This window comes from Periplaneta americana, chromosome 1 (genome assembly GCF_040183065.1).
Source record: "Periplaneta americana isolate PAMFEO1 chromosome 1, P.americana_PAMFEO1_priV1, whole genome shotgun sequence".
Lineage (NCBI taxonomy): Eukaryota > Metazoa > Arthropoda > Insecta > Blattodea > Blattidae > Periplaneta > Periplaneta americana.
Window position 1 is genome coordinate 143,620,886 of NC_091117.1, and position 144,179 is coordinate 143,765,064.

Consider the following 144,179-nt stretch of genomic DNA (forward strand, 5'->3'; position numbering starts at 1 on the left):
CAACTCAATCATTTCCACATTCTGGACACTCAAAGTATACAATTTTCTGTTGTTTTGTGATTCCGACACAATGTCCATGCAAGGTAAAGGTGCCTAATTCCTTGATACCCCTAATCCCGTGATAAAATTTCAATTGACTGCCATGGAGTTGTGGTCTCTGACTTTTAAGTTTTTGAAATACCTAACAGATGCCAGGAGATGTCTTCTTTTCAGTTCTATTGAGTACACACTTTTTGAATAGAAACAGAAGCTTTTTTTCAGTGAAAGGTAGTTGACCAGTAAGTTTTTCTTTCTCTTGTGACCGCTCCTGAAGAAACATTTTATATTTGAGGTAATAGTTAATATAGCATTATAAAAATGATATATTAATGTAGATTCATATTATATAGTATTTATTTGTACGTTGATACAGTTGACAATATTAATGAAACAGATTTCATATACTTTTTCTCAATTATGTGTGTACATATAAAATTTTCTGCAAAAAGTGGATATGTCCAAATGTTCTTTCCAACAAACCATGTAAACGAGAGCAGTAAAACATTTTACCAAAGTTGGTAGATGTACGAAATACCTGTACAACATATGTCAGGTTAATTATAACATTTGTCGGAATACATTGTTGTCTTCAAAATGATTTTAGATTTTTTTAACAATATTATCAAAAAAAATGTCAAACTGTCTTATACAAAATAAATTTAATACAATTCTCATCGCACATCCTCATACACTCACCCTCTTTCACAATAATCCTGCCAAGACTCTGGAATTCGCTACCTGCTAACATCAGGGACTGTCGAAATAAAATTGAATTCAAACGCAAACTAACTAGGCACTTGGTCAGTAATTGATTTCTTGTAAATAGTTTCCTTAATCTATCACAAAATATTTTAATATTCGATAATTTCATCACTATAAAAATTTGTTATACTAGGTTTAATTTGTAATTCAGTAAATATAAAATATTCTTTGTTTTTCCATGATAAATTATCTAGCTTTCATTAGTCAGGTAATCTTTTCGTACTTTAATTTTTATTTTAATAAAATTGTAATTGTAAATTTAATATTGTAATTTTATTTGTAATTGTAACTGTAAATCTAATACGAATTGTAAATTTATTCTTCATATTATAGTTGGAATCTACTGGTAGAGGGGCAGAGAAGGCCTGACGGCCTTATCTCTACCAGGTTAAATAAATAAATACTACTACTAAATACTACTACAATTTTGAAATTTAAATTAAACAATTGAGTAAGGGACAAACTAGAAATTAGCAAGAAACTAAAGGACGCGAAAAACTGTCTACAGCTCTACACGACATAGAATATTTCTTCCAATAACTTAGATTCTGGAAAAGTCCCCATAACACTTATAGCACAGTCTACTATATACAGTCGCGAAGCTTGAGGTATTTTTTTGCAAATCTCGCGATAAAGCGCTCCAAGCGGTTAGCAACTAGAAACAATAGACTGTCCACGGTCGTCTTTGGATTTAGATTGGACTGAGCCGCATTTCCATCGAGTGCTAGGTCGTTGCGTATTTCGCATTGATGCTCGTGAAGAAAAATCCTAACATCTATTTCTTATTTTACTTATAGATGCAAAAAGTGGACAGGAGTGAAGATCTAACAAAGAATGAAGCATATCTTTATAATAATATAAAGTTTTGCTCTCTTCATTTCGAAAACACACAATTTATGTATGAAAACAAAAATAAATTAATCTGGAATGCAGTTCCAACTTTATTTGATGTTTCAAATAAACCTGTTCTGTTATTACCTGCAGCTGAGAAACAAAAGTTTTGCACTAATTCTACGTCTGTATCAGCTGATTCCTTGAATAATTGTACATTTTCAGACAACTTAGGCCTACTTTTTTTTTCAAAGGATATGTTTTTAATTATAACTGTTAATTTTGTTGTTATTTTTATTTGTTAGTTTACTAGAGACGTAGAAAAAGTAAGTCTGTTACAATAAAATTTATTGATCACGTTTTATTTCCAATTCTGGTGTGATTATTATTGCTTAACCTCATCCCACTTTGTTAACTACGTAAGCCTACACTACAAGTACCGGTACACGTAAGTTACTCCCATTAATTCATATTTCCATTATTATTGTTATTATATTATTGTTGTAAAGGGAAATGCAAATTAACATTTATTGGTTTCATAGTTCATTATCGCTGTAATCTTGAATGAGTGAAGCGATTATAGTAAATTTCAGTTCATTTTGCACAAACAAAAATAATATTAACCTATTTCTTGCAGGTATCTTCGAGTTTATGGTAGAATTTAATATACTTCATTAAAATAATAAATGAACTTTATCCATTTAATATTTCAATAATGGAAGGAAGGTGCTAATTTTTCCAAAAGAACACGACAACGAAAGTGTAACATATTTTGTCATCTGCTAGGAGAGATCTGTGATGATGAGGCGATAGTAGCGATCCTAGTGGTGGGCAACTACCCATGTTTGCATTTTTACTACATATTGAGCTTCGCGACTGTATATAGTAGACTGTGCTTATAGCGTTACCTCGTTGAATGACAATACTAATTCTTTGGCGGAGGAAAGCCGTAGAGCGAGAGTCACCGTTAAGTGCTGATAAATACTTGCCGATATCAGAAGTTAAGAACTTCGCCTCGAAACACCATGGGCCCTTAGATTCTACGGCGAAAACGACGAAATTATATCTATCCAGAAGTTCCAGATACTTATTGCGTTTAATTGTCACAGCAGGTGCAGCGGCTGATGCAGCGAGTTTGGAAGTTTTGGGCAAATAAGAAGAAGCGAAGGTTTTATAACAAGTGGCATCCCATAAAAGTGATTTGCTTTTGTACCAAGGTGTTAAAGTTAAGCCATCTGGACGTTTGTAGATTGTTGTCAGCGGAATCAATGTGTATGATTATTTAAACATTGTGAGACAATAACAATGCTACAGCAGCTTTCGCATTTTCGGATTTATTTTCATATTTCTCCTTCCTGGCTCACTCGACCAGTGATGCCAACGCTAAATTGTGAAAATTAATGTCTACGAAAGAAAATAGTTAGTGGAAATAATAATAGAAGTTATAGGCCTAGAAAAGATGAATTGTAATAATAAAATAATAGGGCATATGTTTAACTTAATTACTGCTGTTGTTACGAATATAAATAATGAGAAACAATTGTGTTATAAATCAATTTATTCAAATATAATGTTGAATTGAATTTAACTTTCAGTTTATTTTGTTTACAATACATTAATATGTAACATGTATTCCTGAAGTTACACAAGTATTTTCTATCAAATTTCTCACTTAGGCCCTTTTTCTATGTTATAAATTCTTGCTTAATCCATATTAAAACAATAGGCCAAGACTTTAAAGTGTTTTTCCAAATACACGTTTGTTTTCTGAGCAGTTAATGAGGATTATTTTAGTATCATGGAATTAGGATATCACTCACGGAATTAGGAAACCACTACCACGGAATTTGTATCCCTGTCACGGATTTAGGAGCCTCTGTATAACAATGATATCAAACTTGTGAAACTGTTGACACTGAATGTTGTAAAAACTGTTGCTAAAGGAACAAATAACGTCATTTAGATGTTATGTGAAAATGTTTAGTATACGTTTCGCATAAATATAGACTTTATTAAATATGTCATGGAATTAGGCAACCTTACCCTATTATATCTGTGACAAGTTCCACAGATAATCATATCTCTGATTACGTCCTCCTCACAAATAAAACAGTTCCAGCTTAAATAAATAAATAATTAAATAAATAATTAAGTAAATTAGTAAATAAACAAAAACAAATAAATACAAATAATTAATGCAAAGAATTCAATAAATCGTGTGTTCTTAATAACGTTATCGCTTGGCCTTAAAAGGGATACATACGTTTTGTTTTATTTTGTTACGTAAACAATTCTAATTTAAATTATATTATCAAACTATTTTGAGATCTTGGAAATAGGTAAAGTATAATGTAATAATACACAACACACTACATTTATGAAATACTGTATATAAGGAGATTTAAACAAAAACGCACTTCTCGCGCGTGATAGTATCAACACAATCAGGCTCGGCCGCACAGCTTTCTTCCTATATGCATCCACTACACCTGACCACAAGCGAGTGGTTGATATACTTAACATTTAGCAGAGAATACGGATGAGGAAGATGTTACCTTTTATCACCAATATTTGACAGTTCTTCGTAAAACAGTAATTGGCCTTATTGATCTACATGACCTCATTTGGCGCACTTACCTTATAAATAAACTTGTCATATATGCTTGATTTAAATGTAAATATCCAGTCGTAAAATAATCAAAATAAATAATTTGAAATAAGTTAATAAAAGTTACAATTTAAGAGTGCACGCTGTGTCATAAATATGGAAGTTTCTATTTTGCTATTTCATATCATCTACTGATAAAATACTGTTCTTTTTACTATGATATACCTTCAGGCGGCTTTTGTCTCTCTTTTTATGTCACGAATCTTTTCGGTCATACGACATTTCGATCAATACGAAATTACGGTACGATACTTCGATAATGCGACGTTTCGGTATCACGAATATAACGGTCATCCGATTGTGTTGGCTGTATCCTAGCAGTATCCTTAATTCGACTGTACTGTCTGTATCCTAACAATGTAGATGTTATCATTAGAATTCGGTTTAGAACCACTTTAATTCTCATTCGAACACTACTTTTACAAAACATCGTGTTGTAACAAAATTACTCTAGTGAAAATGGCACAAACCATTCAGTCTACGAAGAACAAAGCAATGCTTGTATTAAATTAATTCCGTTACCAATTTCACTTACGCAACAAACAGAAAACCAGTCGTTACTGGCGTTGTTAGGACAGGAAAACATATAGGCCTACAGCAAGATGTATGAGTCTTCACAGTATAGAAATATTCGTTGATGGAACAGGGAAACACAGTCATCTTTCGTGGTTGAGAGCACAAGTCACCAGGTACGCAATGCTGTCAAACGAACAAGATATTACAAGATTCCTTGGAGAACAGAGGAAAATGAGACCAGTCCTGAACAAGGAGTATATTAACAACAAGAACGACTAATATCTGTCGTGCAAAGATATAAGAGTATAAAGATAGTGTATAGATTGATATTTACCCAAGAGCTGTAGCGTACACATTGAAATTCAATCCAAGCGAGAAAATTGAAAAAACTGACAGTGAAGACGTTTACGAATAACCTGTGCTTATGCCACAATCATTCTCTGCATTCTTAACACAAAAATAAAGTGCATAAAAAATTGTCTTCTTTCATACTGATCTCGAGAAATGAGTAACCGATTTCAGTAACCCAAATGATTGACTGAAAAATCGTGACAAATGTACTGGGTGACCTAAAAAGTCTGACCAATATCCACTGACCGAAATACAACTTTGAGCGAAAAAAAATTAACTTAAATGTCCGAGACAAATATATATGCGACCCGTACTTATAATGAGCGAAAAACATGGAGCAAAATCGCTGCGAATCATCTGTTAAGAACTAATGATCACTCAAAAATATTATGTAAAGAGCACTATTATGCTTACATTATTTTCCTTTAAAATTATTAAAGTTCATATCAAAGTGTTTCATTGTCATAGTGCTAGAATTTCCTCCTGAATTCTCCAGTTGTGTGAATTTCAAGACAATATCACTCTTCTCTGCCTTACTGCATCTTCAGTTTTAGAATAAAAATTCCACGTTTTTCAAAACCTCCACCTAAACTGACATTGCCCATCTACCTCTTCCATGTCCAATATAGGGAACTTGGTTTTCTTTGTTGCATATTAGGTCAGCAAAACAATTTCCTCTGTGTCTTTCTACGTGTGCTATATCCTGTAGAGTTCCACATAAACCTGATGTTGTAGACTTAGATCTTGACAGACTGGTGTTCTCAGGTTTTCTCACTTTGAGTTGTCATGTAGCTTCAAGAAGCCCTAAAGTCAGCCAATTTTGTTATTAACCCATGCAAGAGAAATGACGACCATTATCATATGCTAATTGACGTATATTTGTGTAAGTCACGGCATAATTAATCTTAATATATTTAATAAATGTAACACTGTAGTACAACATGAAATTTGTCCTTTTTATAAAAACATGTGTATTCGATGTATTTTGTGATGGCAAAAAAGAATCTGTAGTTATTGTCCAGCACGTACTATTTCTCCAAAATAAAAAGTTATATAATGTTAGTGAAATGTTACATTACTTTCACCTAATGGGATGCAACATGTTATTGAAAGTACACTTTCTTGACAGTTCACTGAAATTCTTTCCAGAAAAACTTTGGTGCTATAAGCGATGATCACTGGGAGTCGTTTCAAAACGGAATTTCTACTTCGAAAAGCGCTTCATTGGAAAGTGGAATGCAAGTATGCTGGCTGAATATTGTAGGTCACTCATAAAATAGACTGCAGAAGCTGTCTACAAACGAAAACGGTCAAAAAAGAAATTTTAATTTGTGAATTTTGGCCAAACATACGTTGCTTTATGTGGTAGTGTAACAAATTTGTGTAAATAAGTGAAGTGCGTGTGCCATGAAAATTGTATGTGTTAGAAAATTTTGGTTTTCAGAAATGAACTCAGTATCTCTCATTTAGTTAAAATTACATAGTTTCATCTAAAGGACAGAAACAAAGTTTAAATTTATTGTCCAGTGTAATTAATTAATTGGGACTCTTTCTTCTCGGTGAACACGTGTTCGCTCGTGTATCGCAGACCGTATTTTCCACCTGTATCATCTCTTCTTAAATTTCATTTGGTAAAATAATGACGTGTCAGACATGTCATACTTTGAAGCCTGCAGCTCTTAAAGAGAGTTTTCTTCGCTGTCAGATCTTGCTGTTCCTTGAAAAACTTCATTCGATAATTCATACTCGTTCCTTTCTTTATATACAGTATGTTCGAATAATTTAAAAAACAAATATAATATCATTAAATTGTTATATAAAATTTAAAACGTTTTCCACAACATTGTTAAATTAAAGTTCTGCAAAAATCAGGATATTTACACTTATTCATTTAAATTTTATAATATAACATTTATATTATACCAGAATCACAAGTCATAACTGAGATAGCTCGTTACACGGGAAGTATTAATTTTACAATCCCACTTCTTTTCTATACGACAAAAAAATGCAGAGGTATTATACTTGTATTACGGATATAAAGCCGTTACCTGCTGTAACAAATATAAGTCCTCCTTTCAATATTGGGATTTGTTGTGTATTTCTTATAATCTGTCTGCAAACATAGTCCCAAGTGCAAGAGTATCTCACGTGGAATTGCCGATAACAAAAAGTTTTTTTTTTTTTTCCTGGGGCCAGTTTTAGATAATGAAGTTATTGAAGTTATAAATAGCCTTAAGCATAAAAATAATAAAACAAGAGATGGATTAACAAATTCTATTATAAAGAATTGTAAATCTTCCTTATGCGTGGCACTTTCTGAATTTATTAATTACTCATTTCAATTAGGTTCTGTGGCTAGAGGTTTAAAAATAGCTAAAGTGATTCCTGTGTTTAAAAATGGTGATTGTAATGATCCTACAAACTATCATCCTATTTCAATATTGCCTGTTATTTCTAAAATTTTGGAAAATGTATGAAAAAAAAAAGACTATATAATTATTTGAAAAGAATACAATTTCTCTACACTGATCAGTATGGTTTCCGGAAATCATCATCTACTTTAAATGCTGTTGTTGACATGGTTACTTGTATAGAGCAAGCTCTGGATGAAAATATAATTGCAGCAGGTTTATTTATCGATCTTAGAAAAGCATTTGATACAGTTAATTATTCAATTATGTTGCGTAAACTGGAATCTATTGGTATTAGAGGTATTGTTTTACAGTGGTTTCGGAGTTATTTAAGTGAACGATATCAATATGTCTCGGTGAATAACTTGGAAAGTGATACTCTCTTATTATCATGCGGTGTGCCGCAAGGATCAATTTTCGGACCTCTTCTCTTTCTAATTTATGTCAATGACATAAAATTTCTTCATTTATATGGGACTGCCACTCTTTTTGCAGATGACACTAGTGTATTTTATATTACTGACTCCACTGAAGAACTGTTTGAAAAGTATGAGACAGACATTATTACTCTTGAAAACTGGTTAAGCGCAAATAGGCTTTCTTTGAATTTGAAAAAAAAAAAAATCGTATACGATTTTTACTAAACTTTAATTTTATTACATTAGTCCGAAAGAATTAAAATTTAATGATTCTGTAATACAAATAGTTGCAGCAGTTAAATATTTAGGTTTGATTGTTGATGAACGTTTAACATGGGATAAGCATATTTTGGCTGTCTGTGAAAAAATTGCTCCGATATCTGGTATTTCGAAAAGGTTTAAAAGATTTTTGCTTGTATCTTGTCTCTTGAATGTATATTATGCTTTCATCCATTCTCATTTAATGTATATGTCATTTATTTGAGGACATGATAAGAAAACTGCTTTGAGACCTTTACAAATTATTCAAAATAGAGCTTTAAGAAATTTATTGGTTTTTCATTATTTGACTCCAGTTAAATATCTATATCAATTTTCTTTCGTTCTACCAATTGAATCAATTATCAAATTAGGTGCTGCTATTTTCATGTATAAAATTATTAACAATTTAATATATAATAATATTACAGTTCAGTTTAATAAAAACATACAGACTTATTTAACAAGACAAAAAGACATTATATATTTTTCTCAGCATAGCTCAGTAACTTATGAAACGGAAGGACTTAACCATTTTTTAACAACAACTTTTCACCAACTTCCTTTAGAATATAGACTTTTACCAAATTGCCGGTGTTTTAAGAATTGTTTAAAAATACGTTTTTTGGAAGATTATTTATTTTAATTCTCGGTTGATTTATTTCATGGTTTCAAACTTTTTCTTCTTTCTGCCCAAAACTTTATGTTTATTTTTTATTAGGTTATTTTATGATACTTTATCAACATCTTAGGCTATTTAGCGTCTGAATGAAATGAAGGTTATAATGCTTGTGAAATGAGTCCGGGGTCCAACACCGAATGTTACCCAGCATTTGCTCAATTGGGTTGAGGGAAAACTTCGGAAAAAACCTCAATCAGGTAACTTTCCGCGACCGGGAATCGAACCCGGGACACCTGGTTTCGCAGCTAGACGCGCTAACCGTTACTCCACAGGTGTGGACAGCTTTGTGTTATCTTACTATTTGTTCTTATTTTGCTTTCTTTCTTTCATAAATTCTTGTGTTATTGTTTTTCACAGACTGTAGTTTTATGACTTTTCAATAATAATGTATAACATATGTATGTGTTCTTGTATAGCCCCTACATATGAGTTATACTCGTTGGGGTATACTCACTAAATTAAAAAATAAAAGTAAGAGCGAGGGTTCACAATGGAATTGTCTGATATTCGTTTCACAATGAAGCAAACATCGGAATAATATAACCAGGTAATCAGCCCTACCGGGATTGGGACGCCCGCCAAATGGAATCTCGGCGCGTCCAACGTACCGGCCAGTTAATTGGGTATGTAAAGACAATATCATGGCTTGGCCAAATTCTCTTGCTATCTGTATCAAAGAAATCTAAAAATGAAAAGTTATCAGCGATAGTGGTGAAGAAAATTGTTTTTCTAGTGATTGAATATAAAACTAAGTCACTATATTTCCTGTTTATCATATAAACGGTAAAAGTTTGAGGAATTTATTTATTTTATTTATTTATTTGGCTAGAAAAGTGAGTACAAATTAAATTTATAAAACAAAAATGTTTCTAGCCACTACCGTAAGAGCCAGGCTCGTGCACGTTCTGGTCTTAGCCACTAATATAACATAAAATTTACAAAGACAGTTTACTAAATACAGTAATTAACTTAATTCAAACCGATAAATAACACACAGGAGAAAAAAAAAAAAGAAAAAGAAAGAAAGAGAAAAAAAACACATTTAATATATATTGATAATCAGACATGAATATGGTCGACAGGAATAAAAAGGTAAAAAAATACACGCAATATTGTTAGTAAATGTTCTCTAATTCTATAAATTAGTGTTAGAATTACAGGGAACTGATTAATATGCACTAAAAAAGGCAAAATATACATGTATGTATGCACCTTAAAGCCAGAATACCTGCACTAAAATAACGAAATACGTACTTGAGACACCATCAGTCCTTAAAGTTGTTTGTGCTTCAATCCACTGCTTCAGCAGTGCACTTCTGGCATATTTTTCGTTAGGCATCGTTGATAAAACTAATCCAAAATTAGAAGTCTAATAATTTTCTAGAATATAAGCACACTGTCGAAGTTTCTCTGACTTCTCAGGATATTAAAATAAAACGTTCTGACTTGCCACGTCGATAAGTAGTAAGCAGAAAATTGTATTATCGTGTCTATATTAGGCCTATTCTTGACAGGCGGCGAAATTCGAGTTTAGCGAGCGAAAAGAAGTCTATAACCACTTCCTGTAGGCTAACATTGCCGTCGATTATGACCTATTGCAGCGTTCTCATGAAAACTGTCAAAATCTAATGCATGTGTGAAGTAGACGATAAGGCGGCTTCTTGTTTTGATTACGTGTTTTTAATCACAACTTTCGTCCATCATAAAGTCCTAATAATATAAATTCGCACAGAGTCAGCAATGCATTTAATTGTGGAGTGCTCTGTTGATTGTCATGGAATTGTCCACAATGATTCGCCGACAACAGCGCAATGTCTGTTTGTTGTCAGTGCGATAAATAATAGGCTTGTTCCAGAAAGCAATTCAGAACACCGAACTTCTTTCGACAGATGAGGCAGTTGTGTACGATGTCAGCAGTGTTGCCAGGTTTTTACGAAAGAAAATTCCTCTGATGGGTTGAAAAATCCCCCAAATTTAGAAAAAAATCCCTCTTGGGGTGGTAAGATCTCAACTCTAAAATACACATTTTAAAAACTAATTAAAATAATAAGTTATAATAAGACTATATTCCCAATAACTATCACATTGCAACACAGTACTCGCCCTCAGATCGGCGTATTGTTGATGATCCTGTTCACATTTTTCTTCTCCCTCTTCTTCCGCAAACCAGCAGGTCAGCTATTTTGCTGTCTCTTGAATCCTTGTTGTACATATTTTTATTGAACAGTTTCAACATTTCATCAGTGATTTGTAACACTTTTAGTTCATGTTGCTCATGTCAAGTTTCACCCGCACTAGAGGCGACACTGTTTTTGCTAATAGTTTATTTCTTTTCTTCGTTTTTATATCACTATCATTTGAAAATATGAGCTCTACAGCTGCATTATAATGGGGCAAAGAAAGGCAAATTTTGGCTAGTTTTCCTAAATATAAAAAAAAAATTCAGAATTGAAATTGTGATATTCTTCTATTCGCTTCCAAAATCCTAGTACAAGCAAATTTAGATAAGCAGTTTTCTCTTAGAAGAAAAATAATTTGGTAAAAGACTTCATTAATTTAATACTGATTCTTGGTATACTTTTGTCTTAAATTTATCAAGTATTGGAGTAAGTGGGATACTAGACCTTTCAAGAATCTTACTGACACCTAACGCCATTGCAAATCAAGATTTCAGGTATAACTCCCTGTAAAGTTGATTTGAATAATTTCGAGGGAAAAATTGTTCCGGGGGCGGGCATCGAACCCGGGACATTTGGTTTAACGTACCAACGCTCTACCAACTGAGCTACCCGGGAACTCTACCCGACACCGATCCAAGTTTTCCCTCTATATCCACAGACCTCAAAGTGAGCTGACAACCGTCAAGCAACCAGCTTCGAGTGCACACTAACTCCGTGTGACTTAAATTGTGGTTTTCTGTTAACGAACAGTGACGTGTATTATGCAAATCAAGATTTCAGGTATAACTCCCTGTAAAGTTGATTTGAATAATTTCGAGGGAAGAATTGTTCCGGGGCGGGCATCGATTCCGGGTAGCTCAGTTGGTAGAGCGTTGGTACGTTAAACCAAAGGTCCCGGATTCGATGCCCGGCCTCGGAACAATTTTTCCCTCGAAATTATTCAACCTAACGCCATTTTTGGATCTAGAAAAGTCAAATTACTTATAACATTTTGTTGAAAAGGCAATCTTTTCAAGGACTCATTGATAGAACTCCAAACATCGTAATCTGAAAATTTCAATATCCCTTGACAAATCTTGAACAGAAGAATTTTTTAAAGTCTCCAAAGTGTCCTCGGTAGTTGGACCTACTTTGATTTCACCTCACAGAAGCATACAAACTCACATGCAATAGCTGCAACAACTTCTACATAGGACAGGCAGGTGGATCATTTCAAACACGTTACAAAGAACACATCACAGCCATAAGCAAATCACAAAACATTTCCACATACGCAGAACACATCACAAACGCCAACCATACCTACAGCAACGTAGACGCAGACATGGAAAATCTACATCTCCAACCGAAAAAAAAAAACCGAAACTAAATAAAAAATATACAGACTCTCAAAAACACACCCGCATGAAATCCTCAACACATAACTCCATTTCAGAACACACACTATTTGATTCCACATCACACTACACAAACGCACCCCCACAGGAAACGAAATGAGAAGGCGCGAAGACCACCCAGTTCCGAAGATGGCCCCCAGGCCGAAACTAGTCAAAAAGATAACCTAGTTAATTAACACGTGAAAGAATATACAAGTTGTAAGTGAAATAACTATGCAGCTTTTCAGAGCGAATAGCTCATGTTGTATCTAACAAAAAAGTGTAATAACATATTGGTGGAAAGTTGATAGTTTTGTCAGAAAAAATGTTTTTTTTTTTTTTTTTTTTTTTTCAAATATTTAACACTTTCTTATTCGGTAACTACCGATATTGCGAATTGAATCGTGATTTTCGTGCATTCGATAGACAATCTAATAGAGAATAATTTATTTCTCTGGTATACTTCCATAGCGTGGACGCTTTTGCGTGTAAATTTAATTTAAAACCTACTAATTTTAAGCCACTGAACATTGCGAAACAGATTGAAATATTGCAGTCATAGAGACGGAGCGCAGCCTCGTCAAGGTCAGTATCACGAGAGGGTTGTGGCAATCGTAGCAGCTGTCTCCTACAAAAAATAATCTACTACGAACTAAATCGGGTGTATATGACTATAGGATATCGGTAGTGTGTTATGAGAATATACAGTGGATAACAGTTATATTTGTACAGCTGTATTTAATATTTAAAACAACGTTTTTTGTGCAGAAATAAATATTGTATTCTTCTGTTTTATGTTGCATTATAAATTATTTACATACTTAACAATAATAACATATAAAAATAATTTTTCAAATACTTTAACATAACTTTCTCTATTTAAACAAAAACACAGCCTTTTCCCTGCAACATTCTTATTTGTACAGTTACAAAAATAAATTATAAATGTTTCTTTGTTCTTACATTTATTGCACCTTGTTGAATAGCCCCTAGCCTTCAATACAGTTCTGCACCTTCTTTGCATTGACTGTACAAGCCTAAGACAAGTGGCAGGTTAATTTCTTCCCACGTCTTCATAATAACTTCCTTTAGATCTTCTTTAGATGTTACTTTACATTCACGAACTCTTCTCTTGAGAATTGGCCATAGATGCTAGATAGGATTAAGGTCCGCGGATTGGGCAGGTGTTCTAAGCTGTTTAGGAACATTCCAGATGAGCCACAGTTTGTTAATTTCTGCTGTATGCTTGGGGTCGTTACCTTGCTGAAACATGTAAGATGCTGATAGTCCCATTTTTTCCACACTTTGTTTGACATTATTTTTTTTTAATGTTCAAATAACCCCATTTGTTCAAGTTGTCATCAATGAAATGAATCGTACCCACTCCTTTTGATGACATATACCCCCACAATTTAATTGATCCACCTTTGTGCTTTGCGCGTCTGGCCGCGAAACCAGGTGGCCCGGGTTCGAATTCCGGTCGGGGCAAGTTACCTGGTTGAGGTTTTCCCTTAACCCAATATGAGCAAATGCTGGGTAACTTTCGGTGCTGGACCCCGGACTCATTTCAATCACCTTCATCTCATTCAGTCGCTAAATAATCTAAGATGTTGATAAAGCGTCGTAAAATAACCTACTAAAAAAACCTCCGTGCTTGACTGTTGGTAAAGTATTCTCCACATAATCGGCCGTATTGACTTTCCTCCACACCGTCTGTATTCCATCAGATCCAAATAGATTTATCTTAGTCTCATCAGACCAAATCACAGTATTCCAGAAGGTTTGAGGTTTGTCCTGGTGCTCTTTAGCAAATGCCAGTCTTGCTGAACGATTCTTTTTACTTACATATGGCCTTTTTCTTGGGATTCTGCCGCGATACCCATGCTGCCATAGTACTCGTCGAACGGTCTGACTGGATAGGCTACCTTCTTACCCGATGCCTGTTGCAACATCTGCACAATTTCTGGTGCAGTTACACCTGGGTTCACTTCAACTTTGTTAACAATGAAACGTTTTTCTCTCTCATTCAGGAACGATTCTCTACTTCTTCTCGGAATATTCTTAATGGAACCATTATATTTGAACTTATTTACTATATAACTTGCTGTTGAGTGAGGTTTTTTCACGATATTACCAATTTTCCTGAGTGAATAGCCCCTCAAAGCAAGACTGATTATCGTATGTTTAAGTTCTGTGCTTAGCTCCTTCCCTTTCTTCATGTTGGACACGACTGATATAATACATAACAGACAACATCGCAACTCCCCCACCCCAACAGGTACGGAAACGCAGTTAACCATCTATGCGCACAGTAAATGTAACGTATCTTTGTAAAGGTCTAAATAAGAGTGTTGCATGATATGTTGCCTTATTGTGATGCATTTACTTCCCACTGTTTATAAATAACATTGTCATCATTTTGTTACATTGTACCTGTTTAGTATAAGGATTTTAATAATATATTGAAATATTTTAAAGTTTAAATCAATTTATAAAACAAACCAAGTTATTTATTTACAAAATTTCAGCCTGTACAAATATAACTTTTATCCACTGTATGTTGGCTAGATTGGAGAATGGGGTGATTTCATGTGGTCGACGTATGTGAGAAGGTTAGTGGGTTAGTTGAGGTGATATCTCAGTGACATGAGGTCAACGTATGTGAGAAGGTTAGTGGGTTAGTTGAGGTGATATCTCAGTGAGTTTTATTTACTCGTCGTGTTGGTTTACACCGGCCATGTTGTTACGTCATTGTTTGTCAAACTTGACGAAAATTAAGCGATATCCTTTAATAAAAGAATCCCAACTAAATCTTGATATACTTACATACAGGGCTTTCATTAAAAATTGAATTCAACTTAAACAAAAAAAACACGTCAATTTAGATATTGAGGGGGAAGTCTGAAACCAGGCTTGATTGCATTTTAGATATCACCCCCACCCCCAGCTACCCCTACTTTCAAATTTTAAAATGGCACCTCTATATTTTTATGTTTAAATATGAAAGAGCATTCAATTGCAATTTTTTTTATTTTTGGAACTGTTCAAGTGCTACATTTCTTTTTACGGTCAATGTTACTTATGTCCCGCCCACTATAGAGACCAACGATAGAGACATAGGCCAATTTTACACATATTTAGTATAACTTGTTGCTTCTTTGACAGGTTAGGTTTGGTTAGTTTAGGCTTTTGTTATAGCCTACCTTGCATATACGATTATAGCGCAACATTGACAGTGATAAAAGTGAAATATTCGTTCAGTGGGCGTTGGAAACTCTACATTTACCCTTTTTACTTCTCTTACTCTGGTACTCACCAACTAAGATAGAGAACTTCAGTTATAAATCAGTTAAAATTTTAAATACTTTTATGAATATTAAATATCGAAAATTCTAATAGCAAAATATGTTACAAGCGATTATAGTAGGCCTGAACTGTGTGAATAAATGTTATATGTACATTTTCTAGGTTGTGTTGAAGTTAGAAAGGTGCCAGTCTGTGTGTAACTGTCAAGTAATGTAACGGAGTTGGATTGTAAAGTAAGAAAAGGTGTTTATGTAATGTAGACAGGAATGTAACTAATAACACGAATTAAATTGGTATGGAATTTAGAAAATATATTATGAGAAAATATGTGTAGTATTGATGACACTGTTTTTATTTCTGAAATTGAGTTTACTTGTAATACTAAGGCAATTTTCATAACGGTTACAAACGGATTGAGGAAAGTTTCCTTGTCATTATTCAATCAATATATTGGCAACAATTCTGCTCGCGTGTACAAAATATCGGGACAGTTTTAATGGGAATTTTATGTTACGGAAAAAATGAACTGTCGCCCCTCAAACCTCTACTAGCGTATAATAGAAATAAAAACAGCATAAAAACCTATTAAATAACCAGGGGCAATAAGTGATATTGCCAGTGAAGTTAAGTTAATTAATCTCAGAGGTAAAAATTTAAGTTTACATTTAAATTAATTTAATGATTTAATAAATAAACTTATGCTGTAAAATTATTACTATCACATTTTATATTGTATGTATGTATGTATGTATGTATGTATGTATGTATTCACACTGCAGTGGGTATATACCCGGTGGCAGTGGTAACTAATTACACTCAATAATGACAATAATAAACTTATTAATTAAAAATACAATTAATAATAATACTAATAATTAATACTAACAATAATAATAATAACAACAGGGAATATACTAAATTAAATGAAGCACGATCACTTAAAATAGCATTTAAAATAAATCTAATTTTAATCTTAAAACTAAGATCGAACTAAAACCCACGAGTATGATATGTTCATATCTGCACAAGTACCTTTCAAATTACAGTCATTTCGCTGTCAACTCACTCACTGCAATAGAACTACGACACATTTCACTGATTCTATTCTGATTTCACTAACACTTCAAAAACATTTCACTGTTCAAATACTATGCACTGCCACTATAAACTATAAAGCTTCACTGACAGGAACACGTTTCACTTACACAGCACACTTCACTGACACGACATACTTCTTCACTGATACAACACACTTCACTGACACAACATAATTCTTCACTGATACAACACTTCAATAACAACATATCATTTACACCTTTTAAATACTGTGTATAATTACCGTCTATTAGTAAGGTCCTTAAGTCTATTTTTAAATACATTTTTGGTTGTTGGTAAAGCCTTTAGTAAGTCTGCAGGTAAAGCATCCCAGTCCCTGATAGTACGATTGAGAAAAGAAAACTTTCCAGTGTCCATCCTCTGCCTTCTTTCCCTCAATTTATATGAGTGGTCGTTCCTTAAAGAGTAATTTGGCGGCTGCAACCTATTTTTTATTTATCTCCAGGCAGGCTCACCTCTGTATATTTTGAACAGTGCGCATAATCGAATTCGCGTTCTCCTGTCCGTGAGTGTGTCCCATTTTAATGGTGAATTTTTCCGACAACACTTAAGAGTCCGTTTTTGAATCTTTTCCAGTGTCTTAATATGTTCTAATCTGTAAGGATCCCAACCTGCAGCACCATATTCCATTACTGGACGTACTAGTGATTTATATGCAATCTCTTTGGATTTATCAGAACCTTTTCTTAGTACCCTCATCACAAAGTGTAACGCTCTCCATGCTTTTCCCGCTGTGTCTGTAACGTGTTCCCCCCAGCCGAGATCGCTGCTAAATGTTATTCCGAGGTATTTACATTTGTTAACTTCCGGAATGGTTTCACCCCCTAACGTATAAGATGCGACTATTTTATTTCTTTTCCTTGTAAAGCTGATGGCTTTGCTCTTTAGAGAATTTATTTTCATTTTGTTGGCTATTGCCCAATCGTTTATTCCATTGAGGTCATTCTGGAGAAGAGTAGTATCTTCATGGCTTTTTATTTCCCTGTATACCATACAATCATCCGCGAATAAGCGAACCCTAGACAAAATATTAACTGGCAGATCATTTACAAAAGCCAAGAATAGAAGAGGCCCCAAGACACTCCGCTGAGGGACCCCGGAAGTAATTTCAATTGTGTTCGATAATTCCTCCCCTACCCGTACTCTCTGAGTGCGACAAGTTAAAAATTCCTTGATCCACTGGAGCACTCTGAAGTCAATCCCCGTTGACTGTAGTTTAACCAACAATATATCGTGTGGGACTACATCGAATGCGCGTGAAAAGTCAATAATCACTGCATCTACTTGGCTATTGGAATCTATTCCGTCTTCTAAATCCTGACATGCCGTTACTAATTGACTCTCACATGAATAGCCCCCCCCCCCCGAAATCCATGCTGACAGTTATGTAACCAATTTGAGTCATCCCAATGCTGCCTTAGATAAGCTGAAATCAAGTGTTCCATCTGTTTGCAAACCACAGAGGTAAGGCTGACCGGTCTGTAATTTTTTGTATCTGAGCGAGACCCTGACTTATAAATTGGCACCACTATTGCATCTTTCCAATCTCGCGGGACAGTACCATTGTTACTTGATATTTCAAATATACGCACTAGATAGGGAATCATGGCTTCCCCTCCCAATTTTAATACGTCTCCGGCGATACCATCAGGTCCTACTGATTTATGAGCAAAGCTCGGAAGTTGGGGACTTGTGTCTTTGAACGTGGCTAAGCGACCGGACTTCAATGTCAACAAACTCCCGCTTCCAGCACGGAGGTACTGTCAGGTCTGCTATAAAAGTGGTTCCTGGCTGGAACAACATAATGATAATATTATGATAGGTTGAAACATCTAATTTTATAGCATATATATAAATAAACATGCAAAATACATCAAATTTACAGTTCTGCTCTGTACATTTCATTACAGTGTATGACTACATGCATTCGAAGATTTTCGAACCCATAAATTCTTCGTCTGTTAGTTAAACATGATTTGAAACGAAGGAAACTTATTTCCACGTCACATGAAGTGACGGGAGCGAACTTTAATTTTTTTATTTTATTTATTTAAATAGCTACCTAGTGAGTACAAATTGCATTTATAAAATAAAAATGTTTCTAGCCACTACCGTAAGAGTCAGGCTCGTGTACGGTGTGGTCTTAGTGAATAATATAACATAAAATGTACAAGGACAGTTTACTAAATACAGTAATTAACTTAATTCAAACCAATAAGTACAACACAAGAGCAAGAATAAAGAAGAAAGGAAAAACGAGAGAAAAATACACATTTAATATAAATTGACAATCCGACAGAAGCCAGTGATATTCAATAAAAACATGAATATAGTCGATAGAAATAAAAGGTAAAAAAAGTACATTTGTTACTATTATATATCATGGATAATTTTACAAAATTCTTTTTTAAAAGTTTCAATTTTAAAAAATTTCAAATTTGGAAAATGGTTTGAAATTTTATTATAAAGTCTTGGGCCTAAATAAAATACTGAATATTTCACTGTCACTGTTTCCTGTTCGATTTTCAGCAGATCTCGTATCTGAGAAAGATAAGTATATCCTAAATTTTTCTCGCAAATAGTTTTCAATTAGTGTATCACTACTAGGGAAGGTCCCTCTACGACTTGATCCATGGCTATGGACAAATTCTCCATCAATTTAAAGGACTGCAATGTCTTTCAATGAATGCCCGTTTCCAGCTCTAGTTTATGTGTGGTACAACTTACAAGATATAAACTCTGCATTAGAAGAAAATAATGTATCTCCTCAGAATTCCTCCACGAAATTCTATACCTAAAATTTAAGAAATGCATTTTCAAACTTCCATAACACCCATTCGAATAACACGTATTTTCTAATTCCTCAAACAGACCGTTTACCTGTAATTCTCTTAATGTCATTGGCTTCGACGTGACACAGTTTATTCGTTCGTCTTCTTGCCTTTCGATGTGACCACTTTCTTAGTACAAACGACTGTCCCTGAGCACTTGCAGCGTGAGCTTTGTGTACGTTATGCCTGTAACCTTACTCAAGCACACGACACACAAGTCCCCAAGATCCGAGCTTTGTTTATGAGTTTTCAATTTAGAGATCCTTCTCCTTATGTCCCTAGGCTGGATAGAAAACTGACCCGTATTTTCCACAGAAGCTAAGTGTGGTACTATTGTCCTCATCCCAAAAACAGTGGCATAATAGGAATTTAATTTTTCTGCTTTTTCGCTGTCCTGTACGATAAATTGATTGCGGTCATTTTTTAGGGGGAGGCTCGAATAGTTTTCCTTGAGTCGTCTCTTCACATATTTATACTTAGTCCACTGATGAAAGCTATCATTTAAATATTCTTTGTAAATGCAATTCATGAACATTATAACAGCAGATGAACTATTTAAGGAATTTGTGAAGCATGTTAAGTCGTGTATATCCAGTATACGGAGTCATAGTTAAACGCGAAGAAATACAACGCACACTACAAAAGCTCGTCTGGAAACGCAAGACAGCGAACACATGTAAGGTGAGTACAAAACCGGCATATGACTCAAGGGCGTATTACGGTTAATTACGATAGGCCTATATCATAAACATGTATATAAGGAAATAACGTGTAACCTAATTTCGTCCTTTCAAATTGTGATCTAGGCTAAAGGGAGACATAACAATTTTATTACTCGCCGATTGTCTCTCTTAAGTAGCCTAATTTGTGAAATATCGCCGAATCTGGTAACCGTGCTACTCAAACGTACTTGGCCCATCACGTCATCACTTAGCGTAGAGCAATACTAACGAAATGTTATAGAATCGAAGCCGTAGAAATATTTATCCAACTCGAAGACACAGAAACTTCTTTGCCTCAGTATATCATCTTCCATATTCACAAATATATCAAAACAATTTCAATTTACTAGTCATTCAGCAGAAGTATCTAATCTCCGGTGACTTGAACTCAAAACACAGGTTTTGGAACTTGATTATGTAAGGTAAATAAGTAAATAAATACATAAAAACATGCACTGCAATAACTACATATCTTGCTTACTTACATGGTATTCTGAAGTCGTTTCCTTTCATGGCCGAAATTAAGCTTTCTCCTAATTCATATCCTTCAAATTTCGCCTCTGCAACTTTTCCACTCCATATTGAAAACATTCCTGTCACCAACTGACGTTACAAAATGTCGGAATAAGAGTTGATGCTATTATATCAAGTTCTACACATTACGTCATTCTATTTCCGGTACATGCCCTGAACGCGTTCAGTGTTACTGCAACTGGAATCTGTATTCCATCTTATGCAGTATCTCCTTAGCTCGTAGGGTTGTTTCTATCTTACGGGCATATACAGTGAGTAATTTGTAACCATTGTGCTCAACTCACATGAACACTAACGCACCATAGACCTCGTTTGTCTTCTTGAAGAGACGACCGGCTGTCCAGACGAACACGGAGAATGGACTCCAAATGGCGTTTGGACGGGACTTCCAGAGACCCGCGCCACTACCACTCGGCGAGCAGTCTGCTCTCGAAAGAAATGTTGGCAGCTTCGAAAAACCAGCCACGCTGGTTTACTGAATTCTTAATTTTTTTACTTGGTTCTTTAACGACGTTTATCAACCACTGGGTTATTTAGGTAGACGGAATTAGTGATAGCGAGATGGTATTTGACGAGGTGAGTTCGAGGATTCGCTATAGATTACCTGACATTCGCCTTACGGTTAGGGAACACCTCGGAAAAAATCCAACCAGGTAATCAGCAAGCGGGAATCGAATCCGCGTCCTAGTGCTAATCCGGATCAGCAGGCAAAGGCGCTATTGCCTTAGCTGCTCTGGTGGCTGAATCCTTAAATTATGTTATTGTTCCGCTGTGGAGATCATCGCCGAGCGAACAGCACTGTTCGATTAGTTCTAGGTGTAAATCCCTGATCACATAACAGATTGGTCGTGATATAGGATTATTGACTACAACATGATTAGTTCCACAGACAGACATCAGATGACATATGACTGAACGACCTAGTACGGCTTGCTCTGGACCAGTGAGGTCTAAACTAAACTGGAGACCCGAAGACACCACCGCAATGCTCTTTCGTGTCTGAAAGCGTGACTAAAATGTCAGAGACGCTATGTTGGAAGTGTTTTTTTTTTTTTTTCCTCTTTTTTTTCTAACTAGTGTGTATCAATCAGCCTTCTGTGAGGTTTATGTTATATATGCGCAATTAAAACAGTGAAAAGCTGTGTGACATTTGGTTGATCAGAATAACAGACTGGGAAGTGGTATCCAGTTTCATAGGGAAGTTTATTCTGCTTTTGTTACGAGAAAAAGGAAAGCAAAACGAACTGTTACTGCAGGCCTAGGCTAGTCAACATTTATTTAAGTAATCTTGATCATTAAAATTAATATAGCTACACTGTTCCGTCGATTTAGCAAAAAGTCAATGTTCATCTACTTAGATTATGACGTGGAACAAGTCCCCTGTAATAGGCAAGTATCATCTTAGGGGTACGCATTCGCATCCCGCTGATTACGTATGTAAAATTGCCGACATATTTTAATATACGGTACTTGTAGATATATTATTGCATTATATTATAGTTTCTTTTGCAATATCAACTCTTGTTTTTCCTTGCTTGAATAACATTTTACGTAAATCATGACTATTATTATTGCATCAATAACTATTGAATAATAGTAATTTATTTTTAGTTCATCAATCACAATCTTTTGTCAATTCTCATATAATTGCAATGCAGTTTGGCGGTACAAATATATATTTATGGATACGCTAGCAAAAAAGATTGAATACCACTGAAGTAGAACAAAAAAGTGAAGGAATATCATGGAGAGTAAAAAAAATCGATCATACGGGAATGGGTATTTAAGAGTTGTTAATTCTTTATAAAAAAGCGAATCTGATACAACGTTAATACAAATTAATTTTATTTCCTATAATATTTATATTTCAAAAAAATAGAATAATAATGAATATATGATGAATAAATAAATATACTATATAAATAAGTAAATATGAAAAAAAGGAGTGAGTGAGTGAGTGAGTGAAGGACTAAATAAAGAAATAAATTAATAAATAAAGGATTAAACAAATACAGAAAAAAAATAAAAAGTAAATATTACCTCAGTCTCTCCAGCAATATCCTTAACATTTGTGCAGTTTTCGAGGCGTTGAATAATATTTACCTTGTCAGATACTCAGACTTGAATTGGTGGAATCTAACAATGCAGTGTTACAAGTATAAGCTGCTCAAGAAAGCCTGTGATGTCAAGTAAGACGAAATCCATGTAGTCCTATACTGAATTTGGAATGAGGAATTCAAAGAAGTCATATAAACTAAGAAGTTAGAGTAAAAAAAAAGTATCTAATAAGAAAATGGAATATAATGTAGAATATAAAAAGATAAGAGCTAGGGCGAGTCACTTACGAAGGCTGATAGAGAACCCTGCGAAAGCTTCGTCATGTCAAGAGGAAAGAGCATAACGTAGACTCTTGCTTATCCGTTCATTTCTTGCAAAGAGGGAGTGCCGGATTAGCAAGAGTGTCGGATTACTGAAAGTGTATAAATATGTCATTAAATTTAATGTTATAACTTTCAAGCTGCGCTCATCATCCCACTTGCACTTCTAACTCAAAACTAGCACGTTTCGTACGTGCATATACGTACGTGTATATATATGTATACGTGTATTATGTAATACAGTATAACACATGGCACCAGTGCAAATTTCCCAGAAAAGTATTACAGTAGAAGTGATAGGAAGTATAATAGAAGGAGGCAGCATAATTGACAGGCCTGATTACTGAGGCCCGAATTAGCGAGACTCTAATGCAGACATGTCAGAAATCAGAATCTGAATGTGCAGTTGTGTGCGCGGATCGCCGGTCTGTGCAGACTGCATCATTCAAGGGTTGCTCTTACTAGTTCTTAGCTGGAGGGGTGTATAATAATCTATTCTGCACTTCTAGAGTTGGATTAAATAGGCATTTGAACATTATAAACACACTTAGCAGAAGGAAAAAATACGGTTATTATCAGTGTCTATACTTGACAATTGTAATACAAGAAACTTTAAGCTTACTCAGTTATACTTCTTGTGGTTTGTAAAGTATAATTTATTAATATGATTTTTATATAGTATTGAAGAAAATCAATATTGCAGTAATTTCGAAACAACAAAAAAAACAAAGAAGTATTTAATTTTACGTAGTAAGTACTAATTATTTTAAAGTAATAGGCCCTAATCTTTCATTATTCGTCAAGCATTATTATTTATTGGGACCATTGGTATACAAATGTTGAAGAAAATATACTCCCAATTAATTACATGCAGTACGACATTGTGAAGTTTTTACATTGAAATAATTTCCTTGCTGTATGTCAATTGAAATTAACATTAATAGTAATAAATGATATAAATTGAGATGAGAATTTAAATTCACATATAGTTTATTTGGAAAACTTTGAGAGCAAATATCGACAAGTTGGGAGCGTTACTGAAAGAAATTAAAAGTGTAATTCACAAGCTGTGAAGCGACGATATTCTATTTATGTCAGGTTTAAAGATTTATTAATGTAAGTATATTAGCATAATATAGTGACCGTGAGATGGAAAATTTGCCATTATATATTTTTCCACAAAATTTTTCCGCCTTGCAAATAGTTGCTTTCTTCTCTCCTTACAACCTCAAGAGCCTCACATATATTCCTCACTATATTCTCATCACTTACCAGCTTATGAAATGAAAGTCGTAAATCGTCTAATCTTTGATGGCTGTGTTAGTACAGACTCCAAAACAACGCCATTGTCAAGTTCGTTTTGCCGTGAGAGTACTGATCAAGAAATAATCGCTGGCAATATATTATTTTGAGAAATTCACTAAACTGATCTAAACTGTCACAACACTATTACCTCGACCTGGGCTGCTGAAAGCCTTTCATTTTAAAATAATTATTGTCGGCTGAGGAAAACATTATAACAATTATGTTATATGATTCGTAATTTCTCTTCTTCGTTATCTGTGAACTCCTCATTTTATTTATAACTCATTCAAAGACACAGGCAAATCAGTACCCGTACTGAAACTGCGTTACTGAAACAAAAGCTGATATGCTATTGCAGGTCTATATAGCCCTGTCGCGTTCCCCTCCAAGGCGATTCACTCCCTCCAGGTAGGGGAATAGAAAGTGCACATCGTACAGAGACAGCTGCACAATGTGCAGGGTTTTGGCATATCTGGTCTAATGTATTACAGGGTCTTCAAGAAGTCAGCTTTAGGGCAGAAAGATAACGCATGTTATCTTAATGTTACAGTAATTGTAGTGGAAGTTAGCTCATTGGTATGTTGAGTACTGTGTCTACCATTGCTCGAAATGCAGTTTTTTTGTGTTGTGCTGGATGATTGGATATATTGTGTATGTGCGTTGTTGTTGTTTTATCTTTTGCGAAGTATAAAATGTACTTATACGTTGAAGAGTATCTACAGTATCTAGCTATCACAGACTTAATTATGTAAAACAACTCTAAATGGAATTCAGTAGAATTCATTGACAAAATCGCGATGAAATATACTAACCGATAAAACAAGTTATTTAGTCAACTGTCTGAAAACAGGTCTGAACCTCCTCACAAGTGATACCAACAAGGCACCACTTATGACGCATTAGGCCAGGAGATAATGGGATAGAGTAGCCAGCCTTTTTCACTTTCCACTGAATACATCGCTGACTAGCTACATGTTACAATAATCAGACCTCAGATGCATACAAATTGTTCTTCCTCTAACACATATCGCCAAGTGAGATGTATTGCCTGATAATAGAATCTCAATCAGAGGTAATAAAACAAGTAAACCCTCATTATTTTAACAGTTATATTATGGTGACAAATCTTTTGTCTCAAAGCACACTCTATCGCAAATAGAATAAATCGATCATCTGTGGCGTCATTTGGATATTTCTATGTTGTGCAATGTTACTTTTTCTATAAGTAAATAGGCCTAATATGCAAAAAAGATTCTGTGACGAAACATTCAAGATTTTATCATGAAGTACAACTATCAAACTATAAAAATCATTATACACGTTCCTATGCCACTCACAAGAAAAGTGAAGAAAATTATAATAGTGTCAAATATGATACTTAAAAGATATTTTTGATAATGCCTTTTCATACTTTGGTAGCCAGACTATTTCGGATGTTACCTTCAAAACTGCGGTCTTTTAGTTAGTTTGGATGCAGGAAAACAACACTGTACACATTCCTCGAAATGCAGTAATGCATATTCAGTAATCGACAACTTATTTGGAAATAAGACATAAGTACATGGCTACGTTTTTAGGACGAACCGACAAACAGGTAAGTAAATAGACGAACAGACAAAGGTGGAGGCAGATAGGTAGCCTATATAGACTGCTGATAATTTACAAATGAAACATTAATTACAAATATTGCTTAATCAAGTACATTTAAAAAAAACTGCTTAATAACGAACTTATAACAGTTAAAACTGCAAAAATGCTCTGTTGAAAAGTCTAATAAATAAATAAGAGCAAAATAAATTAACATAAATTGATTATGTGGATAATTAACGAAGAATGTAAAAGATTCGGATGATATCCAGATCTGAATATCTAGATACCAAAATAACAGAACAACTAGTCCCGAATATTGAGATAACACTCGGAATAGTGATTCCTCACGTAACTTTTTAAATTAAATTAATTAAAATGGAATTCAGTGCAATTTACTAACAAAATCAATATTATATGTGTAAAGGAAAGTAAGAGATAATATATTTTCTCACTGTGAAATTACAGTGGGTTGTGCAATGTTATTTATTTTCTGTAAATGAACATAACATAAAATATAGTTTCCGTAGAGGAATATTCAAGATTTTATCGTGATGTACAAATATTCAACTACAAATATTAGTACGCACATTCCTATGCCACTCAACAGCAAAATGAAAAAGACCGTTACAGTTTGTAATGTGACACTTGAAGGAGGTTCTTCCGTTATTTCTTCATATTTTGGTGGCCAGACGATTTCGGTAATTCGCTTCACAATTCCTGTCTCTTTGATGGCTTGGAGGCTGAAAAACAACAGAAACACACGTGCGTTAGACTGTACGTACTTTCCAAACTACATTAATACATATTCAGTAATCGATAAATTTCTCTGTTAGCAGAAAATTGCAAAGAAAGTAAGATACCTAAGTTATATACATAGATAGTAATGGGCGGACATAGATTTGGAGAAATACAGAATGTAAACGATATAAACCGCCAAAATTATATACACAGTAAATATCGATCTTCTGAACAAAATATCTAGTGAAATTTCATTACTCCTCGCAATTGTATTTTTAATTTGTTAAATACCAGATTTTTAAACTTTCGTTACATCTCGGCTGACCGTGAATGCCACTTTCAATGACCTTGCTCCTACACAAACCAACACACAACAGAATAAAGAATCTGCATGGCACGGAGGTATGTAAACATAAGTATAAACGAATGACTGCTTCAGCGTACGTTTCGGGAAAAGCAAGTAATGACTGTCTATTCTCAGTTTCAAAAAAGTTAGACTCAAAAAATACTTTCATTTTTCTGGGAAAACCTTGATATTTACCAAAAAACATTATTCGAAATTTTCCTTCAGTTATTTATGCTCTACCACGCCTGCCTGCCTGTCCGACCTGTTTGCTTGCATTTTGGTTAGCATCACAAATGCTAATCACACCTACAGAGACATCAACACAGACATGGAAATTCTACACAGCCAACCAAAAAACCAGAAACTAAACACACTAGAAAAATACGAAATATACAGACACACAAAAACACATCCAAATGAAATTCTCAATTTCAGAACACACACTCTCTCCGACTCCACATTAGGCCGGGAATACACGGACGCGCTGCGGCAGTAACGCGGCATTACATGTAATGCGCGGAGGAAATTGTGCACTCTGGAACAAGCGGTGCGCACGATACGAACCATCTGAGCAGCGCGCAAGCCTCGAACACCTTTCTAGTTCCATTCTATCTAGCACGATGCACGACTATGGAAAACGAGGAAGCTTTGTTAACTGCTATTTGCGCTTTGGTAGTAATAGGATAGCCTACATTTTCAACAGAAATAAACGTAGACCAGACTGTACAAGCAGCTGCTAGGGAGTAATTTGTTAATTGCAATAAACTTTCAATAAACGGCCAGTATAAAAACCTTAGGACTACGCGGCTGATTTCCACAAATTCTGGAGAATTATTGATAAAAATTGGGCCAAACTAAAAAATCAGCCACCAACGTGCGAGAACCAATCTGAAGTCAAGATAGGACAGTAGGCCTATTTATTATACTAAACTCAATTCCTCCTTTGAAGAATGTTGTGTAATTAACAAAGCATGCAAAACACTATTTTTGGTTGATTGTCTGTATATGTCAATATTCCAGGTTCGCACTGACTTTACGATTCTTGGTGACAGGAGATTCGTTTACAAGCCTTCAGTACATTTTGAGAATTTCAAAACAGATTATCGGAGAAATAATTCCAGAAGTTTGCCCAGAAATTGTCAGCGCATTAAAGAAAAATATCAAGATGAGTTAAATCATAGTACCAACATAATGTGCTTCTTTAATGGGGTATTTTAATTGCAATACAAATAATGAGACATTGAGAGAATTACAGTTAAAAATTCGAAATATTACACAAAGAAAAATCAATAATATTTCGAAGTCGCATTGTAATAAAGACACACATACAATGAAACTACAAACATTTTCTTTTTCGAGTAATCAAAATTTGAGTGGCAAATAAAAAGAAATTATGCTTTATTTAACGACGCTCGAAAACTGCAGAGGCCATATCAGCATCGCCGGTGTGCCGGAATTCTGTCCCGCAGGAGTTCTTTTACATGCCAGTAAATCTACCGACATGAATCTGTCGCATTTAAACACACTTAAATGTCATCGACCTGGGCCGGGATCGAACCCGCAACCTTGAGCATAGAAGGTCAGTGCCATACCAACTATGCTACTCAGGCCGACTTTGTCAAATGATTTTTTTAATTTAAGTTTGGTCAAAACGAGTATTTTAAATCAGCCAAAGAAAATGATTTTAAAATAAAACATAGGAATGCAATATATACAACAAATACTACAAAAATTGTTATTCAATTCATTAAAAGTAATAAGAAAATACAGAAGACATTAAACGTGCTGGTTTTGACTATCGGAGTAGCCTATGTGATGAACATTCTGGGGACGGAGTTTTGACTGGATGATGTTGGGGAGAGCCAAGATAATTTGATTCAAATCCGAAAGTGACAGGATATAGTGTAGTAAGAATGGGATTGGAGATTTTGTCATTAAAGTCGACTTGAGAAGACTTGAGTCGGAGGACGTTGCGGGGGTTCGGGAGCTGAAGCATAGTAAGTTGAGGGAGTAATTGATTGAGTAGGTTGTCTAGGGTAACCCATTTGGGAATAATACATCAAATGAAGGTGCAGATGAATGAAATGTTCTTGTGCATAGTAAGTTGGCATTTCAAAGAAGTTTCGTTTTGCTTTCACCTGAATGGCATAAATAGCTTGCTGAATTCCTTTCCTAGTAGTCTCACGATATGCTATTATTTTCGATAAAAGAAAGTACAAAATGATTTGACTTCACACTGTTCAACAGTGATCTTTAACCTCCCAGAAACCATCGGTGTGGTTGAGGCGGTAGCGCGTTTGCCTGCTGGTCAGGAATTGCGCTCAAGCATGGGTTCGATTCCCGCTTGGGCTGATTATCTAATTGTGTTTTTCTGAGGTTTTCCTCAATCTTAAGACGAATGTCAAGTAATCTATGGCGAATCCTCGGCCTCATCTCGTCAATTGCCAATTCGCTATCACAAATTTCATCGACGCTAAATAGAACCTAACCTAGTAGTTGATTGAACGTCGTAAAATAACGTCCCAGCAGTGGCTTGCATAATTCCAACAGCGTCTGTCAGTAATTCTGTACTATCATCCTGCTTTTTCGCTCGTTTTGGAGCCCTGTCTCATCTTGCGTATTCTCTGGCACGTTCCGTTGTTTTCATTATAATAGTCAATATCGCCAGGTTTCCACAAGACATGGCATAATTTATGAGGTCCAGTCTACTTCAGACCACTCCATGCTTGGGGTGTGCGAGTTTCACGAGACAAACGGCAACGAACCCGTCCACACCACGGCAACGAATCCCTTTGTGTTCGCGAGAAAAACCGACAAGAAACGGATCGCTGCGCGGCATTTGAGATGTGCGCGTTCTGGCTGCAGCGCGTGCTTGAAATCGCGTACAAACGAGCGAACGAGGCCTCGAATTCTGTTCGACTCTTGTTGCATTACTGCCGCAGCGCGCCCGTGTATTCCCGGCCTTACACTGCACAAACACACCCCACAGGAAACAAAACAAAAGGCACCAAGACCAGCAACAACCAGTTCTGAAGATGGTCAATAGCAGGCCGAAACATGTTAACAAGGTAATATAAAATTTAGCACGTGAAAGACACATAAGTTAATACGTTTTCCGAAGTGATATAGTGTTAAAAGTTGTGTAATCAAGATGTATATTTTTTAATTTAAAGTTTTTATGAACTTCGCTACAAACCATTTAGATTTTCCCGCAATATTAATATTATTAGCTTTCGCTTGAAACATCACACAACCTCACATGCTGTATAGTTTTCATAAAATTTTCGGCCACAGTTCAAATTAAACATATAGATATTCTTTCTTACTGGTAGTAGAAGAGTTCCCTGTATGGAGAGGTTTTACTGATGATAATGGACGCCGCGTCGGAGAAGTAGGCCTGAGGGACGCCGACTACGTTGCAGTCGAGATGTCTCGCAAGGCCCTTGATGGCCGTATCGGGAAGCAGTACGCCGTACCGGGTCCGTGTGCATGCCATCCTCAGCCCTTCGACGCTGCTTCTGGGGAAACTCCCCACTTCAGGTGCCACCAGCTTCGAGTATATCTCTCTGAGTATAGGGTCCTTCGCACTCTGTGTATCGGTAGTCAATAACACAAATATACGAAGCTATGTTATCAGTATTGTTTGCAATTAAGAACTGTTTCATAGCTAGAATAATAAATTGAAATACAATACAATGGAATGGAATATAATACAATACAATGCAATGCGAAACAATAAGCCAAGTTAAAAAGAGAATCTAACGGAAAAAGACAGAAGACTATGAGTAAAAGAAAAATAAATTAAAAATGGAAAGAACAAAATACAAATAAGATACAAAGAGAATCCGATATAATTGAAGTATGTTAAAACTATATTAGGAAATAAAATCTATAAGTAGCCCATTTTTCTGAATAACACACGGATTATGTAAGAAAAAACAGATTGCTAATGGTATACAGTAGAGCGTCTCGTTTAGGCACAGTGAAAACGTAAACGAAGTGCAGGTAACGTGTGGGGTGAGAACGAGCCGTGTGATAAACATGACGGATTCACAAGGTTTTAGTTACAACATTTATGGCGGCGCATTAATTGAAATTATATTTTCCAAAAAAAAAAAACATAAAACAAAAGAACAAAAATTGCATAACGTTATCATATACACATTTTAACAAACAAGCAATTGTAGCGTTGAAATAATTCAATATAGCTTAACAAATCAAATTTTGCTACTTATATGATGTTGCTTTCAAGCAGCATTTTTCACGGTCAAGAATTTTATTCTCTGTACGACTAACATAATAGCACTCACCGTCTTCTGTACTGTACCTGAATAAATTGAACTTTGAGAAGGGATAATTATGTTTACTAAATAGTGTTGTCACTTCAGGCCAATATACTGTAGTTTTGTTAATTCGGCCACAGAAAACAAGTACAGCTGTGAAACTATTCAAAGTTGTCTTGTTTTGTTGAGGTAAGTGGTTCATTGTAGGCTTTTATTTCTCTTACCCTACTTTATTTTTACTCACATATTCTCAGTTTATTATAGAATATGGATTAACGACAGCAGCCGTCTACATGTTTTGAGAGTGAGGTTAGGCGAGTATCTGGTGCAGTGACACCATCACATAAGGGAAAGGGTCCATCGCTTACTGAGCCTGCACTTTGGAGGGGCCTGGGATAACTTGCAATAGTTGGAATTTTACAAACAACTTAAGACTGTCAGTGATGTTCAAGTTGAGTTGCCATCTGAAGATGAAGATCTTGAAACTCCCAATAGCTAGAGGCAATGTAAATGCTATTTGCTATTAATAGATAACTATCATTTATCAAAATTCTGAATTGTGTTCCATTCATTTTTCATTAATTTTGTGTTAATTTTATTGATGGCCTTTCTTCTTTGCTTTAGTGGAGATGACCGAAGTATACATTTCTGTTACTTAAGCTTCTAAATTGCTTTTATTTTTCAGTATTTGTATACTAAACAAGATAACTAGATTTATTATTATTATTATTATTATTATTATTGTTATATTATTATTATTATTATTATTATTATTATTATTATTATTATTATTATTATCTGTATTACTACTACTATTAAATATTATGTTCTTTTCTGTCATTACTAAAATGTTGCAAAAACAAAAAGCCCCTTGTCCACTTCAAACAGTTCCAAAATCGCCCTTGTCCATAAAACAATTCCAAAATGACCCTTGTCCAAGTAAATAAACTTATTTTCAACAAAACCAATAAGAATTTGGAGTTAATTCTTTCAGAATGCCATTCTACAATCTTGAATAAACAAAATACAAAAGTTTCATTAACATTTTCCAATCAAAAATATCAGTAAAAAGTTTTTATCACATTCCCTAAAATTAAACAGCATGGACAAGGATCCTTTTGGAAATGGACGCCTCAAGTAAGGTCTTCCTGTCTTATAAAATGTGTCAGGTGAGAGCAGGGTATAAACAAACAAAGAAACAAGTAAGGTAACCGGGGGTAATAAAGCCCACCTAAGGAATAAAACGTTCTTTCTTTGAAATGGAGACGTTTAGCAATTTTTAAATAATGGAATAGCATACTTTTATAGTTATCCTATAATATTTTACTTCAAATAAATATTCAGACACATAAATGCTGTGAGCAATGAAAATTAACATCATGTCACTGTGCATTATATCCTGCTGTGACAGATAATAACGCCCACAATAAAGAATATAAGTATTGAACACAATTTGGGCATACAAAGTCTTCAGTTTATTCCTCACTGATACCTACACATTCATCGTGCACCCAACATTCACAAGAGACACACACATGTATATTTACAATAATTATCTTCGCAGACAGAACACATCCGCGTCTCCTGGACGTTTAAAAATCCTGAAATTGCTCTTCCTGCATTAGGAATTGTCAATCTTTCGTTTGTTTCATTTCTTGCAAAAAAGATTGTGCTTCAGAGTTTGAACTTTGTAGTTCAGGGACTTCTATGAGCTTGGGGGCGTTTCCACGTAATTATTTCATGGGCCTTATTTTATGCTCTGTTACTTCACGCCAATTTTAATTTATGGAGTGCTCATATGCTCATTAGCGAAAGTTTCACGGTAGCCATAAACTTCTTAATGTTTACGCAATAACGTGTATTTAATATTATATTAATAACACACAGTAAAAGGATTAAATATCAACTCAAATTTTGCAAAATTTTGTAATGAAAGCAGAAATAATCACACATAACTTGTTGCCACCGATCAGCTACAAACAAGAACGAGAATCTAATTTCTTTATACCTCACTCGAATGCAAGAAGAAATAGGTCTTAAGAGCTGTTACTTTCTTTTGCAAAAGTATATAACTAATGGCAAAACTAGGTAGTGGGTCTTATAAAATTCTGAGCCTTAATACCCCCAGGTACCTTAAATAAATACGTAAATAGATAAATAAATAGATAAATAAGTAAATTAAACTTAAAAATGAGTGAAAAAATAATGAATAGATACCATGAAATACTCCTTGTCTGCAGATCCTTCTATGATTCCTAGCTTGTAAGTACCATCGGACAAAAAACCACGAAAGTCCGTGAAAGGCAGATCGTGAGTACGCACGGTGAGAAACGAAGTGAAAATAGCGGAATACGATGCGAACAAGATGACAGCAGTAACAAAGGCAGTGAGGAGCACCAGGCGAAAGGACCAGCTCCTGGACGTGGCGTCTTGTCCTGAAAACAAGCCGACTTCAGTCATACTGATATTGTGCCGCCATTCTGCCATTAGTACAACCGTAACAAAATTAAATTACTAAATTTCTTTAACACTTACCCTGCTGACAGAAAATATAGAAGGCAAAGAAACAGGATTCCAGCAAGTAGTAAGACGGGTAGAACACATCCAGTATCCCATGCCTTATGCCAGTACTCCATGCAACACACATCAGCACACCAACTGTCAATATAATCCCAGTAATGGTAAGCCATAGTTTGGAGGAGAACGGAAGCAATATGTGACTCAACTTACTATCTTCCATCCCTGGTTCTTTGATGTACACCATAACTCTGTGAACACATTAGATTAAACGTATTAAATTGACATAGGCTAATTCGTTTTGATTATACAGGGACATTATTTTATTTTTACTAACATTTCTAATATTAACCTGGCTATACCTTTGGATTAACGGTTGACAACCGGAAACACCGTTTACTACCCCGTTCCACGACTGGAGTTCGATGATACTGGCGTAAAATACAAACAGATCACTTTATTAGGTATAGGAGGGAAGAAAAGTAGTTCATCCATTTACGTAAACTAGGAAATATCGCGATTTTGAGTTTGATAATTTTCATTAGGTTTTGTTTAATCAAAATACAGTATAGTATTAACAATAAGTGTTTTTACTCACGAACTGAGCTATCCATTCCGACGTATTCATTATGCAGTGTATATTATACTATCGGCAGCATATTAGAGTACAATATAAAGAATAAAGTTAAATTTAAAAAATAATCATAATATGGATATTTAAACACATTTTTTTTAAATAGCGGCCGTTCATTTCGATATAGGCTTCAGTTATTTTGTGTATATTATGGCACTATAGACTATTGTAAATAATTCAAATTACCAGTTTCGTCCTTCGTACTAGTAACTCATGTTGAAATAATTATGTACCTACTCTATAAAAGAGTACCTTACGTACTGTAGATTCAATCTTCACTTCTGCCCAATCCGGAAAGATAAAATTACTCAGACATGGTATCTACTGTCCGTCCAAGTGGTTTTGTCGTAGGGTCGTAGAAAGGGGGGGGGGGAATCACGTGACAGTTAATTACTTAACGAGGCCCTTTTATTTAAGTTATTTTAAACAGTTGTATAATATTACGTAGACGTCCGATTCCTAACAGAAATTAATGTTTTCAGAAAAGCGCTAAGGCAACCCAGCCACTAGCCTTTACAGAGGGGCGACCAGAAGCGGGTGGGGGAAATCGGGATGCGAGGTAGGCAAACGGACGACAGTACCTTGAGACGGTTCCTCGTATAGGATGAGGAGATTTTCATTAGATTAGTATTTAGTGTTAATATTCTTATATGGATAGGATGCGCGGACGTGTAAGTTAGTTTCAAAATCTGAGGCGGAAGTAACAGGTGGACAGGAAGGCCGAACCCAAGCTAGGGGGACAGGAAACATGTGTCCAGGCGTGGAGTTGACTGATGAGGGAATGTATGGACTTTGCCTGCGGGTGGTCAGTAAGATGACGCCAAGCCAGGTTCCAAGAGAAATGATCTGGTATATGTCAGAGGATTGTCAGGACGCCGGAAGTAGGGGGATGTTCTAGTTAACGAACAATTTTTGAAGAACGCGTCTTAAGTGACGTAAGTGTAATCATGGCCAATCAGGATTCTTAATAGAGACACGTGATATATAGGTAGGAGGGCGAAATTCTATGTTTGGTGGTTGAAAGTAGAGGGTAGATTTCGCAGATAGACAGAAGGCTTATAGAACGCGTACGGAGAAGTTGCACTCCACATATTCTCGGCAAACCTAACTCGGAAATATAACAATTTACGGACTTAGAAATTTTTAGTGGGTGTAGTAAGAAGTCGTGTGTTTAGAAATTTTTAGTGGGTGTAGTAAGAAGTCGTGTGTTGCATTATTATTATAAGTCTGAATTCTTTCCTCTCATCACGTTATCAACTGTCCGTTATATTACTGGTGTTTTATAGTACAAAATATATAATTACGTGAATTCAGAAATTAGTATACCAACTTGCGGGAAGTGAGAGCGAGATATTATACACTTGGACGCGCATTTCTGCTGATCTGAAACGAACACTTAATAGTAATAATAAACGCTTTCATAGTTCTTACCAACAACTTCTGGTGTGCGCCTACATCATTTCAACCTACGAGTACGTCTCCCAAACCCCATGTCCCGACCGTTTTGCAGCTGACCTGGGAACCTCATCCTCTACCGAAGTAATCTCGAGGAGGCTGGCGCCCAAATTAATCAGTGTACGTAATTAATTATTAACATCGACGTGCATCCTCGAGATACTTTCCATATTTCGGAGCTGGCAGCCGAGGGCGACGACGACCGTTACAAAATTTGGCGTCCCAACGTCGGGCTCGAGATGGCAACAATGACCACGGCGGGGATCGACGCGAGAGCCGACAGCCGACGCAGGGTTAATGCGGCTCGAGATGGCAACAATGACAACGGCGGGGATCGACGCGAGAGACGACAGCCGACGCAGGGTTAATGCGGCTGATGGCAACAATGATCGCAGCGGGGATCGACGCGAGAGCCGACAGCCGACGCAGTGTTAGTAGAGCAGCTTGCAGTATCATGCAGTGTCAACGACCGACAGCCACAACACCATGCAGACCCCAAACAGCTGAGAACAATGATGGACGGTGGGGGAGATCAACCAGGCGTAACCTAGAAGACGTCGATACGTAAGCATAAAGGGTTTCATTTCAATTGTTGTATCCATATATATGTACATGTGTGTAATTCATTTTGGTAGGGTTTATTTTGTTTTTGAGTTTAAGGGGAATTGTTGAAGGTATATTATATATTACATGTTGCTAAGGAGCCAGACTAGAAGTAAAAAAAAAAATGGAGACTACAGCAGGGGCGAGTACTAGCCAAGATAAAGAAAGATCGCGAGGTTCGGACAATGTCATGTCGAATAATGTGTTAGAGCGGATATTGGAGCAGATGAATCAGATGAGGAACGAAATGATAGAAACTAGTAATAATTTGAAGAGTGAGATGGCTGAGAATAGTAGCAGGCTAGAGAGCCAGTTCGGTAATTTGAAGAGTGAGATGGGTAATTTGAAGAGTAAGATGGCTGAGAATAGTAGCAGGCTAGAGAGCCATAGTAGCAGGCTAGAGAGCCATACTAGCAGGCTAGAGAGCCAGTTCGTTAATTTGAGAAATGAAGTAGCCGAGAATTATAGGAAATTGGAATCTATGCTGGTCTGGAATTGTAGTGAACTGAATAATAAGATAGCCGAGAATAGTAATGAAGTGGAAAGTAAATTAATTGAGAATACTAATGGATTGAATAATAAGGTAGCCGAGAATAGTAATGAAGTGGAAAGTAAATTAATTGAGAATACTAATGGATTGAATAATAAGGTAGCCGAGAATAGTAATGAAGTGGAAAGTAAATTAATTGAGGATATTAGCGAATTGAATAAGAAGATAGCCGAGAATAGTAATGAAGTGGAAAGTAAAGTGATTGAGGATATTAGTGAATTGAATAATAAGGTAGCCGAGAATAGTAATGAAGTGGAAAGAAAATTAATTGTGGATACTAGTGAATTGGATAATAAGATAGCCGAGAATAGTAATGAAATGGAAAGTAAATTAATTGCGGATATTAGTGAATCGAATAATAAGATGGCCGAGAGTAGTAATGAAGTGGAAAGTAAATTAATTGTAGATATTGGTGAATTGAATAATAAGATAGCCGAGAATAGTAATGAAGTTGAAACTAAATTAATTGTGGATACTAGTGAATTGGATAATAAGATAGCCGAGAATAGTAATGGAGTGGAACGTAAATTAATTGTGGATATTAGTGAATTGGATAATAAGATAGCCGAGAATAGTGATGAAGTGGAAAGTAAATTAATTGAGGATACTAGTGAATTGGATAATAAGATAGCCGAGAATAGTAATGAAGTGGAAAGTAAATTAATTGAGGATATTAGTGAATTGAATAATAAGGTAGCCGAGAATAGTAATAAAGTGGAAATTAAATTAATTGAGGATATTAATGAATTGAATAATAAGGTAGCCGAGAATAGTAATGAAGTAAGAAGTAAATTAGCTGTGGATATTGATGAATTGGGAGATAATCTAGATGAAAATTGTAATGTATTGGATAATAAATTAGAAGAGAATATTGATGAATTGAATAATATGGTAGCCGAGAATAGTAATGAAGTGGAAATTGAATTAGCTGTGAATATTAATGAGTTGAAAGAGAAACTAGATGAAAATAGTACCGAACTGAAAGATAAGTTAGCTGAGAATATTAGTGAATTGAGTAATGAACTAGCTGAGAATAGTAACGAAGTGGAATTTAAATTAGCTGTGAATATCAATGAGTTGAAAGAGAAACTAGTTGAAAATAGTACTGAACAGAAAGATAAGTTAGCTGAGAATATCAATGGAGTGAATAATAAGAAAGCAGGAAATAGTAATGAAGTGGAGAGTAAATTAGCTGAGGATATTAATGAGAATATTGGGGAATTGAATATTAAGGTAGCCGGAAATAATAATGAGGTGGAAAGTAAAATAACTATGGATATTAATGGATTGGACGATAATCTCGATGAGAATAGTAATGAATTGGAGTATAGGTTAACCGAGAACAGTATCAGTCTAGAGAGCCAGGTGTTAGAAAGTTATGGAGCATTCAAGGAGCAAGTAAATAGAGTAATCGAAAAGTTTGATGAGTTTGGGAGCGAGAAAGAGAAGGCGGAAACCATCACAAACATGGGGCGGAGGGCAGAAGAAGCCTTCCCACCCCACAGAGGGTACAATAGCAATGACCATAATGACGGTTGGAGCAGGGATCGGCCACACAGTGCTGGCGGTCATGGTTTACAACCCTACAATAATGACCGATTTTCTAACAATAGTAGGAAGCGGTACTGCAACGATCAAAGGAGTGAATATAGGAAGGGCTATTGGAGGCCTCATTTTTCTGCAGGAGGAGAAAAAGTTAAGTGGAAGCATGCTGGTAGATTTAATGTGAGGAGTAGCGTGTCTCCACGTGTAAACTGTCAATTTAAGAATGGCACAATGACATATGAGGAAGGCCGCATACGATCCCATTCGGAGAATGACGATCCGATTCATGATAGACATCCAGGCGACGTACCAGGTTAATAAACGAGAATTTGTGTAAAGTTGAAAATAATATGATTTTAATTATAGGAAAAATAAGAATGTGTTTGTTTTGTGCATGTAGTATTTGAGCGGTATAAGCAACTAGAACCAAGAACTAATTTCAGTGCTGCATATGGTACCTTGTGAAAATTTTGTTACTTTTGTTTTCTTTTTGCCACCTTCAGAATTAGTTGTTTTTGTGTGTTTTCTTATAAGATCATGCGATAAGTAGTATTCCCTGTGGCAACAATTTAAAGATAATGTTAATAATAATAATAATAATAATGATAGAATAATTTTTTTTAATTAACTTCATTTATGTTCATTCATTTGTAGAGGTTGAATGATTCGATTTGAATATGTATCCATTTTTTTTAGAATCAATATTAAGTGCCAGACCATCATTTTTAGTTCGAGACATAAAGTGGTCCTCTATATTGAGGGGACGTTATTCGAGATGTGTATTCAAGGTTGCAGCTCATGTATGAGATAGGATAAATAGAGTCAGTTAGTATTTCAGAAGTATTATGTATCGTTTGGTATAATTTTGATTCTGGTTAATAATTATTTCGGTTTTATGGACGTAAATGTGTTTTCAAGGTTTCAGATAATATATGAAGTATGATATAAAGGGTTAATTGGTATTTTAAAATGTATTATGTATTATTTAGCGTATATTTTTTTTTTTTGTGGTTCATAATTCTTATTTCTATGTTATAAGTATAAGTATGTATCAAGGAACCGATCATGAATGTGAGTGAGAGAGCGCCATTGTATTCGGATGTGCCCTGAATGTTACGATTGGATGCTGTATATATGTCAGGTAGAAGTCAGTTAAACTGGCGTGTGAGATGTAAGCAGGCGTGAGGTGTGTTTATAGATTCATACATGTGAATAGTTGTAAATATGTAATAATTGTAAGTGTAAATTTGTACATTGTTTATAAGCATAGCAAAAGGTGTATCCAAGTGTGACTAATTAGGGGACACCGGAGACTAGTAGCGAAGGTATTATTTTGGGCCGTCTCATAACAACAAATATTCCCTTGGGAATATTCTTTGTTATGAGAGGGCATTTGAGACGGTTCCTCGTATAGGATGAGGAGATTTTCATTAGATTAGTATTTAGTGTTAATATTCTTATATGGATAGGATGCGCGGACGTGTAAGTTAGTTTCAAAATCTGAGGCGGAAGTAACAGGTGGACAGGAAGGCCGAACCCAAGCTAGGGGGACAGGAAACATGTGTCCAGGCGTGGAGTTGACTGATGAGGGAATGTATGGACTTTGCCTGCGGGTGGTCAGTAAGATGACGCCAAGCCAGGTTCCAAAAGAGATGATCTGGTATATGTCAGAGAATAGGACGCCGGAAGTAGGAGATGTTCTAGTTAACGAACAATTTTTGAAGAACGCGTCTTAAGTGACGTAAGTGTAATCATGGCCAACCAGGATTCTTAATAGAGACACGTGATATATAGGTAGGAGGGCGAAATTCTATGTTTGGTGGTTGAAAGTAGAGGGTAGATTTCGCAGATAGACAGAAGGCTTATAGAACGCGTACGGAGAAGTTGCACTCCACATATTCTCGGCAAACCTAACTCGGAAATATAACAATTTACGGACTTAGAAATTTTTAGTGGGTGTAGTAAGAAGTCGTGTGTTGCATTATTATTATAAGTCTGAATTCTTTCCTCTCATCACGTTATCAACTGTCCGTTATATTACTGGTGTTTTATAGTACAAAATATATAATTACGTGAATTCAGAAATTAGTATACCAACTTGCGGGAAGTGAGAGCGAGATATTATACACTTGGACGCGCATTTCTGCTGATCTGAAACGAACACTTAATAGTAATAATAAACGCTTTCATAGTTCTTACCAACAACTTCTGGTGTGCGCCTACATCATTTCAACCTACGAGTACGTCTCCCAAACCCCATGTCCCGACCGTTTTGCAGCTGACCTGGGAACCTCATCCTCTACCGAAGTAATCTCGAGGAGGCTGGCGCCCAAATTAATCAGTGTACGTAATTAATTATTAACATCGACGTGCATCCTCGAGATACTTTCCATATTTCGGAGCTGGCAGCCGAGGGCGACGACGACCGTTACAACCTGTACGAAAATATGATTCAATATTGAAAACGTCACCCTGAGTGGCGCAGTTGGTATAGCGTTGGCCTTCTGCGCTCAAGGTTGAGGGTTCGATCCCGACTCAGGTAGATGGCATTTAAATGTGCTTTAAATGTGACAGGCTCATGTCACTAGATTTAGTGGCATGTAAAAAAACTCCTGCGGGACAAAATTCCGGCACACCGGCGACGCTGATGTAACCTCGGCAGTTGCGAGCGTCATTAAATAAGCCATATTTTTTTTGTAATATTGAAAGCTCTTTCGTCACTTTAAAACGCGAACATATTTCTGGAATGTACTATACTCATTAACTCAGTACTGTTTACTATGCACGTAAGGCGACTTTGACTGCATACGCGGCCTTGGTTCTGTGTGGAGGACGGTTGGAAGTTTACTACTAGAGGGGGTGGGAGTGAAGTACATTAAGAAACTCAGGTACAATAAAAATTGAAGTAAAAATAAAATGATGTCTCTGTATAAAGTTAGGCAGTAAGATACATTATTGTTCTCCTATAAAACAAAGATATTCGCTGAGAGTTTTTAGCGGCTAGAGAGGATGGACCGAATGTTGTGGACATGTTTTAGAAAGAAGTAGAGGTGAAGATATTGGAGTAATGAGAGTGCTTTAAATGTGACGGTGTAGGTACAGGGCTGAAAAACGAATGTGCAGAAGTAATTGATTTATAAAAAATAAATAAGTTAAATAAGTATTACTCACCTCGATTTCCAGAATGGAGGAAAGAAGTACACGGCATCCATGCGGTCCTTGTGGAACGAAAACATGCACGTCGCGACATCCACCTCTCCTTTCAGAACCATGTCAACCATGCCGTTCCACGATCCGTTCGCGTCTCTCATTCCGTAAGCTTGGTCTTCGGGCATGTAGTACTGTGTCCTGTCGTAGCAATCGGCAAAAATTGTTATTGTCATCATTACTAAGTCTGGCAGATCGTATGTAGGGGAAAAGGGGGGCACATTTGGACTGGGGGCACATTTGGACTGGGGGCACATTTGAACAGATTGAATTTTCCACTTCAACACATAATTTACATGACGTTGTCGATACTAACAGCAGAAAGCAGCCCTTCTGATGTACTGGCTGCAATCTTCCTTCCATTTAATTTATTTGTGTGAACTCAGTCGATGAACTTGTGCTGAAATACCGGTACTTAGACACTTCTCTTTTCTTTTTCTTTTTCGAACTTCATAAGGATATTCTGACAACATGAACGTTTCAGAAATGACTTGCATTATGTAATATTAGAGCTTAAAGAATTTTCTTTTCTAAAATTATTGTAGATCTCTAATATTTGCTTCTTGTTCCTTTTAATGAATGGTTGTACTTGATAGAGTCATGTGGGGCACATTTGAACAGTAGCAATATTCTGAAAACGTTTTAAAAGTATTATATAACAAATTTCATTATTTTTAGGGCATAGGCTAAAATTGTTCGGACATACATAAAGAAAAGAACAAGCATGACTTGTCCAATGAAATTGTTCAGGAAGCAGCAAGGTCTGCCAGTAAAGGAAAACTCTCATTAAGAGCTGCAGCTTCGAAGTATGTTATATGTCTTTCTTTCTTTCTTTCTTTCTTTCTTTCTTTCTTTCTTTCTTTCTTTCTTTCTTTCTTTCCTTTCTTTCTTTACCTTAGTTTAACCACTCCCTTTTAGGTTCATTTATACGACCCACGCCACACGGGCCTTACAGGGCCGCGACCTGTCGGGAGAGGAATTAATCTATTGGATCACATACATCAGGTATGCTCAAAATTGTAAAAGCGCCGATTACACGGATGATACTGCACTGCATAACACACACAGTGTAGGGACTGGGCTCCGCAACTACATTGCATTGTACTGTACATTGCAGCACCGCCAGTGGCATAGTTCTTACACTCTTACAAATACGGATAATAAACTGAATTTGAAAATGAAAAGAGTATACACTGTAATATTCAGTTATTACATTATTTATTACACAGTAATTAATATATTTATGCTATTATTATATCATAGATAATGTTATTTTCATATTCCACCACACATTGCGGTCTATTCAACATGTGCATTCTTTTCTGCAAGTAATCGGAAATCTATTTCCAACGAACTTACTGCAATGCGAAGCTTCAAAAGATGCTCATCTGTTAATCGGGATCTATGTTTCGATTTAGCAGCCTTCATTCTCGAAAATAATTTTATTGTTCGCACACATATGTCAGGAAAAGATAGCTAACATAGTGGCAGCGAATAAGCTCATCTTGGGATATTTCGTTTTGTTCATTTTTTTAATAATTCTATTCTTGTCAAGTCATATTTCTGAATTTAGTTCAGAATTCTACGTTACTTTGTAGATCAATTAACTCGTCCTGGAACTGCACTCTCACGGATTGTACTAAATTTACTATGAAAGGATTAACAAAAAGATTAATATCACTCTCCATACGTTCAAAATCACAAAATCTATATTCTGTGAATTCACATTTGAGCTGTTCCAGTAGGCTACAGGGATATAATTAACTATATTTTGTTCAGGCACCGTACATCTCTTTAAAAGTTAACCATCCGTGAAGGGTTTTAGTGCCTTAGCTAATTCCCAACATACTACATAACTTGCTCCTAAACACAGACTCTGAATTGTTCGACTCTCTTCAATGTTTGACCTTTCATTAAGTGCTTTCAATTCTTGAAGCTGTAGTGCACGTTGCACCCCTGAAAAATTATTTTATCAAAACATGTATTTCTGCTGGAATAAAATCACTACGCTAATAATAATAATAATAATAATAATAATAATAATAATAATAATAATAATAATAATAATAATAATAATAGGCCTAATAATAAAAATAATAATAATAATGATAATAATAATAATAATAATAATAATAATAATAATAATAATAATAACGTTGATATATGAATATATATTACAGAAAACAGCTTCCCTGTCACTTCGACATTTTCTGGGTCGCAGACCCTATAATGTTGTTTTATGTTGCTCAGTAGTATTCTTGACAGTACCTTACAATATAGTAAACACTTTATGTTTTCACCGAACGCACAACACAAAATAGTCTTCCTCTCACACTGTATGGAATGATCGTTAGTCATTGTCCCGCACTGTTCGTACGTTACTAAGTACTTGAACTGCCTTCCGCAGTCATCCATCGAGTTTCGAACGAGGAACAGCACGCTCTACATTGGGAGGTCGCGATTACAGAACGTAATCGGGAGTCAGAGAATGAGCATATCTGACATACATACTTTTTTGACCACACAAGGACATGGAGGGCCTCCCCGAATAAGGGATCAGCTCAATGCCAGGGCCACCTCCGATACAACACAAACATTTAAGACATTACACAGTATTCACTCACACATATGAAAGGATTAAGGGAAAGATCGCCGTCCATGGCCGGACTTTCAAGAGGTACAATCCCGGCATTTGCCTGGAAATAACTGAGGAAACCATGAAAAACTCTCAGTTAGGATTGCCAGCCCCTGGGATCGAATCCCGGACCTCCCGAATGCAAGGTCAGCCCTCTACCACGCCGCTAGCCCGCTCAGTTGATATATCTGTCACGTCATTATTTTACCAAATAAAGAAGTTTAGAAGGCGATGACATAGGTGTAAAATGTGGTTCGCGATACGCGAGCCAACAGGTGTTCACCGAGGACCAAACGTCTGAATTAGTTAACTATAATATTAAATGTACTAAGATTAATTATGACATGACTTACACAAATATATGCCAATAAATATACGATTATGGTCGTTACTTATCTTGCAAATATACCGAAGCATGAGTTAATAAAAAAAATTGACTGACTTTGCTTCATGAAGCTACATGACAACTCTGACTGAGAAAACCTGAGAACACCCGTCTGTCCAGAGCTAAGTCTACAACATCAGGTTTATGTGGAACTCTATAAGACAGGCCTGCACAAGGTTTGCGCTCTCCGAGCCGACTCACAGCTCATGAGCGGAATGCAGATATTAGCTGCGCTCTGTATATAGTGGACTGGAAGAAGTGGTGATCTCGAACAAAATATACACAAAAGGAAGTACTATTACGAGGTTCATGAAATGAATTCCCGTTCAGTGTTTGCAAAACTATCTTGGACTTATTAATTAATAAAGAAATATTTATCTTACAGAAATAATAGAAATGTTATACCTACTTAAATGTACAATATAATTTTGTTATATTTTTATTTATCAGTACATGAAAACGAGGTTTTATGCTGTTGGCAGCTGAAAGGAACAGTAGCCTACTGATCGTAATGAAACATCAGTTACAGATGTTCGATGCCTGCCTTTATTAATGTTGATTATAGAAAGCAGTTCCTCACAAATGTAATTGTTGAGCCAAACATAGCAATCATTTTCACAGCCAGCCTGTGTAGTCGTGGATATTATTGCTAATGTTTAGTCTTGTAAAAACTCAACCAGGCTAGTAGTATTATTCAAACGATCTTTAGCCCTTAGGCCACATTGAAGATCAATAAGTCCGAGCTGTAAATCGTTAAATGTTATGTTTTATTTAACGACGCTCGCAACTGCCGAGGTTATATGAGCACTCTTAAATGCAATCGACCTGGCCCGAAATCGAACCCGCAACCTCGGGCATAGAAAACCAGCGCTATACCAACTGCGCCAAACAGGCCCACCTGTAACTTATATGACATTTTAAAGGCATATTGATTCCGTTAAGTTCAATGTTAATTGATAAATGAGTTCTATTCAGTCAATACTTAACATATGTATTGACTGAATAGAACTCATTTATCAATTATATGACATTGTTTCAAGTGGTGTTGAAGGAATTTATTATGATAACTTTAAACTTCTTTCCAATTTAGAAAAGATTTTTAGTAGATTATTTTACGACGCTTTATCAACAGCTTATGTCTGAATGAGAAGGTGATAATGCTGGTGAAATGAGTCCGGGGTCCAACATCGAAAGTTACTCAGTGTTTGCTCATACTGGGTTGAGGGAAAACCCCGGAAAAACCTCAACCAGGTAACTTGCTCCGATCGGGAATCGAACCCGGGTCACCTGGTTTCGTGGCTAGACGCGCTAACCGTTACTCCGCAGGTGTGGATCTTTAGACAAGATCTTGGAGCCTAGAATTAAATTAATTTTGAATTTCAATTAATATTTGCACATAATCGTTTAACATGGCTTCATCACGAGCAGTTTCTGTCGTTGGAAAGTAAGCCATATTACCTTCCCGACACTGACTTACGAAAAGTGTAAGTTTAAGACTGAAATCCCGTAATTTATTCAACATATCAACAAAGAACTGGCTTTTCCCTGAAAAGAGATATTTAAATTGTTGAAGATTAATATCTTTAGTATCTTTATGTCTGGACTCGTAATGACGCATTATGTTATGTTTCTTTCTACCTTTCAAAATGTTGTGGCAGATAAAGCACTGAGTATTTACTCCAGCAGCTATGAAAAAATAAGCATTTTTCCCATGCAACATTGAAAGAATTTGTCTGATCACCACTTTTCCGTCTTTTAGATTCCTCCATACTGTACTGTAGCAGTAGATAAGCAACGTGAAAGAGCTACTGAGAATACGCACTGCACTCCACTAGATAGCTGAGTGATCGTTTCCGTCTCCTCTACCTATAGCAAGTCTAGTCATTCTAACGTATCTTCCTCTCCGATTAGACGAGCGGTAAACAGCTCTCCCGCTCCGAAGGAGCGCGCGCGCTCGTTGAGCGCTGTTTGTGCAGGTATGCTATAAGATATAGTAGCCGTAGAAAGAAATGACACAGAGGAAAATTTTTGTTGACGTAATATGCAACAAAGGAAACAAAAGTTTTCTATGTTGGACATGGAAGAGGTAGATGGGCAAAGTCAGTTTATGTGGAGGTTTCGACAAATGTGGAACTTTACATATTCTAAAACTGAAGACTGCAGTAAGACAGAGAAAAGTAATATTGCCATGAAATTCACATAACCGGAAGTGCTCGCAATATGAGAATGAAACACTCTGATGTGGACTTCAGTAGTTTTAAAGAAGAAATAGTGGTGCTCTTTATATAATATTTTTAGCAATCATTAGTTCTTCACAGATGATTTGGACATTGTTCAAAAGTGTCCCATACCTGTTCAAAGGTACACTATACATGGGGCAGTTTTGAACATGTTACAAGTGTCAGTTCTGACTTAATTTACGTTTCAGATAGGGCCTATATGTAATTTATACTAATATAAAATTCTGAGCTGTTTATTAAGCAATATCTTATATTTCTATGCCATTGAATGGACAAAAAAATGATAATGGATATGAATAAAAAATATAACTAGAAAAACCGTTCAAATGTACCCTTTCTTCCCCTGGATCAAAGCAAAGGCTACAGGTTACTTGCATTTGGAGTACCTATACAGTAGCTGGAAGTGAAGAGTTTTTTTTTTTCTTTTGTACGGAGAAGGGACCCGAAGGCTTACGCTGCAGCCCGAGGCTTATTGTGCTTACCACTCCTATTCTTGTGAATGGTTGGGTAGCCGAACGGCAGCGCTCTTGTACAAGTACAGCACGCTGCAATGTGAACTTAACCCGGACTATTGTATGGATGATGATGACGATGATGATGATGACGATGATGATATGTGAATTAATGATGGCGAAATGACTCCGAGGTCCAACGCCAAAAATTATCCAGCAATTCTGCTTCAATTGGGAAAACCCCGGAAAAACCCCAACCACGTAATTTGTTCCAACCAGGAAAGTGAGGTTGTAGTAAGAAGTCACATGCAGTACCGTCACTACAGTGGTACTCACTATAAATTAGAAGAGAGTAAAAAATAAGAAGTAGTAATTTGCCGAGAGCCATAATGCATTTCACAATAAGAATTGAAACAACAAGATGCGCAGATTTTTAATTGGGCCTATTAAATTATTTGGCCTATTATTATTATTATTATTATTATTATTATTATTATTATTATTATTATTATTAAACGGAATTAAGACATAATATTACACCTACTGATATTTTGAAGTTCAAGGGCGACTCTGCAAAATTATATCAATACGAGCAGGTTGATTTGTAATTTTATTTCTCATGTAATCTGTTCTGAATTTGAAAACTCAGAGAATAAAGTGTCACATACAGCTAGAAGGCACTTCTCAGCAATCTCCGCATCTGTAAATGGCTTAATTTCTGCTACGTGATACGATGCTTTGGTTGTCAATCAGTTTTTATGTACAGGGGAATACATTACTTTTTCTTCAGATATTACAGACTTTTTAACATTATCGGCTTTTCCATCCTTGATTGAAAATGTTTTGGATGCTTGTTATAAAATTTGAATGCACGCTATTGTAATGTCCATTAAAATAAAAACGTTTATAACCCATTATTGGGTGCAGGTATTTATGGAGATTAATTTTATCATTTGTGTTTTTTTTTTTAATTTTCATGTCGGCGGAGCTTGTTGGAGATTGATTTGTACTTTTGGCGGAGATTAATGAAAATTTTGGAAAATACAATTATTTTGGAATTGGAGTATTAACTCAGTATGAATATTACTTTCCAAATACGAGTAATTAACATTAAAGGTTCGTTGGATTCTGGTAACGGTGCGGTATGGCCAATAAACAATATTTCTTGGATTGAAGCTATTTTACACACATTCATTAAAAAGGAAAAAACTTGCAGCCCTCAAATTAACATTTTCAAATTATTGGTGAAATGTTGAATTCTCCGTCTTTTGAGTTTACTAATGTAATCAGAACACCTGGAATAGGATTTAATGTAGCCTACTTAAATATACAGGGTGTTTAAAAAATACGTGGCATAATTTCAGGTATTTCCCACATGTAGACAATCAAAATAGTTCATTACAACATGTGTCCGGAAATGCTTCATTTCCGAGTTATGGCCTACACAACATTGAAATTCACCGGAACGTTTTTCTTTCCGCAGGTCGTTGTCATTACAGAAGATGTTCAAAATGTCCACCTCCTGCTTGAATACAGATCTCACATCGATGTCTCATTGACCTGCGAACACGATCCCAAACTCCAGGAGTATTGTATATGTCCTCAGAACATGCCACAATTCGATTCCGAAGGGATTCCAAATCAGGCACCGGAGACGAATAAACCAATGATTTTAAATGGCCCCACAAGTAGAAATCGAGAGGGTCAGATCAGGTGAGCGTGGAGGCCAAGCAATTGGGCCATCTCTACCTATCCATCGATCAGGAAACCTTCGATCCAAGTACCGGCGAGCCGTACGACTGAAGTGTGCAGGAGCGCCATCATGCAAGAAGTGAATGTGTTGACGATTGATCAGTGGAGTGTCTTCTAAAACATGAGGTAAGGTGTTTTCCAGGAAGTTTGTGTACGCCTGCCCCGTAAGTCTGTTTACAAGTACATGGGGTCCAACTAATCGATCACCAATGATACCGGCCCACACGTTGAGGGAGAACCGCACCTGGTGATGAGATGGAACAGTTGAACGTGGGTTTTCATACGCCCATACATGCTGAGTGTGGAAATTTGTTATGCCATCTCGTGTGAACTGTGCTTCATCTGTAAATAATACTAAGGCAGGAAAGTTCGGATTTACACCACACTGCTGCAAGAACCACTGACAGAACCTAACTCGTGCAGGGTAATCTGCTGGTGACAGGGCCTGTACACGTTGCAAATGATACGGATACAATTGATACTCTTTCAACAGTCTCCAGACAGTCGTATGAGGAACATTGACTTGCAACGCTACCCTTCGTGTGCTGATAGAAGGAGTCATGTTCACAGCCTCCAGAATCTCCTCCTGTACTTCTGGAGTTACAGATCTTGGTCGTCCCCTTCCCAAATCAGGAGAGTTAAATTTTCCATACTCGCACAGACGGTAATGGAGACGTACAAATGTCTTCCGATCTGGATATTGTCGCTGTGGGTACCTCTCCTGGTACAAACGACAAGCCAGTGCAGCATTGCCGCCCACCTTACCGGACATGAAGTGTATCTCTGCCAGCTCTTGATTTGAATACATGTCGCACAGTCTAACGCCTACACAACACTGAATGTAACCTTCGCCTCGGAATGAACTGTCAGAGTGCCCTCTTAATGTCTCCTTTGACGGCAACGACCTGCGGAAAGGAAAACGTTCCGCTGAATTTCAATGTTGTGAAGGCCATAACTCGGAAATGAAGCATTTCCGGACACATGTTGTAATGAACTATTTTGATTGTCTACATGTGGGAAATACATAGGCCTACCTGAAATTATGCCCCGTATTTTTAAACACCCTGTATAACAAATAAAAGTGAAAAAAAATCCGAAAAAAAAAAACCAGAATATGAAATTCGCTAAAAAACGACGCAATAGTAATAATTCGCGAATCAGTTCATATTTCGCTATTAGAATTGTATTTCGTGATTTGTCGCGATTGTTTAATCTCATATTATTAATCAGAATCACTTAATTCGTAAACATTAAAAACATTAAAAATCTGTTGTATATCTATTATGTCGTGATTTTCGCAACCTCCATTAATTCCCGCCCCTGCCCATTATTATATCGAGGCAAAATAAGCACATGGGACATAGCACTAGAAATACCTTCTCTTGCAGTAATGATGCAGCTAATTGCACATTATTATATAAATTAAAAAATATATATATTTCTCACAAAAATAATAGTAACAGTAATATTAGTTCAAGAGCCGCAATTAATGTCTTTGAGAGCCGCATGCGGCCCGCGAGCCGCTTAATGAGTACTATTGACTTAACAAGACGTAAAAAAAATTACATTTTATACGAGGTAGTGTCGCTGCCACAAAATATGGGTTTCTATAAACGAAACAATCGATGCTGGTGCTGGAAGGTATGCAGCAAAAGAAAACAGTATTTGTCACTAATGATTAGGCAGTGCTTTTCAGTTTCCAAACGTACAGCGAATCGAGCAGTTTTTTCTGGTAGCTACATCTGTTACGTGACGTGGATGAGCAAGCAAGGTCGAATAGCGAGCAGGTACGCATGGGGTCATTAAATAATAATGATGCAATGTAATATAAATATGCCCCTGTAACGTCATATGACGTAGAAAGAACATTCTCTCAGTTTAGAGAAATTTTATGTGATGTTCGTAAAAGATTTGCATTTCATAACCTCAGAATATATATGTCTTTGTTCACTGCAATAGGATAGCTTTTTATAAACGAATTATTTGCATATATTGTGTAAAATATAAATATTGATAAATTTGTTTATTGATTTTTGTTATTAATTTGTCCATGTAACGTCATGTGACCTAGGAAGAACATTTTCTTAGCTTAAACAAATTTTTACTGCCAGCTACAGTAAAAGATATTAATTTCATAACCTCAGAATATTGTATATATGTTTTTGTTCACAGTAACGGAGTTTATTTCGTTAAATGAATTAATTCATTATATTATAGGCCTACATAGAGTATTTACAGTTAATGCGTATCATGTTTACTATTACTTTCTATAATATGTATTGTATATAATAGTATACTTACGTAAAATTCATTCTGCGCTCCAATTCTCGCCAAATATCCACTATGTATCCGTGAAGCCCCACAGGTTGAGATCCGTTTAGTCGTATAATGTTCACAAAAGGCGGCTACTGGAACAATTTTAATAAAGGAATTATTTTAAATTTAATGATGGTTTGATAAAGATTGTTCCATTGCAATAGTTAGAAGGAAACAGACAAAATTGAAATTCTTACAGGATCCAACTGAGGAGAAGAAAGATAATTATTTCAATGAAAGACGGGAGCAAGTCGTACACTTAGGCATAAAAAGCGAGATTATTTGAAGGAAAAACTGAATGAGGTAGAAACAAATAGTAAGAATAAAAACATTCGAGATTTATATGAGGGTATAAAGGAATTTAAAAATGGATATCAGGCAAGGGTAAACGTGATCAAAGATGAGAATGGTGACTTGCTTGCAGACTCTCATTCAATCCTGAACACATACAAAAACTATTTTGGGCAACTACTAAATATACATAGGCCAAGTAGAAATGATCGGGACGAAATTCAAATACAAACTGCTGAGCTATTTATACGGAAGCCACACTTTCTGAAGTGGAAATTGCGACAGAAAATGTGAAAAAGTGCAAGTCTCCAGGTACTGATCAAATTCCAGCATAATTAATACAAGAGGGTGGAAGCGTATTATCTAGCGAAATTTATAAACTTCTACTTGCAATTTGGGAAAAGGAAATTGTGCCAGAACAATGGAAGGAGTTCATAATCGTACCTATTTTTAAGATGGGGGACAAGATTAACTGTAGTAACTTTCGAGGAATATCACTTTTGTTGACGTCGTACAAAATTTTGTCGAATATCCTTTTGAGAAGATTAACTCCATATGTAGATGAAATTATTGGGGATCATCAGTGTGGTTTCAGGCGTAATAGATCGACTATTGATCAGATTTTTTGTATTCGACAGATATTGGAGAAAAAATGGGAGTATAAGGGTACAGTACATCAGTTATTAATAGATTTCAGAAAGGCGTATGACTCGGTTAAGAGAGAAGTTTTATATAATATATTGAATTTGGTATTCCCAAGAAACTAGTTCGATTAATTAAAATGTGTCTTAGTGAAACTTACAGCAGAGTCCGTATAGGCCAGTTTCTATCTTATGCTTTTCCAATTCACTGCGGGCTAAAGGAGGGAGATGCACTATCACCTTTACTTTTTAACTTCGCTCTAGAATATGCCATTAGGAAACTTCAGGATAACACAGAGGGTTTGGTATTGAACGGGTTACATCAGCTTCTTGTCTATGCGGATGACGTGAATATGTTAGGAGAAAATCCACAAACGATTAGGGAAAACGCGGAAATTTTACTTGAAGCAAGTAAAGAGATAGGATTGGAAGTAAATCCCGAAAAGACTAAGTATATGATTATGTCTCGTGATCAGAATATTGTACGAAATGGAAATATAAAAGTTGGAGATTTATGCTTCGAAGAGGAGGAAAAATTCAAATATCTTGGAGCAACAGTAACAAATATAAATGACACTCGGGAGGAAATTAAACAAAGAATAAATATGGGAAATGCGTGTTATTATTCGGTTGAGAAGCTTTAGTCATCTAGTCTGCTGACAAAAAATCTGAAAGTTAGAATTTATAAAACAGTTATATTACCGGTTGTTCTGTATGGCTGTGAAACTAGGACTTTCACTTTGAGAGAGGAACAGAGATTAAGGTTTTTTGAGAATAAGGTTCTTAAGAAAATATTTGGGGCTAAAAGGGATGAAGTTACAGGAGAATGGAGAAAGTTACACAACGCAGAGCTGCACGCATTGTATCCTTCACCTGACATAATTAGGAACATTAAATCCAGACGTTTGCGATGGGCAGGGCATGTAGCACGTATGGGCGAATCCAGAAATGCATATAGAGTGTTAGTTGGGAGGCCAGAGGGGAAAATACCTTTGGGGAGGCCGAGACGTAGATGGGAGATAATATTAGGATGGATTTGAGGGAAGTGGGATATGATGATGGAGACTGGATTAATCTTGCTCAGGATAGGGACCAATGGCGGGCTTATGTGAGGGTGGCAATGAACCTCCGGGCTCCTTAAAAGCCAGTAAGTAAGTATTTTAAATCAATTGTAATGGGAAAGCCTGCTAGTCTCAATTTAATTTACATAGAGTTTTCCATTCTGTGGTATAAATATCTATGATTAATATAAAGAATCATTAACCACTCCTGCGAGTTATTATTATTATTATTATTATTATTATTATTATTATTATTATTATTATTATTATTAATAATATTATTATTATTAACAATACAAATACGTTTACAATATTCTAAAAAGTATGTCAAGTGAAACAGAAAGCATTTAGAACACAGAGATATAACAAATATTTTGAAAGGAGGAGGATAATTTTATTTATGGAATATTACATTCAGATAAAAAATGTGATGTTAACTTGCATTTTTCCCTCCAGAAAGTTGAGTCACTGAGTTAAGCCACAACAGCTGAAGAATGAAAATAAAACATTTAAAATTCACTTCTCATAAGGCTATGTAGCCTACTATTGAATATTCGCGAATAGTGTGTGTTTGTATGTAATATATTATTTTCGCCCACCTGATAAGCATGATTAAACTACAGGCTGGAAAGCTGGAACTTCAGGATCATAATGTGAAATGCTGATTTATCTCTATGATTCATGGTTTCTTCAGAACATTGCAAAAACGCATATAAAAAAATAAAATAGGTCCTAAAATCGTCCTTTGTGGAACTCCAAGTCTCTTTTTTCACTAATACGAGTATAATCTTCGTTATCATAGTTTTATTACTAAAATATAATTTAAACAATTTTAAACTATGATTTTAATTCCTATTACATATGACTTTTCTATAAGTAATGTATTCTATTGTTACGGTGGGCCTCTGGTTATTAGAATAATTGTTATAAATAATAAGTAAATATTAGGTCTACTTAAATGATTCAGTTTTACCCTGCCGTCAAACGTATGATAGGGTCGATTGTCTCATGGGTGAGGTGGTACAAAAGAAAACACTCAGCATAAATAATCAACTATCTGTTTACATTTATTAATTAGCATTTCCGGTAATTGGAAAATGAACAAGAAGGATGCAGTAGAAATACAGCCACCTATAACTCCACCATTGCATCGAAACTGACTTGCCCCATATCGTCACTCAACTGGCATTCACCATTACACCAGTGAGCTCTATGCTACATTGGAGGCACAACTCAATGCTTTAAAAGCGTGACGCGAATTCTGAGCGCCTGAGCGTATTGCTATCTCTTTCTAATATAGTGTTGTCCTTGTCACTCTTGCAGTGAATGCTATCGTACACAATAACGGAATTCTTATTGCTCACTGCGCATGTGTGACATCAACCTCACGAAAGACTCATTGAAACACATTAGTTAGAAAGAGAGAACAATACCCTCACCAACATGGCGTCTACAGTCACGTTTTCAGACAGGAAAGAGCACTGCGGTGGTGCCTCCAGTTTAGAATAGAGCTCACTGCATTACACACACTAGTAACACCATCCATACCGACAGATTAGAAGTGTAAGTAACTTGCTAGACAAGTCCAAACTTGTCGGATGTGGCAGAAAGCAGTAATACGAAACCAAACACAACCAATGTAAAATATACACTTGACGAATGCCAGCTTATTCTTTAAACAAACTCGAATTGTCTAAATCCTGTATGAAATCAAATATACTACTATTAACCAAAAGAAACATACAATTACTGATATAGAAAGAACCTGTTATGATCCCTGGTAGGCCAGTCTCGAAACCAAGCAACAATGGCCTCTCCTCAACTCTCATACCACCGTCATCACACAGCCCAACACTCCACAACCCGACCACACTTTCACATGTAGTAAGACACTATCCTCGATCGAGACTCGGCTACAGTAGCTCTTCCATCATAGATCCCTGCCAAACCAAAACCTCAGCTCTCAATGGCTGTCGCACAACCGTACACTCAGGACCTCCTATATTACCGGACCTGACACTGTAAGCGGAAGTAAACAAACATGGTGGACAATAGAGTGGTTAACGCAACTGTGAAAGTATACGTACTTCATGTGAATGTTTATTGTGTTTCTTGTATCATTTGCCTCTAGTGTAATCGTTGAAGGGTTTATAAGTTAGTACTATATATTAATAGAATTGTGACATAATTAATGTAAATTGTTTTCGTAGAGAACAATGCTTGAAAGTGTTGTTATGTTGTTAATCTTAAAATGTCTCGCACGTGTAGTGTCCCAAGTTGCAAATCGAATTACAATAAAGGAAGTCCGTTTGTACATGTATTTTTGTTTCCAAAAGATAAAGATTTAAGGGATAAGTAGACAAGAAGCATTCATCGTGAACTTTTTACCCAAACAAACAACTCAGTGGTAAGAAAACTAGCAGTGAAGTGCAGCAAGGTATTGGCCAACATATTTATTAATAATTACTGCAAGGTCCAAAATGAAAAGCAGGCATTGGAAGACAAAAATAAACCCCACCGAAAGTGTTCCAAGTTCAAAAAATAGGCTGCTGTGCTCTCCAAGCTATGAATTCTTCATCGTTTTTAGTTGTACAGCCTATCTAATCCCTTGTGTATGTATAAGTGGATATTACAGTGATAAGTTTTAGTGAATAATGTCATTTCATTCTGAATCAACATTAATTGATACAGTGAGAAATTACAGTGCTGTGCTCTCCAAGCTGTGAATTCTTCATCGTTTTTAGTTGTACAGCCTATCTAATCCCTTGTGTAGACCTATGTATAAGTGGATATTACAGCGATAAGCTATAGTGAATAGTGTCATTTAATTCTGAATCAACATCAGTGGATATAGTGAGAAACTACAGCGAATAGTGTCACTTCATTCTGAATCAACATCAGTGGATATAGTGAGAAACTACAGTGAATAGTGTCACTTCATTCTGAATCAACATCAGTGGATATAGTGAGAAACTACAGTGAATAGTGTCACTTCATTCTGAATCAACATCAGTGGATATAGTGAGAAACTACAGTGAATAGTGTCACTTCATTCTGAATCAACATCAGTGGATATAGTGAGAAACTACAGTGAATAGTGTCACTTCATTCTGAATCAACATCAGTGGATATAGTGAGAAACTACAGTGAATAGTGTCACTTCATTCTGAATCAACATCAGTGGATATAGTGAGAAACTAGAGTGAATAGTGTCACTTCATTCTGAATCAACATCAGTGGATATAGTGAGAAACTACAGTGAATAGTGTCATTTAATTCTGAATCAACATCAGTGGATATAGTGAGAAACTACAGTCAATAGTGTCACTTCATTCTGAATCAGCATCAGTGAATATAGTGAGAAACTACAGTGAATTATGTCATTTCACTCTGAATCAACATCAGTGGATATATTGAGAAACTACAGTCAATAGTGTCATTTCATTCTGAATCAACATCAGTGGATATAGTGAGAAACTACAGTGAATAGTGTCACTTCATTCTGAATCAACATCAGTGGATATAGTGAGAAACTACAGTGAATAGTGTCATTTCATTCTGAATCAACATCAGTGGATATAGTGAGAAACTACAGTGAATAGTGTCACTTCATTCTGAATCAACATCAGTGGATATAGTGAGAAACTACAGTGAATAGTGTCATTTAATTCTGAATCAACATCAGTGGATATAGTGAGAAACTACAGTGAATAGTGTCACTTCATTCTGAATCAGCATCAGTGGATATAGTGAGAAACTACAGTGAATTGTGTCATTTCATTCTGAATCAACATCAGTGGATATAGTGAGAAACTACAGTGAATAGTGTCACTTCATTCTGAATCAACATCAGTGGATATAGCGAGAAACTACAGTGAATAGTGTCATTTCATTCTGAATCAACATCAGTGGATATAGTGAGAAACTACAGTGAATAGTGTCACTTCATTCTGAATCAACATCAGTGGATATAGTGAGAAACTACAGTGAATAGTGTCATTTAATTCTGAATCAACATCAGTGGATATAGTGAGAAACTACAGTGAATAGTGTCACTTCATTCTGAATCAGCATCAGTGGATATAGTGAGAAACTACAGTGAATTGTGTCATTTCATTCTGAATCAACACCAGTGGATACAGTGAGAAACTACAGTGAATAGTGCCATTTCATTCTAAATCAACATCAGTGGGCACAGTGTTAAACTGTACGTAGTGAATAGCTAGTTTTATTTTCAACCAATCTCAGTGAAGACAGTGACAAAGTGTAGTGACTAGGAAGACAGGACTCCATATTATATAATTTCCAGTTGCTGATGAAAACTATTTGTATAATCCAGGTAAGATTTCCTAAATCCTCAAGTACCAGCTATTCAGCATTGTATTACTGCCTTCTATTTCCTCACAAATCTGAATTTTACAAGAGTTAATTGGGCACTTGCCAATATTCATATATAAAACATATAGGCCTAGGCCTAATATAATAACATATTGAAGCTTTTAATCACTTGTTTTCTTTTATTATTGGTGTATATGTAGGCATATTTTTATATTACTGAATGTACTATGTTCATTTATGTAGGTAAGGAACTTTATTATTTATTGTTTCATTGAGAATTTTGTTAAAATAATCTTATCGATGCCGTATTTATTTTAACTCATTGCAATCTACGAAAGCCCTCTTCCGGCCGCCATCTTGGATGCCAGTGTCAGGTCCGGTAATATAGGAGGTCCTGGTACACTTCGAACGTTGACCCAAGACTCCACCGTATCAAGCTACAGTGACAGTCACTGTATATCAAGCGTCCCTCCCAGGAGAACCGACGCTAATTAATAATAAAAACAAGCAGGGCCAATGAAAATCTAAAGCCCATGTCACATGATGAAATAAATTCGTTCCTTGTACGTGAGAAGTAAAAGACCATGAATGGCGGAAAGAAAACAAGCTATCTATAAAAGGAAGAAAGAGACCTAAAATGGCGGAATAGAATGCCATCTATGAGAAGTAAGGGTAACTAACAACAAGAAATATGACATAAATAAGGAAGAAAAAGGAAATAAGGAAAGAAACACAGAGTGCCGAAACTAAAACGGCACTCTAATAATTCACCGCATAAAAAGCTTTCTGAAAATTCGAGAAAATTCCTAAGCATTTCTTTCCTATGTCTAATTCGTTAATTATCTCACCAATAACGGTAATAAGTGCACCTTCCGTAGATATATAATTATTTCGTAAATCAAATTGATTTTTACAAAATGAAAATGGACAATTGATGACATGATGAACTGACTTTAACTGACGACGTTATACCTGTGGTAGAACTGCTGCTTTTATGACCGCACCATTGAGGTCGCCTGTCCTTTGGAAAAGGCCAGCTGCGGTCCAGACAAAACCGGAGTCGGGACTCCAGCTGGCGACGGGAACACGGCGCAATGCACGGGACGGAAGGGCGCGGTGCAGCTCGACGAGGGACACGTCTTCGGACCCGCGCGACCATCTAGCAGCGAGCAGCCGGCTGTCGAACGGAATGTTGACAGCTTCGAAGAACTTTTCCGGCTTGACTTCTTCGAGGAACACCAGCCATGCTGGTCTACTGAATCCTTGAGTTATTGAAACCTTTGTTACGTGAAGAACAATTGCAATATTTTATACATCTCGATTACACAATTTTTAACACTATATCACTTCGGAATATATACTGTATTTCTTTCACGTGTTAAAATTAAGTACCGGTACCTTGTTGTTGACTAATTTCAACCTGTTGAAGGTTACTTCAGAACTGGGTGTTCTTGGTTCCCAGTTCTGAAGATAACCTACAACAGATTGAAACTAGTCAAGAACAAGGTACCTAATTTTAACATGTGAAAGAAATACAGTATATATTCCGAAAATATTTTAGTTACTGAACAACAAATAATCTGTTAACAGGATTGTTGATGGAATTTATCCAGGGAAAAGATGAGATCAGAAGAGAGGAATGAATGCAAACAAGAGAGGAGTGAAAACGAGGAATGTGAAGTGATAACAGGAGGGTAGAGCAGGATTGTGAAGAGGATAGAATAGAAAAAGAGACGAGAAAAGACAAAGGGTCAAGTGTATGGAGGGGAGTGGCGACGAGAGGACATGAAATACTGTAGTTCTACTCTGATGTAATGTGTTTCATAAAATGAAAATGTTGAAATGTTTTGGAAAAAAAAGCAGAGGGAGTAAAAGTTTGTATATTATGAATAACACAAAGACTACAGATCACAGTAAAATGTAAAGTGACGAAAAACAAAAAAAACAAACAATTCAAATAATGTGGAGGATAAAAATTTCAAACATTTAAATGTATTTGTAACGTTATACTTCCCTAGTGGTTTAAAGGTTTTGACTAATATCCTAGATCATATTCACCCAGATTGCTTGGTGTTATAGGCTTTGACTGTAACAACTTTTGTCAGGTTTACTATGCTGCCATCTAGTTGTTACATAAGTAATCACGTCATAACTCCCATTTCAATTGCATTAGCGACTGTATTGCCATCTCGTGTTCGTTTACGGCGGACAGGTGGCGATCCTGGCGGTTGTTCTCTTCAAAGTGCAACCGATTTTAACATAGGAATGAGCAATCTATAATGTGATCTGGGCTAATATCTTTTGCTTTCAGGATGATGTTATCCAGGCATTTATCGACGTTACATAGTACGTATTAAAATTAGGCTTCTTACAGTTCGATTCATCTTACAATTGGACTAAAGGTAAAGAATCTGTCTATTAACACCATATTGTTTGCTTACGATCAAATTATTTTTGCAATGTCAGAAAGCGACCTACAGTATAGCGTGCTGCTTGCAAACTACAAACATGTATGATGAATTATAACCTAAAAATTTCTAATAGAAAAACTAAAGCAATGGCATTTTTGGGATCAGATCATTTAAGATGTAAAATCGTCATAGATAAAGAAATTATAAAACAGGTATCATCTTCCAAATACTTAGGCTGCACTGTTACATATTTAAAAGAACAGGACGTGGATAAAAAAGATAAACAGATTTCAAAGTATGTGTAGAACAAAATTATAAGAACACTAAAAAATAAAACGTTACCTGAAACACAACTAAAATTTTATAAAACACTTGCAATCCATTACTCACTTATGGCTGCGAAAATTGGACATTAAATAGAAATAACAAGAGAAAATTAGAAAGCAGCGAAATGAAATTTCTTCGAAGTGTTGCAGGCCTCTCATTATTAGACGAACAAAAAAGTGACGCTATACGCAATAGATTACATAATATATATAATCTTTTTGAGCGTGTACAAGCACAAAAACAAAACCGAGATGAACATATTCAGCATATGGAATATTATAGACTTCCTAAAATACTACTCAACTACAATCCTATTGGTAGGAGATGCGTTGGAAGACCTAGAACTTGCTGATAGATGACATCATCCTTTGAAGTCGGAACAGGCCTTGAGGCCTATACCCCTGAAGTTGAAGAAGAAGAAAGTTCGATTTACAAGTGAACAAAAGTAGGCTAATATTTAAACGAGAAATTTTTAATGCAAATGAAGTGACGTTCTGGGGAAAAAACTAATTAGGGGTCTAAGATACTCCACAGTAAATGTATTCTGCTGTAGAATGTTTCGTAAAACGAAAAGGTTAAAATTTTTAACGATACAATTATGCGTCAGCAGAGTATTCTAAACTATTTATCAGTTTTACTACCAACACTACCACATAAAAAATAATTCAAAGTAATTATCATTTACCTGCTTCCATAATCAACACATCAAAAACGCATTGACCTGCTTTCTGACTTCTCATGGATTCAAGGAAATCCTGTTTCTGCTTCTCAGAAATTATGTGATGTGATAATATGTTAGCCGTGTATGCCGGCTCAGTCAGCGAGGTCGGCTTGCATTCATCAATGCCACATTTTCATCTGCATATTTATGGGCATTTCCTTTCATATCAGTTACGTCATAGCAGCACGGATACATAGGTAAGCGAGGAGAGGGGGGGGGGAGAACCTAGTCTTCTTGGATAGCCAAATTCTAAGCTACAGATCCCTTTGCGGTGGTTGAGTGGTCATACCTTCAGCCTGTCACACAGGCGGCCCGGGTTCGAGTCCCGTTGAATTCTGGAATTTTTCATTTGAAAAATCCATAGTGACACTTGTGGCGAACAAGGTCGCAGTTAGGGTTTTTCTCGGGGTTCTCCCGTTTTACCCCACATTAAGCATTGACATCATTCCGTCACCATTTCTCCATTTTGTTATCATTCCGTAGCATTCCCCGAACATCGTGTCCCAGTTTGCCTCTAGTAGGCTACAGTCATAGAGAAGGAAGTATTGCCTTTCTATTCCCCATTTCAGTTCTAAGGTTTGGAACAAAATTAAGGAAAAATTATTTCTCTCTCTCTCTCTCTCTCTCTTTTTTTTTTTTTTTTTTTTTTTTTTTTTTTTTCCTACTGACCTGTGAAAGTTGAAGGTATCTATCCCCATTGGCTAAAGTTTAAAATTACTGTAGCATTGGTGCCTTTGTTTTGTTCCACTTCACTAGTTTTAAGATTTAAAATAATATTTCCCTGCCACCATTCCTCGATTCCTGGAACAAGTCTTTTTGTCTCCTGCGTCTTCAAGATCACATTTCCATTACCTTTGCGCTTCCAAGGATTTCACATTTTTATTATTTTCAAGTAACTTTTATTGACCTGAGAATCATAAAATAGATTTTGTAGGTCTCCCGAGAACTTGTCTTTTATTTGTTCTTGAAATGCGATGAACATATTTCCATTTTCTTCAATTTCTCCCAATCTTCATATTTTATTTATAACTTTTCAGTTGTGCTTATGTTTCCGTATCTCATATATTATGACTATTTTTGCACTTTTGCGTATAGTTCTTTCTTCGCACATGGTGGAAAAAGTGAAAACTTTGTGAATAGAATAAGCATTATCGGAGAAGTTACAGTAGGCCTACATGTTAAACAATTAAGAGTATGGAATATTAACAAAGTTTATCGCCTATGACCACCAAAATAATTTTAAATTAACCAACTTAAAGTTTTACTCAATAATTTTTTTCATCAAGTACAACAAATTGAACAGTAACGATAGAAAAAATTACACAGTAAAATTTTGAGTACTATTCTAATATTCCTTGATCTTTTCATTGTAGAAAAATACTTTACACAATTCATCACAATGTTAACAAGGTGAACAATAACTGTTCCCAAACTGCAGAGCATACCAAGATTTGAAGGGTTCAGAGTCATAGTGGGCCAAGCGCCATTTATTAAAATCGGAGAAAGCAAGGATTAAAGTTAAGTGAATACCGTACCATAATTTAATTAAGATTGACATATCATTTAGTTTTAATGTGCATACTTTATATAGCTTGCTATAGGTTTCATTAAATTATGTACGCACCTGTTCCAGAAACCTCTGCATGTGTAAGTCATGCTCAGTGATGATATACAAGGATCGCTTTGGCAGACTCAGACGATTGACGGAAAGTTCGTCGACACACAGTGTTACTGTTGAGTATCCAGAGTTCATGATTCTCTTCCAAGATTCAATGCGACTTTCTGTCTCCTGAAAATCTTGTATAAGAGAACAAAATCTTATTCTTGACCAAGATAATATATCTGGTAAATACATATTATACCAGGGCCGAGCATGAGAGCGGTTCCGTGTAGCCGGCCAGAGCTGCTCTCGCTCCGCAAGTCACTTCAATTCCAAGCCAGAGCAGAACGCTCACGCAGTGGCGGACTCACATTACAGTTACCTTCCCTGCATTAATATAACAAGAGCAACGGTTGTTCTAGTCATTCAGTCTGTCAGTACATAAAGTTTATAAGGATATTGCACCAATACATTGTACAGTACAGACTTTATAACACTCTTATTAATTTAATGAAATAAACTTCGCTCTAAACACATATTCACATCCACACACATATCATTAGACTATATGCACAATGCTTTAACAATTACATAATGGTATTAATAATTTAAACATATGCAATAAAGGATTTAAATCAGAAATTTACTGTCCTTGTAAATTTAATGTTATATTAGTGGCTAAGACCACACCGTACATGAGCCTGGCTGTTACGGTAGTTGGCTAGAAACACTTTTGTTTTATAAATTTAATTTGTACTCACTAGCTAGCTAGTTAAATTTATTTTTATTGGGTTATTTTACGACGCTGTATCAACATCTAGGTTATTTAGCGTCTGAATGAAATGAAGGTGATAATGCAGGTGAAATGAGTCCGGGGTGCAGCACCGAAAGTTACCCAGCATTTGCTCCTATTGGGTTGAGGGAAAACCCCGGAAAAAACCTCAACCAGGTAACTTGCCCCGACCGGGATTCGAACCCGGGCCACCTGGTTTCGCGGCCAGACGCGCTGACCGTTACTCCACAGGTGTGGACAGCTAGTTAAATAAATAAAATAAACACAATAACAAAATTAATAATAATAATTCTCTTACACCTTTTTTGTATGAATAAACTATTGTAACAAAATCGTACTTCTATCAATCTGAAATAAATAATTATTTGCTATTGAAACAAAACTTTTTCAAACTCAATAACCAAAATAACTCTGTGGTTGTTTTCCGAGACTTATGAAAAAGTTTCATTTGCAGAAGTCGTTTAATGTTTGGAACAAATGAATTAGCCATGTTCAATCTCAAGATATAATTTAGGTTTTCGTCTGACATACAGCTTCTCAGGCGGGTGCACCTTCGAAGTTCGGCATCCTACTGCAGAGTCAACCACTGCAATGACAGTGAGTGACGTACAGTATGCAAGCATCACACCGCTCGGGAGAATTGCTCTTCAAAGTAAACAGCGCTCATTTCTCAGAATCACGTAATGTGCCCAGCCCTGTACTATACTGTTTTCATAGATCAGAACTGAGAATTAACATATCAAACCGAAGACCCATAGAAGGAAACGAAGAATTATAAAACCACCAGGATGGAAAAAGGAGAAAAGGAAAAGAGAGATAGAAAAAGCAAGAGAGAAAAGAGAAAAAACTGAAAGAGAACGAGGAAATAGAAGAAAAAACGAGAATGAGAATATTGAGATCCAAAATGGAAAAAGACGACAAAAAAGAGAAGATGATAACAATTGGAGAAAGAAGAGGAGTAATCGAAGAAGAGAATAATAAGATGATTATGAAAAGAAAGGAAAACAGTAAAGAAGGAATGTTGTAAAAAAATGAAAAAAAAGGAAAAGCCAGGAAAGGAAAAACGGAAGATAATGAAAATGGGAAAAGCAAGAGAAGTAATCGCAGAGAGTGAGAAGACTAATATTAAAAAGGGCAAGAATAAGAAAAAAATAAAAATTGATAATAAAAGACTATTGATCAGACTTTTTGTATTCGACAGATATTGGAGAAAAATGGGCGTATAAGGGTACAGTAGGGTAAACCATACAGTTATTGGCCACCTTACAGTTATTGGCCACTTGAACTTTGATGTGTTATAATAAGACAGGATATGCAAATAATTAATTAATATTTTGCCAGATGGTAGCAGCATGTTTTCTTATTTGGTAGTTACTTTAATTTTCAACAACAGCACTGTGAGATGAAAAAGATGTTTTTGCAAAACACACGTTCCCAGGCTTTGGTTTCTTGTGAAATTCTTAAGAACTGTGTTGTGGTTGAGTCATAATAATTACTGTTTCTTTTAATTGGTATTCATTATTATTCCAATTATGAGGCACGTACATATCTATTTTCACTTTACACTTATAAAACGTAATCAAATACAATCCCTAAATTTTGAAAATTTACTGGCTAATAACTGTTTAATTATAACGCATTTTTCAGTTATTGGCCACCCCGGCCAATAACTGTAATTTTAAAAATAAATTATTTTCCTTCATTTAACTTATTAAATGCCACTATTTCACTAGTATTTTTATTTTGAGTCCATCAAATGTGTGCATAGTTATTAGCCACGTGGCCAATAACTGTCTTAATGGGTGGCCAATAACTATTCTTGTTTATTTTATACCCTGGTTAGGTTATTTTTAAGATTCCAAAATGGGCTGACTATAAGCCAAAGGGGATGAAGGTAACATTGAAAGAATTGGAATCTCACAGGACCTCACTTACAGTCATTGCTAAAAAGACGGGGTTCCTAAGGCAACCTTAAAAAATCAAAATAAAGAATGCTAAAACGGGAAGGTGATTTGAATCTTATAGCCTAGGAGGAAATTGATAATGAGTGTTCTGAAAATGTCATTTCATATCGAACACTGGATGCAGACAAATCCACGGGGTTGTTTCCGATCTCTGAAACGAATTTGAATGACATCATGTGCGTCAGGAGTCACATGACAGCTGAATTGTGGCGCGAGGTGACAGACCAGTAGTGAGTGATTTCATAATCAGAGTGCACGGCGACTCACAGCAGAAATTCCCAAGAAAATCGAGCCTTTTTGGGAGGGGTACATAACAACTCTTTCCGATGCCAAGTACAGTTAAGTGAAAATAAAAGAAGCTTGTAATAAACGAGATTTCGTTATTTCCAAGAAAGGCATCTTCTGTATACTTAATAAGATTGATAAAGCTCGAATGGAATTAATTTGTATCATCTCGTGGGGTGCGGCGACTTGTGATGGGGGGAGGGAGGGATTTGCTTGCTTTTTCCACTCTGGAATTAATCCCATCCGAGCTTTGCCAGTCTTATGAAGTACACATAAGATGTCTTTCTTGGAAATAATGAAACCACGTTTTTGCAGGCTCCTATGATTTTCATGTAACTGTACTTGGCATCGGAAAGAGTTGTTATGTACACCTCCCAGAAAGGTTAAATTTTCTTGGGAATTGCTACTGTGATACACTGTGCACTCTGATTATGAATTCACTCACTACTGGTTTGTCACCTCTCGCTGCAATTCAGCTGTCGGTGTGATTCCTGACGCACATAACGTCATTCAAATTCGTTATCAGAGATCGGAAACAACCCTGTACTCAATAAGAAGTTTTGGCTGACAATATTGACAATTATACCTATTATAAAATTCAAGAGATGAACCCCGGAATCTGACTCTCCATGACAATTTTTTTATATTTTGTATTTTTTGTTGGCTGTTTAACAACGCTGTATCAACTACTAGGTTATTCAGCGTCGATGTGATTGGTGATAGTATTTGATAGAGGAGAGCCAGGATTCGCCATAGTTTACCTCACATTCTCCTTACAGTTGGGAAAAAGCTCGGAAAAATCTCAACCAAATGATCATCTCAAGCGGGAACGAACCCATGCCAGGGCACAAGGCAAGTGCCTCAGCCGACTGAACTACGCCAGTATCCGACTCTCCATGACAATACTGTACATCAACAAGTGTGAATGCAGGTTGTAGTAGTCAACATTCTGGTTGTGGTAACATAAATGTAAGTGAGAGCCACCGGTGTAGCTCGGTCAGATAAGGCGCTTGCCTGCCGATCTGCAGTTACGTTCGGGCGCGGGTTCGATTTCTGGTTGGTTTTTTTCCGAGGTTTTCCCCAACTCTAAGGGGAATGTCAGGTAATCTATGGGGAATCCTCGGCCTCATCTCGCCAATTATCATCTCCCTATCACCAATCCCATCGACGCTAAATAACCTCATAGTTGATAGAGCGTCGTTAAATAACGAAGTAAAAAGGACATAAGTAAGAAAATATCTTCCATGCTCAAAAGAGTCAAGAATACATCAATCGGAAAGTCTCTGGTGTGGCCAGAGACACCTAAAAGAGAAGGCGTGAAGTTGCGAAAGACGGAAAAGAGAAAACACAAATGACAAAAGGAACACTTTTCAGAGAATTGCAAAATGAATCAAGTCCAATTTGTAACATTTGAAAGAAGCTTTCAGTGAAATTTGATGTGAAGATTGTAAAAAAGTATTTTATGTAAATTATATTTCACGTAAACACAGACAACACATTCCTGGAAAAGATGGTGATATCTCCCTATGTCACTCATTTTTATAAAGAAGAAGATTCACATAACAGTATGGACCTTAAGGGTAGTTCGAAGGATGATGATTTCCTTGAAGAACTTGGTAAACTAGCAACATATAAATAAGGGCCTACAGAGCAAAGAGACATGTGGATTTATATTTTACATAAAACTGGTGTTAGGGCAGTGCAATGCATGTGTAAATAATTAATAGAAATAATAGCAACAGTTTAAAATAATATTTGCAGCCAAAACAAAAATAAATGTCTGTTATAGTTGATAATTGTGAAGTGGCCAATAACTATACAGTCAGTGGCCAATAACTGTCAAGAAGTGGCCAATAACTGTAATTTCATACATATCAGTTTTATATGGTCACTAGTATCACACAGTATTATTGAATCCATTTGTGTAACAGTGTTTTGAATAAAGAAATAATTGACAATTACAGATGCACAAACAGTTCATTCTTACAATATAATGCATTGAAATCCTCGACTTTCAAACATAAAACTTTCCTTAAGTGGCCAATAACTGTATGGTTTACCCTACATCAGTTATTCATAGATTTCAAACAGGCATATGACTCGGTTAAGAGAGAAGTTTTATATAATATTCTTATTGAATTTGTTATCCCAAAGAAACTAGTTCGATTAATTAAAATGTGAAACTTACAGCAGAGTCCGTATAGGCCAGTTTCTATCTTATGCTTTTCCAATTCACTGTGGGCTAAAGCAAGTAGATGCACTATCACCTTTGCTTTTTAACTCCGCTGTAGAATATGCCATTGGGAAAGTTCAGGATAACAGAGAGGGTTTTGAATTGAACGGGTTACATCAGCTTCTTGTCTATGCGGATGACTTGAATATGTTAGGAGAAAATCCACAAACGATTAGGGAAAAACGAAAATTCTACTTGAAGCAAGTAAAGCGATAGGTTTGGAAGTAACTCCCGAAAAGACAAAGTATATTTATTTTATTTTTTGGGTTATTTTACGACGCTTTATGAACGTCTTAGGTTATTTAGCGTCTGAATTAGATGAAGGTGATAATGCCGGTGAAATGAGTCCGGAGTCCAGCACCGAAAGTTATCCAGCATTTGCTCATATTTGGTTGAGGGAAAATTCCGGAAAAAACCTCAACCAGGTAACTTATCTCGATGGGAATCGAACCCGGGCCACGTGGTTTCGCGGCCAGACGCGCTAGCCGTTACTCTACAGGTGTGGGCGACAAGGTATATGATTTTTTTTTATTTGCCTGAAGGTACAAGAGTACAAGACGCCTCGCCAATGTAGTAATATAAAATACAATGTGCCAATATTTAAAATGTTAAAAGGGTAAAAAATACAATAAAATTTAACTAAAATACTACATCATTTTCAAAAAATGCATTCATATTATAAAAGGGATTATTTTGTAGCCATCTCGATTATGTCTCGTGACCAGAATATTGTACGAAATGGAACTATAAAAATTGGAGATTTATCCTTCAAAGAGGTGGAAAAAATTCAAATATCTTGGAGCAACAGTAACAAACCTGTAGTGCTCGGAAAAAATTGGCACAAGTCAAAAATGTTAATTTTACAAGAGAAGGAAAAAAAAACTCTTTTCACACTGGTTTATGTCAATTTGATTTTCTTCTGTATGAATTACTGTATTGGGAGGAATATTTATTTATCTTTTCCCAAGCGAGCAAATGTTCCGCAAGTTGTCAATAAATGAATAAAATTTTTTTGTGGAAACTGACTTATGACACTTTTCCAAAGCACTGCAGAAATATAAATGACATTCGGGAGGAAATTAAACGCAGAATAAATGTGGGAAATGTCTGTTATTATTCGGCTGAGAAGCTTTTATCATCTAGTCTGCTGTCAAAAAATCTGAAAGTTAGAATTTATAAAACAGTTCTATTACTGGTTGTTCTGTATGGTTGGGAAACTTGGATTCTCACTTTGAGAGAACAGAGATTAGGGGTGTTTGAGAATAAGGTTCTTAGGAAAATATTTGGGACTGTGAGGGATGAAGTTACAGGAGAATGGAGAAAGTTACACAACGCAGAACTTCACGCACTGTATTCTTCACCTGACATAATTTAGTACATTAAATCCAGACGTTTGTGATGGGCAGTGCATGTAGCACGTATGGACGAATCCAGAAATGCATATAGAGTGTTGGTTGAAAGGCCGGAGGAAATAAGGTCTTTGGGGAGGCCGAGACGTAGATGGGAGGATAATATTAAAATGGATTTGAGAGAGGTGGGTTATGATGGTAGAGACAGGATTAATCTTGCTCAGGATAGGGACCTACGGTGGGCTTATGTGAGAGCGGCAATGAGCGGCCGTAAGTAAGTAATAAAAGGAGGAAATAAGGGATAAAGTGGAGAGATGAAGGAATAGAGAGAGTGTGAAAGGTAAGGAAGAGTGAAGATAAAGACGGAAGGGACAGATGAAGAAAGAAGTAGAAAAAGGAGAAAGAAGTGGAGATGAATAAAGAATGGAAGAATATGAAGAAAAATGCGTCTGAAGTTTATGTTTTCCTTTTATTTGTTTAGTAATATCATTCACTTACCTAGATTTGATGCGTTGTAAAGTAGGTGAATGAAATTTAATTGATATTTTTCCATTACATTAGATAAAATAACACTTCTTGTATCTATGGGTGTACTTGCTGCTTGTGTGAAGGCCAGGGATAACATTATGAATTTTTCCATTTCTGTTCTTCACGTAGAAAATTCCTACAAACCTAAAATCACTGCTTTGTAGGCTACTAACTCAGATCTCGGTCTGTTGGAATGTTTTGTACGTATAAAATAATAATTCCAGGAATTACTACGGTAATACTGAACACATGGATATACTCGTATTTTCACACGTTCTAAAATATCACGTAACAGTACATAACATAAATATTATTGGTCGCGATTTGTAAGTTTGAATTATTCATGCACGGATTACACTTCCACAGAGATAGACAGAAACCTGTCAAAACTCAACTCATACCGACATTCATATTATTCTGACAATATTTATACTTGCTTCCTAAACGACGTGTTTGAGCTCTCTTGAAAGCTATTGTTATGCACAATAATAGCGTGCGTTAGATACAGTATAATTATGTCCCAAGTATTGGCTACAATTGACATCCCATTTATCCATTTAGTATTTCGATTTATGACACACAAAATTATTGATTTCAGCCAAGGGCAAAAATAATGGTAGAAGCTACAGGCTGGTTCATACACATCCAATCTGAAAGTTATACTTAAGTAATATTAATTATGCTGACACGTTACAAGAAATGACGTCATGTAGCCTACGTGTACCGATGCTTGAGCTTTGTACAGTATTATAACATGGGACACAAAATGCAGGCTTAAAATTCTACTGGTTTCCCGTTCAGCTCTACACCCCTCTCCCGGCGGTGTTGTTACGTTATATCACAGTCTAGTATATACAGTCACGTAGATATAGTTGTTGAGGGTACTGGGAACAATAGACTGTGCCAGTACTATTTCGCATTGTCTGTAACGAGGCAATATTAGTAACTATCTATGGATGCATATTTACTACATATTGAGCTTCGTAACTATATATACTAGACTGTGATACTATACTAGACTGTGATACTATACTATACTATACTATACTATACTATACTATACTATACTATACTTTATAAATTATTATAATATAAAATGTATGTGCAGAGACAGAAAGTATATATAACACACCTACATTTGTGCCCCAAATGTAACCTGCAGAATTTTTTCAGCATTTTTCCTCATATCATGACTTTTTCTGAAGTGTAGAATTACATTGAACTTTAAAAATGAAACAACACATGTCTCAGGACTCAGGAGGTTATAGAGTTATTGCACTTGTCAAAATTAGGAAAGATGCTTCATTCATTTCCTAAACTTTGACTCATGCAATAAAGTTTAACATCAACTTGTTTCATTACACTGTTATTAAATGCTTAAATTATTTATTCTTTACTAGCCGTACCCGTGCGCTCCGCTGCACCCGTTAGAAATAAATATAAAGTAATCACATAATTAAAATAGAACATTTGATCCAGGGAACATTCGTGTTTGATAGAAGGATAAATCGTTTAATATGTTACTTAATTTAAATTGTGTTTAAATAATTAAAATCCGATCATCTCGGTCCAGAGACCACTCATTTCGTGCAATGACAATTCCTTTAACATGTTTCTTAATTATTATTACATGCAACCATAGTTTAATAAACATTGACATGATTTAGATTTAATGTCTATACTTTATTTTACTTGCTATATGTGTCCATTGAATTATAGTAATAACTTAATTTTAACCCTTGTTTTCTACGTATTCAGTAAATGGCGCTTGGCCCACTATGGTTCTAAACCCTTCAAATAACTTAAATTATATTATATAATATTACATATTATATTATATATTATATTATATTATATTATATTATATTATATTATATTATATTATATTATATCAGAAGTTACTGTAATAACATTATAGCATTATGTCCATCTAGAGAAACTACACTTTTCAATGGTGAAATAATAATTAATTATACAAATCGGTTAATTTAGCTTCCGATATTACTTCATACAAACACAGAAACATTATCTGTAGGCTATCTTTCATAGCTTTCGATTGTTGCTGTCCAAGGCCCCTTATATAAGAAGTCATTTGTTTTTTATTTCATTATACGGCCTTAGATGGCAGTTATTTTAATTTTAAAACTCATTTATCTCATTAATATCAGTCCTATCAAAATTTTTCAAGGAATAAAACTTATCGCAAATTAATTTTAAAGAAGCTTTTGTTATGTAACATTTTTCACAAAAATCAATAATAAGCGAGATATTTCGATTTATTTAATTCAGGCCCCATTATAACCCCCCTTTTAAATAATGTATTTTGAATGCCATATAGCCTAAAATCTAAGTTACATCGAACTTAATTTATATTCCAATTTTCATCGAAATCCGTTCATCCATTATCGCGTGAAAAGGAAACAGACAGACAGACAGACAGACAGACAGACAGACAGACAGACGGACGGACGGACAGACAGACAGACATACAAAAATTTCAAAAAAGCGATTTTCGGTTTCAGGGTGGTTAATTATTTAATGTTAGGACCAATTATTTTTGGAAAATCGAAAATTACCAGAAAAATTTCGGCTACTGATTTATTATTAGTATAGATTATCCTTCCTTGCCTTAATATATTTACTTACTCATTTATTAGGTCTATTCATTCATCCACCCATCCATCCAACCACCTATCAATCCATTTATTCACATACTTGTTTATTATTTAATTTGTCACCAGTTCTGGCAAAAAGAGAAAGTTGTTCTCACATAGTAATAAGCAAATACAGGGACATCACTTTATTTTTATTTCAATCTTTATTGTACCTGATTTTTTAATGTACTTCACTCCCACCCCTTCCACTAATGAAGTTCAACCGTCCCCCACACAGATCCAATACCGCATATACAGTCACAGAAGCCTTACGGTCATAGTAAACAGTGCGTTCCAAAAGTATGTTCGCATTTCCCAGTGACGAAAAAGTTTTCAATATTGAATCATTTTCGTACAAGTACTGTCGTCCATTTTTCTACGTCGCATCCCGCTTCTATTCGCCTCTCTGTAAAGGCTGTCTTAGCTCTTTTCTCAGAGCATTAATTTCTGTTAGGAATTGGAATTCTACGTAATATTACACAACTGTTGAAAATAATTTAAATAAAAGGGCCTCGTTAAGTAATTAACAGTCACGTGATTTTCCCCCTTCCTACGACCCTGGGACATAACCACTTGGACGGACAGTAGATAGTATGTATGAGTAATTTTATCTTTTCGAATCAGGCAGAAGTGAAGATTGAATTTACAGTACGTAAGATACTCTTTCATAGAGTAGGTACAGAATTATTTCAACATGAGTTACCAGTGCGAAGGACGAAACTGGTAATTGGAATTAGATACAATCGTCTATAGGGCGATAATATGCACAGAAGAATTGAAGCCTGTATCGAAATGAACGGCACAATTAATCGACAGAAAATGCTTCTACACAAACGTTTAGTGCTCTTAAAGGTTCAACATCCTCCACCGATTTTAAGCCACTGAATCTTGGCTTTATGCCTAACGTCCACTAATTTATAGATGACGTTTACGAGAGTAAAATATAATGAATTTATGCCACATTTAAGAACACTCAGGAATTTTAACTAGATTTTAATGATATGCTTGTTACAAAATCGTCTCCATAGCTGCTATCAAACAACAGCTTGGATTTTTTTATATTGACATTAAATCAATACCTTTATTACAAATACCATCGCATTTGACATAGTAAACAGTCGTATCGCTCTTGATCGAGCTGTCATCGTAAACAAATTAACTTACATGATGGATAATCATCTGTTCCTCGTTTTGAATAACAATACAATTTGACAGCGAATGATAACTCAAGAAATGTATGAGCGTTACACATGTCCATAGAAGTGTCAGCTCAACGACAGAATAAACAGAGATATTACGGTAGTTTAAAGACATATTAAATGTATTCGTATTTGTAATGGCTCCATTTTATTACTGTACAGCAGTGATCGCCAAAAGCTGTGTCGCGACACATGCCCTTGCCTGCACTTAAGCTTAAGCATGATATCATACCCCACCCTCTCTTTACAGCCATCACTTCGATATAAGTAAAGACATTTATCAGCAGCGGACGTATGCATGTAATGTTACAAGTGTGTAGGATAATATGTTTCGATGTATTTTCGAAAACAGATAGTAAGTAAAAACTTAATTTTATGGAGCATGGAAGGAAAAGTATTTATTTTGTGCAGATGAAAAAAATATGAGATACTTAATTTATTGTAAAATTTTAAATGAAGTACAAAAGAACAATGTACGTTGTCATTATTTTTCTTGTTATGAAGACTACTACGCCCTTACCTGTAACTTGAATAATAAACGAACAATAAAAAGTAACGGCTTCTATGTCTTAATCGGGTAAAATACATCGACGTTTTTTTCGATGTATGTAGTGTAATTTGAATATTTCATTAATAAATAAACAATAAAAAGTATTGGCTTCTGTGTTTTAATCGATGTAAAATACTTCCACGTTTTTTTTCTACGTATAAGTGTAATTTGAATATTTCATTAATAAATAAACATTAAAAAATATCGGCTTCTATGTCTTAATCGGAGTAAAATACTTCAACGTTTTTTTAAAGTATGTAGTGTAATTTACAACTTCGTGACCAGTCTGGTACGTTTTTCTAATTTCAAATATCTGCTGATGTAAAGTACACGCTCTTTTTATGGTAAATAAAAAATAAATTTATTTTATTTTATTAATATTACAAAAATAATTAATAGGAGAATAAAAAATTAACATGGAAAAAAGTATGTATAGTTAATAAGTAGAAGAATATTATATTGCTTTCGTTTTTTCGTCACAGTCCGTCTCTGCACTGTTATTCACTCCATTACCTGAGGAGATACCCACTTCACCCCTCTCCCTGCGATAGTGGTGTGCGGGTTGCATTTCTATTACGTCACAATTTCGTGGTGTTTGGCAACCACTGCTGTACAGTGTTGGCGAACTGCTTAACCGTAACGGTATCTTCGAGCACTTGAGAACCTCATTAAAATTCCGGCGGCTTCAAATGGACATTATGATGAAACAAGATTAAGCAAGAGCATGATTTCAATCATTTTTCTGTAACTGAAAATTATCTTATTGGAGTTACACGAAACAAAGAGCAACGAATGTATAGTAGTGGCAAAAAAAAAAAAACCGGACCGACCCTTGTAGCTGATTTCAGAGCCTTGTTCACTCCAGAGCGTCGGTGCATATTCCTTGGACCCGAAACCACCTGTGCAGTTGAACAACAGCCACGCAGCTGGTTACTGTTTTCGTCTTCATTGAGTAGCAAAAACCCATATTATCTTCATAAAGAAAATGAGTAACATGTAGGCAAAATTAGGTTTATACAGTAGAATTCCTCGTATCCGGCAACTGTGGAGAAAGCCAGTGCCGGATACCTGATTTTGCCGGATAATTGGAAAATACTTTTCGGGTCCAAGGAATATCCACTGGAGTGAACAAGGCTCTGAAATTAGCTGCAAGGGTCAGTCCGGGTTTTTTTTTTTTTTTTTTTTTTGCCACTACTATACTTTATCTTGTTTTCACGAAACTTACTCCAAGTTATTCTTAAAACAGACATACAGAGAAACATAGCTACAGATTGTAGAAGTTCCTAACATGACTTTATCATGTTTCGAGAAATGATTAGCTGCACACACAATCATTTTCACTCATAGTTTTCAAGAGCGAGTCCGTCATTGCAAACCCAGCATCCTCTAATCTTCTCTATTTTCGGCCTTCCTTTTCATCTCCGCATAGTATTAATATATCTTAATATTTTACCACGAGTTGCCCATCTAGTCACTACATGGTTTATGGTCTTAGACTTTTCATAAAATTAAGCTAATACAGTATCTATATTTATTTTTACTCCTCTGCTCACGAACCAGTCATAGAATTTCGTGTAACTACTACAATGAAGTTCTTTTGATTTTTCAGGAAGAATGTCCAACTTTGCATGTTGCACTGCTTCTCTAATTCCAGCTGGTGAAAATTCAAATCCCTCTTCGTCGCTTATTTTCGATGCTTCAAACGATATTTAAAATGGAGACTTAAGCAACAATTTTTGTTGATTTCTACGAAAACAATCTTGTTCCTAGGAAACGATTCCTCCATCATGTATACACTGAAGTAGGCTTTGCCCGGGTCAAATGAACTACAAATTAATAGGCCTATAAATTTATTTTCTGCATTTTTTAAACAATTTTCTTTAAATAGGCGAAACGTACCGTAGGTATGACGAGGGTATTGGAACACTTTTTCCGGCCGTGTTCTAATTTTACCCTCTCGTTACTAAAGATCCACGTTTGTAACTAGTTGTATAAATAACCATTTATGTTGCTAGGACGTATCAATAGTGAGTAGAAGTAGATGCTTTTTTATTTTACAAGGCATACTGATTAATAAACATGACTCACTTGGTAAAAACTAAAATCATTGAAATGGAAAGTACCTGTAATTAGAAAATAAAGCGAAACTGACCATACAGATGGCTAAAAAGCGATACCTCGTATCTACAGTAACATCAAAAACTTTCTCCTTTCATTTTTTTTCCTTGTTTTTTTTTAACTACTTATACCATGCAGGCTTTGCTCGATCGTAAGTTTTGGTTGTCATGGTAATAATATGACAGACTAGTATATACAGTTACGAAGCTAGTACGTAAGGTATATGCAACCATAGATAGTTGCTAACCACTAGGATCGCTACTATCGCCTCATAACAGACAATGCGAAATAGCACCGTCACAATCTATTGTTCCTAGTACCCTCAACTCAAGCTTCGTGACTGTATATATTAGACTGTGGTAATATTTTACACTGCATAGGTACAAACAGGACATAGCTAAAAATGCAAGCAAAAAGTTTTTGATGTCACTTTACAAAAATGGTCATTTAGTTTATATTATGATGATGATGATGATTTATTATTATTATTATTATTATTATTATTATTATTATTATTATTATTATTATTATTATTCATGTAGTTTTCAGCCCAAGGGCTGGTCTTTCACTGCAAACCCAGCTCTCTTCAATCTTTCCTATTTTCTGCCTTCCTCTTTGTTTCCTCCTATGATCCATATATTTTAATGTTGTCTATCATCTGATATCTTCTTCTACCCCGAACATTATTTAGATTAAGTACATTATTATTATTATTATTATTATTATTATTCCCCCCCCCACAAAATTGGAAAGTTAACTAATATTTTGACCTCGAGTAGATCTTGCACAGCAAAAACATATATAAAAAGTATCTCTATTTTGAGAAAAATTAAATTTTAGAACAGTTTTTACATTCACCTGAAAATTTACAGATATGAGATGTACACTTCTTAGCCATCGAAATACTTACTTTTTTCCTTGTTTCTAGGTCCTCTTTTGGTTCCCCGAAGGTTCTAGCAGAGTTAACTTACGAATTATCGGACGCAAAACTTCCAAATAATTAAATTAATGAAACATAGATGGCGCCAGATTAAATGTCACTTCCTGAAATAACTAAGGTCAATGGATCTAGCTTCGTTTTAGTTATATTTCTTCCTAATTCGAAATGTACTTTTGTGTTTCATGAGGGAGCTCACGCCCCCCACTTTCCCTGCTAGAGTTTGTCACCCCACAAAGCCTCATTGGAGCCTAATAAATTAGAACCATTAAACACATGAACACTAAGTACTGTAGTACTTAACAGTAAATTTATGTTGGTGCAAAACCGTGTAAGTGCTACAAAAGGAACTACAGGTTCTAAGAAATTACCAAGGATTAGAACCAAAATCATACAGCGGAGGAGCATCAACAATGGAAAGTGACAACACTGACAGCGAATAGTAAGGGAAGCGATAATACAGTATAATACTATGATATAAAGTCATCACTTGTCAATACAAGAAACGTCATGTGGGAGGACAACGCTTCTGGGATAGGTGTTACCAAATCTCTCCTAAACACACATTCATTCACAGATAGCGTACACTCTTCCTTCAAACATATTTATGTAAATGAAATTTTTTAAAATTATACAGTTATTTTCTTTGATCCCTGCCAAAATTATTCTTGATAGCACTCCAAAATCCTTCAGTAGTGTTAGTAGTGCAGCTTATGGAGTATTGTTTAAATTCAACTATGCGATTAACTGATTAATGAAAAACATCTCATATCTCAAACTGCCATATACCGGAATAAATTATAGTGTTATTAAGATCATTCTCCCTCAACATATTAATGTTTCCTAAGCTAATGTAGTCTAGTCTAACCTAACCCTTCGATTCCCGGTTGGAATAAGTTACCTGGTTGAGGTTCTTTCCGGGGTTTTCCCTCAACACAGTATGGGCAAATGCTGGGTAACTGTCGGTGTTGGGCTGCGGACTCATTTCACCGGCATTATCACTTTCATCTCATTCAGACGCTAAATAACCTAAGCTGTTGATAAAACGTCGTAAAAATAACCTACTAATCTAACCTAAGTCTACGACGAAACAGTTCAGTAAATAGCTACGATCACTTACCTTACATTAATGAAGAGATGGATACATTTCTCCTACGTCCATGAAAAAATAATGCATGCGTTCACGATGATCTGGATATGCCTTCTTGAACATGAACTCTGCTAAATATCCGATATCCGTAAGTACAAAAGTACGAGTTAGTGTATACACACGTGACAAACACAACAACATGGCTGAGGATCACTTCCAGTAGAACGATGTCCGTAAGGGGATTCATTTACTATAGGATATCGCTTAATTTTCGTCAAGTTGGACAAACTACGTCACAATATGACGCCAATGACGTCACAACGCAGTGACGTCACAACATGGCCGACGTAAACCAAAACAATAAATAAATAAAACTATCTAAAAAAATTTAAAAAACAAATTGACGATATCCCATTCTACAATATAACCCAACCGCTCTTATCCAAAATACGATATCACCAAAACAATTCACGATATCCCATACTGGAACAGAGCCCGTCCGCTCTTATCCAAAATAGGATATCAGAAAACCAATATCACAACATCCCATTCTGAAATATAACTCATCCGCTCTTATCCAAAATACGATATCACCAAACCAATTACAAACATCCCATCCTCGAATATAACGCACCCCCTCTTATCCAGAATAGAATATCAGCAAAACAATTTCAAAACATATATTCATCTCATGTCACTAAAATATCACCTCAACGATCATCATCGGGGCTTGCAGCCCCGATACCCCGCTTTTTGCATCATGTGCTACACGTCGGATCATCATCGGGGCTTGCAGCCCCGATACCCCGCTTCTATTGGTGATATCGTATTTTGGATAAGAGCGCAATTTTGAACCCCAAATAAAAACATTAAAAAGAAAAAAAACACACCACACACACACACACACACACACCCATATATACAAAACCAACAAAAATAAAAACATATACAGTATCTACAATAAATAAATTAAACATTATCCTCGACACATAATTTCTACCCTAGCAAACGAAAACCCATCCTTATAAAAAACAAATAAAACGCTCACCATCCAAACCTTTTTATCCTCTCAGATCCAAACACATCCTTAACCGGTACGCCATTCAAACCTCATGAATACCAACCACGCAACCACGAACAAAATTTACAAATCTACCAACCTAACCACTTCCATCCAAAAAGGAAGTCATCAAGTGACGTCATAATATCACTTCATTCCATTCTACAATCTAGCCAACATAAATTCTCATAAAAACAATAACGATATCCTATAATCAAGTAAACCCGTCCGTAAGTACCGTAAATATAATAAATCTAAACTATGATTCTTTTTCCCTTACTTTTTCTAAGTGTTTCCATATTAGGAATAATAATCAGGTTTTAAAATATTAATTTCAAAAAACCAGAAGCAGTACTTATATATAATTACCAAAAAATGTTCGAAAATCGTGGAGTGCTCGTCCACCAGAATTACCCAACTTTTTACCATTCCTAACCCGCATAGGTTCACTTCTCTTCTAAATACGTAAATACTAGTCAATTACTGAAGGGGTAAAGAAACTGACCATCCTACCCGATTATCTCCTGGCCTAGTTGTATCCTAAGTGGTTCCCTGTTGGTTTCACTTTTGAGGCTCAGACCTGTTTTCGGACAGTTGATTAAACAACAACACGTAGGTCTATAAGACACAAATGTGTTTGTATAAAAACTTGACGGAGTGGCTCATGAGTCATGACATAGCCATTACATAACAAACTAATACATTTTTCAACACTTACTGAGTTCTGACTAAAGAAAATATCGTTAAACACAACGATAAGAAGTCACACACATACTTGCTTTTCTTCTCAAAATGCACACTTCTTGACATCTAGAACAACTTTTATCACAATCTGCTTTTAATAGATTCCCACAATTTGCACGCGCACAAATTATTACACGTGATTAAAACGCACGCAATCTTCCTTATGTGGAGGCCTTACGAAATTACTTCCATCGTAGTGCATAGGCCTACATTTCTGACAAACACAAAACCCCACTCGTCGAAGCCACAGCTTCAAGAGACAAACTGCACAAACCCCCACCTTTAACTCAGCCCATGTCATTCACCAATAGCAGAACATAGTCAGCCCTATAGGCCTACTGCGTCATCTGTCGTAAAAACAGCAGCTCCTACACGGAGGATAATAATTTAAACCACAATCCAATGGCGTATAATCAGCCACTTCTAATTAATTGTAATGTATTCTCGTCGTTTCTCCTAAATAAAAACCATATCATCGTTTCTAGTTCATAATTTAACAAAGTCATCCGGTTTTATTTCGATATTCGGCAATTAGTAATAGTGCATAATTAATCTAAGTCGATAAGTAAGTTGTAAGTTACCGGTAAATTTTCAGAGCGATATTTAATGATTCAGGAGAACAGTCAAGCAACACATTCATTACAGCTAATACAGTTTTTAAATAAATTTATTTCTTATTTCATCAAAAGTTTCATATTGTTTATTATAATTCAATAAGTTATTCTTCTTCTAAGACGAAATGAAATTGAGATAAAGTTCATTATACAAAAAAAAAAATAAAAACCAGTTTAACAATAAATAAATTTCAGTGTTCTCACATTAGTTTTTTCACATCTTAAAAGGTTTTTTGAGCGCTGGATAACGTTTATCTCCGAGCCTGCACTAGACACAAAATATAAGTAACATTAGCGCTTAACGTCGTTGCCAATACAGGTGGCTGTAAAAGATGGACAAGAGAAACTTATAAGATGTAAATTAAAACGTGAAGAGCTATCTTCGTAATTTATTTTATTCGTAATGGATAATTTTAGGTGAAACGAGCGTTGAGCGACTTCCGCCGATTTTGGAATAGATACCGACACACTTGAACTGCCAACATAGAAAACAAAAAATCACATTCAATCGCTTTCACCTTCATCTTGACGGAATAATAAAAGCCTATCGGTATCTATTCCAAAATCGGCGGAAGTCGCTCAACGCTAGTTTAACCTAATTTTATAGGTCTACATTATATCAAATATAAATGAGGTCTCGCCTACCTCATTGAATATTACACAACTAGTCTTAACTAGTCAGTTGTATTATTACTGATAAATACGAGAAAAATTCGTATCGGCACCGGGAATCGAACCCAGGACCTCTCAGCTTTGCGCGCTGAGCGCTCTTTACCAACTGAGCCATGCCGGGACACGATCCACGGCGCCTGCCGAACCCCTCTCGTAGTACTGTACATTGTTACAGAATTACTGAAAATATGCAAAACAAAATTCATCCACTCTCCATCTTCAATCGCTTGCCACATCCAAAGTTCAGTAGGCGTACAAGAGTTCGATCGCACAAAATGCAAGTGAATACATAAGTAAACACGAGTTTTTCAAGTCCGTATTCAAATTTTTAACCAGCTTTCAAAGTTTAAAAACTTTGACACAATTTGTGAATGCACTTTGTTATATTGAAGACTGTTACGTAACCAGGTGAAACAATGATACGAAATAGCCTACATTATATAACGTTATTTTAACGGTAACTTGAGAACTGAGGTTCTCCCTAACATATTTTAATTTGATATATGAATAACGGACAAATTTTCTTATTCTTATGTAGTCTATATAGGCTATTCTGAATTAAAAACAATCGAAGAAATTACTTAGAATAACCGGCGCTACATTAAGCTCACAAGCAAACTTACTAGCGAAACTCCATGAAAATGTTACACTAATTTTTAAACTTCTTGTGTCGGTCATATGGCTGTAAAAATAACTGAAAATTTCGCTAGCTGACCATCGCCAATTTAACAGCACAAGAACAACACTCATGCTGACTCATGTTAAATATTAAGTGGGTACCAACGAATGTTAACTCAAACCAATTTTCGGACATCGTTGAGAGTTAGCGCAATAAATCCTGAAACTGTTGATTGCAACATAGTATTACAAGCCACATTTCTATTCCCTGGTGTAAATCTTTTTTATTCTGTCAACAATGTTTTGTACGGCGAAAATGTCCTTTCAACAGCACAGGATGTTGTGGGAGCTAATTTCATCGCTGCCACGAATGCCGAACCCCAATACTTGACTCTCAATTTATGCAAAAAATAAAATAAAATCGGGAAAAATAGAAAATCACTTCGAAAATATGTCCAACTTGAAAATAATTGTAAATAAGTAAGTTATAAGTAAAATTCGATGATCAGCATAAATATTGAACAACTGAAAAAGAAAAGTTCTATCCTGACAGAAGGTTTTTTCACCATTTGTTGTGAAATTAGAATTGTCCCTTTTAATTTCCGAATAAAATTTTCATTTGCTGCAAATTTCAGCATGTCTAAATTATAATTGTGCCAAGAAGAAACAGATTTATTGAAAGAATATTCTTCTACCTGTGAAATACTAGCCAAAAACTAGATGACTATTGTATTGTACAAGGTGTAACTCGATTTCAAAATACATCAGACGCAAAAAAAAGGTGTAGCTATGTTAGCACACCAACTTCTGTATTATACTACAGGGACATCATTTTATTTTTACTAACATTTCTAATATTAACCTGGCTATACCTTGTTGAGAACCGAAAACACCGTTTGCTACCCCTTCCACGACTGGAGTTCGACGATACTGGTGTAATATACAAACAAATCTCTATAATAGGTATAGGAGGGAGGAAAAGTAGTTCATCCATTTACGTAAACTAGGAAATATCACGCTTTTGAGTTTGATAATTTCCATTAGGTTTTTGTTTAATCAAAATACAGTACAGTATTAACAATAAGTGTTTTTACTACTCACGAACTGAGCTGTCCATGTGGACGTATTCATTATGCAGTGCATATTATACTGTTTACAGCACATTAGCGTACACTATAGAGTCCACGTCTGTGGAGTAACGGTCAGCGCGTCTGGCCGCGAAACCAGGTGGCCCGGGTTCGAATCCCGGTTGAGGTCTTTTCCGGGGTTTTCCCTCAACCCAATACCAGCAAATTCTGAGTAACTTTCGGTGCTGGACCCCGGACTCATTTCACTGGCATTATCACCTTCATTCAGATGCTAAATAACCTGAGATGTTGATACAGCGTCGTAAAATAACCCAATTAAAAATACAGTATATAGAATGAGCCATATTAAACATGTTGTTCATGAAGATCAATCTTTCAGCTCGTTCATTATTTGCATTCCTCGTAAAACTCTGCCAGAAATAAAATATAGGCTTACAATATACCAAAAACAAGAGATGATACAATACGTGCGTCACTCAAGACTATACCCATTTAAAAGTGTCTGATTTCTACGACTGCGTTCCTCTTTGTCTATTTAGCCTGAAGCATAGAAAGAAATAGTTCAAGGTATTCTATTGCATGTTACATCTGTTTCCAGAATTGTACATTTTCCACCACACAAGCTCCAATAGAAGAATAAATACAGATATCAACAGACCTATTACCAATATAGCATAGAACACTGCAACACCTTCTATTGTTGCGACAGTTAACTTTTCGTCGTAGTGGTCCTGCACTTGGTGTGGCCAAGCTCTCTTCTCTATGCGGTCCAGAATTCCCGTTCGTCTCATTTGTTGAATACTGCAGACAATAACAGGAAATTACTTCAATTTATATTTTCAAGTCTATCTATCTATCTATCTATCTATCTATCTATCTATCTATCTATCTATCTATCTATCTATCTATCTGTCTGTCTGTCTGTCTGTCTGTCTGTCTGTCTGTCTGTCTGTCTGTCTGTCTGTCTGTCTGTCTGTCTGTCTGCCTGCCTGCCTGCCTGCCTGCCTGCCTGCCTATCCATCCATCCATCCATCCATCCATCCATCCATCCATCCATCCATCCATCCATCCATCCATCCATCCATCCATCCATCCATCCATCCATCTATCTATCTATCTATCTATCTATCTATCTATCTATCTATCTATCTATCTATCTATCTATCTATCTATCTATCTATTTATTCATTCATTCATTTATTGTATTCCTTACTTCTGACTTAAATTTCAGGATTTAAACTGCACATCTACCGTATCTTTATTCTATTTCCTGCAAAAACAGGATTACGATTGGACGAGTCTTTCTTATACAGAGTTTGTCCAGCGTTACCTTAAGTGGTGGCCAGTGATACATCTCCAAGTAATAGAAGGTATGTTTCTCCTATGTGGGAATTGGGCGAATCTCATTGAAGTCTCTTTCATCTTACGTACTACCTAGTCTTAAGCGACTGTTATTCGTCATATTAATCATATCATTCTAATCAATTACGAAAAGAAGATTCTAGTATTCTGTTGTCCCATCTAAGGGACATCAATGAAATCAAATTTTCATAATTTATACTTGGGTAATATGTTTAGTTACCCATGTCCTAATTCTAACGCAGCTGTCATCTTCTTGTGTAGCTATAAAATACCTAAAAACAGTAATTTAGAGTCTATTTTAATATCTTAAAAATCTACTTTAGGTGTCTGAACGTGTTTTTTTAGTTAATATATCCATGACATACTAATAACCAGAGACCGGAAGTTTAGGCATTATGAATCATTAAAATATGCAGGCAAAAAGGCATCATAAATAGCTCAAATAAGTAGGCAAAAAGGCATTAAAAATAGCTAAAATACGCAATAAAAGGCAAAACCTTGCACTAGACCCACAACCTTGCACTTTCCACAAAGGGATTCCGGCAGCAAGAAAAGCTTTACATAAGTCGAATGCAAATTGAGATTTTCGACTCGATGTTGTAATTACTTTTGGAAGCAAAGAATTCTTCTTCCCAGTAGCCTTGGAAAGTGCATTTTTGTGTTTGGTTGTACTGATATGTTGCGATATGAAATATTTACCTAGCTACAACAATGTCGCGATGAAAACTGAAAGAAAAATAACCGTTAAAAATAACGTTAGTGTCAAATAAACACAAGCGATAATTAAAACTCTTACTGTTATACATTTTTGCACGGCAGCACTCATTGCTGCAAAGAGAATATGAACTGACTGAAAGATAATAATCAGGGAAAGGATTTATATGTAAATACATATTTACTTATAAAGCTAATATAATTTATATTTTGCATTATCTTTATGTTTCACAATGTGTAGGGTTGAAAAATCCTACTTTTATTTTCCATATTTTTCCATATTTTAGAGTTTAGTACATATTTTCGTTAATTTCCATATATTTTCCATATTTCATATAAAACAGTCCATATTATATTAGGTTTAACAATAAAACAAAACAAAATTCCATTAACTTTTAAAAATACATTTCAACAATAGAGATTTAAACACATGTTCAGTAATCCCTTTAACATCAGAGTTATTTGAAAATTAGCAGTCCTATCAACAATGGGAAAGTAAGTTACAAAACTGTATTAATTTAATTTAAAATTTTTAACAGACTTCAGTTGTGCAGCTCAACAGTTAAATGCCAGTCAGAGTACACATAGGTTCAGTTTTGTAAATCATACTATAAAGACGGTAAATATGCCAAAAGTACGTCATTCAGTCAATTTAAAATCAAAACTAACAAGTTACATTTCAGAATTTAAAGAAGATGGTTTATCAACTGACAATAAAATATTATTTTGTAATTTGTGTCAGTGTGCAGTATCATCTACACAAAAGTTCCTGGTGCAACAACACATTACAACTAGTAAACATCAGGCCAACAAACAACTAAATTCCAAGCAGAGACAATTGTTTTTAACACAACCAACAACATCGAATGTAAGATCTGAGTTTAACATCGACCTGTGCCGTTCTCTCATCTCTGCTGATATTCCTCTCTACAAACTAAAGAATAAGGTCTTCAGGGAATTCCTTGAAAAATATACTCAACATACAATCCCGGATGAGTCAACACTTAGGAAGACGTATGCTCCATCCATCTACGATGAGACAATACAGAAGATAAGAGATGAAATTAAAGATAGTTCAATTTGGGTTTCCATTGATGAGACTCCCGACAAAGAAGGTAGACTTGTTGGTAATGTAGTTATCGGTTTGTTAAGTGAACAATATTCTGAACGAATTCTTTTACATTGTGATGTTCTAGAAAAGTGCAATAACAAAACTATAGTTAAACTGTTCAACGAAGCTATGGGTATCCTGTGGCCAAAGGGTATTATGTACGATAATGTGTTATTCTTTATTAGCGATGCTGCCCCTTATATGGTCAAAGCTGGACAAGCATTATCTGTTGTATATCCTAAATTGACTCATTTTACTTGTGTGGCGCATGCATTTCATCGTGTGGCAGAAGTGGTCAGAGACAATTTCCCTAAAGTAGATTTGTTGATTTCATCAGTGAAAAAAGTATTTCTCAAAGCTCCCAGTAGAGTTAACGTGTTGAAAGAAATGTACCCTGAAATTCCATTGCCACCAAAGCCAATTTTAACTAGATGGGGTACATGGCTAGAAGCAGTTGAATATTATGCCGAACATATAGACTCTATTAACAATGTTCTCCTTGCATTGGACTCTGAAGATGCAGTCTCAATTGATACTGCGAAAACAGTTACCTGTGACATAAGTGTGAAGAATGACTTAGCTCACATTCAGCATACATTTTCATGCATCATAAAAACGCTCAAAAGTCTCCAAAATAGGCACCTTTCACTATCTGAAAGTTTTGAAATTATAAATAGTACTGTGGAACAACTGAATCGTGGTAGAGGTAAAGTTGCAGATGCAGTAAGAGCTAAGGTGGACACTGTACTTTCAAAAAACCCTGGATATGAAGAACTACAAAAGGTTGTTGCTGTGATGAGTGGTGAATCAACAGTGAAGATTAACTTGGACTTATCCCCAGCAGACATTGTGAAATTGAATTATGTACCAGTTACTTCTTGTGACGTCGAACGCTCTTTTAGTCAGTATAAATCTATCCTCAGAGACAATAGAAGAAGATTCACTTTTCAGCACTTGAAAGAAATGTTTGTAACCTATTGTTATGGTAACAGACAATAAAAATTGTGTTTTGTTGAAACTACATTGGAAGATAAGGTACGTCCATTATATTTTTTGTTTAGTTTGATTAAAATGTACCAATATTTAACGTACATAGTCATTTTTTTTATAATCTTAAGTCCATATTTAATTCCATATTTTGGTAAAAATCCATATTTAATTCCATATTTTGGTAAAAATAACTACATATATATTTACATATTTCATATATTTTTAGTCCATATAAATCCGTTCCCTGATAATAATATACATTCGGTGAAGTCACTTTCATTGTAGCGGTTATAGAAATACATTAAAATATACCTGTAGGCAATTTTTAATAGTAAATTAATAAATAATTGATAAATAATCAAATAAAGGCAAAAAAAAAGCATTTATTTTGTAAATTAGGCATTTAGCCTATATTAAAAAGTGCTGAAAAGGGCAACATAAAACTGTGACGTTTCAATCACAAAGGTATAAATCGTAGAGATTTACTTTCAAAATGAAGATACAGATTTAACACATTTAAAAAGACATTCTGCCAAAGTTCCGGTCCCTGCTAATAATTATGAATAGAAATATTTAATAACTTTGGTGTCAGGAGCATGGACAGATGGGCGGACAAAATCACGAAAACCACTTATTCGTATTTAGTGATTTTTAGGGCTTTATCATTATCGTCATTCTATATTATTGTGTCGGAACATATTTTTTTAATACCAGTATTTTATTTATGTTGTCTCAAACGAAGTTACCATAAAATTCAATGTTTATTATATACAGCTGACTGTCCGGCGTGTTCATTTCAGTATTCATTATGACAGTTGTCACGAACGTCGATCATAATACACAACATCTGAACGCTCAGTAGAAGTTCAACGTACGAAAGAAAGCAACGTAAAGTAACGCAAACGAACATTGAACACAATCCAAGCCTAAGACAGTGTGGAAATGGCATTGGTATCAGACAGATATACTGATCTTGGCGGAAATTTAACTCATAGTTATAGCTTACACAATGAGTGTTCAATCTGTGAACAAAATGGAGATAACCCTCATCAACGACTATGGAAAAAAGAACAAACTGGATCACTCACCGCCTCGACAGAGTCCTGGTGTAAGGACTGTCCTTGCTGAGGATCATGGACGCCGTGTACGTGTAGTACGCCTGCGGTAGCGCCACGATGCTGCAAGTGGCGTACCTCGAAAGTGCCGGCACGGCATTCCTCACCGAGATGGTGAAGGCGAATTTGTCGAGCAAACAGAGTCTCCGCAAGCCTTCCAGGTCGTCTGGCACAAACGTTTCTTCGTAGGGCTCGATCAGTCGCCTGTACACTTCATTCAACACCTGATCTTTCGCCTTCTAACAAAGCCAGTGATTATACCATTTCTAGTAGTGTTTACACAATCTTCTTCAAACCATTTATACAGAGAGTCTCAGGAGAAAAGTAAAATATTTCAAAATAATATAGTTTGGATTAACCTACATCGATTTAATCTGATATACCTATGTCAGAAGTCTAACGGTTGGGAAGAAATACTGGAACGTCTTGCGGTTCTGTGTACTATGCTTGACGTATTACGACAGATCTTTCGCACACGGCAGCATCTGAGCTCCACAACGCCTGCGAAACACATGCAACTGAATGCACATTCACTTGAAATTTAATTCGTGTATTCGCATAATGATTAATATGCAGACATGCTTTTTGTATATTGATTTTGTGATGGCAATGCATTGGCTGTTGTTGAGGAATACAGACGACGTTTTCCCAACCGAAGGGTTCCATCTAGCTGTGTGTTTTCCCGAGTTTACTGGATGTTATCTGAAGCTGGCAAGCTACCAAGTGTTTCTTCGAGGTCGGAAAGAGAACCGGTACCGGTACATGATATGAATTTACAATTCATGTAATGCAAAAGAAGGGCAACCTTAGTCATTTTTCTTGTGTATTTATTTTACTTTTTTACTCAGTTTGGACTTTATTATGAAACACAAAATGCAGTATTTTCAATCATATATCCAATCACAATGTTCTAAAACGCAGAAATACGTCTAGTTAAAAGTTCGCCTATCAATAACTTTCTAGTCATTACATTTCGAACATATGTATATGAGTTTAAATCGATATAGGTTAACCCAAACTACACCATCCTGGTGTAGGTCTATTTCATATTCCTACTGAGACATCCTGTAGGCATATATTGCATAGAAATACGTAAATTCTTTACCATTTTCTAATAGGTATGCTCAGTCCCTGAATTTTAAAGAGTAGGCCTACAAATAGATTAAGTCCAGGAGTTTAAAATTATTACGTAATCTATATCTGCACAATGTACCTGATTACAATCTTCTGTATATTATGAAGCTAATCCATTTATATGCCATGAAGACTTATGAGAGGTACGGACAATGAACTCGTATATATTTTCATGGCCCCTGAACTAGAAAGAGATGGTCTGGTTGGCACCACACTCCGAATGGCTTTTACTCCCGGAAAGACCCAGGAATGTGATCCCAAACCCGCTCAGTCCATTTTTATGATTTATACACATAATATATGGTTACGGTTGAGACCTCTGTCATTATGTACAGGGACATCATTTTATTTTTACTAACATTTCTAATATTAACATGACTATACCCTTGAATTAAAGGTTGAGAACCGAAAACACCGTTTGCTATCCCCTTTCACGATTGGAGTTCGATGATACTGGCTTAAGATACAAACAAATTACTTTACTAAGTATAGGAGGGAAGAAAAGTAGTTCATCCATTTATAATAATAATAATCCGTGGTGCTACAGCTCATGAAGGGCCTCGACCGACCAGCCGGCTGCTGACCTCACGCCCACATGCCGAAGCAGAGGTGAACGATCATCCAACCAGAATGGAGGTATTGTGTGGTTAGCACGATGATCTTCCTAGCCGTTATAGCTGGCATTCGCAACCGGATTTCGCTACTTATCGTAGCTCCCCAAGTGCATCACGATGCTGGGTGGGCACCGCTCCCATACACTCGCCCAAATGTCATGAGAAAATTTCTTCCCCCATGAGGAATCGAACCAGCGCGCATTCCGTAACGCGAGTCCTAGGCAGGATGCCTTAGACCACTACGCCACGGCGCGGGACAGTTCATCCATTTAGTCTACGTAAACTAGGAAATATCGCAATTTTGAGTTTGATAATTTTCATTAGGTTTTTGTCTAATCAAATACAGTACAGTATTGACAGTAAGTGTTTTTACTCACGAACTGATGTGGACGTATTCATTATGCAGTGTATATTATACTGTCTACAGCACATTGGCGTACAACATAGAGAATGAAGTTAAATGAAAAATAATCATAATATGGATATTTAAACACATTTTTGAAAATGGTAGCCGTACAGTTCGATACAGGCTTCAGTTCTTTTGTGCATATTATCGCACTATAGACTTCTGTACCTAATTCCAATTACCAGTTACATCCTTCATACTAGTACCTAACTCATGTTGAAATAATTTTGTATCTGCTCTATAAAAGAGTACCTTACGTGCTGTAAACTCAATCTTCACTTCTGTCCGACCCGAAAAGATAAAATTACACAGACCTGCTATCTACTGTCCGTCCAAGTGGTTATGTCGCAGAATCGTAGACAGTTAATTTCTTAACGAGGCCCTTTTATTTAAGTTATTTTAAACAGTTGTATAACATTACGTAGACGTCCAATTCATAACAGAAATTAATGTTTTCAGAAAAGAGCTAAGACAGCCCAGTCACTAGCCTTTACAGAGGGGCGAGCAGAAGCGGGTGGGGAAACCGGGATGCGACGTAGGCAAACTGACGTAGTCTACCTGTGCGAAAATGTGATTCAATATTAAAAGTTCTTTCGTCACTAGAAAACGCGAACATATTTCTGGAACGTACTATACTAACTCAATACTGTTTACTATGACCGTGAGACGACTTTGACTGCAAATGCGGGCTTGGTACTGTCTGGAGGACGTGTGGAAATTTAATAGTAGAAGGGGTGGAAGTGATGTACATAAAAAACTCAGGTACTATAAAAATTGAAGTAAAAATAAAATTATGTCCCTGTATTAAGCTTGTTTTCTTCCAAAACAACACCAAACATGTTGGTAGAGAAACTTGTTATTGATTAGAAGTCCCGAATTCAATTGCGTGTGGTAGTATGATTTCTTCGTTGCCAAAACTTCCAGAAGGATCCCAGGTTTTCTCAGCCTCCTATGTCTCAAATTGAAAAGTGTGATCCCAAAACGCGGTCAATTCATTTATTTGAAACGTCTGAGCTAGTTTTTTATCCACTCGTCTACAGACTGAGCGAATTTTTAAGTGACATGCATAGGTTCTTGACAAAAAAATAAAGAGAGGGAGTTGAATATGTGAAACGCTATAGTCCTTAAAAATTAGAAGGATTTAAGAGATGCAAAATGATGCCTACATTAAAATTGCTATGTTTCCTCAATTAAAATCCGAATAAATCAAGTTTGAAAATGAGTCAGTTTCTTTGTACCTGAAAGAAAGTTTGTGTTAAAGAGCCGCCCTGTATTCCGAGTCGGTACTTCCCGCTCTTCAAAAGGCCGTTGAAGTCTGTGAAGGGCAGGTCAAAGCGTCTCACTGTCAAGTGGGATACGAACGTGGCTGAGTAGAATGAGAAGAGCACGGCAGCAGTGAGGTACGCAGTGATGGTTAGCAGGCGAGACGACCAAACCCGAGAAATGAACTTCTGACCTGCAAGCACGTGCAAGAGCCTGAAGAATTTCATATCAACAAGAAAAACAAACTGAATTTAAGTAGTATATATCAGTCGCAAACGTAATAGTACTTTCAATTTCTCAATGAGAAACATAAAGAAACAAGTGTTGTGATATTTATAACTTTCTCAATGAGAAAAAGAGACATGTATCTTGATATTCGTGACTTTCTCAATAAGAAATGGAAAGAGACGAGTATTGTGATAATCATAACCTTCTTAATAAGGAAAGAAAGAAACGAGTATCGTGATACTTGCTACTTTCTCAATGACGAATAGAAGGAAACAAGTATCGTGATACTTTCTACTTTCTCAATGACGAATAGAAGGAAACGAGTATCGTGATACTTGCTACTTTCTCAATGAAGAATAGAAGGAAACGAATATCGTGATACTTGCTACTTTCTCAATGACGAATAGAAGGAAACAAGTATCGTTATACTTGCTACTTTCTCAATGACGAATAGAAGGAAACAAGTATCGTGATACTTTCTACTTTCTCAATGAAGAATAGAAGGAAACGAGTATCGTGATACTTGCTACTTTCTCAATGACGAATAGAATGAAACTAGTATCGTGATACTTGCTACTTTCTCAATGAAGAATAGAAGGAAACCAGTATCGTGATACTTGCTACTTTCTCAATGACGAATAGAAGGAAACGAGTATCGTGATACTTGCTACTTTCTCAAAGACGAATAGAAGGAAACGAGTATCTTGATACTACTTTCTCAATGACGAATAGAAGGAAACGAGTATTGTGATACTTTCTACTTTCTCAATGACGAATAGAAGGAAACGAGTATCATGATACTTGAGATTTTCTCAATGACCAACAGAAGGAGACGAGAATCGTGATTCTCGTACCTTTCTCAATTAGGAATGGAAAGAGACGGGTGTCGTGATACTTCTGTATTTCTGAGTGACGAATAGAAAGAGACCAGTGCATTGTACGAGGGCGTGCTAAAAAGTAATGCCTCCTAATTTTTATGTGAAAAGTTTTATAGTTATTTGAGTGAAACAAAACTGTTAACTTGCTTACTGTTCATACCTGTAGTTTTATTTTTCCACATAACCGCCCTGGAGAGGAATATACTTCTCTCAACGTCTGACTAGTTTCTTGAAACCGTCACTGTAGAATGTTTCACTCTGATGACGAAACTACAGCCTGGGAACAGCGTTTGACAGCCGTCTGCACCCCTCTCTGTCGATCCCATGATATGACAAATGTCTCAATTCCGGTGGGGATTATGTTGAAAAAAGTTAACAATTGTTTTGTCTGTTCCAATAAATTTTTTCAATGAAATTTGTTTTCTTTCTTTTAACGGCCCGTGGCGAAATTATTTTTTACGGCCCTCGTAATTGCGGTCGAGTGGCCAACATTTGTATAAGCACTTCTTTTGACATTATTAACATGGTGAAAGAAAAAAAAATACTTTTTTATTTGCTTCCATCAGAATGTTTGCTTGTAAGAGTAATGAAATGTAGTTTTGTAGGTCTACACTTGATAGTAAAATTGTGTCTTATAATGACAAAACTGGGGTGTTTGACAAATGTACTTTGGTTAAAATAAGATTGAAGACAATTATAATGTAATTTAGAAAATAAAATAAAATTCCAAGTTTAAGTTGTTACGCTGCATCTGACGTGCTAAGGCCATGGGAGATACTATTGATAAGGACTTAACTAAAAGACGGTATTTAAAGGGTGTAAATGATATTTTGTCATTGAAGTGTTGTATCAGTGAAGAATTATATTGTGTCAGTGAAGTGTGTTGTGTAAGTGAAACGTGTTCCTGTCAGTGAAGCTTTATAGTTTATAGTGGCAGTGCAAAGTATTTGAACAGTGAAATGTTTTTGAAGTGTTATTGAAATCAGGATAGAACCAGTGAAATGTGTCGTAGTTCCAGTGCAGTGAGTGAGTTGACAGCGAAATGAGTGTAATGTTGAAAGGTACTTGTACAGATATGAACATATCATACTCGTGGGTTTTAGTTCGAACTTAGGTTTAAGATACAAATTAGATTTATTTTAAATGTTATTTTAAGTGATCGTGGTTCATTTAATTTAGGATATTCCCTGTTATTGTTATTATTATTATTAATTATTGTTAGTATTAATTATTATTATTATTAATTATTGTTAGTATTAATTATTAGTATTCTTATTAATTGTAGTTTTAATTAATAAGTTTATTATTGTCATTATTGAGTGTAATTAGTTACCACTGCCACCGGGTATATACCCATTGCAGTGTGAATAAATACATACATACATAAAGATGATATCACTTTCGAAGATGTTCTTTATGCCAAGCCACCCATAACAACGGTGGCAGTCACTTCTCCTGATATACATGCTCAACATAATTTAGACAATAACATTATGTAACTATGTAACATTCCTAATTTTGGCATTATATCTAATTGTCCAAATGACATAATTATAATTGTTTTCAATCTTGTTTCAACCAATGTACATTAATTGTGAAATACTCCACTTCTGTAATATAAGACACTACTTCACATAATGAATGTAAAAAATTACAATAGTATTCTTAGTCTTTGATTATTGTTTAGCATGTTTTATAATTTGATATACAGTATGTCCCATCTTGTGCACCTATTATACTTTTTTGTTTGGATAGATATTGGAATTTTTGTTTTTGAGAGCTATGTTAGAACGAGGGACTAACATGAATGTAGAGATTTGGTGCATGTAACCACATTATGGTACAAGATACACATGACGTCATCAATTTTTCAAATAGCACTACATACTTTAATTATGTTACATTGATTACACACATTAAGACGAGTTCAAAAATGTATCAAAATGTCACCTTCCCAATCAATAACAACAACAAAATGTAGAATGAATTACATCAGAATGTGCCGTTTGTTGCGGCGCCCCATTCATCTTGTGCATTAACTTACACAAAACGAAAGACTACTGACGTCCGTACACGTCGTGTGTTGTGTATTTGATGTCTTTACATGTAAACAAACCACAACTGTCGACGCCACAATCCACGAACAGTGGTCTGCACGTTCTCCGAACCTGTCGCCACTCGACTTCTTCCTGTGGGGAACTGTAACGGACAGTGTGTACCAGAACATTCTGTCAACACCAGACGACATGCAGCAACGCATTCGACAGGCTTGTGTGTCCGTTCAGCCAGTAACGTGCAGGACAGTCATACGGTCTTTCAGAGAACGCCTTCGAATGTGCATTAATGTGAATGATCACCATTTGGAACATCTTCTGTGACTCTCAAAGCATAACATTATCACATTTGAAGTACGTTTTTGTTTCTTTTTGTTATTGTTATTGATTAGGAAGATGACATTGTGATACATTTTTTAATACTTCTTAATGTGTGTAATCAATGCATCATGATTAAAGTATGTAGTGTTATTTGAAAAATTGATGTCGTCACGTGTATCTTGTACCATAATGTATTTACATGCACCAAATCTCCACACTCATGTTAGCCCCTCGTTCCAACGTAACGCTCAAAAACAAAAATTCCAATACCTATCCAAACAAACAAGTTATATGTGCACAGGATAAATGAGACACTCTGTATAATGTTTTAACCCTTTGCAGCACAGTAAATAAAAAAAAAATAATAAAAACAAAATTTAATTTTTTATGTAATACAAGATGCATTCAGTGGCAGATTTGAAGATTCGACCTCCTTGGGAAATGGGAGGTAATTTACGTATAATATATCTAGTAAACAGGAGGCTACTTACGTACTTATGAAAAGGTAAACGCACTACTTTCATCACACCGACACGCAATTCACGGAATGTCGACTACAGTTCTGATGCTATGTTTAATTCAAATGTAACGATGTTAAGACTTTCGACCTAATTGGCAGGCAGCATCTGCCCACAGTCTGTAAAATGCAATGTACTCTCTAAACTGCACACTACCTCATCACAGTCTAATATGTACAGTCACGAAGCTCAATATGTAGGAAATATGTATCCATAAATAGTTGCTAACCACTAGGATCGCTACTATCGCCCCATTACAGACAATGCGAAATAATACCAGCACAGTCTATTGTTCCTAGTACCCTCAATAATTCAAGCTTCGTGAGTGTGTATACTAGACTGTGACCTCACCTTGTTGACAGAAGACTCCCAACACATACTGCCACGCGCCGTAAACGTCCAGCAGATTCAGCCCATTTGTTGAGTTCTGATCGTATTTCTGAACAATGCGAGATGTTAGAAGAAGTAAGCACGTGACAACCAATATCAACCAAATAACGGTGCACCAAAGTGTCGGTGAGAATGGCGATATTATTTGTTGGAATGTATTCATTTGCAGGTCCCCTCTTTTAATATGCGCCATCATTCTGCAATAAAAAATAGCATTTCCATAGCGACTATGTGTAAATCTTTTCCTAATGTATGACGCTTCAAAGCAGAGTTTATTTAATCAGTTATTTAAAAACCTCATATGAACTGCATAATTATCTAGCGTCGGTGAAAATTGTGATAAAGATGGAATTTTGGGGAGATGAGTCCAAGGAAACGTCGTGCCATTATTTGATACTTGGCATACAGATTAAAAGAAAATCCAAACCAAGGAACCAACCCTGTTGAGACTGGAATCACGTCCAAATATATATTATACAGACACTCGCAAATATTCATTTATATATCTATTATACGCATGCATACCTTAAACACATTTGCCCACACACCCATTTAGATATATGAGCATACGTGTATATAAATATATGCGCACACATGCATATAAATTATACTTACATAATAGTTTCCAATGGTACCTTCAATGGCCCATGTTCTCATTTGAAATTTCGAAGTTGACCACAGATACACCTACTTCCGGTTTGTTACGGGAAATGGTACTACATAGGCTTCGGTTATCAATTTTTTTTTTGCGAACAACCAGCATCATATAGTTTTCGAGAAAAAAAAGGCTGATAAGGGTGCCTGAAACATCCGGTGTACACACAGACACACACACACACACACACACACACACACACATATATATATATATATATATATATATATATATATATATATATATATATATATATACATACACACACAGGGACATCATTTTATTTTTACTTCAATTTTTATTGTACCCGAGTTTTTTAAAGTACTTCATTCCCACTCCTTCCACTAATGAAGTTCAACCGTTCTCCACACAGATCCAAGATCACATATAGGCCTACAGTCATAGTAGCCTTACGGTCATAGTAAACAGTACGTTCCAAAAATATGTTCGCGTTTTCCAGTGACGAAAGAGCTTTCAATATTTCATCATTTTCGCACAGGTACTGTCGTCCATTTGCCTACGTCGCATTCCGGTTTTCCCCACCTGATTATATTCGCTTCTCTGTAAAGGCTAGTGGCTGGATGTCTTAGCTCTTTTCTGAAAACATTAGTTTCTGTTAGGGATTGGACGTCTACGTAATATTATACAAGTGTTTAAAATAACTTAAATAAAAGGGCCTCATTAAGTAATTAACTGTCACGTGATTTCCCTCCTTTCTATGATCCTGCGACATAACCACTTGGACGGACAGTAGATAGCATGTCTGAGTAATTTTATATTTTCGGATCGAGCAGAAGTGAAGATTAAATTTACAGTACGTAAGATACTCTTTTACAGAGTAAGTACAGAATTATTTCATCATGAGTTACTAGTACGAAGGACGAAACTGGTAATTGGAATTACACACATTAGAACTGAAGCCTGTATCGAAATGAACGGCCATCATTTTCAAAAATGTGTTTAAGTATCCATATTATGATTATTTTTCAATTTACCTTCATTCTCTATAGTGTATGCTAATGTGCTGTAGACAGTATAATATACACTGCATAATGAATACGTCCGAATGGATAGCTAGTTCGTGAGTAAAAACACTCATTGTTAACACTGTACTGTATTTTTATTAAATAAAAACCTAATGAAAATTATCATACTCAAAAGCGTGATGTTTCCCAGTTTACGTAAATGAATGAACTACTTTTCTTCCCTTCTATACCTAGTAAAGTGATTTGTTTGTACATTACGCCAGTATCATCGAACTCCAGTCGTGGAAGGGGGTAGCAAACGGTAATTCCGGGTCTCAACCGGTGATCCAAATGTATAGCGAGGTTAATATTAGAAATGTTAGTAAAAATAAAATGACGTGCCTGTGTATATGTATATATATATATATATATATATATATATATATACGCATACGAACATATGGCTTGATATATGCTTACTAGCAAGCAATTACTTAGACATACGACTACATTCCTTTGCACGCAAGCACATACAGCCTACACATGCGCACATAATCACATAGAAATATGCTCACACATGAATTTACTCGTAATTTGCAAGCATGAATATACACACAGCGATGTATGCAATGGAAGTAGAAATGAACCGGCCACCCTACTCCATTATCTCTTGGCTTAGTTACCTCACCAGTGATAGGCTACCTTATTGGTGTAGACTGACCAGACTTCCCCGAATTCCGGGGACAGTCCCTGGTTTTGAGTTGCTGTCCCCGGGGAACAAATGTCCCCGTTTTTGTCCCCGAAAATTAATTTCGACCCCAGAAATTTTGATTTTGTTTCAATGACGTTTTACACGTAAATATTTAAGTATCGTGATGAAATTGCTGCGATTCATGCACATTTCTGAACGGTTCTCAGTATGAGACAGAAGAACCAGCGAACAAAGTATGAGACATTCTGCACTCTTTGAGAAGAACATAACATCTTTGTCTTCATTCGCTTTGCACGGAAGTTTTAGAACTGCCGCAGTGCCCATTTTTAAGTAGTTAAAATAATTAGGAGTTTTGTGACAAACCAATAGGTGAAAAGTGGTATGATGTTTTTCAACATTAAAAAAAATGCCACTCCATTTGAAAATCTTCTCAAAACAGTGTCATTAATCATACGTCTTTCAGTCAGTAATTTATCATTTGAAAGATTTTTTTCTTCAATACAATGAACTCAATCTGGACTGATGAATAGTCAAAAATAAACATTGAAACCGTTAAAGCTTTGTTACAAGTGAAAACAAACTTTCATTTCTCATGTTAAAAACTTAGTGTGAAGCTGTATGGGAATGAACAGCTCCTTAAAAAGATACATTCTTCAGACAATAACTTGTAAAATGTGTGTTAGATTCAGTGTGCACAATATTATGTGAAAGACTTCCATGCATGCGTCAGTATTGAAATTGAATTCTTAGTGGCTATAATTATGTATAGGAGTTACGTGTCTTTATGCATTTAATTAAAAAGGTTAAGATACTCCACAAATTTAGTGCGCGAAGTTCTATCATTGTAGGGTAAGACCGCCATTTATTGAGCCCCTTAAGAACTTAAGGCCATTCACAGTGAATTGGAAGGAAGATCATTTAGGAAATGGTTATATATAAGAAACACATTTATTACCAATAGAACCATGGACTTAAAATGCAATTTTGAAAATTAGAGAAAACACAATTTAACTTTTACTGAAAGCCTGCAAAGGTCCAATTTAGGTGTATATGCTCCTAAATTGGATCACCAGTTTTCATATATTGGACCATTAAACATTATTTAAATGTACTATATACATTATTTTAAAGACATTCTTTACAATAGAATATCTTCTTTTTTGGCCCCACTTTGGCACAATCTTGATGAGCCTACTCCCAACACTTCATGCACTGGATCATGTCCCTAACTTCATCAAGTTTGCACAGTTTACAAAACCAACTACAGCTTTTCTTCTCGTTTTTTTTGTGTCCTCTGGTTGATCAAATCTTGCCTTGAAAGCAGATGATCCTTGTACGGAGAGGTAGTCAAGACTGTTGTATCTGCAGTCTTCCTTCTCTTCACTTTCGTACTTACAGGCAACGGTGAAATTTCCTGCACTTTTTGTAGATTTTACAACTTCTGATGTGGTGACTCTATGATCTTGAAGAGGAGAAGTGGAGGAAGCTGGTGTGGTGGCTCTCTGATCTTGAAAAGTAGAAATGGAGGTCAATTGAACTTCCAAATGACTGCTTATGTTCTATGGCTTTGACATTTACCTCATCAATTCTACTTTTTAACGTTGCTTTTGGAACATTATAGTGCGAACTCCACAATTAAACCCCATGTCCCCGTTTCTGTACGCACATAACGACCTCTCCCATTATTTCTTCATCCCAGGACCCGTATTTTCCCCGCTTTAGCATCTGTAGAAAGAGACAGACGAAAAAATTGTACTCGATAATAATTAAGCGACAAAGTCACATTCTGAATCTAAATTACGAATGTGATTATCTACATTGACATCCATTTATTTAATAAAAGCCAATAGATTTATATCATATTCTTAAATTGGACCGCTCTAAGTATGTGGTCCAATATAGGAAAGTACTTCCGGTCCAATATAGGATTACACACCATTTTTCTTTTCAACAAGGACGCCTTGTTAGCTGTTCATACCACATTGATCTTGTGTATCTAAATGTTGTCATAATTAAGTGCCTTTTACATATTACACACAGCACTTACCTCAGATAAAGTGTATTCCGTTCACAAGTACAGATGCACAGAACAAAAATAACATGAAATACACTCCAAACAGACAAACAGAAGTCACAACGCTCCACAATGTCGTACTGCAACCAAACTCGCTCCAGGAAGTAGTGAGAACACAAGGTTCGTATTCATATCGCTAGGTTGCAGCCACTACTTGTCTACAAAGTTTTATACGAACGGTCCAATTTACGCGGTGGTCCAATATAAGCGGTGTTACCCTATCTACTGTTACATGTATTTTTGCAACATTTCAACGGAGAGTGACTAGATAAGCGTTTGTGGTTTTCCTTGAAATTGCCGATGTCCCCTGCTGGACCATAAAAAATCTAGTCAGCCTATATCTACTGTTACATGTATTTTGTGCAACATTTCAACGTAGAGTGACTAGGTACGTGTTTGTGGTTTTCCTTGAAATTGCCGATGTCCCCTGCTGGACCATAAAAAATCTGGTCAGCCTATATTGGTGTTATTATATCTACTGTTACGTGTATTTTGTGCAACATTTCAACGGAGAGTAAAGGCTGGTTCACAATAAACCGGGAACGAGACCCAGAATGAAAACGAGAAGCAGAGGACGTAAATATGAAAATTTTTGATTCACAATAAACCGAGAACGTAGACGACTATGCATATCGATATGCATGTCAATAACGATATGTAAAGTCGATATTATGCATTGTGATGTTATTTGTGTATAATTGACCAATGGCGTTCTCTCATGAGTACAAGGCAGCCAACATAAACAAAGGTTAACCAACTTCGAAATTTCAACTGAAACATTCCATTAGGTACGGTACTATAAATATTCCCATGCATCTTTATTATCACAACCTATTTTAAGTCTACCATAACGTAAAATAATTAGAGAAGAAACATTTGTAATAGAACAAAAATGAACGCAACAGTAGTTATTGAATTGAAGCATGAATATGTAGTGTGTAATACAACCAATGCAGTAATAAAATATGATTCACTTACGATCGGGTCCACACCTGTGGAGTAGCGGGCAGCGCGTCTGGCTGCGAAACCAGGTGGCCCGGGTTCGATTCCCGGTTGGGGCAAGTTACCTGGTTGAGGTTTTTTCCGGGGGTTTCCCTCAACCCAAGATGAGCAAATGCTGGGTAACTTTCGGTGCTGGACCCCGGACTCATTTCATCGGCATTATCACCTTCATCTCATTCAGACGCTAAATAACCTAAGTTGTTAATAAAGCGTCGTAAAATAACCTACTAAAATAAAAATAAAAAACTTACGATCGGTGTTCAAAGATGCAGCTATTGAAAGCCACGTATTCTCCTTCATTTTCTCATCTTTATATGATTCGCGCCGCTTATCGTAAACGTGAGGATTTTCCTCAACACTCATCAAATAAAACTTGTTCCATGATGCACAGCACAGAACAAAATAGTGCATAGGTTATGTCACGGTCTTCTTGCTACAAAATATACGACGACAAAATAGCTTTTAGATGGCAATAGAATGAATCTAGTGGGCCGTGATCGGAAACGTGAACGCCAAAGTTGAAACTCGGCCAACTCTCCGTTCCCGATCCCGGTCTCCGGCAAGCTTTTGTTAATTGTGAATGCTCACATTTAAATGTACACATTTTAACAATTTTACCGTTTTAGTTTTCGTTCCGACTCTCGTTTCCGGTTTATTGTGAACCAGCCTTAACTAGATAAGCGTTTGTGGTTTTCCTTCAAATCGCCGATGTCCCCTGCTGGACCATAAAACATCTGGTCAGCCTATATTGGTGTTATTATATATACTGTTACATGTATTTTCTGCAACATTTCAATGGAGTGACTAGATAAGCGTTTGTAGTTTTCCTTGAAATTGCCGATGTCTCCTGCTGGTCCATAAAAAATCTGGTCAGCCTATATTGGTGTCACTTACGATGTTCCAAATTGTTTTCGGACAGTTGACTAAACAACAACAACGCGGCATATACAACTTACGGGCATTGTGACCGGTCGTAACGCGCGTGTCTAGTGAGAAAATATGACCGCTCTCTCGCCCGGAAGGAAAATTAATATTTTTTTTTTTTTTTTATCAAAGCATACGTTGAAAATTAGGTCCAACTTTCTGAATAGGCGGCATACTACAGCAGGTATAAAATGCTTCTTATATTCTATGTCAAGCATACTGAAAACCTTTATTTGCATGAAAATTTCGAAATATATTACTTCCATCACAACATTACTTTCACTTTAGTTCGTAAAACAAGAGAAAATTAAATATGTAAAACCAATAAAATATTTCCTACTTGTCATTCCAGATGGGTGACAGGTAGTCCACAACATCCAATCTCTCGTGATCCAGAGCCAGGATATTAATTACAATATCTGTTCGATTCTCGACGACAGCACCCACCAATCCATGCCATGTACCGTTTGAGTCCTTATGGCCCAGCGTTCCGCCATGCAGCCAGGAAAGTTCAATGCTGTGGAAACAAAAGGGTTGTATAGGATAATACATTTCATCATTATTATTAGAATTTGCTAACATTAACACTAGTAGTAATAGTAGTAGTAGCAGAAATAGCAGCAGTAGTATACCTGGTAAGGTTTATCTTGTCTCAGTAGCAATAAAACCAAGTCCCTTCAAATGAGGGTGGAGATTATAGGAGGGCTGTAAATTTTCAGGATTCCTTTCAAAACCTTGTTATTGTATAGGCTACCGGAACTCAGTTTCTTGAAAGACAAGCTCAGTGACGGAACTACACAGTACGAAGAGAGATATTTTGTAATTTTATTTTGTGCTACAGAATGTATCAACTAATCCCTTCCGCCACTGGATGGATGGACGGTATCGCTTCACTGCCCCATCGCCATAACAATACAGACGAAGTAAGACATATCTCCTTTCTCTCTCTTTTCACAGTGAGACAAGATACATCACACAGACTCTAGTAACAGCAGAATTAGTAGCAGTAGTTGTAGTAATTCTCCCTATGATTCAAAAGGCTACACACTAAGTAGATGCGAGTTCGAGTCTTCTCAGACAAGTGAAAATTTTCTCTGTCTTATCAGAATTCATTCTATCACCCTTGAGCTGTGACACCTAAACCGGGCATGTCCAATATTTTTCTTACCAACGGCTTTTGGGAGGTCGTATCATTATCATCTTAATGAACCTAAACACATTACGACTGTTTACGTATACTTTATTTATGTCTTTGGTCCTCCTAATTAAGGATTTCTTCTCACAAAGAAGAATTATGACTTCGGCAAATTGGAGTGGAATTTGTAATAAAATTAATGATTATTAGCATATGTTTTCTTAGGGCACTGCCACTTCATCAAATATTCATTATTGCCTCATTATAACTACTGTACGTATAACTCGAAAAGTATGACGTATCCCTGCAAACACTTTTTCCAAGTAATAACAGTTCGATCGATCTCATTGATGCATGCCTTCTGGTTCTTTCTTAAAATATTATTTTACTTGGTTATTTAACGACGCTGTATCAACTGCAACTATTTAGCATCGATAGAATTGGTGATAGCGAGATGGTATTTGGCAATATGAGGCTGAGGATTCGCCAGAGATTACCTGACATTCGCCCTATGGTCGGAAAAATATCGGAAAAAATTCAACCAGGTAATCAGTCCAAGCGGGAATCGAACCCACGCCCAAGCGTAACTCCGGGTCAGCAGATAAATGGGCTACCACCTTACCTACACCGGTGGCTGCTTGTTGTTCTTGTTCAGTCAACTATCCAAAGACAGATCTGAACCTCACATGTAATACCATAGGCACCACTAATGAGGCAACAAAGCCAGGAGATATTTGGGTAGGGTGGCCAGTTCCTTTATGCCTCCATTCCATACATCGCCCACTAGTTACATATTACCTACACTTATCAGACTTCGAATGTATGCAAACAAATTGTTTTCTCCTCTAACACATAATCGTTAAGTGAGATATATTGCCTGATCATATGGTCCTTAATTCCATATCTGAAGGAAGTATTTTAATACATATTCTTTCAACAAATATGCGTGAACACTTACGTGATGTTTGTTCCTTGTTGTATCTCCCTGAACAAGTCATATGAGTATCCTATCTGTCCTAGATAAGGATCGTTCAGAAAAGGAGGCTGCAACATTTAACCATGAGACAATTTCATTATTAATTTCATTAGATTTATATCTTCCACATCTTATGCAGAGTGTACTGTACAATTTGGTATCTAATTTAGGACTGGGTTCAAGACCAAAAATTAACAAATGAATTGGGTAGAAATGTGTCTCAGCCTTCATTGCTTTGAAGATATGGTTTCTTTATAAAATTCACGTTCAATATTTTGATTATAATAATTTAAATCACTTTTATTCCTTTCTTAGACCCGTGTTTCATGAGGAAATAACAGATTGTGTGAGGTGTAACGTATTACTTAATTATCCATTCCAGTGGCGGTACGTCAATAAGAGCACAAGAGCACGTGAACACCTTGTTTCCCTTAATGCACGACTATTTTTATCATTGACGAACTGGAAATGTCTAACATCAGAATCGAGTAGCTTAAACTTCCCGCAACTTTCATAGACTTCTTGTATAAATTTGGTAACGTACGTTCGCATGACAATCTTGCTCTTTTCAAGGAGGTTACAAGACTTGACACGCATGCGCGAGATAAAATTGTCTGTAACTGGCCGCTTATGACTCTTCAAGAGCACAAGATGTTAAGTGAACATTGAATCTATCCTGCAGATGTCAGGTGCGTCGATGCATTCTCGAGGTGGTAAATAGTCTATATTTTAGTGTATAGGTGTCAGTATCTCTCACTATCGGACCTTTTATTTTGTATTGGTTCGTGTACATTGCAACTGCTGGAAGGTAGTTTGTGAATTACTATGAGTACTTTAGGTAGCTATCTTGATATAATGTCATCCTACAAGACAAACGTGGTGAGAAAACTGAAATAAAATAATTGGGATTTTATTATTATTATTTTATTATTATTATTATCATTATTATTGTTATACATTTTGAACTTATGTATGGTCTTTTTCGATAACGAGTGTTACAATCAATATATTTATATTAAACCTATTAATTTTAACTAATGATTTGAAGTTACCTCCGGTTTTGAAAAACGAAATTGTGAACACACGCAATATTTCATCACGAGCCGCCACTGATCCATTCTCTTCTTCGGTAAATAAAATAATAGCCTATATAGCAAACTTACAATTTATTTCATGCTCAAAACATAATAATGTGCATTTAAAACGTCTTATAAATGAAAAAGTTGAAAATGGTATTTCAGGAGCATCTGATTATGTTCGAACTTCCCCGAGAAAAGAAATTAGTCATATTGCTAGAAACATTTTCACAAAATATTAGGTATGTATTAAAAAAGGAATTGTCATTTCTACTTTCTCCTGTATGTTTAGCTAAATCAGAATGGAACTTCTAAAACTAAAACACTAATCAGCGGTTTATTAGGCAATGACGTACCATTTTACGCACTGAGAAGGATTTAATTTACAAAATTCAACAATAATACGATAATACTTGCATCAAATATGTACATCCCCCGAAGCGAAACTTCTTTCAACTGTATCTCTTTAACTTGATTCCAGGAGATGGAGCCATTGGAATGCCAAATGGCGGCGGAACGTAGCTCAAGACATCGGGATGATTGCACTTGGTACAAATCGATGAGAGAAACATTTTGTAATAATGTGGGAATCGGTGCCACCAGCAATAAACAGTTGGCAGGAAAGTAAGTGGCAGAGAAAAACTCTTGCAGTGTTGTTTCAGATTGGATTAGAATCAGCCACTTTGTATTTGACAACAGAGAATCTGAAGAAAACTGAAAAGAAACATTTTCCAGTCATTGTGGCTACACGATATTTAGGAAATACAAAATAGAAGATTTCGTGAGTATTACAGTAGAAACAGGTAGGAGAGAGATTCAAGAATTTTATATTTCAAATTAATTACTTAAACTACTCTTAAGTACACTACATACTTTCTGAAGTTGTTGATGAAAAGTAGCAGAAATCAAATAATACGAAAACAAATTCCTGACACACCATAATTAAGCGAGCAAAGAAGTATAGATAGCCAGGTTTCAGTTAAGGGAATTGACTAAGATTTAGCTCAGATAAGCAAATAGGCCTATTTAATATTTACTTAAGAATTTTAAATCCAGAAGATTTTTCTATCCTCTGATTGAGGTTCTAGCTGATTGTAAATCTATTATCAGGCACTTGACAATATGTGTCAAGAGGAAGAATTGTTTGTATGCATCTGAAGTCTGACTAGTGTAATATGTAGCTAGTCGGCGATGTATGCAATGGAGTGGGAAAGGAACTGGTCACCCTACCCAATTATCTCCTGGCCTAGTTGCCTCATAAGTGGTGCATTCTTGGTGTCATTTGTGAGGTACAGATCAGTCTCTCTACAGAAGTGGTTGTGTTGACGATAGATTGCGTTTTATTCTTCTGATTGTGTTAGTGAAGTGTTTAGGTTCAGATTTAGGAGTTTTATTTTGCTGTTGTATGCTGTTTGGAACTCTAATATTAGCACATTTTCTTTCAATATATTGAATACCGTACCTCATTTATATTATAGAATACGGTTATGGTTATATTTTAAGAACATTAAACTTATTTCAAAGCTTTTCGTGGCATAAAATCTCAAGTGAACAAGAAGTAGTAATCTAGAAGAACTGGTAAACCTGTCTCGGTTTTGTAAGAGTTCTTTCCACTTTCGGAAGTATTGATTCCAAAATCTTTTGCCAAAACGAAACCTCCTTTTGAATTCAAGATCATTATAAAATTCAACGCAACCTATGATGTTTCGCAAGTAACGTTTTTGGGCGCAAATTTTCTGCATTTCAATAACTTCCTCGGCCAATTCTTTATAAAAGTTATTAAGTTTTAGGTTAAAACTGACATAAGTCAGGGGTTCCCTTGACTTGATGAAGTTTAACTTATTTCATAACATAAGTCGCACTTGAGTCACTATGAATTGCAATAAGTTCAACTTCATGAAGTCAGACTTTGTAAAGTAAAGCTTATAAAATAATCACGACTTATAATAAGTACGACTTATTTGGACCGAAATCTACAATTGAGAAGAGATTTAAGTTCGACTTATATATAAGTATGACTTATATCGACTATGAATACCGGCCTAACACAATCATAAGAATAACACGCAATATAACGTCAATTCAACCGCTCCTAAATCTAAACACTTCACTAACACAATCAAAAGAATAACACACAATTTAATGTCAACACAATCAATCCTAAGTCTAAACACTTCACCAACACAATCAGAAGAATAACACACAATTTAATATCAACACAATCACTCTTAAATGTAAACACTTCATTAACACAACCCGAAGAATAACAATCTAATGTCAACACAACCATTCCTATAGAGAGACTGAACTGGACTGCCGAGGGTGCGGGAGGTGGTTTGCCGCGTGTTGCATGGACTTCGGGCCGGCCGTGCGCCGTTTGCTCTATAGATGAAGACAGGGACAAAGACAAATAGCACCGCACTGATAAATTATTGAACAAGTACGCAGGCATGCAGGTATAGAGAGAAAGCCAGAGAGACAGGATAGAAGATAAAAAAGTTGCAGAGATGAACAGAAATAAATACAGGACAACAGAAAGACAGAGGATGGGCAGAGAGATAAAGTAATAAATCAGCAGTACGGAAAAAAATGTGGCGGCATCTGTCATGCGTCATACGATGCAATTCATTTTGACATTAAAAATTTCTCAACTAAATTACTATAATATTTATAACGATTTCTAAAGGAGGAAGTCAATATTAATTCCATAAGTTTCATACCTGATTAAAATAAGTACAAGAGGTGTCATACAATATCAGAAGATGCAGACATTTAGGGTTCTTGACCTTGTTGGAAAAAACGTCTAAACGTTGTGTACCTATGAAGATAAACTGCTTCTGAGCCCTCAATAAGAAATTGAGAGCATAAGTCTTTCGTTGTAAATTCTCTGAAATTGAAAGAAGGCTTAGATTAATATTGCTATACTGTAGTGTGTTCAAAGGTTTCATAATTTGCCTGTTGCAGAAATATTATATTAATAAATTAACCCTCGACACTTACCTAGGATCTTTTCTGACCTCACGCCATATTTCATTGTTAAAATCCACATCCATTTACTCAAAAATGCTCCAGTTTACTTATGTTATCCTTGGTTATTTTAGTTTCCTTTACAATTAAAATTATTTCATAATTATATATTGATTAATTTTTTCATGTTTATTGCTTGGGTTCGAGGATGGCTCCAGCTATAAGATACGTCTTTGCTTTCTATTTAAAATTATTTTGAAGTAATAGTGTTTCGTCTGTCATATATCTTCTTCTGCTCCGAACTCTTCCGTTCACCATTCCTTCCAGTGCATCCTTCAGTAGGCAGTTTCTCCTCAGCCAATTCCTTTTTCTCTTTCTGATCAGATTCAGCATCATTCTTTCTTCACCCACTCTTTCGAACACAAACTTCATTTCTAATTCTGTCTGTCCACTTCAAATGCTCCATTCTTCTTCATATCCAAATTTCAAATGCTTCTTTTCGTTTCTCTTCATTTCGTCGTAATATCTACTTTTCTGCCCCATACAATGCCACAATCCACGCAAAGCGCTTTACTAATCTCTTCCTTAGTTCTTTTTCCAGAAGTCCGCAGAAGATGCTTTTTCTATTAAAAGCTTCCTTTGCCGTTGCTATCCTCCTTTAGACTTCCTGCTGCAGCTCATGTTACTATTTATAGTACATCCTAAACTACACTTTATTACTCTGCACTAGTAATTACTATATTAAAGTCTAATGTGCAGTATAATATAGTATAATATCATATTCATGGCATAATGGAATAAATCATAAGTATTTTACAAACATTTTTAGATTTTCGTATAACGAATACAATCACATAGTACAGGTCGTTCGTCAGAAAACAGGTTTCGCTTAGATAAATATCGTCGACATTTTACTCTAATAAATCGGGCGCGACTGCCGAGGAAATAGTGTGAACATTTCCTCTGGATCGAGCATGAGAAGGTTTTGTGTTGAGTTGTATGGACAGATAATACTGGCTGGAGGGACATCAAAGTTAGAGAATTAGAATACAGCTGACTTCCATTCAGTACAGTTCAGTTATTTCATGACAATGTACCTAGTACAAATTAGAACAACAAAATTTAATGTGTCGTATATAACTTAAGTATATTACGAAGAAATAATATAAGCCCATAAATTACACCTATAATGTAATATAAATCGCCAGATTTTATTTCCGAAAACTGACGCGCTTAATCACCGATAAGCGAGCTATTACTTACCCATGTCACTTTTCTAAAGGCGATGTACTAAGGGAAACCTGTTTCCAAGCGTACATCCGTTATGACAATGGTGAGTAATCTGCCCAAAGGCATATAGCCTAGGCCTATCTTTTAGGCAAGACCACGACCTGCCCTAGGATTACTAGGCAGGGTGACACTGCGGTAGTTTGCCACTCTCTTCCGCAGAAGAATATCACAGAACACTCAGTCCCATGGACGGAAGATAAATTCCTCCTTTGCCCGGAGCGGAAATCGAACTACGGACCGATGTGTTGGGAAGAGAAAACGCTACCCACATAGCCAAAACGGCGGACACACCCATTACAGTTAATTTATGCTCGACCATGCCGAAATGTAGTAATTATACACCTGGTAGTAGCCCTTTAATGCATCTCATTAAAGTACAACTATTCATTATAGTTCAGTTGTTCAGACAATGAGAAATCACCATTGTAGCATTATAAAAGCGCAAGTATCGATTATTCTCGGATATGCAATCGAAAGACAACTAGCAAAACGTCACGGAGGCTGGAAATCCAATACTGTCGCAGAAGGTTATGTTCTGTTACTATAATAATTAGCGTTAATTGTGAATAATATTCAAATAAATTCAATTTGTCATCTCGTTTTTCAATTCTAAATCAATTTCCAGGTTATATCAAGATTAATGTTCATGTTATTCTCTAGATTATATCAAGGTCAATGACATTCGTTCCTCAGAAAGAATCAATACTTTCGCGTCTGCGCACATCCCACAATGTATGAGGTAGGCTATTGCACTCACTCACATAACAATAACATGAATACTTATGAATAATTTCAAGTTAGAAATATGGTCGAGCATAAAAAGTCGTATGAAACTTGCCTATAATAGTAATTAAGACGCTCGTATGAAAATGATGAAATTCGCTTGCACTCGTTTCATAAACAAACATACTCGCGTCTTAATTACTACCATTATAGGCTCGTTGCATAATTTACTATTTAAGTTTAATGACACATAAAATAAATATTACGACTAAGATGTAATACTCGCCTGTATCCTGTGTTGTCTCTAGCAAAACGAGACAATTTAGATGGTAAAGATCTATTATAGAAACAGCTATATCGATAACTAAATTTACAGGTAAGGGCGAGGTATTAGTTCCATCTGCTACGCCAATCAATATACACACCAAGAACACAAATTTGATGGACGAATTTTTTAGTTTTAAGAAATACATATCTAACAAATTAAACATTTCAGCAAGCAAGCTGTCTAGCCATACTACAGGAATACTTTTACCGATTCCTCTTTCAATCAAATTGCATTATATATGCTTTCAACTCTGTGATTTATATTAGAATTTCCATTATATAGATGCGATTTCAAGGCCAGGAGAGATGAATTTAAAATCCGAGATTGACAAATACAGATTTGGTTCACTGGAGAGGAATAAAATAATAGGCTACAATTCTGTATCGCAATATGAACTTCAATAATAAAAGTAAAGACTTTGGTCGTTTTCTGTATGCGAATGTTCCATATTCTGACAGATTATAAATTTAACATTATGTACAGTAGGCTTAAAAATATTAAACATGTATTTCGTCATTAATGTCAACAAATAAATCAAACGATTTGCTGCAATCTTATTGTGTGTTTCAGAAAAAATTTGAGTAATAGTTCAAGGAACAACTATTATGTGAGCACTGAAAAGAAAATATTTAATATTGGAAGTTATTTATATATAGAAATTATTGACAGCTGTAGACATTTTCGCTTGAAAAAATTCAATAACATTCACCAAAATGTATGTATTCTAAAACAAAGAAACGTTATTCTAGGAACAAAGTAAATATAAACTTAGATTCAATATTATTAAATCTATTTAATTCTATCACAAACATTATCAGGTTTTTTCTTCCCAAAATGTTCAATGACCCATGAAATACAATTTATATCTTTGCTGTTCCAGGTAATGATGCATGAAAGAATCATACAAATCTTGGCACCTGAAAAAGTCTATCAACATATTAATTTTCCGATATATAAATTATGCCACATATTCTACAAATCTAAGGTTGAAATAACTTTCAAACACGGTATATCACGAAACATTCTAATGTTACAGTATTTACCTGTAATACTACTTCCAATGGATTCATAGAATGAAAGGCATGAATTTTATTATTGTTATTATCACTACAATTAATAATAATACTCTCATTGTTTAAATACGTGGGACATGAATTTTGAAAATAATATGGTCTGGCTGTGTATAACATAATATGTTATATTACATATAATATACGTACATAGGATATTTCAATTCAATTAATCAATGTAAGGCATTTCAAAACCTAAGTGGTCTTTAGCCTCATTCGCGATATATCGCCATTCATCTCTGTTCTCTGCATCTTCTTGTCGTTCTTCCAATGTAGAAAGATTATCATATAGTTGGTCCTGCCAACGGAGACGAGGTCTACCAAGAGGTCTCTTACATCTTGGAGAATAGTCGAAAGTTTTACGTAGAAAAGTCTTCATCACGCCGTAGAACGTGTCCAAGCCAACGTAGGATATTTACCGAAATAAATTAAATGTATTTAATTTATATTCACATAAATATAAAACCAAAAGATCAGACAACATATGCTTGACAGTTCCTAAATGTACAACTGTAGCATATAATCACAGTAGCAACTTCGGTCCAAGGCTTTATAACATGATAATAGATAAATTCCCAAACATACAATTTGCTATTTAAAAAATCGATTTAAAAATTTCTGTTTAGAGAGAAAATTTAAAGTTCAATTATTGTGATATCTGTGTTTTTTCTTCTTCCTTTTTCTTTTTTACTTTTTACTCTGTTATTTAATAAAATGTGTTAATTTTATGTGGAATGCTCCCTGAGCACGAGTAATTAACTTAATCTTTCTGGTGGTGCTAGAGTGTTTTTATATAAAAAAGGAATATGTATCTTTGTTCTGGCAATAAAGTATTATTATTATTATTATTATTATTATTATTATTATTGTTATTATTATATGTCAAAGGAAGAACAATTCTTTATATACATCTGAAGTCTGATTAATGTAATATGTAGCTCATCGATGATGTATGCAATGGAGGGGGTAAAGAACTGGTTATCCTACACATTATCTCCTGTTCTAGTTGCCTCATAAGTGGTGTTATGTTCATATCAGTTGTGAAGTTTAGACAGTTGACTAAACAATATACATAGTAGTTTAGTATCAGATCAGTTACGGCTATACTGGCTTAGAATATTCTATGGTGAAAATATTGAAATTATCATTTTCTCATATCTTGATTTTTTGACTAGTAAGTTGAGTTAATATATCGTTATATTCCAATGATCTCATTTCCAACAATTCTGACTCCAAGAATAGCTAGATAAATAGATCTGTTTTCGTTATTTTTTGTAGGCCTAAATACTTAGTTCTTACATTACTGTGAATAAGATTACGTAGGCGATTCTGAAGAACTCATGAAAATATTTTGCAGCCAGTCTTTCGAAACTGGCAGAAAAACAGGGACAAGTGCATTGCAACCAGTGGAGACTACTTTGGAAAATAGAGCATTTAGAGGACATTAATAAAGGTTTGATGTAAAAAAAATCATAATCATGAATTACTGAACATCTCTCATATTGCTTAATGTTTTATTGTAATTATTTATACTTTCAGATATCAACAGAACAAAATCAGTAGTTTACTACAATTAAAAATTATAATATACAAACCATGTGAGTTATGTAGAAATACAATGTCTGAAAACTTGAATCAAGCGTGTCTATAAAGTCATGGGATATTGAGATCCTAGCAAGCAAATTAATCATGTAATACTACATGCAAAATTAATCTTCAAAAGAAACAACATTTTATATTTATTAGTACTAGTATTAGTATTTATTTATTTAACCTGGTAGAGATAAGGCCGTCAGGCCTTCTCTGCCCCTCTACCAGGGGATTACAACTATAACATGAACAATAAGATTACAATTAATATTAAATTTACAATTACAATTACAATAAAAATTAAAGTTCGACAAGAATACCTGATTAATGAAAGCTAGACATTTTATCATAGAAGTTAAGAACAAAAAATATTTTTGTATTTACTGAATTACAAATTAAACCTACAATAACAAAATTCTATAGCGATGAAATTACCGGATATTGAAATATTTTGTGATAGATTAAGAGAACTATTTACAAGAAACCATGTCTGAACGAGTCTCAATTACTGACCAAGTGCCTAGTAAGTTTGCGTTTGAATTCAATTTTATTTCGACAGTCCCTGATGCTAGCAGGTAACGAATTCCAGAGTCTTGGCAGGGCTATTGTGAAAGAGGATGAGTATGAGGAGGTGCGATGGGATGGTATTGTTAGTATTGTTTCATGGCGAGAGCATGTGTTCAGATTATGGTGGGAAGAAAGGTAAGTGAAGCGAGACGACAGGTACGAAGGAATAGAAGAGTTCAAGATTTCGAAGAGAAGGAGAAGTGAATGTAAATTTCTTTTCTTATCTAGTTTAAGCCTACCTATTGCTTCCAGGGATGGGGTAATGTAATCATATGTCATGTTAATTATTATAAACTGCATTAATGTCACAATGTGTGTTCTAATTTATACTGGTTCAAAACGACAGGTTTAAATACTTAAAATATAAGTGTATCTAAATATTTACCATTGCGGACTTCGGAACAATAAGAACTCACATTGCAGGGACCTACGCAAGCGTCTCCTTAAAAGTTATAGAACGTTTAGAAATTGTTGAATAAGTATGACAAATAAGCTGTATTAATCAGGTAGCAATCAAATTTTAATATACAACTACATTAGGATCAATAAAAAATGAAATGCTAATTTTTTTAATTCAAAATTACTGATCGTCTTAACAATTTTCAGGTTGTGAAGTACGGTATCTTTTAAAATTGTTAATAGTGTTTTTCTAACTTTCTGGAACTAATTATTCATTCAATATTCAGGAAAAAAAGCTCTGTGAAGTCCCCGATGCTCGACTAGCCCTGAGAAGTCTTCATGTTTGTGAATTGTTCCAATTTCTCCGAACGATCGAAATACCCGAAAACTTAATTCACATACTACAGTGCATACATCGTATCTTCCTCCTCTCGCATACGGGACCTTCGTGGCAGTAATGCCTAGTTGCGCATGCGCCATTTAAGGACACACATAGCCCGCTGATAGATGGTCGTCTTTTTATTATGTGCAGTAAGTGTGTTGTGTGCGGTATTGACTTTCATTTCTGCATTTGTGTCTGTTTCTTAAGTCATGATTCAGAAAATTAGTAGAGATTGAGAATTTTCATTTGTTGTAATTTTTTCAAAATACGAATCACGTGCTCAGTGTCGGAGAAAATTTCAAGAAAGTTTTCCTGGATTTGATCCACATGCTAGAGTGTGGGACGACATAGGAATAAAGTGCATTTTTTTTCTCGTAAGTGGTATTTTAAATGCATTAGTTTTATATTTAGCACAAGTTGAAAAGTTCGTAGAATACTGTTGTGAAATTTCAAAGTATTAAAAATTCTACAAGTCCCGCGCCGTGGCGTTGTGGTCTAAGGCATCCTGTCTAGGACTTGCGTTCGGAATGCGCGCTGGTTCGGGTCCTCATGGAGGAAGAAATTTTCTCATGAAATTTCGGCCAGTGTATGGGACCGGTGTCCACTTAGCATCGTGACGCAGTTGGGGAGCCACGATAGGTAGCGAAATCCGGTTACGCAAACCAGCTATAGCGGCTGGGAGGCTCATCGTGCTAACCACACGATACCTCCATTCTGGTTGGATGATCTTCCAACTCTGCTTCGGCATGTGGCCGTGAGGCCAGCAGCCGGCTGATAGGTCTTGTCCCTTCATGGGCTGTAGCGCCACGGATAATAATAATAATAATAATAATAATAATTATTATTATTATTATTATTATTATTATTATTATTATTATTATTATTATTAAAAATTCTACAAAGGGAAAGTATTAAAACACCTGTCATAATATCTGTATAATAAATTTCTTTATCCAACACCTCTTAATGAAATTGGCCATTGTTATGTTGATACTTAACATAATTTACTATAAAATTTTTATTGAAGTTATTATTAAAAACAACGAGTGAGGTTTTGAAACTTTCATCTACGCGTTGCCCCAAGCAACCAGCTTAATTTTATAGAATATTATTATATGATATTTACTTTATATTATTAGTACCTAATTACTATTGCTGCTACTGCTACTACCACCACCAGTAATACGTGACAACATGTCAAAAATGCATTCAATTTTAAAACATCGTACTTACTGCATTTCCTACTTCCAGATTTTAATATCTTGAAAATTGCTAGTTCAATGCAAGATTTGTAAAAAAAAAAAAAGAAACTGATTTTAAGACAACCAATATAATTAATTGACTTTTAATGGAAGTGGTTATTATGAAGTAATATTTGAAGGACAGTATCTTTTAATGAAAGGGAAATCGATATGTGCAATTGTGTGACACCTCCAAGAATTTCTTTGTATACAGTGTTTAAATTATTTACCGATAGTAATTATTATTCACTTTCGATTAAAACAGTTCGCCTTAATTGCAAAAACAAATATATTCAATGGCGAAAAATTATGTTTCTTTAATGAATTTTTACAGGTTGTACTGTTATCCTATGAATTTCACCAAGAAAATTGCACTATGACTTCAATATTGAACATTTTGATACATTACATGTAGAGATTTTTGAAAAGAATTACACAAGTTCGTATTATATCATGTGTATACTGTACGTATCAATGTATAATATATAGAGGCAATGTTATTACTTGGAGAAGTAGAACAACAAGAGAAATTGCATTTAGCAAACCAAATGAGTTCAGAAAGTCCTTTAAACTGTTAAAAAATTACTGTTTTAATACATTGCAGACCTACTTTAATTTTGTTCATGTTTAAATATCCTATAACCAATTCAACTTTTGATGGCCTTCGAAATTCTACACAAATACACAGTTTAGAAATGTTTGCGAAACCGAATGTAATAATTCGCGAAAAATAAAGTAAATTTCAATATTGAACATTATAATATAAATATTACGCATTTTTTAATAGTTGTTGGATAAAATTCCCCGCCCCTCTCACAAAGAAAATCATTTATGAAACAAAGAAAAAAACCTGTAGAGAAATAACTAGAGATCGTAGGCCTGACGGCAGAACTATTGCCGGTGTATATGGTCCCATCTACTGTAATTACATGACGCTCATCCTAGTCGTCAGACACACAAGTCGTCGCACTGTTCTAGACCCTCTACAAATCTTTCAACAGCTCAGGCACAGTTTTGTCGCGTCATTGCCTGTGTACACTCGCTCATTCAAACTTACTGAACACACCGTAACGAAAAAAATGTCGTTCAACAATTTGTCGACTGTGTACACATAGCCTAAAGAGCTTTTACAGAACGCGGCAAACAAAACTTGACTTCGATAACGTGCTCTCTAGCTTTCTCGCTCACTGCCGGCAACTGGTAAAGCAAGGAGTCTGCGGGTAACCAGATTCAGGTTACCAAACTGGTGAGTTTCGTTACTGTTCTTAGACGAGGTCTTTTTTATCTCTCTCTATGAGGCCGGGAGGGGAACAACCCTGTGTACCGCGTCCTGAGGTCTATTGTGCGCCTCTGGGATGAGTTGCAAGCCCACCGACTGCACCCACGCCGAACCGACTTAACAGCTAACAACCTGACGACCAGTCATGCCATCTCTCCAAGTCCGTATACGATTCTTCCCTCAAACGGTCTGAGGTGTAAGCCACCCCTCCCGTCTCCTCAACGGTCTGAGGTATAGGCCCCCTCTCCCGTCGGTACAAGAGAACTTGGTCCTAAAAATAATCATGGTTAGTTACACTACTGAGCAACAAAAATTCATTTTGGAGATCTCTTAGAATGAAAGTCATAAGTTACGTGAAATGTTTGCGCAAATTTCGGCTATGTTTTCTGAAAGCTACCCAACCGTCTAAGTAATATGTCCTCGATTTGTTTAAGAAGTGGCATGAAACATGTCCTAATTTTAAGTAATAAAAAATATAATATCCAAAGAGAATTCTCACAGAAAATATTGACGTTAGGCAAAAAGTTCATGCGAAATCCGAAATTTTCAAGGTGATTAGCATAGGAATAATGAAGCAACGATGCGAGCAAGTTATCAGAGTCAAGTCTTGTTTGCCGCTCTCTGTCGTTATGGCTTGGTTTTCATTTACCGATACTTCAGTCTCTGGATGTGTGATCAGCTTCTAGACTTCATAATAGAGAAATACTTATCGCTTGTTAGTTTTTTGACGTCTACGGGTTAATTGATGGGCGATAATAGTACCTCTTGTCATGTTTCATCCTGAATTTATAATATAGAATTTCAACAATGAGAACTACGAAAGACAGAAGAATTCCAAACGCCAAAATCACATAGAATACCATGACGTTCTTGGGTTCCACGTTCGGCTCTCTCTCTTCCAATGATGGTTCTATATCTGGAGGGTAATGCTTGTTTCTCAAACGTTGCAGTAATCCAGCTCGTCTGAATTCTTGCAAACTGAAAAATTAATTTAAAATAATGTAAGAGGAGACTTATTCCATCCAGGTGCCAAGCAAACAATTGTTAACCAAAACGATCAACAGTATTTACCGAATTGATTGAACATCTGTTTTCCATTCCAGTTATTATTAAGCTATAATAAATAACTGAAGCTACTTACCACAGCAGGCCTACATTCCATTGCAAAAACAAACACAACACATAAACTGCAACGTAAATGAGTAAGTAAAGTAAATCCATGGCGCTACAACCCATGAAGGGCCAAGACCGACCAATCGGCTGCTGGCCTCACGTCCATATGCCGAAGCAGAGGTGGACGATTATCCAACCAGTATGGAGGTATCGTGTGGTTAGCACGATGATCTCTTCAGCCGTTATAACTGGTTTGCGAAACCGGATTTTTGCTACCTATCGTAGCTCCCAAAGTGCATCACGATGCTGGGTGGGCACCGATCCCATACACTGGCCGAAATTTCATGAGACAATTTCTTCCCCCCATGAGGACTGGAACCAGCGCGCATTCCGTAACGCGAGTCCTAGGCAGGATGCCTAAGACCACGTAAATGAGCACAGTAGTTATGTGCAAATTTAGCCTACAACACTCTTATTGAAGGACAAGTCTCTTTTACCTGCTCTAAACAGTCCATACTGGAAACCCCATGTTATTATTTTCTCTTTCGAATAAAGTAATGTTGAAGATATATCAGAAAATGAATAGGTCTCAATTGGATTTGACATCACGAACTTTGCTTCTAATTAAGTCCGAGCGTCCTATTAATACCCAGGCGGAAGACTTTGTGTTAGATATGTATTTTTTTGAATGCATCAATACTTCTATCAAGCAGTGTTGTAACATTTGTCTTTCAAAAATGTTACAATAGGCCTAATTATACCGACACTAATATATTGATTTCTACTACCACCATCCACAGTGAATAAATTTTAAGCTATAGGCCTAAGACGAAGAGCATAGTCCTAGGAAGAAGAATACAGAAGATAAACTTTCGAATTCTAAATGAGGCAGTAGAGCAAGTGGACAGCTTCAAATACTTGGGGTGTATTATAAGCAGTAACATGAGCTGCTGCCAGGAAGTCGAAAGGAGGATAGCAATGGCCAAGGAAACGTTTAACAGAAAAAGGAGCATCTTCAGCGGAACTCTGGAAAAAGAACTAAGGAAGAGACTAGTGAAGTGCTTATTATGGAGTGTGGCATTGTATAGGGCAGAAACATGGACATTACGACGAAGTGATGAGAAGCGAATAGAAGCATTTGAAATGTGGATATGGAGAAGAATGAAATGTGTGAAGTGACAGACAGAATAAGAAATGAAGCTGTGTTGGAAAGAGTGGGTGAAGAAAGAATGATGCTGAAACTGATTAGGAAGAGAAAATGGAATTGGTTTGGTCACTGGCTGAGAAGAAACTGCCTACTGAAAGATGCATTGGAAGGAATGGTGAACGGAAGAAGAGTTCGGGGTAGAAGAAGATATCAGATGATAGACAACATTAAGATTATGGATCATATGAGAAAACAAAGAGGAAGGTAGAAAATAGGAAAGACTGGAGGATGCTGGGTTTGCAGTGAAAGACCTGCCCTTGGGCAGAACACTAAATGAATGAAAATGAATGAATATTACTTATAATTAAAATTGAAATTCAAAATACTAACCTTCTTTGTCTTTATCAATCAACTTCAGATATGGCAGCATTGGCTTTTACTCTATATTGAGTAGTATAACGTCAATTTACAATTGCTAATGCATCATTGGTAGACATGTTACCGCTTCTTGTGATTGGAGCGCCATATAAGAAGGCCTTATCAATAAACAAACTCTAACCTTATATCTTCACTGTTTGACACTGTATGGATAGTAAATGAACTTTCGGACTACGCTAATCATATCTGAACTAAATATTCCGCACTAGTTTTCACAAGCATTAATAATAATTATGGGTACAACTCATGCATTTTGTCAAAGCACTCGCGATGCGCAGTAGGGGATCAAAGTTTCTGTGGAGAAAGTAGGAGTATAAGGGAAGGTCGGGCGTGTGTCTACTCAGTTCAAGACAAAGGCTAACCCATTCCCCTATAATTCGTAAGTAGACTCATCCGATCTCGTGCGCAGCTCTCTAGGAAGAGTGGGGGAGTGTCTGAACATAATGCATGAGCTGTACTATACTAAGTTAGTAATACTCACACATTACTGAAGAGTCTCGTGAAATGGCTATTTTTTTCTAGTATTATGGATTCATATGATGTGTAGCAAGGTTCCGAAACTTCGTAAATAATGCATTGAACACTGCGTCCAAATACGCGTAAGGAAACGGGCGATGTGATGTATCCGTACTTGTCTCGGTCACAGACCCATTTGAAAGCCTCCACGTCGTTGGTCGGGTGCTCATCTTGATCAATTAATTGTTCATACACGTTCTTCACGATGGTATTATTAGAATCCTGCAAGGGAATGACATTGTTGATCCTTTGGGCTCATTTATTACTAAGCAACATTTTAAGTTGCCCTCACTGCTGAACGAAAGGCTACTGCAACGACTTTCCACGAAGGATATCAGGGCTCCTATAAAGAAGGAAAGAAGGAAATAAAGAAAGAAAGAGAAAGAAGAAAATGAAAATACAAAATGGAGAAAAAAACGAAATTAGAAGAAAATCAGAGAAGAAAGAAAAGAAAGTAGGAAGAGAAAGAGATTTAATGGGTGGAAGAAGGGAAAAAAAGGCATACAAGGGAAAAGAAGAAAAAAGAGCAAAAGAAAGAAAAAGGAGAAAAAAGTAGAAGGCAAGGAGAAAGAAAAGAACGAAATCAGAGAAGGAAAAAGGGGGGAGAAAAAAGAGACTTACTGGAGGAAGAGAATGAGAAGACAGAAAAAAGGGAAAGAAGGAAACTGAAAAACAAGGAAAGGAACGGAGGAGGAGGAGAGGAGGAGAGGAGGAGGAAGAGGAGGAGGAGGGAGAAAAGAAAGTGGAAAAGAGATGACATTCAAGAAGTGGAAAACATGAAAAGTAAGATAAGTAGAAAGGAAGAGAAGGTGGAGGAAAATTAGAAAAAGGAGAACGGCGAAGAGCAAAGAGAAGATAGATGAACAAGGGAGAGTCACAAAAAGTAAAAGGGAAGAATAAGAAGAATAGAAAGAGGAAGAAGGGTTTTGTGGACACTGAGGCAGGTACTGAACCATCATTACAAAAAATGTATTATTTTGTATAGCAAGACACAGAAATCATACTTCCAAATCTTGAGTAATACATATGATGAAGGATGAGTGGAACGGAGAAAAATTCTCTCCGGCAACGGAATTTGAATCCTGGTTTTCAGCTCTACGTGCTGACGCTCTATCCACTAAGCCATACCGGATTCCCATTTCGATCTTCGATTGTATCCTCTCAGTTTAAGTTACACCTCTTGGGTTCCCTCTAGTGGTCTACCGTCATAGATATATGACAGTGACACACATGAGCAGAGGTGCACTCGTTATGAGTGACTAAGTGGCCGGGATCCGACGGAATATGGCAGTCTTAAATCACTAGGGGTGTTATTCATAGACATTTCGCAGCACGCGTTACGAGCGTGCTAAACTAGCCCCGGCTATCCACTGGTTACTTGTACAGAATTCAAATCATATCCTATCGCTAACACTGGTTTATGAATACAAAAAACGCTGATCATCCACCGGAAGCCCGCGCTAAAAATGTCTATGAATACGGCCCTAAGTGATTATTTTTCGTACTTCGGTACATCGTAATAATATTTGAGTAATACGCTTCTTACACATAGTGTCGATACATGCAATGTATATTAGAACTGAATCGAAGTGTGCTGAAGAGCTTGTAAGACAGTAAGATCTTACATTATATTGGTGCATAAAATGAGGTACTCAGCACAATATTTGAGGAGCTTGGTATCAAAGTTGCACAAGTCCACTTTTGCTTCTTTTACAGGAGAGGCGGAAACTAGATCCTTGGAAACCAATGTCACCGTTATAAGTACATTTTTTTAAACATTCTGATGGGTCATAGAAATATTTTTTCAGTCTCAAAATGTGATTAAAATTAATACTCAGGTCGAAATTTAAGTTTAGAAAGTGGAGTTGTCCATCTCTGAATTAGTCTTGGAGTTGGAATTTTGAAACCAAATGAAGCCATATTTAAAGTGGAGTTGTCTGTTTTTGAAACCAAACGAAGCCATATTTAATATGAAATTGTCTACTTTTGAATCTAAGTCAGTTCTAACTCGGTTTCAAAGCAAATTTACGTAAAATAGTACTTATTCATCCACAGACCGATTATATAAACAATCAGCCATGTTGGATTCGCGATGCGTGATGGAAAAATGTGGTACGAATGTGGGCTTCTCATTGGCTACTGAAGGAATTGTCCTAATTTGAAACCAAGCCACAGTGGAGTTGTCTACATTTTGATTCTAAAGCTCACAATTAAGTGTTATTTTCGTTCTGTTCTGTCCATTTTTGAATCTAAACATCCCAGAATCGCATTCAGCACACAAAATTCTATGAGAAATAATCAATATCTCGAAATCGCAAAAAATGGAGTTGTCTAACTTTGATATTATGCTCCTCATGTATATTGTAAGTATACTATGTTAAAAAGAAAGTAATTTAAAAACTAGTTACATTACCATGAAGAAGGCTTCATGAGAATTGTAATGAAGCAAGCCCAGTCTGTACGTCCCATCGTCAAGCATACCTTTCAAATTATTGAAAGGAATTTTAGGTTTCTCAATAGTAAAAAAGGAGATGAAAGTGCCCGAGTAAGCCACAAACAGGACCACTGCTGTAAAGTAGGCTGTCAGGTACACAAAGCGACAGGACCAGGCCCGCGTCAGGCATTCTTGTCCTGCACAGTTGAAGTAAGACATCAAAAATAATTATTATATCGTATGTTTTCTCATTTCATTTCACTTATTGTATTCCATAGATCTTAGTACATCAACATTTTTCAGATGAGGAACAAGTAAACAGTTATTGAAGAGTTTTAACTAAAAAAAGGAACCATAGTCCAAAACATGAAAATCTGGGATATTAACCGTATGATGAGTGTACTGTAGCGACCATCTGCTGTCAGGGGAAAAACACCATAGGGCTATGCTATAGGAGTGGAAATTTTCAGTGGTTTTTCATAAAACAACCATAGTCCAAAGACTTTTTTATGAAAACAGTCATTGTCCAGCCAGGACGATGATAGCATTTACAAATATCCAATTACATCATGTTGAAACATTTATCCATACAATTTTAAACTGTAGTAAATTGACAGTACTGCTTCTTACGTACGTGGCAAAAGCCACCTCAGAGAAAAATACTTCAGCACATGAAAATTGTTGTATTAGTTACGGAGTCATCTTTAGGTGCGGAAGTAACCCCATGGAAGAAACGTAAGCAACGAAAGAAGAAACAGGACATAATAAAGGAAAAGAAGATTAAAGGAGACGCACACTTTAGCCACAGCAGAGTATTTTTTCTCAAAACAACCACTGTTACCTACATTTTCACATATTTCTATGAGGAAATTTAAGTTATAAATATGCTTCATTTTTTCCAAGTTCTACTACACCTTAAGAAATGGCATGATGAATTTCATATAGTTTTTTGTTTCTCTTGAAAATTTATGTTTTTGGACTATTGTTGTTTTTTTTTTTAAACCTTCAATTATTAGAGCCCGGAATTTTAGGTGCTAAAAGCTAATATTGTTCCTCGCTATAGTTTATAGATATAGAAGCCATGCCCCTACTTCTTTGAGATGTCATTCTTGTCTTTCAGTATTATCCCTTTGGTACCGTTAAAAGTCTTTAATCCTCTTAACCACGACTTACAAATTAGCGCACGGTTTACAAGAGCCATCATCTGGTTCTTGTGACTCTGTTATCTATCATTACATATCGAATTCTTGTGAACTGGGCTTAAAACCCTCCTTACGGGCACCACATCCATTCATCTGAACTCAGTGTCATTATTAACTTTTAGTACATAAAATTCTGGGCTCTATTAATTATACAGCAATATACAATACATAACCAAGTTCAGCCCCGTCAACTCAAATTTGATGCGAAAAGATTTAAGACTGGTGAAAAAGGCACTGCATCCGGGTTTCAAAACCGTCTTGAGCAATGCGCTTTTACAGGAGATAAGGTCCCTCAAGCTGCTAAGTTTCATAATTCCGTAATCTGAAGTTTGAACCCATCCCAAAAATAGTCTTCATTCCATGTTAACATTCCTACATTTTAGATATTCCATACAAGAAAATTTATAAGCCAGATTTCATCTGAAACTAAAGTCAATTTGGAAGGGACATATATGATCTAGGGCAGCGGTCGTCAGCACAGAGCACCCTGGGGCTAGCGTCTCTTACCCGCAGAGAAGACAGTGCACCATGGTGCACTCGTAGCTGCTAGCGGGTATGCTCTCTGCCTCTTCCTGTTGCACGATGGGACACACGGGACGGCTCCGCTTACCCTTTGCACATTTCAGCGAGTGCTGACGACCACTGATGTAGGGTTAAATATACGCTGGTATCGTAATGAATTGTTTCATCTCTAGTCATCACGTAGGCCTACCCGCTCGTAATATGCTTTCAAGGACGACCCAAATTTCCACGACTCATTCTGACAACTTGTCTTAAGAGATGGAATAATATTAACATTATGGGTCACAACTACCTTGCTGGCAGAAAATCCCGAATACGTAGAATATCGAGAGATGCGGCCTGTAATCGGTTTCATCTCGCAGGTTGCTAAGATACCACACACCAGACAGAGACGCAGCGAGACCCAGCATGGTGCCCACCACCGCCGTCCAGAGCCGGGCTTGAAATGGCGACACTATGAAGCCAAAGTTTATAGCTTCTGCTGCTGGCTTCTTTATGTATATCGAAATTCTGAAACAAAGTCAGTTCATAGCACAATTCCTTCAAATTTCTGACCAACAATTAAAAATAAAATCGACCTTAACATTGTATTAGAGTGTTGATGAAGTGATCATATTGTGTACTTGAGTCACACTTATATTATTTGCAAATTAGATTGCCTAGGATAAATTATTTATAGTTAGGCCTAACGCTAAGTCACTTATATAAATTAAAATCAATAATGTGAATTTCTTCGTGGGAAACTCCATGTTCAATATTCCCAAATTGGAAGTAAGTTTGAGACTATTTGGTATATTTATGTCTAATTTTGTTTTCTGTATCATAAGTAATGTGTAAACTGACCTACAGTATTATCTTTAATATCATACAACTGTAATTTATTAACAACATATTATTCAATATAATCAACTTTAATTGTTCAATGATTAAGAAGAAGATAATTAAGAAGGATAAAAGGACACACAGACGTCATGCCAAAATTAAAATATCTCAGTAGGAGAGTGCTCAAAACATATTCCACTCAATTAGTGAATTAAGGCTTCTGATTTAGTATGTAGTGAATAATTAATATTTCACTTAGTTAGAAACAGCTTACACACATTGTCAAAGCTGAGCACTAAATATTGTCCATATCATGTTCGTATCCGAATATTTTAATAGTGTACTGAAGTAATTTAACGCGTTTTCACATTATAAGGATGCCACAATCTTGGCAGTTCGTTTACATTTACATAAATATTCTTATTTTACTATAGTAGGCGACGTCTGGTACAAGGCTGATCCCACAATACGATAGATTCATCCTGTGTTCGTTCGAATGTACAATTTTGTCCCGGACAGTTTATACAGCAATATTTAGTCTCAAGCAATTTGTTACAACGCGGTTTCCAAATATGTACCTGTAAATTCGTCTCAGGTTTTGAAGAAACATTTTATATAGCACAGTTTAAAGGAGTACACCGTTAAGTAGCCTATGTTGTGTATTATACAGGGACATCACTTTATTTTTACCAACATTTTTAACATTAACCTGACTATACTCGGAAACACTATTACCCCCTTCCATTACAGGTGCTTGGTGTTACTAGTGCAATATGTAAACAAATCATTTTACTAGCTATAGGAGGAGAGAAAAGTAGTGTATTCATTTATCTTGAAGGTAAATACGATATTACGATTTTCATTTTGTTTATTACTTTTACGGTATTTTATCAAAATACAGTAGAGTAGTAACAGTTTTTTTTTCACAAATTCAACTCTTCAGGCGGTTGTATTCATTATATAATGGATACTTTATTCAGCATATTACCGTACTTTCGGTAACTTTAATCTTTACTTCTGCTCAGTCCACACAGATTACGTTATTCAGTCATGCTACACACCGTACCTGTGCGAAGTAAGCAAGGCGAGGTGTTTATGGAGATCTCGAAAATCATGACATAATAGATATACAATAGATTTTTACTAATCTTTACGAATTAAGTGATTCTGATTAATAATATGCGGATAAAACAATCACGACAAAACAAGAAATAGAGTTCTAATAGCGAAATATGAACACATTCGCGAATTATTATTATTGCGCCTTTTTATAGCGACTTTCATATTCTGAGTTCTTTTTTCGGACTTTTTTTCCATTTCAATTTGTTATACATTCAAGTAGGCTACATTACATGGTATTCCAGGTGTTCTGATTACATTAGTGAACTCAAAAGACGGAGAATTCAACATTTCACAAATAATTTGAAAGTGTTAATTTGAGGGCTGCAAGTTTTTTTCTTTTTCGATTTTAATGAATGTGTGTTAAATACAGTTTCAATCCAACAAATATTGTCTACTGGCCATACCGCACCTTTACCAGAATCTAACGAACCTTTAATATTAATTGTTTGGAAAGTAATATTCATACTGAGTTAATTGTATTTTCCAAAATTTCCATTAATATCCGACAAGATTACAAATCAATCTCCAACAGTCTCCTCCGACACTAAAATTAAAATACACAAAAGACATCATTAATCTCCATAATTACCTTCCCTGGTAATAAGCTTCAATAATATAGGCTCTTTCTTCTATAGAAAACGCAACCATTTTTCTGAAACACACTATACTCTGTAATATTTACTTCACTGCTAGCAGACTTCGAATGCAACAGCGACAGTAAGTTTGTATGGCTAACGGGAGCAAGGATATTAGTTAAAGGGGTGGTAGTCAAGTACATTCAGAAACGCAGGTACAATAAAAATGCAAGTAAAAATAAAGTGATGTCCCTGTAGTATAGTATCAAGTAATAGGAGACGTATGTATGTATGTATGTATGTATGTATGTATGTATGTATGTATGTATGTATGTATAATATTACGTTGTGTAGGCCTACTACATAGTTCAATTTTTAAAAAGATTCCCTAACATGGCCTGTCCAAGAGCTAGAAGGTATTGCTGAAGATGTCCATTGTGTTTGTTCTCGTGATAGAAACTATTTCGAATAATTTCGAGGGAAAAATTGTTCCGGGGCCGGGCATCGAACCCAGGATCTTTGGTTTAACGTACCAATGCTCTACCCGGCCCCGGAACAATTTTTCCCTCGAAATTATTCAAATCAACTTTACAGGGAGTTATACCTGAAAGCTTGATTTGCATAATACACGTCACTGTGCGTTAACAGAAAGCCACAATTTAAGTCACACGGAGTTAGTGTGCACTCAATGTTGGTTGCTTGACGGTTGTCAGCCCACTTTGAGGTCTGTGGATATAGAGGGAAAAATTGTGTCGGTGTCTGGTAGAGTTCCCGGGTAGCTCAGTTGGTAGAGCGTTGGTACGTTAAACCAAATGTCCCGGGTTCGATGCCCGGCCCCGGAACAATTTTTCCCTCGAAATTATTCAAATCAACTTTACAGGGAGTTATACCTGAAAGCTTGATTTGCAGAAACTATTTCTTTCCACTCGACGATCCACTTCTTGATATTGTCTCTTCCTCTAGAGTTTTGCACCAAACAATTTATGGCTTTATTTTTTCGAAAGTTTTAAGTAGGTCTCACTCCATATCGCACTGGCATGGCGATTCAGTACTGGATGTTGGTTCACTGGATAATATCAGCTACTATTTCCTTAGCTCTGCACCTTCCCCAATCGGCAGCTGTGTTTGCTAATTTCTTACAACCTGATTTGTACCTACCCGCAGAACAGTCTCCTCTTCTTTCACATCTCCTCTCTATTTTCTTAATTCTTCTCTTTGCTTTGTATATAGGTATTCTTTCCAAATTAATTTGGGTTTGTCTTTCTCAGAAGTCGTGAGGCATGGGCGTTTCATAATGTTACCTAAATTGCTACCTTTTTTATAATTTCTATTCCCTACTTCTGATTAATTTATATTTACAAATTAGTTTAGTCTTCTTCTAAATTCACGGCTGTTGTTAAGCAACGGCGAAAAATTGTTGTGGAATGATTTTAAAGTATTTTAAAATAATTTAGTCTTCTGAATTTATGAATGAAGAGAAGCAGAATCGTACGGAAAATGAAAGCTTAATAAGAACAGTATTGGGAGCAATGTATGAAAAACAGAATTCGAGGCAGAGTGACATAAATAACACTGATGCACGAAAGAAGAATATTGTGAGGAAAATTGGAAATCACGAATATGTAAGTGAAAGTGGAGGGGGATCAGTAGAAAATGAAATGGAGGAATAAATAAATAGAAAGAAGAGGTAATGGATGTACTCGTAATTTTATTGAAAAATGTCGAGTTGAGATTAGCAAATACAAACATTGAAGAGCTGCAAATGTGCAGAAAATGAAATAATTGAAGAATCAGGACTTATAGTGTTATATAGCAGCTAATAATGTAACTAAAGTAAACCTGTGGGAGCAATGAATAGTGATCAATTAAAACAAAATATATTTAGAAAGAACGCTAAAGTGGAACTGGTAATAAGATCGAGAAGAAATTGTGAAAATTGTACAACTTAGAAGTAGTAAATTATAAATATTAGGTAAGGAAAGCATAATAACATAATTATGAACATTAAATCCAGACGTTTGAGATGGGCAGGGCATTTGGCACGTATGGACGAATCCAGAATGTTAGTTGGGAGGGAAAAATACCTTTGGGGAGGCCGAGACATAGATGGGAGGATAATATTAAAATGGATTTGAAGGAGGTCGGATATGATGATAGAGACTGAATTAATCTTGCACAGGATAGGGACCAATGCCGGGCTTATGTGAGGGCGGCAATGAACCTCCGGGTTCCTTAAAAGCCATTTGTAAGTAAGTAAGGTAATGAAAGATGGTACTAGGGCAAACAGTTGCGATAGATAAAGTAGGATATAGTAAAGAGTGTAAACTTGTAGTATTAATAGGGATAGTGAAAATAAAAGATTCTATGAAGTAATGAATAGTGATTAATAGCAAGTAAAGATAGAATGATAAAGTGAAATTGGAGAAAAAGGAGTTAGAAGCAAATAGAGAAATTTTATAAATTGAAGTAGCAAATTATAGATATCAGAGAAAGAAAGGATGGTTATAGACAAAACAGTCGGGTGGAAGAAATAAGATAGAATTAATAATTCAAGAAGTATAAAATGAGGTAGACAGTATTGTAGATGACATTTACAAAGAGCGAATATTAAGATTAGTGTATTAATAGCGAGTAATCGAAGGACTGTAATGCAGGTGGAGTATTAGGGAAACATACCTTCTGATAGCAACAAAGAGGTAAGAAAATCAAATATAGTTTTATGACGAAACTTGAATACAGGAATGTGAAGGCACACCTTAACAGATACTGATGTTATTGACAATAAATATCATATCATATCATATCATATCATATCATATCATATCATATCATATCATATCATATCATATCATATCATATCATCTCATATATATATATATATCATATCATATCATATAAAACATTCATGATTCTTGTTAAGCAACGGCGGAAATTTGTTGTCGAATGATTTCAGTTTTATTTCCGAATAATTTCTGTCTTCTTCTTCTTCTTCTTCTTCTTCTTCTTCTTCTTCTTCTTACAAATGGTATTGTAGTGGAACGAATTGTAAAATGAATTATCGTGGGATGAATATTATTCTTGGAACAAATTGTTGTAGAACGAATTGTCGTAGTCCAAATTTACCGGTACGAATTTTCAAGATAAAGTTCGTTCAATGCGTACATCGAAAAAAGACAAACATTATTAGCATATACAAAATAGTAGATGAAAACATTCTATTAGAAAGAAATTACCTTTCAGTACTGAGTGGAGGAAGATAATCAACTACTGACAATCGCTGAATGCTCATAGAAAACTTGTTGACACCAAAATTAATTTCTTGCCGCACAATCATCCCTAAAATTCCACGCCACGTATTGTCCTCAGTCAGAGCTCCATAATAATTTTCAGTGGCATTGATAAAATGACATCTGAAATGCAATGATAATGTAATTACACTAAACAATGATCAAATGCAACATTTCACTACACAGATCCTGGAAGTAACATGTAAATAAAGACAGGAAGAAAATTTCAAATATTATAACCTTTCTCATAAACTGAAGAAGAATGTGAGCTTGCTATTAGAAATACCTAGGTACTTTAGATACAAAAGAAATAGTTTTGAAATAAAATTATCATCATTTTAAAGTATGTAGCTACTTAAATTATTATTTTTGGGAAACTAATCAAGAACAACTTCATTTAAATAAAATAAAATAACTAATTTAAACCCAGTTCATTTATGTAGGTTGATGGACTAACTTGGAGGAATTCCATTCTAGTGCAAGGGCTAATTAGAACAACTCCACTTTTATGAGTAGAGGAACTAACTCATATGAACTTCATTTTCTATTAAGTATAAGTGGAAATCAGAGCATCTCCACTTAGTCATACGTGTACAAGAATTGATTTTCAGCAATTTCATTCCATACGCTCTTGAACTATCTTGCAATACATTCCGAGAAAAATATTACAACTCCTTGTCATAAGATTTTGCAATAGACTTTACTTACGTGAAATTCATCACATCCTGAAGATCCTTCCACATATCAGCCAAAAACCCAGTTGTCACCATTTCTTTTCCAGTACCAATGATTGTATTAGATTCCTATTACAAATAAAATTAATAATATTGCACTCATCTTTAAATTTATTAAGTAGACAATCATTATCGTGTTTTCAATTATACATAATGATCTCATACATTCAGTTGCAATCTTTCAGAGAGATTTTCATGAGATATTTCCTGCATTCTAGCGCACTGCAATGTAAACTTTTTTCCCGCTCGTATTCGTTCGAATGTCCCTCACTCGAGGGAATTCCCTTCGAGCGAAGAGGGTTCTAAACCATGTTGTCGAGTGAACTATTCTAGCGTGGAGATTAGCAAGAAGCAACCAGAAATCATTTAAATTAAATAGAGAAAACAATACTGACGATTCTGTAATGACAAAGGATTACTTAATTTTGAATTTTCTGATTGGAGAAATAATTATTTTTTAATAATACAGTTTTCTGACAACATATTAACACTAACTGTCTATACCACCATTATTATTATTATTATTATTATTATTATTATTATTATTATTATTATTATTATTATTCCACCCCTGTGGAGTAATGGTTAGCGCGTCTAACCGCGAAACCAGGTGGCCAGGGTTCGATTCCCGGTCGGGGCAAGTTACCTGGTTCAGATTTTTCCGGGGTTTTCCCTCAACCCAATATGAGCAAATGCTGAGTAACTATCGGTGTTGGACTCCGGACTTATTTCACCGGCATTATCACCTTTATTACATTCAGGCGCTAAATAAACTAAGATGTTGATAAAGCGTCGTAAAATAACTATTAAAATAAAAATTGTTATTATTATTATTATTATTATTATTATTATTATTATTATTATTATTATTACTATTACTTACAAATGGCTTTCAAGGAACCCGCATGTTCATTGCCGCCCTCACATAAGCCCGCCATCGGTCCTTATCCTATGCAAGATTAATCCATCTCTAACATCATATCCCACTTCCCTCAGATCCGCTTCAACATTATCCTCCCATCTACGTCTCGTCTTCCCCAAAGGCCTTTTTACCTCCGTCCTCCCAACTAACACTCTATATGCATTTCTAGATTCGCCCATACGTGCTACATGCCTGCCCATCTCAAACGTCTGGATTTAATGTTCCTAAAATTATGTCAGGTGAAGATACAATACGTGCAGTTCTGCTTGTGTAACATTCATGGAGAACCCTTAATCTCTGTTCCTTTCTCAAAGTGAGAGTCCAAGTTTCACAACCATACAGAACAACCGGTAATAGGCCTATAACTGTTTAATCAATTCTAACCTTCAGATTTTTTGACAGCAGACTAGATGACAAAATCTTCTCAACCGAATAATAACAGGCATTTCCCATATTAATCTGCGTTTAATTATTATTATTATCATTATTATTATTATTATTATTATTATCTGTTGGTGATGGATTTTAAAAAAATATTATCATCATCATCATCATCTATGGGATTTAAAAGGGCGCGTCAGCTATTTGGCTATTTGAGCCCATTACACCATTTTATTTGTTACTCTATGTTAGGATAAGAAATAGATCATAAAAACTGATTAGACCACATTTTGAGTAGATTGTCATTTTGTTTCTTCTTTAATGAAAACCAGCATTTTAAATTAAAATTACTACAGTTATTCTGTACCGATTATGAATAAATTGGCTACCTGTATTAAACATAAATATGTTTTTCCCAAGAGGATAGAAGAAATAACTGGACACAGACACATTAAACGGATAGGCAAACAATGTATGCTCAACGCTCGTATTTCTTTGGTACGAGACACACTAAGGACGCGTATTTCCGTCAAGATACACTATTTACATCTAGGCCTATTTCTTGTATCATCACAATTTTTCCTCTTTATATTTAACATTATATGAAATTAAATAGTTACAATAGCTCTATTTTTAAATGTTCCCTTAAGTCGAAAAACAGTATTTTTTTAATTTGTTCTCTTTATATATGAAATTGTATAGATAAATCAATATTTATTTTTATTTTATTGGGTTGTTTTACGACGCTGTATCAACATCTTGGTTATTTAGCGTCTGAATGAAATGAAGGTGATAATGCAGGTGAAATGAGTCCAGGGTCCAGCACCGAAAGTTACCCAGCATTTGCTCGTATTGGGTTCAGGGAAAATCCCGGAAAAAACCTCAACCCCCAACCGGGATTCGAACCCGGACCACCTGGTTTCGCGGCCAAACGTGCTGACCGTTACTTCACAGGTGTGGACGATAAATCAATATGGCTTTGTATTTATAAATATTTAATTTGAAATAATGGTTATAGATACTTAAATTATCTGGAAACAAAAAAAAAGTTGTTTGAAGCTTCTCGTTGTGGTAAGATCCACATTAATCATATGACGCAAGTAAACATATTTTAATCGACTTAAGCGATACCTAGCGGTGTAGAAAGTGTTATCGATTGACTTTGGTCAAATTTGTAAACATCAGTTATTTAGATTATAGAAATATTTTATGATGAACACAGTTCATCATGCGATTCCCTCACTATCACGTATAGAATTCTTTTGACAGATTTTTTTTTCCTTATATTTTATTTGATTACTAATAATTATTGAATAAAAGTACTTTCCCAAGGGTAGCTTCCATTTGAAAATAAAAATCGTAAATAGTGATAACGCAAATGTTTATTTTTATTTTATCTGTATAGTATGCTGTGTCTTTTGGCAACCCTTACTGAAGGACAGCTACCCTTGTGAGATTTATATATATATATTCAGTAGATTTTTTTAAAATTAGCATTGAAAAATATTGGCACCAACTATGTGGAATACTATTATACAGATCATGTAGTAACACTGGAAATCGTATAATTAAAATATAGAATTGACACTTATATTTTATTAAATTATCTTTGTAAAAATTAGAATAAATTAAAGATAGTATTAGCTTAAGATAAAACTTGTTTTTAATGAAACAGATATTAATTTAAAACGACGATACAATTTATTAAAACTGTTTGTGAAAATTATTACCAATTGAAACAGTACTTACTTCTCTTAGACAAAATTCATACTTCAAATTAAAAAAAAAAAACACAATCTTTCATAAATGTACTAGGGAGGATCGGAAAGAAAAACACAACAATTTCTTTACGGTATACTATTTCGGTTAATTCGTTCAAAGCTGGCAGATAGTTAGTTTGAATCTTGCGCTATAGGCAGCAATGGCTCGATTAGGTGTCACCCTGGCGGAACGAGCGGTAACTATTGAATAAAGATGGAAATTTGTGCTAGCATCGTCTACTTGTGAAGAGCAGCGAGGTGTAGTCCGTTTTCTCTGAGCAAAACAAAAATTTTCGAGTGAAATCCACAGGGAAATGTTGGAGGTGTATGGTGCTGATTGCCTGGACCGTAGCAACATCTCCAGGTGGTGCAGGTTCTTCGAAGAGGGCCGAGTAAATCTTACCGACGAAGCACGTTCCGGCCGATCAGTGAACGCTGCAACACCACCCAATGTCAGAGACATTGAGGCGGCAGTCATTCACCCTACAGCCCAGACCTCTCACCGTCTGAGTTTCACTTCTTTCGGACCAATGAAAAAATTCCTAGGAGACCAACGCTTTGGTTCGGATGAAGAAGTGAAATCAGTGGTGCGCAGGTAATTATACGCCCGGAAAACGGAGTTTTATGAACGAGGTATACTGAATCTGGTATCATGATGGGGGAAATGTGTCGAGAGATTTGGTTTCTCTGTTGAGAAATAGGTAAAACCTGTAGCTTTTTCTGCATTATTTCGTTTTGCTTACCCATTAAATACATTGCTACAAAAAACTGTTTGCATTAATTTTCGATCGTCTCTCGTAGGAGAATTTTATTGGGTTTCAGGGAATTTTTTCTCTCTTCAAATGAAACATACCTTCTAAAATGGTAAATTACACAATTAAAAAATCATTATTTTCATGTGAAGCTTACATAATTAAAATATAAATTAATAAAATAAATTATTTAAAAAATAAATATATGAAAATTACGATATATTGATAGTCTTTGTCACTAACTAGGTTAAATGAGCAGTCATAAAAATGCAGTCAATTACAAAATATTTTACCATCAGTACAGATTTCATTACAGAGAGATTCAATTTTGCATGTACATTGGAAATGGTCCAGCCAAAATACTAAATATTTAGATCAATTTTTCAACACAAAGGGCATTTTTGGGGTTATTACATTTTTTCATTCACTTATTAACTCAGGTACATTTTTCTCCAATACGCCTATTATTTAAGCTTGAGACTTGAAACTTTTTATACCAATTACTCTTGTTGCTAAATACGTATTTAAGTGGGTGGAAACAGTTTTTATAGGTATATGTCTCAATTTTTTTTTTTATTTTAACAAAAATAGCTCTAAACTTAGAAGCAATGCTGATGACGGTTAAAAAATTACTTCTACGCAAGCTATTAAAATATTCTTGCATCGATTTATATATTTTTATTATACGAGTATCAACGTGTGTGAAGAATTGTACAGTATGGCTGTAGACTCAGTAGTTTTGGAGAAAAATGTACCTAAACATGGGAAGTTTAATATTTTGGTAAAATGATTTTAAGATCTACTATGTGTGTACCATTCCTTATTTATATCTGTTTGGTATTTAAATTTGAAAGAATACTTTTAGGTGACTTCAGGACCTAAAACTTTTTAAGATTATTAAATAGACCTAAAACTATCTAATGTCAAAATGAAAAAAAGTCTATTTCTTTATTAATTTTACCTATATCTGCCCTATATTATAAAAGTTGTGCAACACAGTTAATTCAAAATTTTACTTGTGTTACATATAGCTCAAATATTTTTCTCGAGTAACACATAACATGCAACTGAAATACAAATTTGAAAATACCTCATGAAGCATTATTATCTAACAATTAACATAAATTGAAAATCTTAACGCCTTCAAATACATTTCTTATTTCCTTTAAAATGGATCGTAACGACCTAAAAAATGGTCTAAAGTAAAATTCAAGATAAATTAAAATATTACTGCAGTATTAGAAACTGTGAAACTTTCAACAAAATTTGAACATGAATTGAAAATATTAAATATAGAACGAATTAAACCTTAGTAACAGTCCAGACCACATTATTTAACAGACTGACCATCACCATGTTAAAAACGGTAACATGTGGAAAAGAACAACCACCAGGATCGCCACTGTCGATTGGTAACGACCGCTAGATTGAAGTACTTTTGATCCATGCAATTCAAATGAGAGTTATAACGTGGCTTCTTTTGTAGTCGCTAAATTACACATAGTGAAATTAATAAAAGTTGTTGCCTTCAAAGTCCGTAAGGCAGATCAATCTGTTATATGTGCTCAGGGATACCAGGTATTATTACCGAGCCAGAAGGTTGCTTTCTGATGGGCAGCGCTTTGAGTTTTTCTGGCTATGTTTCCTTTAAGCTCGGTGCAGGACTTAATTAGTGAATTTCCTTGTTAAGCTAATTGTTTGCACTAAGCCGACAAGATTCTGATGGCACTTTGCGTTGTCAGTTTTCGTTAAAAATGTATATGAACTGTAATGATAAAGATGTATTTTCAACTATACACAGATCTACATAGTGCAGCAATATATTTTCCTCCTTGGAACATAACTACATAAGAAGTCGCACAAGTTGTGTTTATACAAGTTTCGGCGGCGTTTGTCAAGGATAAAGGAACATTGCAAGGATGTGTTAAATTTTAACAAGATTTTAGCGAGAAAAAGATTCCTTTCCCGATAACAAGAAACGACGAGTCAGTTCAGACAGCCCATTCATGGAGATTAACAATGCAGAGTTTCAGAAAAAATTAATCACTGGTTTAGCGCAAACAATTAACAAGGAAAACCCATGCATTATGTCCAGCGTCGGGCTTAGAAAAAACAACTAACCGGGAAAACCCAACGCGCTGTCCGTCAAAAAGCAACCTCGTGGCTCGGTAACAATGCCGATAACTTTGATTTGACACACTCTATATCTTAAAATAAGTTTTGTAAAAATCAAGTTATATTGAAAATAGTTATGTGCTTATTATTTTGAAAAAATAACTTACGTCTTCTACAAAAGAAATGTTAAATTTGATGCCAAATAGATCTTTTCTTCTCTGGTAATATGGATTATTTGGACTTGAAAGACCTTTCTCAGTTGACCAGAAAGAAAGCCTGTTAGTTTGTAATGGTAGGGAGGAGTGTACACGGTAAAGTTCATGTACTGATACTTGAGAGTTCCCATTATTCAGGGCCACAAAGAAGCCGGAGTCAATTGGAATATTAATCACATCAAATAAATCATTCACAGATTTGTTGGCGTTCACGAAGACTAGCCATCGTTCATTCCATAAGTTCACTGTTTCTGAAATCTAAGAAATAAAACTGCATTACAATGATATATTTCAGATTTTCATAATATTAAATGCGATTAGAAATATTTATATTCTTGCGCAATAGGTATACAAATATTCAACATTTCATAATTATGTGTGGATTGTATTATCAGGGAGAAAAAAACGAAAGGTGGTGGTTGTTGTTGTTATTATGATAACATATGGTTGTGATATTCACTTCATTTGTGCATATCCCTATTCATTCATTCATTCATAGTTTTCTTCCCAAGGGCAGGTATACCATATCATTGCAAACTCAGCTTCCTCTAATTTTTTATATTTTCTTCCTTCTTCTCAGTCTCCGAAAATGATCTATATACTTTAATGTCATCCATCAGCTGATATATTCTGCTGCCCCGAACTCATTTCCCGTCACCATTCCTTTCAGTGCTCCTTTTGCAGATATTTTCTTCTCAGTCAGTGACCCAACCAATTCCTTTTTCTTTTCGTAATCAGTTTCAGCATCATTCTTTCTTCACCCATCTTTTCCAACACAGCTCCCATCAGCAGTTCATATTACTGCTTATAGAACACCCAAGTATTTGAAGCTGTCCACTTGTTCTACTGCCTTGTTTCGAATTCACACATTTACCTTCTTTATTTTTCTTCCTATGACCATGGTATTCGTCTTGTTTGCATTTATCTTCATTCCATACTGCTTACACCTGTCATTTAGCTCCAGTGGCATATCCCTTAGTACCATCTCCTCTTCTGCTAACAATGCCATAATTATCATCAGCAAATCATATGCACCTTATTATTCTTCCTTCTACTATCACACCTTCCATGTTAAGAAAACAGTTCTTCACCAAATCCTCGAGGTAGATATTGTACAGGGTAGATGATAAAGGGTATTCTTGATAAAGGGCATCCTTGTCGTATTTCTCTCACTATTTCACTTCCTTCTGACATATCTTCTCCTAACCTGACTTTCACTCGCTGTTTCATATAAAGGTTACAGAACAGCCTTCTCTCTTTCTAATCCACGCCTGTTTTCTTAAGGATCCCCATCAGTTTATTCCAATCCACCCTATCAGATACCTTTTCTAGGGCCACAAATACTATTGTAGGCCTATACTTCTTTATTCTTCTGTAGGTATCATTCACAGATTGTTCGCAGCAGTCCAATTGCATCTCTTGTACCTTTTCCCTTTCTGAAGCCAAACTGCTCTTCTTCCAACTATCCTTCCATTTAAGAATATAAACGTCGATTAATATTCACGGGAAAATCTTCGTCGAGTGTGATATCAGGCTGATAGTCCTGAATTCGTTACATTTCTTGGCATTATTTTCTTCGGTAATGGCAACAACACTGTCTCCGTAAAATCTTCAGGCAATTTGTCTTTCTTATAACATTTGTTGCATAATGATATAATTTGCTTCACCCAAGAGTTTCGCTAAATCAATGGGAATTTCATAATTTCCTTTTCTTTCCCATTCTTCTTTTCCCTAATCGCTAGTTCTTCCCTTAAAATACAAATTCATTTTTTCTCTTCTGATACGGTTGCTCGTCTACCTTTCTACTATACAAATGAAGAATACAGGGGAAAATAATTCTCTTAGGAGCGATATCATCATCTAATTCAGTATATTACTGCAAAAGTATTGATGTTCCTAATGAAAAAGTAAGAAAGTTGACTGTATTCGTGGTGATAAGTCTCCTTCACTAGTTTTGATAAGAAATGCACATAATTACATAAAGACATCAACCTTAAGAAAATTGTCACTGAATGCTATTCCCTGTACTCTTCACTTTATAAGTAAAACAAATTGTGTTTCTGAAAAAGAGCATATTTCAGTATTAAAAAACACGTTTACATTGTCATTGGTATGGAACGAAACATTCTATGTTCAGTCATTTGTTTTCAATTACTGAACCAATTTTGTTAATAGCCTCAATATGTTGTTGTTCTAGATACAAATTCATGCGGGAGCACATAGTCTATTTGAAATGTAAAAATAGAAAGAAACACTTCAAAATCAATATTACGAAGCCCTTATATCGAATTGTATTCACTCAAACTCAGCTGTCAATATTTTATTCTTCAATTTATTAGATAGTGTCAAATGAGATGGCGTTAATTTTAGTTATCAAAGATGTTTGTTTTAAAGTAAGAATTACCTACAAACTTACATAAGAACTACATCTTAATTAGTAGAGAAGATTTTCCAACAGTCTATATACCTCGATATGCAAAAAGAAATACAACTTCGTCGAGAGTAGCACTATTCTTTATTATTATATTTTAATGCCTCTTGTGAGGATTACTGTATACAGAAATTTCCGACAGTCAAACATTGTGATTTTCCAAAGCAGAAAATATGGAAGAAAATTGTGACAAATAATTTGAAAAACATTGCTTAAAATATTTCCTTTCTTAATTTCTGTGTGTAACGGGAGAGAAAATATGTCATTTAATTTAGTCTTATTTATCCTTACCTCTGATGCGAATATATCACTGACCTCTTCTTCTACAACAGCAACAAGTAATGGTCGTCCTTTCTTACTGAAAACTTCTTTGTGCAAATCATTAATTGAAACTGCAGAGATTGGAACTAATTTTTTCGTAAATAATTTCTTCAGAATAACGAAACCGTCACATTTAAGGTTACCTAGAAATAAATTATCAACATTAATTTTTATGACAGAAATTATATTGTGAGTAGAATTTTTCCAGTTCAGAAAATATTTCAAACATAAGTAAATAAGCTAATATACATTGTATTACACACACACACACACACACACACACACACACACATATATATATATATATATATATATATATATATATATATATATATATATAACTAAGCACAAATATTTACACATAGAATAATAAATTTTACAGAAGAAAGAGTTCGTACAAAGGGCTGGATTCGGGAAGAGTACCTAAAACGCTCATTGCAATTCCGCGTTGAATAGCAATACTTAAGCGTTGACGCAAATAAGTAGTGCAACGACGATCACCAGTCATGGAGATCAAAATTTGGCCGACTTGGGATACCAAAACTTTAGTATCATGACTCCAAGGACCGAAGGTCTCCACAGCAAAGTGGACAAAGGTATAATTGTCTAATATATGAGCATATTTATTGACTTTATTCTTCACGGCTAATTCAGCAGCAGATGCTGCGCATCTGGAGGTATTCGGCAAGTGGAGTCCCAAATTGGAGTAACTTGTCCACCGGGGGAATGGACATATTCTCATGAAAATTTTTACTGAGCATACGGGGATGTTTATTTATTTATTCTTATGGACAACACTTATCCATTACAAGACGTGAAACTACAAAAATAATGTTTCTCCAATTTGCAGATTATTTTTTCATAGCAGGAAGCAATTGTAGCTAATCTTATGCACTTTTCACTCCAAACTCTGGTAAATAAAGAAACAACCATTCTAAAATTACGGTGGCTGGAGGAATTTTATTGGTAAATTAACAAGAAGCCTGTGGCCAATTACTCAATCCAAAAAAAAAAAAAAGAAGAAGATCTGATATGTAACTTAAGGAAACCACAATAATGTCTATACGCGAATTAAAGTAGGCTAATAAAATACAATTGCTATCTTCTTTAACACTGTAGTATATTTTGATACTCTGTATAAAGAGATCAGTTAAGGTCTGCACAGGAGCGACTGGGTTTTCACTGTTTACTGCTGACGCATTCGGGGCGGAGAACGGAAAGTGTAGAATCGCGGTGATACAGTCATACAAGTTTCCGTTTTAAAAAGTCTCTTGCTTACCAACTTTGTTGATGGAGGTGCTGAAACTGGCCGCCTTCGTTGACCACACATTTTCGGCACCTCTTTATGAAATTTCCCATAACTCGTAGTTCTGGTCAATTAATGCTGTTAATTTCGTGACGGATATTACCTACGTTTCAGTTCTTCCAGGATGCGTGGGGTAGTTCGTCATGGAGGGGTACTTCATGAACGATATCAGGTTTCTCAACACTCCAATAACGATTGTGAACACACACAATCATGGAGGTGGAAGCCTGCTTCGTCTGAGAAAAATATTAAATGTGGGCCTGTTAGTCCGTTTTGATTATTCAGCAAAAAAAAATGTGTGCCTCCGTGCAGAATTGTCCGGTTGAGGAGCATGTGTCTTAGTTATTTTGTATGACTGTGCAACTTTAATAATTTAGTAGCTTTTTTCACAGAGCCATGAGAAACTCGTACTTGTAAAAGGCTCTTAAATTATTTTCTAGGAAACTGTTCCAATCGATCACCAATGTCATCTAATGTTTCTTCTATGAGAATCCTACTCTGGTTTGTTTCTTAGGCTGAACACTTCCCTCTACCTGAAATTTATTATAAAGATTATGGATTCCTGTACGTCATAGAAAGTTTAAACCCGAAAATCGTGTTTCAAACCGCCTTCGTACTTGGCTGGCAGACTGGGTTAACACATATGAATCATAAATATATACACGTTGTTCAGTTGAAAACATTTGATTAGCCATTATACAGTTTACACTTATTCACACTTTCATTTAAATGCACAATAAAACACCATATGTACTATTCCATGTCACTCGCCAGTCACTTGGGGCCATATTCATAGATATTCTTAGCGCGGGCTTCCGGTGGATGATCAGCGAACTAACGTTTTTCGTATTCATTAACCAGTGTTAGCGATATGATAGGATATGAATCCTGTACAAGTAATCAGTCGATAGCCAGGGCTAATTTAGCACGCTCGTAGCGCGGGCTAGCGAAATATGCATAGCAGCACAATAAAATTTTGAAAGCCAAGTAATTTTGTTACGTCTTTCAATGGACAAAAGGATAGTTAAAAAAATTAAAGTTTCTTTTGGTTGTAAACCCTAGAACACCTTAAAATCAATCCACTTTAAACAAAGTAGGAAATTATACTTAAATGGTTTGTTTCTGGAGGTGTAAAACTGATACCCACTTACCCCAGGCTACCTCTCTTTACATGCTTTACTTTTCAAGTTTTTTTTATATGTCCCTCAGACTTAAGTTTTAAATTTTAAAAGTCGGACAAAGAAAATATCAATTTCTCACCTTCGTTGGATTTGGTTTGTAGATAATAGACACACGAAGAGTAATAAATACTCAAGAAATCTACTGCAACATTCACAATCATATCATCAGTAAACATAAATCTTCCAGGAATCAAAATCAACACGCAGAGTAGGCAAATATACATCTTATTCCAGTTACAAAAGTTTCTGTAAAGAGCACGCATAGTACATCGGCACGAAATACCACTCCAGTCTTTATCTCCAAATGTAATGTTGTTTTCTTTATTTCTGTTTGATCAGAGGCCAATTTCATTTATAGAGTAATAAATAAAACATCAAAACATATCAGCTTGCTATCCTAATAGGCAATTGTTTTCCTAGCAGTACAATGTTATAAATATCTAATGTTGGATTACATACTTGAACAATGACGCTGTGGTGTTGGAGTGTACCTTCCACTTCTTTTCTGCTTTCAAAGTGTCCAGAATAACAAGAGAAACATCGCAACATTTCAGGTCGCTTACCTCAGTAGACAGTGCATTTCGTAATTGTTTTCCTCACAATAAAAA

At 35.6% G+C, this 144,179-nt stretch overlaps 1 protein-coding gene across 1 annotated transcript; it reads right to left on the reverse strand.

Annotated features, from left to right (window-relative positions):
- Positions 1–26,743: 26,743 nt before the first annotated feature.
- LOC138709290 (glutamate receptor U1-like) lies at positions 26,744–81,114 on the reverse strand. The gene is made up of 9 exons (XM_069839957.1): positions 80,805–81,114; positions 63,351–63,523; positions 59,240–59,545; positions 51,922–52,025; positions 42,121–42,297; positions 34,181–34,413; positions 33,863–34,080; positions 30,689–30,951; positions 26,744–27,018 (listed from the first exon to the last, which is right to left on the reverse strand). The coding sequence occupies exons 2-9, from the start codon at positions 63,477–63,479 to the stop codon at positions 26,814–26,816; spliced, it is 1,635 nt and encodes a 544-aa protein (XP_069696058.1). The 5' UTR covers positions 63,480–63,523; positions 80,805–81,114; the 3' UTR covers positions 26,744–26,813.
- Between the last annotated feature and the right edge of the window lie 63,065 nt (positions 81,115–144,179).

What these genes read in the sequence shown, in the direction of transcription:
- LOC138709290 (XM_069839957.1), bottom strand. Translation starts at nt 63,479, where the DNA reads ATGAACTCTGGATACTCAACAGTAACACTGTGTGTCGACGAACTTTCC. An exon ending in CCTCCATTCTGGAAATCGAG is followed by an intron (nt 34,414 to 42,120) that starts GTGAGTAATACT and finishes ATGTGTTCACAG; the next exon opens with AGTTATGGTGTACATCAAAG. An exon ending in CAGACAAGGAGTATTTCATG is followed by an intron (nt 30,952 to 33,862) that starts GTATCTATTCAT and finishes ACCGATACACAG; the next exon opens with AGTGCGAAGGACCCTATACT.